Raw genomic sequence first — 137,661 nt, forward strand, 5'->3', positions numbered from 1 at the left:
CCTTCCCTTGCTCCCCTTCTCTCTCTAACTTAACCATTTGCCACACAGCTCCCAGAACCTGTTTTCTATGCTCAGGAACGTGGCTGCTTCTTCTTCTTCTTTTAAAATCTATTTACTTAATTTACTTATTTTTGGCTGCCTTGGGTCTTCGTTACTGTGAGCAAGCTTTCTCTAGTTGTGGCGAGCAGGGGCTACTCTTCGTTGTGGTGCGTGGGCTTCTCACTGCGGTGGCTTCCCTTGTTGAGGAGCATGGGCTCTAGGCGTGCAGGCTCAGTAGTTGTGGCGCACGGCCTTTTGGCCTTAGTTGCTCCGCGGCATGTGGGATCTTCCCGGATCAGGGCTCGAACCCGTGTCCCCTGCATTGGCAGGCAGATTCTTAACCACTGTGCCACCAGGGAAGCCCCCTTCTTCTTGTTCTTCTTCCCTGCCCACCACCAGTTTTAAGAACTGAAACAGTCTCAGTAACCTACCTCTCCCTCTGTGTTCTCACCATCTTCCACGTTTCTTTAGCGGCCTTACTGCTGGAACTCCTCACAGATCCCTTTCTCTCTAAGCTCAGGCCTCCGCTAAGTGCCTTGGTCCCCCTTCCCCTCTCCAGAATCTGCTGCCAGTTATGCCAGCCCTACCCCCTTTCCCCTCAAGGCAGAAGGGAATAGAGTCACTTTTGTTTTTAAACAAGTTCTCCATCCTCCTATAATCAACATAGAAAACAGAAACAAAAAGAACCGAAAAATGAAGGCATCTGAAATCCTCAGAATATACAAATGTGGAGGAGATCCACTATGATGGACTCTTTTCCTTCTCTCTTTCTCTTACATTCAACTCTCTAGCCTTAGGCACAAATGCACACAGCCTTCCCCCGCACCTCCCGCAAGAGACCCAACTCTGTTCCTACTCCCATCCACAGCTTTAAATGGATCTTGGGTGTGCAGGCTGGATTAATTATGACCTTGGATCATGACAAACTCTCATTGTTGGTCCATGATTGGTCTTTCATTTTATTTACTTATTGATATGCCCATGAACCTGCTACTAGTTTTAAGAACTAAAACATTTTCAGTAACCTACATCTACCTCTGTGTTCCCACCATATTTTATTCTGTTGCCCCCTTCACTCCCCCACCCCTAAGGGGTTCATCTTCTTGAATTTTGTGTTTATTATTACCATACTTTTATTTATTTATTTTAAGATTTTTTTTTTTTTGATGTGGACCATTTTTTTTTAAAGTCTTTACTGAATTTGTTACAGTATTGCTTCTCTTTTATGTTTTGGTCTTTTTTTTTTTTTTTTTTTGGCCGCCAGGCATGTGGGATCTTAGCTCCCCAACTAAGCTGGTACCGAGCCCACAACCCCTGCATTGGAAGGCAAAGTCTTAACCACTGGACCACCAGGGAAGTCCCTATTATTATCATACTTTTAAAAGTAGCTGTATCCCAACTTTTGGGAAAGGTCAAGGATAGACAATCTACTTTTTTTTTTAATTTAAAAAAAATTTTTGTGGTACGCGGGCCTCTCACTGCTGTGGCCTCTCCCGTTGCCGAGCACAGGCTCTGGATGCGCAGGCTCAGCGGCCATGGCTCACGGGTCCAGCCGCTCCACGGCATGTGGGATCTTCCCGGACCGGGGCACGAACCCGCGTCCCCTGAATCAGCAGGTGGAGTCTCAACCACTGCACCACCAGGGAAGCCCCGACAATCTACTTTTTAAGAAGAACAATAAGAAAGGGAGACTCGGGACTTCCCTGGTGGCTCAGTGGTTAAGACTCTGCGCTCCCAATGCAGGGGGCCTGGGTTTGATTCCTGGTCAGAGAACTAGATCCCACATGCATGCTGCAACTAAGAGTTCGCATGCCACAACTAAGGAGCTCACGTGCCGCGACTAAGGAACTGGTGAGCAGCAACTAAGACTCGGTGTAACCAAATACATAAATAAATTGCTTTTAAAAAAAGGGAGATTTTTCCTACCAGATATCAGTAATGCAATGGGGCTGGGAAGACTGGGTTATCCATCCAACTCATGTTCATCTCCTCCCATTTCCCCTTCCCATACCTCCTCCTGCATTCCAGAAGCAGCCAGAGGAGAAGCCCTGGAATCCCCTCAGAGAGGCCTAGAAACCATACTCACAGTGTAGGCTAGACAGACAGGAAGGCTGATAGATTGACAGCATAGAAAAACCATCCCAGTAATAGCTGGCAGGTTTATTTGGGGACAAGGAACATGGCTCCTGAGATAGGAATTACACTGTGGATCCCAGGACACTGCAGTGTCGCTCACCTAGTGGGCACCCTCACAGAGCTCTTTATAGGAACAAGACAAAGCACAGCTGGGGACAGAAGGACAGTCTTTAGATTAGACGTCTCCATCCTGTAGCACGGCCTCTGCCCTGAGCATCTCAAGCTCTCTGTTTCTGTCACCTGTGGGGCACGGCTGGTATCTGGCCCCTGGAAATCCCACCCAGGAGGGGTAGCGACAGTGCCAGAGGCTGCAGAGGCCATAGACAGTGGCCAGCACAGCAGCCCCTAAGCCCAGCTGCCAGCAGAACAAGGTAGTGAGAAAGGCGAGTTCCACGGGGCTGTCTGCCCACTAGGGCTGCCCAGAAAGTGGGGCATACAGTATCCAGGTCACCTGCAGCAACCAGGAGCCAGACACCAGCATCAGCCAGGCCTTGAGCACCCAGAGTAGGGGCTGGTCAGGGACCCAGACCTCGATGATGAGCACCAGAGCTAGCAGGAAGGCAGGCAGCATCAGCATGGTGTGCACTCGGACCTCCAGGGCGTTCTTGTGCTCGATGTGGGCCACCATTTCCAGCAGCCTCACAACCAGGGCCAAGGCTGTGGCCGCCCGCTCCAGCTTCATGCTCTGCTGAGCCAGCCACTCCTGGCTCGTGAGCTCCACCAGGGCACTGAGCAGGAAGAACCCAAAGACGGTGGCACGCTGCCACTCATGGTGATGCTGGAAAGGCCGCCGAGGATCCTCCCAGTCTATCAGGGGAAAACAGTTGGTTCCAGGTGGGAAGAAGAACTCTCCCAAGATCAGCATCTCACCGGCGCCCATTTCACCATTCCATCTGCACGTACCCGCTGCCACCACCTCTGGCCTTGCTTGTCCCTTGAGGGGAGTGGGGGGAAGAGGAGCTCCTGGCTCCACGAGAGGGCCGGGGACACCATCGCTGTATAGTAGAGCCCACTGTGATAGATGGACAGCGCCAGAGCCAGGTGTCCCGAGAGAGTGCCCATGCCTCAGCCAGCAGCCCGCTCGGGAGTGGGGGCCTGGGGCTTGTAAGGGACTCTCCCCACCTCTCAACTGTCAGAAGAGGCCCTTCGGGCCCCTCCTCTGTTGCCCACGCAGGGGGAGGGCACAGGCCCCATGTGGGTCCACGTCACTTTCAGGTAGCTGAGAGCTGGCCGGGCTCCTCCCTACTGGCAGGGCTCCAGAACAGGGCAGTATCGTTACAACACACACCACTCTGCTCCCTTCCTCAGCCCTGAGCCTTTGTCCCACTGTTAGAAGAACGCATATGAAGTACTTGGCGCCCTGGTAGTACAATAGGTGACACTTATTGTCATTTATTATTAGTCCAAGTGGAGCACCCCAGGTTTCACCAGCCAGTGAATACAAACCCAGGCTCACTACCATTGATGGCCACGTTCTCCACTCTTACCCACGCCCCCGTGTGCTTGCCCTTCCCCAGGTCTTTCAGTGGCTATAAGGGAAGAGCTGTGGCTGAGGTTCTGGATGTTGCTTTCCGTTGCACCACCTGCACTGGCGCTGCTTCTGAGCCTTGATTCTGCAGCTGCAAGCCCTGACAGCTCTGGCTGGGCTGCCCTGCCAAGGCACAGCGGTGGTGACAGAGCCACTGACACTCAGCTCCTCCTGCCCTGAGACGCCACGACCTGTCTTTCTGCACCATCCCCTGCCCTCTGTCCTGGTCACCGGGTCTTGGCTGTGCCTTCTTGCTCCTTCCCTGGACACTCCCCTACCCCTACTCAGAGCAAGGCCCTGCCTGGAACAGACACTGTCTTTGGGTTCTTGACATGTAGCAAAGGAGAACTACAAGTGTGTAAAACCTCACAATAGGGGTGGAGAGGACAACACCGAGGCCAGTAGAGATTGGGGCAAATGGGGGAATGAAGGAGGAGGTGGCATTTGAATCGTGTCTTGCAAGTGGAGGGCCCTGGGGTGGGAAATACAAGAGGAAAGTGTAGGCTCAGGGGCTGAAGCAGGGAGATGGGGGCGGGGCAGAAGGGGAGAATAGACTGGCAGGTCTGGGCAGCCAGGGGTGGGTGGGGGGTTGGGGGGGCTTAACTATTGGACCACCCATTTCTATGGGACAAAGAGTCCCAGAGTTTGGGACTGAGAGGTGACCTGGGCAGGGGCTGTGAGCTGCCCACTGGGAAATGCCTGGTAGCCTCTGCTGGAGTGTCTTCCTGTATTGTCTCCTGTACATGTGCATCAGGTAGACAGGAGGATAAGTGATGTCCAGTGGTGTGAGGGACCTGGGCTGGGGAGAAGAGACCAGAGGTCAAGGGAAAGAGGAGATTGGGGGAGAAAGAGAAAGCACGTGGATCGGTCTCTTTTGGGGGCAGGGGAACAGCCAACTGGATGCCCAAGCCAGAAACCAAGGCATCGTCCTGGTCTCCTCCCTTCATCCAGCCCCACAGTCAGTCCCTTACCACGTCCAGCCAGTTCCTCCTCCTGCAGAGGTAGACCTTCCTTTTCCTCTGACCACCCCGCCTCGGCTCTCTGCTGGCCCATGTCCTCTCTACCTCCTGGTTTCTCTTTTCCATACGGCTGCCAGAATACAAATATTCACACCTGATCGTGTCATTTTCCCGATGAACATTCTTCAGGTGTCTTGTGTCGGCTGTAGGCTGGAGTTCTGTGGCCAGGCAAACAAGGTCCTGTGTGACCTGTCCCCTTTGATCACTCATGCCTGCATTCCCCCACCTGCCAATATTATGCTTCAGCTTCTCTGGATTCTCTGTATTTTTCTAGAACATGCCCATGCTTTGCATTGCCTTGGTCTTTGATCATTTGGTTCCCTCTCTCTGCAGTATCCCCTCCCACCTTATCTTCGTGGTAAACTTCTACCCAACACCACTTTATTAACCAGAGAAGCAACTCTATGTTTTGACTGTACTCTGCACAGGCTCACACCAAAACAGTTCTCAGGCTGTCTTGTCATCATCTCTGCTGCGCTGGGAGATGCTCCTCTCAGATACCTCTTCCAGAAAGGACTCGCTGCCCAGCCGCCAAGCATTTGGTGAACTAACAACTTCAGTTGTAGTCTCCTTCAGGGTCAACCTCAGTTTTCCAGCTGAGGGCACATCCTTTCAGGGTGGCCTCCAACCTGCAACCCGACAAGGTGGTGTCATAAGGGCCCGGCCATTTCCCCCCAGCGCTGGATTCTCTAATGGGTGACATGTGCTCCGGAGCTCCCTCGTGGGCAGGCGGAGACCTCAGCAGGCCTGCATCATAGCTGGAGAATTCTCCCTACCCACTCCAGCTTTTGCCTTTTTCTTTTCCCAAGTCCTACTCGCCAATAAAACTTTTGGTCTCCTAACTCCATCTCAGCATCTGTTTTCAGGAGTTGTCCAAGAGATTAGTCAGTAAGATGGAGTTTGGGGACTGATCACTCCATCACCCAGCTGGCAATGAGGACCACATCCCAGAACAGCCCCCAGCTCGGGCTGGTATTCCCACTGTTAAACATTTCACTGGTGGTGACTTGGGAAAGTGTGCAGGTAGAGAATAACGAACTAGCCAGCCTCTGTGATGATCAGGCATTTGAAAGGTAGGCAGAGGCATTTGAAAGGTATGTGTGTGTATGTAATTGTACACACATGCCTTCACACACATGTGTGGATAGATGGGAATTAATAATTGGGTCGATAACCCACAGACACATAATGAAAAGCTGAGGGCAATTAACAAACAACTGAAAACAAGTGTGAGAGCCTGAGGGTTTCTTTGGCATCTTACAAAGAATCCTTCATCTCGGGTTTCCCTGGTGGCGCAGTGGTTGAGAGTCCGCCTGCCGATGCAGGGGACACGGGTTCGTGCCCCGGTCTGGGAAGATCCCACATGCCGCGGAGCGGCTGGGCCCGTGAGCCATGGCCGCTGGGCCTGCGCGTCCGGAGCCTGTGCTCCGCAACGGGAGAGGCCACAACAGTGAGAGGCCCGCATACCGCAAAAAAAAAAAAAAAAAAAAAGAATCCTTCATCTCATACAGTGGGTGAAGAAAAAAGAGCTGGAGTTGAAGGTCAGGATTTAATAGACAGAGTGGCTGAGTGGTATAATATAGCTCCAAAGATGGTTGAATCCTGACCCAAGGCAGGTCTGTGGGACCATGACACATTGGTTGGATACCCTGGAAGACACCGAATCCCTGAACTTCTGCCTCTAAGTGGTGTGGCAGGTGATATCACCAGTGAATCCTGTGATTATGCCTTGCTTCCTTTGCTGTAAGGGAATTCCCTGGTTGGATGTTGTATTGACTATATTTTCTCGTTTCCTGTATTCTTGATCCTCTGGCATTTGGGGCCTTGATGTTGGAGAGACTGCCCCTCCCAGGGCTCACAAATTTCTAGAGATAGCAAACAACTTCCCTGCAAGTATGCCTTTGATATACGAACCAACCAATCCAGAGCTCATCTCCAACTAGCTCCTTTATCAAACTTTCACATACCTTGTTCCAAATCACCCCAGGGTGAGGTACTAATTATCAACTAGGGTCCACTTCTATAGCCCAGAGCCCAAGGAAGCCATTCAAACTATGCAATCCTAAACGGACTCAGAGTACCGCCCTGCCTTGCCCATTCCTTCTCACAAGAACCCTATTAAAGGCTCAAGCTATGCTCTGCCCCTCTTCTGCACCCTGAACAACACTGGTCCTTCCCTAGGTGGTCCTGTGTGGCACGGCATGGAAGCCCCGTTTCTAGAAATCTGTGAGTATAAATTTCTTCCTTCATGACAATCATTTTCACATCTGCATGTCTCACCATACACGATGAAAACAAATCTTGGGTACAGTTTTAGAACAGATGCGTGTTGTACGGGATTCAGCATCTGTGAATCAGGCATTCCATAACCACTAGTGCTGGCTGAGGCCTTATGGGCATGAAAGGCAAACCTACACCTAGACTAGATGTCTATCCCTGTGAAAATGAACTGTTGACCTTTGAGGATAGAAGGGACCCGATGTAGTCAACCTGCTACCATGTGGCTGGTTGGTCTCCTCATGGAATAGCACACACGGGGCTTAGCACTGTTGCTGGCCAATTGGACATTCAGAAGCAGCAGCAGCTAGATTGTCCTTGTTAAGTGTTAAGTGTGAATCCATGCTGTTGGGCCCTTGCATAGCCTCTGTCTCTGCCATCATTGTTACTTTGTTCACGTGTCCATCGTGCTGGCAATGGGGTGGCCACCGATAAAAGCTGCCTGGGTCATTTTGTTTGCATGGTGCCTCTTCCATGGTGGATGCTTTCTTGGACCAATCCGGGTACCAAATGTTACAGGTTGGGCTCTCCAGGAAGCAGTTGTTGAGACAGAGGAGTTAGGTGCAGGGGTTTCACTGGAGGGTAACAGCTTTGACAGGAAAGAGGGCAGTATTGAGCAGGGGGGGCCGTCAGATGGAAATGCAAATATGATAAACTGCTGCCCAGTGGGGCAGCTCCAGAGCAAAGACTGGTACAAAGCTAGGCCCTGTGCCACCACCTTGCTCAGTTATGGGCTGGGGCCCATGCTGATGAAATGAACAGCTGGAGATGGTCAGCAATCACACTCCTCCCAGCTGGTCAGCACGTCTTTTCTTTTTTTTTTTTTTTTGCGGTAGGCGGGCCTCTCACTGTTGTGGCCTCTCCCCTTGCAGAGCACAGGCTCCGGATGCGCAGGCTCAGCAGCCATGGCTCACGGGCCTAGCCGCTCTGCGGCATGTGGGATCTTCCCAGACCGGGGCACGAACCCGTGTCCCCTGCATCGGCAGGCGGACTCTCAACCACTGCGCCACCAGGGAAGCCCAACGTCTTTTCTTGAAGGAGGATCTGGATGGTGCATTTCCTTGTTTCCAGGAGCTCAGACTCCTCAAAAACCAGGGCTTGGGTCATACCACAGGTAAACCACTGAGACCGCAGAGGTGATAGCTGAGGGCAAGAGGAATTTAGAATGCATGGTAGAGGAGGGAGGCACTGGGTACAAGCTGTGGTCCCAAGACCACCTGCAGTTAATGGGGTCTGTATTTCATCCCCCTAACTTCCCTCTTGTAGAGTTTCCTGAAAGAAGACAGGCCCCCAGAGTCTGCCCCATGTATGTGGAAAAGCAGGTCCACGCAGAACAAGGCATGCACTGTGGCAGGCACAGAGCTGCACTGCCTGCTTCTCTCCTTCAAGAAGCTTCGAGGATTGAGATGAGCTTACAGCCTCAGCATCTGGGTCCACATTCAAGGTCAGTTTCAATTTTTGAGCTGAGCCCAGCCAATGTGAGCATGACCATGGCATAGGGCCTGGCTATTTCTGCCCAGTGAGGGACTCTGAACAGGAAACCTCGGACATCTTTGTTCCAGAGCTCCTGTGGGGCTGGTGGAAACTGACATGCCTGCGTCGCGATGGCTGTCCATCCCGTCCTTCTTCCTCCCCCTTCTTTCATTGCGTTCACCCTGGTGGACCTTGGTTCCTCCCAGCTCAGTCAGCCTCTGCTTCTCAGAGAACTCCAATGGCACAGTCTGCGTGGCATTCTCCCCTCTGATCTCTGAGGGCTCCTGGGATTGTGGTCTGACTGAAGGACCAGCTGAGCACCCAGTCGTCTGTCAGGACTGTGCTTCATGCCCGTGGCAGGGGCTCTGGGATTCTGCGTGTGTTCTCAGAGAGTGTGTGGCCTGGGGGCCACTTGGGGTGGAACTAGTTAAATAAGGCAGCCAGAGGGTACTTTTGTGAGATTGTGATTCTCAGGGACAGCTTTAGGCTAGAGGAGGTTGGCCACCAGGTGGGGCCTCTGCAGTGTGGACTCCATCTGGGCCTGGCGCCCTCCCCACCAGACTTTCCCCTGCTCTCCTGAGCATCGGGTGAGGAAAGAGAGGTTCTGGATTAGGTGCCAAGGACTGGGATAGGAAGAGGCCAGGAGAGCCCCAGCACCTCCCAAACAGGAGCTGTGGTCCAGAGAGCAGGTGGTGCCACAGAGGGACCGACAGCAGGGGACAGCATTTCATAGAGTGCTGGGGGCAGGGGGACCCTCTGTGGTCTGGCTGATGAGAACTTTCTAAATAAGTTTTTTTATTGTGGTATAATTGATATGTAAAATTATATTAGTTTCAGGTGTACAACATAATGATTCAATATCTGTATATATTGCAGAATGATCGCCAGAATAAGTCTAGGTAACATCCATCACCAAACAGAGTTACAAAAATTGTTTTCTTGTGATGAGAACTTTGAAGATCTACTCTCTCAGCAGCTTTCAAATATGCAAGACAGTGTTATTAACTATAGTCACCATGCTGTACATTACATCCCAGGGCTTATTTTATATCAGAGGTCTTTATGGCTACAGAGTGGGGTTCCCGGAGGGAGAAGAGAGCAAGGAATCAAACTGCCTCTTTCAGCCTCTCCAGGCAAAGCACAGATACACCATGAGGGATTGGGGGTCCCTACCAATAGCCACACCCCGGCCACCCTATGTAATTATTGTCATCGTATGTTCTATTAGGGGAAATCACGTGAAACTGCCATTTTTGTAGGTCAAAAAACAGTGAAATACTGGCAGTTTTACTTGGTCCAATTTAACATAGAGAGTTGAATTGAAGTTAGGGGTATATATATTTATTCCCAGGGTAGGTATCTATTTAGGGACCTTCCCGTAACCACTATTCCTGGAGCCTCCTACTGGTCAGGCATCAAACAGAAGTCTTTCTATGCATTCTCTGATTCTGTACTCACAGCAGCCCAAAGAGGTTGTACAATTATTATCCCTGTTTTTCAGATGAAGAAAGAGAGGCACAATCAAGTAGCATGCCTAGGGACAGAAGTGGGAGGTAGACCTACATATGTCTGACCTGTAAACCCATGTTCCTGACCCCTGCACAGACTGCCCTGTCAAAGTTCTCTGCAGCCTCCAGGGGGTGAAGTGGGATTGGGGACTGAACATTTGAGTGGAAGAACTATTCAGAGAGCTCTACACCAAGTGGCCCCTATGCAACCATTAGGGTCAGATATGTATAGACTTTGTGTGGTTGAAAGCTTAAAAAGTTTGTGGGACCCTCTTTTGGAAAAATAATACCAAAAATATCTTACTTTTGTAGATTTTGCCTAAACATGTGTCCATATGAACATTTTTTTTTTTTTTTTTTTTTGCTGTACGCGGGCCTCTCACTGCTGTGGCCTCTCCCGTTGTGGAGCACAGGCTCCGGACGCGCAGGCTCAGCGGCCATGGCTCACGAGCCCAGCCGCTCCGCGGTATGTGGGATCTTCCTGGACCGGGGCACGAACCCGTGTCCCCTGCATCGGCAGGCGGATTCTCAACCACTGTGCCACCAGGGAAGCCCCATATGAACATTTTGCTAAGACCTCTCCCCTGGCCTTAGAAGGAACTTGTGCAAGGGAAGAGTGCTGTTGCTAAGCTTCGTTATCAAGGTTCTGATGCCCAGAGGGGTGCGACGGGAAGCAGCTGCCCTCACAGAACAGGCCTGGGCGGGCAGGGGCTCTGTCTGGCACAGACAAGGAAAGTCCAGCACACCTGTAAGATCCACCCAGGACCCAGGGAGATTGTATAAATGGAGATCCAGGTGGCCTGTGTCTTTTACACAGGCCAGACTCTGAAAAGGGAGTCCAGCGTCTGCGGGGTAGGGGTGGGGTGGAATGGGGTGGAGGATATGTGTGGAAAGCCCTACACTGTGATGGCATTTCTTAGGCTGAGAGCACTGCAGCTCCCACTTGTGGCCACTAGGGGAAGATGCTCCTCTGGGAACTGTTTGCGAAGAGCCTCGCTCTCCCAGTCCCCCTTCCAAGGCACTCAGAGTCCCTGGGCCACTCACACTGTCATCATCAGGCCCAGTTCTGCTGATGAGGCCTCGTCTGCATCCTGTGGCCTCCTGTTTCAAGGAACAACTCACAGGGGGAGGGGCTACAAAGATGGAAGGAACGTATGGATTCTCCCTGGATGATGTGAAGGAGGAACATTTTCTTCCCTAAGGAGCCCCTGACCTTTTACAAAATTCCATAAGTTAAAACTTAGCTAAATGTTTAAATTAGAAAAATAGAAAATTCAATCTGTGTTTAACTCAAGTTTAAGAATAGGAAACTTTAAACTATTGTGTAGGTACATCTGGATTCTGTGCTGTAATTTGGGGAGGAAGATGTCCAGGCTCCCAGGAGGGCCATGCGCTGCATGGGGTCTGTCTCCTCACAGCTGTGAGCTCCTGGAAACCACTAATGGTCTTTGTTCACTTGATAGCCCCTGACCCAGCACACTAGGTCTTGATCAGTGTTTCCAGGATGAACAAGGGATCAGAGAAAGAAGGGGACAGAAAATGGGAGGGAAGGAAACGATGAGATAAGGACAGAGAGACAGAGACTGACTATAGCTTATTCAAAAGAACTTTGTGGGCTTCCCTGGTGGCACAGTGGTTGAGAGTCCGCCTGCCGATGCAGGGGACACGGGTTCGTGCCCCGGTCAGGGAAGATCCCACATACCACGGAGCGGCTGGGCCCGCGAGCCATGGCCGCTGAGCCTGCGTGTCTGGAGCCTGTGCCCCGCAATGGGAGAGGCCACAACAGTGAGAGGCCCGTGTACCGGGAAAAAAAAAAAAAAAAAAAAAAAGAACTTTGTATATATTTTGCAGAACTTTAGAAATAAAGAAGAGACAGGGATATAAAGGTGAATAAGTTGGTATTCCTGCTCTCTGGTGATTCAGTTTCTTATGAAAAAGAAAGATATGCCAGTAACAGTGGTGTTGGGCAAAGTATAGGGGCCTTCCCCAGGGAGACCTCTTGGTATGAGGTGCACTCTGTCAGTGGCTGTGAGCATCAAGCTATCTGGTCAAAATGTTCAGAACCTTGCTTGACATTTGGTTCTTTGTAGGTGACATGTCAGTGTGTTTGTTTATATCTTTGGAATCTTTTAACCATCTCTGTACCCCCAGCATCTTGAACTTCCACAAAAATGATGTAAGTATACCTCAATGGAGTTATTTTTCATTCATTGTTCTGGGATCTTGGATAGAAGTCAAATGTTCTTCAGCTCTAGGAAATTTTCTTGTTTTATTTTTTGAAAATACTCCCCCCACCCATGTTTCTATTTCCAGTTTCTAGGGCTTTTATTAGTCAGATGTTGGAATCCTGGACTGATCCTCTATAGCTCTTATCTTTTCTCTCACACTTCCTATTTTGTTGTTTTTTACATCTATTTTCTGATCTACTGGTCCTTCTATTGGAATTTTTTTTAATGATCAAATTTTTAATTTCTAAGAGTGTTGTCTTGTTTACGGAATTTTCTGGTTTGAGAGTATCCTGTTCTTTTTTACGCTTGTAATAGCATCTCAAGTTTCCCTGAGGATACTGTATGTGTGTGTGTGTGTGTGTGTGTGTGAGTGTGTGTATATATATATTTTTTTTCTCTTTTTTTTGGCTGTGTTTGGTCTTCGTTGCTGCGCGCAGCCTTTCTCTACTTGTGGCAAGTAGGGGCTACTCTTCATTGCGCTGCATGGGCTTCTCATTTTGGTGGCTTCTCTTGTTACGGAGCGTGGGCTCTAGACCTGCGGGCTTCAGTAGTTGCAGCATGCGGGCTTAGTAGTTGTGGCGCACGGGCCTAGTTGCTCCGCGGCATGTGGGATCTTCCCAGACCAGGGATCTAACCCATGTAGCCTGCACTGGCAGATGGATTCTTAACCACTGTGCCACCAGGGAAGTCCCTGTATGAATATTTTCTCTTCTTCCCAGAGTTAGCCTTGTTTTCTCCAAGGTCATTTTTACTGTTTTATTTTTCTTTCAACTTTTTATTTAAAAAATGTTCAACTTACATATAAGTTGAAAGAATAGTGCACTGAATGCTCATATATCCTTTTCCTAACCATCAGTCATTAACATTTTGCCACATTTGCTTTCTCTCTATTTCTAGTTTTTTGTTTTTCTGAATCATTTGAAAATAATTGTAGACATCATGACATTTTAGTCCTAAATACTTCAGCATATATTTCTTTTAAGAATAAGGACATTTTCAGACTTACCTCAAGGTCATTACCACACTCCAAACATCTAACACTAATTGAATAATATCTTCTGATATCCAGTTCATATTTAAATTCTACCATTTGTGCCCAAACTTACTTTAATAGCATTTTTTTTTTTTAGATCCAGGATTGGGTCAAGAGTCATATATTACAATTAGTTATTATGTTTCTTTATTCTCTTTTAACTTAGAACAGTTCTCCCTTACAAATTTTTTGGGTAGGTTTCGTGGTACTGACTTTGAAGAGCTTAGGCTAGCCATCTTGTGGAATGTTCTGCACTCTGCATTTTTCTGATTATGTTAAACATTTTTGGCAAGTACACTCCCTAGGTAATTTTATGCACTTAAGATTGCATCTCCTTGTTTCATTGTGATTAGATTTAGCTTACACATCCTGGGCAGTAATAATATACATGTGACATTGTGTTCTTTTCAGGACATCACATTTAAAGGCACACATGCTCACCAGCCCATCGCTGGTGATGTTGATTTGGATTACCCAGTCAAGGTGTTGTCTGCTTTATCAACTTGTTTTTTCCTTGCAATTAATAAGCCATCTTTGCAGAGAAATTTTAAGACCTTTTAAATATCCTGCTCCTTATCAACTTCCCTATAGATTTAACACCTATTTTCCTGAGCCAATTTTTTTACTATGATGATTGCAAAATGAAGATTTTCAGACTTAACCATTCCCTCCACATTGATCAGTACTTCCTGGCTCTATGAGATGTCCCAGGTTCATATTGTACTTTCCATGTCCTAGTCCTGGAATCAGCTATTTCTCCAGGGAGCTCTGGTTCCTTTTATTGGTTGCCTTTACTGTTGGAGGATATTTTCACTGCATGAATTGTAGTTATAGGTTAGCAGTTTTTTCCCCTTCAGTATTTTAAAGATGTCGTTCCATTGTCTTCTGGTTTGCGTTATTTCTAAGTCAATGTTTTATCATTGTTTAATTTTTTTTTCATTTTTCTCTGCCTTTAAGATTTTTCTATTTATCTTTGTTTTTTAGCATTTGAGCTTCTTGGATCTGTGGGGTGATATTTTCTCATAATATCTGAGATGTTTGAAATGTTTCAGCCATTATTTTTTCAAACATATTTTTGCATGCTATAATATCTCACCTCTCCTGGGACTTCAATTACATGTGTTAGACTGCCTAATATTGTCCTACATGTCACTAAGGCTCTGGTCAATTTTTGCATTTTTTTTCTCCCTGTGATTCACTTTGGATAGGTCTATTGACTTGCCTTCAAGTTCACTGATCTTTTTTTCCTGCAGTGTCTAATCTGCCCTTCAACCCATTTGGCAAATTTTTTATTTCTGATATTGTATTCTTCAATTCCAGAATTTCCATTTGATGCTTTTTAATAGTTTCCCTTTACCTACTGAATTTCCCCAGTTGTTCACTCACTATGTTCGGTTTCTCCCTTTAAATCCTTAAACTTTTTTTTTTTTTTTTACAATTTTTGTTGTATTTTATTTATTTATTTATTTATTTATTTACTTTTGGCTGTGTTGGGTCTTCATTTCTGTGCGAGGGCTTTCTCTAATTGCAGTGAGTGGGGGCCACTCTTCATCGCGGTGCGCAGGCCTCTCACTGTCACAACCTCTCTTGTTGCGGAGCACAGGCTCCAGATGTGCAGGCTCAGTAGTTGTGGCTCATGGGCCTAGTTGCTCCACGGCATGTGGGATCTTCCCAGACCAGGGCTTGAACCTGTGTACCCTGAATTGGCAGGCAGATTCTCAACCATTGTGCCACCAGGGGAGCCCCCTTAAACATTTTTATAATGGCCTTTTAAAAGTCTGTGTCTGTTAATTCCAACACCTCCTATCATGTGGAGTTTGTTTCTCTTAACTTTTTTTCCTTGATTTTGAATCACATTTTACTGCTACTTCACCTGTCCATTGATTTTCGATTGTCATGTGTACATTGTACATTCTATGCTGTGGGAATTATGTGGCTTTAACGTTTGTTGAGGTTCATTTTAGTAGGCAATCGATTTACTGGTGAATCAATTTGATTTGTTTCTTCAAGGCTTGTTTTAAGCCTTGTTAGGACTGGTTTAGAGTATTCCTTACTTAAGGGCTAGACTAGTTCTACTCCTAAGATGTGGCCTTTCTGAGGCCTTAATTGAACTGCACCATTGTTCAGCCACTCTGGCTGGTTGGAACTGCTATGTCTCGCAGTGCTGTGAGACCGCTGGAATCTCTGTGCAGCTCCCAACTTCTCAATAGCTGTTCTCTGCCAGGCTTTGAAGACTCTCATCTCTCTCTGCTCAGCTGAATATTCAGTCAACCACTTGAGGGGACCCCCTATGCAGATTTCTGAATCTCCTTCTCTTACAGCTCTCTCCTTTTCAGTACGCTGCCTCACAAATTTCAGCTGTTTCAACAGCCCTAAAATCTAATTTCTGCCTCTTCAGCTCAATGAGCCCACTGTTCTCTGCTTGGGCTCTACCTCTTTGTACTGTGGTCTAGAAACTGTCCCCAAGAAGAAAGCCAGGTTATGGTGGAGCTCATATGGGCTTTTCTTCTCTTAGGGATCACGGTTCTGTACTACCTGTTGTCACAATATCTAAAAAAAGTTTCTTTATACATTTTGTCTAGTTTTGTAATTATTTATGGCAGGAGGGCTAGTCCAGTGCTAGTTACTCTGTTATAACCAGAACTGTTGGAAAATTTTAAATGCCAAATACAGATTTTAAAAAAACACCACACTTCTTGAACTTTTAATTTCTTCTTTCAGCACTGGTCAATTTGATGAACCCATCTGTTTTATGTTCCCTTTTTTCTTCCTTTTTGGTTCTTTTCAATTAATAAAATATTTTCTATAATTTCCTTTTTTTGGGTCAAATTGTCAGTTATACTTTCTTTCACTATCTTTTTAGTTTTGCACTAATGATTATCCAATAGGATGACAACTTGATTTTCTTTACTTTGTATTTGATTTGGAAAATTTGCCAAGAGGATTTTTTTCTTTACCTTTAAAATGGTTTTACTCTGATATATCTCAGAGTTGACTATTCTGGTCAATTTTCCTATGTACATAGGTGCATTCAACATGTAGATTTAGGCCATTTTTACTTTCAGAGAGTTTTCTGGGATTATATTTCTTTGGGGTTAAACACTTCATATTTAGTTAATTTATAATCTACTTTATGGTGGTATAATTTATATAAAATAAAATTCACCAATTTGAAGTGTGTAATTTGATGAGATTTGACAAGTCATATATAGTTGTATAATCATTACTACCATCACTACTGGATTATAGTTTTAAATATTAGTTTCATTCCATTGTTCTGTTTTGCTTTTTCAGCAACTCCAATTATATGTATATAAATCTTTTTTGCCTATTCTCTATAGCTATCATCTTTTCTTTGATCATTTTACCTCCTTATTTATTTATTTTTCTCTTGGCTATATCTCTTATTATATTTTCAGTTGAATTTTCATCTACTTTGGGCATCTTGTGATTTAATCTTTACTTCTGAAATCCTTTAATTAAAAAAATTTAAAGATTTTATTGAGATATAATTGACTTATAACATTATATTACCTTCAGGTGTACAACATATTGAGTTGATATTTGTATATATTTCTTTCTCTTTTTCCTAAAAAAAATTTTTTTTTACAGCGGGTTCTCATTAGTTATCCATTTTATACACATCAGTGTATACATGTCAATCCCAATCTCCCAGTTCATCACACCACCACCACCACCCCTGCCATTTTCTGCCCTTGGTGTTCATAAGTTTGTTCGCTACATCTGTGTCTCAATTTCTGTCCTGCAAACTGGTTCATCTGTACCATTTTTCTAGGTTCCACATATATGTGTTAATATACGATATTTGTTTTTCTCTTTCTGACTTACTTCACTCTGTATGACAGTCTCTAGATCCATCCACGTCGCTACAAATGACCCAATTTCATTCTTTTTTATGGCTGAGTAATATTCCATTGTATATATGTACCACATCTTCTTTATCCATTCATCTGTCGATGGACATTTAGATTGCTTCCATGTCCTGGCAATTGTAAATAGTGCTGCAATGCACCTTGGGGTGCATGTGTCTTTTTGAATTATGGTTTTCTCTGGGTATATGCCCAATAATGGGATTGCTCGGTCACATGATAATTCTATTTTTAGTGTTTTAAGGAACCTCCATACATGTTCTCCATAGCGGCTGTATCAATTTACATTCTCACCAACAGTGCAAGAGGGTTCACTTTTCTCCACACCCTCTCCAGCATTTGTTGTTGGTAGATTTTCTGATGATGCCCATTCTAACTGGTATGAGGTGATAACTCATTGTAGTTTTGATTTGCATTTCTCTAATAATTAGTGATGTAGAGCAGCTTTTCACGTGCCTCTTGGCCATCTGTGTGTTTTCTTTGGAGAAATATCTACTTAGGTCTTCTGCCCATTTTTTGATTGGGTTGTTTGCTTTTTTAATATTGAGCTGCATGAGCTGTTTATATATTTTGGAGATTAACCCTTTGTCCGTTGATTTGTTTGCAAATGTTTTCTTCCATTCTGAGGGCTGTCTTTTTGTCTTGTTTATAGTTTCCTTTGCTGTGCAAAAGGTTTTAAGTTTCATTAGGTTCCATTTCTTTATTTTTGTTTTTATTTCCATTACTCTAGGAGGTGGATCAAAAAAGATCTTGCTGTGATTTATGTCAAAGAGTGTTCTTCCTATGCTTTCCTCTAAGAGTTTTATAGTGTCCAGTCTTACATTTAGGTCTCTAATCCATTTTGAGTTTATTTTTGTTTATGGTGTTAGGGAGTGTTCTAATTTCATTCTTTTACATATAGCTTTCCAGTTTTCCCAGCACCACTTATTGAAGAGACTGTCTTTTCTCCATTGTATCTTCTTGCCTCCTTTGTCATAGATTAGTTTACCATAGGTGTGTCAGTTTATCTCTCAGCTTTCCATCCTGTTCAATTGATCTATATTTCTGTTTTTGTGCCAGTACCATACTGTCTTGATTTCTGCAGCTTTGTAGTATAGTCTGAAGTCAGGAAGTCTGATTCCTCCAGCTCCGTTTTTTTCCCTCAAGACTGCTTTGACTATTCGGGGTGTTTTGTGTCTCCATACAAATTTTAAGATTTTTTGTTCTAGTTCTGTAAAAAATGCCATTGGTAATTTGATAGAGATTGCATTGAATCTGTACATTGCTTTGGGTAGTATAGTCATTTTCACAATATTGATTCTTCCAATTCAGGAACATGGTATATCTCTCCATCTGTTTGTGTCATCTTTGATTTCTTTCATCAGTGTCTTATAGTTTTCTGCATAAAGGTCTTTTGTCTCCCTAGGTAGGTTTTTTCCTAGGTATTTTATTCTTTTTGTTGCAATGGTAAATGGGAGTGTTTCCTTAATTTCCTGTTCAGATATTTCATCATTAGTGTGGAGGAATGAAGGAGATTTCTGTGCATTAATTTTGTATCCTGCAACTTTACCAAATTCATTGATTAGCTCTAGTAGTTTTCTGGTGGCATCTTTAGGATTTTCTATGTATAGTATCACGTCATCTGCAAACAGTGATAGTTTTACTTCTTCTTTTCCAATTTGTGTTCCTTTTATTTCTTTTTCTTCTCTGATTCCCATGGCTAGGACTTCCAAAACTATGTTACATAATAGTGGTGAGAGTGGACATCCTTGTCTTGTTCCTGATCTTAGAGGAAATGCATTCAGTTTTTCACCATTGAGAATGATGTTTGCTGTGGGTTTGTCATATATGGCCTCTATTATGTTGAGGTAGTTTCCCTATATGCCCACTTTCTGGAGAGTTTTTATCATAAATAGGTGTTGAATTTTGTCAAAAGCTTTTTCTGAATCTATTGAGATGATCATATGGTTTTTATTCTTCAATTTGTTAATATGGTGTATCACATTGATTGATTTGTGCATATTGAAGAATCCTTGCATCCCTGGGGTAAATCCCACTTGATCATGGTCTATGATCCTTTTAATGTGTTGTTGGATTCTGTTTGCTAGTATTTTCTTGAGGATTTTTGCATCTATATTCATCAGTGATATTGGTCTGTAATTTTCTTTTTTTGGATTATCTTTGTCTGTTTTTGGTATCAGGGTGATGGTGGCCTCATAGAATGAGTTTGGCAGTGTTCCTTCCTCTGCCGTTTTTTGGAAGAGTTTGAGAAGGATGGGTGTTAGCTCTTCTCTAAATGTTTGATAGAATTCACCTGTGAAGCCATCTGGTCCTGGACTTTTGTTTGTTGGAAGATATTAAATCACAGTTTCAATTTCATTACTTGTGATTGGTCTGTTCATATTATCTATTTCTTCCTGGTTCAGTCTTAGGAGGTTATACCTTTCTAAAAATTTGTCCATTTCTTCCAAGTTGTCCATTTTATTGGCATAGAGTTGCTTGTAGTAGTCTCTTAGGATGCTTTGTATTTCTGCGGTGTCTGTTGTAACTTCTCCTTTTTCACTTCTAATTTTATTGATTTGAGTCCTCTCCCTCTTTTTCTTGATGAGTCTGGCTAATGGTTTATCAAGTTTGTTTATCTTCTCAAAGAAACAGCTTTTAGTTTTATTGATCTTTGCTACTGTTTTCTTTGTTTCTATTTCATTTATTTCTGCTCTGATCTTTATGATTTCTTTCCTTCTAATAGCTTTGGGTTTTGTTTGTTCTTCTTTCTCTAGTTCCTCTAGGTGTAAGATTAGATTGTTCATTTGAGATGTTTGTTGTTTCTTGAGGTAGGATTGTATTGCTACAAACTTCCCTCTTAGAACTGTTTTTGCTGCATCTCATAGGTTTTGGATCACTGTGTTTTCATTGTCATTTGTCTCTAGGTATTTTTTGATTTCCTCTTTGATTTCTTCAGTGATCTCTTGGTTATTTAGTAATGTAATTTTTAGCTTCCATGTGTTTGTACTTTTTACGTGTTTTTCCCTGTACTTGATTTCTAATCTCATAGCATTATGGTCAGAAAAGATGCTTGATATGATTTCAATTTTCTTAAATTTGTTGAGGCTTGATTTGTTACCCAAGATGTGATCTTTCCTGGAGAATGTTCCATGCACACTTGAGAAGAAAGTGTAATCTGCTGTTTTTGGATGGAATGTCCGATAAATATCAATTAAATCTATCTGGTCTATTATGTCATTTAAAGCTTGTGTTTCCTTATTAATTTTCTGTGTGGATGAGCTGTCCATTGGTGTCAGTGAGGTGTTAAAGTCCCCTACTGTTATTGTGTCACTGTCGATTTCCTCTTTTATAGCTGTTAGCAGTTGCCTTATGTATTGAGGTGCTCCTATTTTGGGTGCATATATATTTATAATTGTTATATCTTCTTCTTGGATTGATCCCTTCATCATTATGTAGTGTCGTTCCTTGTCTCTTGTAACATTCTTTATTTTAAAGTCTATTTTATCTGATATGAGAATTGTTACTCCAGCTTTCTTTTGATTTCCATTTGCATGGAATATCTTTTTCCATCCCCTCACTTTCAGTCTGTATGTGTCCCTAGGTCTGAAGTGGGTCTCTTGTAGACAGCATATATATGGGTCTTGTTTTTGTATCCATTCAGCGAGCCTGTATCTCTTGGCTGGAGCATTTAATCCATTCATGTTTAAGGTAATTATCGATATGTATGTTCCTTTTATCATTTTCTTAATTGTTTTGGGTTTGTTTTTGTAGGTCCTTTTCTTCTCTTGTATTTCCCACTTAGAGAAGTTCCTTTAGCATTTGTTGTAGAGCTGGTTTGGTGGTGCTGAATTCTCTTAGCTTTTGCTTGTCGGTAAAGCTTTTGATTTCTCCATTGAATCTGAATGAGATCCTTGCCGGGTAGAGTAATCTTGGTTGTAGGTTCTTCCCTTTCATCACTTTAAATATGTCATGCCACTCCCTTCTGGCTTGTAGAGTTTCTGCTGAGAAATCAGCTGTTAACCTCATGGGAGTTCCCTGGTATGTTATTTGTCGTTTTTCCCTTGCTGCTTTCAATAATTTTTCTTTGTCTTTAATTTTGGCAAATTTGATTATTATGTGTCTCAGTGTTTTCTCCTTGGGTTTTTCCTGTATGGGACTCTCTGCACTTCCTGGACTTGGGTGGTTGTTTCCTTTCCCATATTAGGGAAGTTTTTGACTATAATGTCTTCAAATATTTTTTCGGGTCCTTTCTCTCTCTCTTCTCCTTCTGGTACCCCTATAATGTGAATGTTGTTGTGTTTAATGTTGTCCCAGAGTTGTCTTAGTCTGTGTTTATTTCTTTTTTTTTTTGGTTTTTTGTTTTTTCGCGGTACGCGGGCCTCTCACTGTTGTGGCCTCTCCCGTTGCGGAGCACAGGCTCCGGACGCGCAGGCTCAGCTGCCGTGGCTCACAGGCCCAGCCGCTCCGTGGCACGTGGGATCTTCATGGACCGGGGCACGAACCCGTGTCCCCTGCATCGGCAGGCAGACTCTCAACCACTGCGCCACCAGGGAAGCCCTGTCTTTATTTCTTTTCATTCTTTTTCCTTTATTCTGTTCCGCAGCAGTGAATTCCACCATTCCGTCTTCCAGGTCACTTATCCGTTCTTCTGCCTCAGTTATTCTGCTATTGATTCCTTCTAGTGTATTTTTCATTTCAGTTATTGTATTGTTCATCTGTTTGTTTGTTCTTTAATTCTTCTAGGTCTTTGTTAAACATTTCTTGCATCTTCTTGATCTTTGCCTCCATTCTTTTTCTGAGGTCCTGGATCATCTTCACTATCATTATTCTGAATTCTTTTTCTGGAAGGTTGCCTATCTCCACTTCATTTAGTTGTTTTTCTGGGGTTTTATCTTGTTCCTTCATCTGGTGCATAGCCCTGTGCCTTTTCATCTCGTCTATCTTCCTGTGAATGTGGTTTTAGTTCCACAGGCTGCAGGATTGTATTTCTTCTTGCTTCTCTGTTCATATTTCTATTTGACTTTTTCTTCTATCTCTTTCCTGAGTTTGATTAGCTCATTTCACATCTTGGTTTTTGTCCATTTCTATCTAGAAAATTTGAATTTTGGTGTTTTATATCTTCAAATGCCTATTTAATAACATTTAATTTGTGTTGGATAGTGTGTCATGATTTTCATCCATTTCTTTGTTGTTTTGGAGGGGAATAAATTCATCAGCTGACCATATTAGACTCTCACTTATTGTTTTCTTCTTAAAGTGGCTTGGTATAGATGCTGCCTGTGATTTGTTTATTTAAAAGTGTGTTGAATTTTCCCAGCCTGCTAATAACAGGTGTTTCTTTGTGGGGAGAGGTAAAGGGCTTGGGTGGTTTACTAAGATTCTTAGTTCAGGCATGCCTTCTTTTATTGATAAGTGTAGTGAAGTTTCTTTAATAGATTGTGCTTTTCTGAGGGAGAGGTTAGTGTGTCTTCTGATTCTGCAATTTTCTTTTGTTTCTGTAGGACTTCTACTTTCCACCATTTTCCAGTCTCCAAGTAATGCTTCCCCCTTCTAAGCAGCCTTCCTCTCCCTACGAGTGGAGGCTTTCCAAGACTGTTATTTTTAGTTTTGTGAATTTTTGAGTCTCCCCTAGATTCCTCAGTGGCCAGTGCTCTGGCCTGCCAGGTGGCAGACCTAATCTCAGTCTCCCTCCCGACCTCACTCCCTTCCTTCCTTCCTTCCTACACATTTATTCAACACTAAACAATCTCTTCCAGATTTACTGAGGTGGCCGACCACATCCACGGCCAAACACACCTTTAAATTGGAATTCAGTTGCTGACCCAGCCTGGGCTTAGCTCTCCTTTTGGCACCAGAGGGCACAATGCTTGGTCTGTAGGCATTTCTGTCAGCTTCCTCTTGTGTGAGTCTTGCAGGTTGTTCTCCCTCCAGAACTTAGGGCTGTGGCCAGTCTCAGGACGGCTGCAGTGCAGGGTGGCAGGCCCGTCTCAGGGGGCAGATGGAGGCAATCACAGAAATACTGGATACCCCTGCTGGTAAGGTACCAGTAGAAATGTCTCCAGGCAAACTGTTCCTTCCTGTAGCCTGGTGAGGTGAGACAGTATGGCCTTCATGACGTGAAGACTGGGCACATTCTTGTCTGCCAGCTCAGGATGTTTAGGCATGTGGACATCTTTTTTGGCCACCATCACCCCCTCCCTTAAAAGGAGTTCATAAATGACAAGCAGGTCCTTCTTGGGCATCAACATCACGATGGCTGCTGCATCCAGGGCTGGAGCTGGAGAAGGATTCTTAGCATTTCTCTACTCAAGATGAGACCCTCTCTTTTTGAAGTGGTGAATTTTATTCATGTGCTTCCACTGCTAGGATTCCCCTGAACCCATCCTTCTTCCCTGCAGTCTTCACCTGACTTTCCAGTTAGAGCTGTGGAGTGAGCTTTGGAGCCAGCTTTGCTGATATCATATGTTTAATTTGCCTCTTACATGTAAATTAAAGTTTGTGGGATCTCTGTCTTGTAGTTATGGTATAGATATAGATTATATGTGATTTGAGTTGCTCTCCTTGTTGATTTGTATGGGTTTTGGTGGTTGTGTGGAGAGTTGTGGATGTAAGAAACTATCAGTATCCCATGGGAACTCAGTTGAGTCATTTTTTAAAATCTTGATTTTATTTATTTTGGAAGGCTTCCTCAAATTTCTAGTGATTCTTGACTGACTGCTCCTATTTAAGAGCGTGACACAAAAAGGATATCAGGAGCCTTGTGTGTGTGTTGAGTTGGGGGTGGGCTTTGCTTTGGGGTGATTGTACAGGAGCTGGCCATTATGCTGGGGGATCCTCTAATGCCATAATGTGCAGTTCTATTCTCTGGGCCACTCATTTCTGTAGGGAAAGAAACTCTATTCTCCTCCCTAAAGGATGGATGTCTGGTTTGACCACAGGGGAACTGGAGGAAGGGGAGAATGGGGGGATTGTTTCTATTTTATATAGATTTTAATTAGCCTCCTTGTTTTCAACCCTACTTGCCCTCCGCTGTTCTACTCTACTTGATTCCTTAGAGAACTGAACTTCTCTGACATTCTGTAGGGCTAAACAGCTCTTTTCTGTATTTTTTCTCTGTGCCAGTGTTCTAATCTGCAGTTTCCTTTATTCTGCTACTTTACTTGTCACTCCTTCTTTTGCTTCCTGTCTTCTAGAATTTTGTCAAAATCTCTTATCAGCTGATGGGCCTCCTTTCATTCTCTTGTGGCTGTAGATTTATCCATTTTTTAGTCCTTCACTTTAATTTTAGTGAGGATGTGGGAGGGAATGGAAATAAACAGAGATGTTTAGTCTGCTATTTTTAATTAGAAATCTCTTCTGTTAGAGTTTTAAATGTTTAAAAGAAAAGCATCCCCATTAGGAAAGGAAAGAAGATGGTTGTTCTATGGTTATAAGAACAACCAGGAGGTAGATGTGCTCCTGACCATTGCTCCTGGCCCAGATGGCAGCCGGATGTGGTTGGGCCTGAGGACTGAAGGAGCATCTACCTGCAGTTTACAGCAGAACTCATGGGGGAGGCTGGAACTGAAGACTCTGCACCTACCCCTGGAGCTGAAACTCCACATCCTACATAATGTAGTGTTGAAAATGTCTTTACTTTAACAAAAATGTAGTTATGTGCAGAAATAGAGTCACAGGTGTAGAAAACAAACTTATGGTTATTAGGGTGGGATGAGGGATAAACTGGGAGATTGGGATTAACATATACACCCTACTATATATAAAATAGATAACTAATAAGGACCTACTGTATAGCACTGGAAACTCTACTCAATACTCTGTAATGGCCTATATAGGAAAATAATCTTAAAAAGAGTGGATATATGTGTATGTATAACTGATTCACTTTGCTCTACACCTTAAGCTAACACAACATTGTAAATCAACTATACGCCAATAAAAATTAAAAATAAACTAAAATAAAAAAGTAGTTATATGCTATACTGAACATATTTCCCTGTCTTTACATGTTTGTGTGCCATACAGTACCACATCTTCTTTATCTGTTCATTTGTCAATGGACACTTAGGTTGTTTCCATATCTTAGCAATTGTAAATAGTGCTGCTATGATCATTGGGGTGCATGTATCTTTTTGAATTAGAGTTTTCGTCTTTTCTGGATATATGTCCAGGAGTGGGATTGTTGGACCATACAGTAGCTTTATTTTTAGTTTTTTAAGGAACCTCCATACTGTTTTCCATAGTGGCTTCACCAATATACATTCCCACCAACAGTGTGTAGGAGGGTTCCCTTTTCTCCACATCCTCTTCAGCATTTATTATCTGTAGACTTTTTGATGATGGCCATTCTGACCAATGTAAGGTGTTATCTCATTGTGGTTTTGATTTGTATCAGACTAACTATTAGCAACGTTGAGCATCTTTTCATGTGCCTGTTGGACATGAAACTAATGTTACCTGAAACTAACACAATATTGTAAATCAACTATATTTCAATTTTTAAAAATGTTGAATGTTTTTTAAAAAGATATTTAACATCATAACATTAGATGAGTTGCTAAAGGAGTTAGTATAGAGGAAGAAGTGAAGGAGTGCCCTGGAGTACTCCAAAGTAAAGAAGTACAAATTGAAGAACCAGTTGGCTGAGAAAGAACAGCCAGTGGGGAAGGAGGAAAACCCAGAGAGTGTGGTGTCTTGCTAGGGAGTATTTCCAGGAGGAAGAGGCAATGAACCATGCCAGGTGTGTTGATAGGTCAAGTAAGATGAGGACTGAGGACCGATCATTGGATTTTGCAACACAGAAGTCACTGGTGACCTTGTTCAGAGATGTTCATAGTGTGATAGAGGCAAAAGCCTGACTGAAGTGGATTCAATAGAGAATTGGAGACAACGAGTACAAGTAATACTTTCAAGTGGCTTTTTTATGAAAGGGAGCAGAGAAATGGGATGGTGGTTGGAAGGGAAGGAAGGATCAAGAGTTTTTCCTTGAAAATGGGAGAAGAGTTGTTACCATCCATCCTCTACAGTTTGGGAAATTCTGATGTGTATTTAAGCTCACTGACTCTTTCCTCAGCTGTGACCAGTCTATGGTTGAGCTCATCCAAGGTGTTTACAATCACAAATTTCCCTCTGAGCACTGCTTTCACTGTATCCAATAAATTCTGTGAGGACTTCCAATACTATGTTAAATAGAAGTGCAAGAGTGGGCATCCTTGTCTTGTTGCTGATTTTAGAGCCGTGTGGATAACAGGGTCTTGGTGCTCCGGCCGGGTGTCAGGCCTGTGCCTCTGAGGTGTGAGAGCCAAGTTCAGGACGTTGGTCCACCAGACACCTCCCAGCTCCATGTAATATCAAACAGCAAAGGCTCTCCCAGAGATCTCCATCTCAATGCTAAGACCCAGCTCCACTCAACGACCAGCAAGCTACAGTGCTGGATACCCTATGCCAGACAACTAGCAATACAGGAACACAACCCCACCCATTAGCAGAGAGGCGGCCTAAAATCATAATAAGACCACAGACACCCCAAAACACACCACCGGATGCGGACCTGCCCACCAGAAAGACAAGATCCAGCCTCATCCACCAGAACACAGGCACTAGTCCCTTCCTACACAACCCACTGAACCAACCTCAGCCACTGGGGACAGACACCAAAAACAACAGGAACTATGAACCTGCAGCCTGCGAAAAGGAGACCCCATACACAGTAAGTTAAGCAAAATGAGAAGACAGAGAAACACACAGCAGATGAAGGAGCAAGGTAAAAACCCACCAGACCAAACAAATGAAGAGGAAATAGGCAGTCTACCTGAAAAAGAATTAAGAGTAATGATAGTAAAGATGATCCAAAATCTTGGAAATAGAATGGAGAAAATACAAGAAATGTTTAACAAGGACCTAGAAGAACTAAAGAGCAAACAAACAATGATGAACAATGCAATAAATGAAATTAAAAAATATCTAGAAAGAATCAATAGCACAATAACTGAGGCAAAAGAATGGATAATTGACCTGGAAGATAAAATAGTGGAAATAACTACTGCAGAGCAGAATAAAGAAAAAGAATGAAAAGAGCAGAGGACAGTATCAGAGACATCTGGGACAACATTAAATGCACCAACATTCGAATTATACGGGTCCCAGAAGGAGAAGAGAAAAAGAAAGGGACTGAGAAAATATTTGAAGAGATTATAGTTGAAAACTCCCATAACATGGGAAAGGAAATAGTTAATCAAGTCCAAGAAGCACAGAGAGTCCCATACAGGATAAATCCGAGGAAAAACACTCCAAGACACATATTAATCAAACTATCAAAAATTAAATACAAAAAAAAATATTAAAAGCAGCAAGGGAAAAGAGACAAATAACATACAAGGGAATCCCCATAAGGTTAACAGCTCATCTTTCAGCAGAAACTCTGCAAGCCAGAAGGGAGTGGCAAGACATATTTAAAGTGATGAAAGGGAAAAACCTACAACCAAGATTACTCTACCCAGCAAGGATCTCATTTAGATTTGACGGAGAAATTAAAACCTTCACAGACAAGCAAAGGCTAAGAGAATTCAGCACCACCAAACCAGCTTTACAACAAATGCTAAAGGAACTTCTCTAGGCAGGAAACACAAGAGAAGGAAAAGGCCTACAATAACAAACCCAAAACAATTAAGAAAATTGTAATAGGAATATACATATTGATAATTACCTTAAATGTAAATGGATTAAATGCTCCAACCAAAAAACATAGACTGGCTGAATGGATACAAAAACAAGACCCGTATATATGCTCTCTACAAGAGACCCACTTCATACCTAAGGACACATACATACTGAAAGTGAGGTGATGGAAAAAAATATTCCATGCAAATGGGAATCAAAAGAAAGCTGGAATAGCAATTCTCATATCAGACAAAATAGACTTTAAAACAAAGACTATTATAAGAGACAAAGAAGGACACTGCATAATGATCAAGGGATCAATCCAAGAAGAAGACATAACAATTGTAAATATTTATGCACCCAACATAGGAGCACTTCAATACAAAAGGCAAATGCTAACAGCCATAAAAGGGGAAATGGACGGTAACACAATCATAGTACGGGACTTTAACACCCCACTTTCACCAATGGACAGATCATCCAAGAAGAAGACATAACAATTGTAAATATTTATGCACCCAACATAGGAGCACCTCAATACAAAAGGCAAATGCTAACAGCCATAAAAGGGGAAATGGACGGTAACACAATCATAGTACGGGACTTTAACACCCCACTTTCACCAATGGACAGATCATCCAAAATGAAAATAAATAAGGAAACACAAACTTTAAATGATACATTAAACAAGATGGACTTAATTGATATTTTGTAGGACAGTCCATCCAAAAACAAAAGAATACACTTTCTTCTCAAGTGCTCGTGGAACATTCTCCAGGATAGATCATATCTTGGGTCACAAATCAAGCCTTGATAAATTTAAGAAAATTGAAATCATATGAAGTATCTTTTCTGACCACAATGCTATGAGACTAGATATCAGTTACAGGAAAAAATCTGTAAAAAATACAAGCACATGGAGGCTAAACAATGCACTACTTAATAACCAAGAGATCACTGAAGAAATCAATCAAAGAGTAAATCAAAAAATACCTAGAAACAAATGATAGCGAAAACACAATTATCCAAAACCTGTGGGAGGCAGCAAAAGCAGTTCTAAGAGGGAAGTATATAGCAATACAATCCTACCTCGAGAAACAAGAAACATCTCAAATAAACAAACTAACCTTACACCTAAAGCAATGAGACAAAGAAGAACAAAAAACCCCCCAAAGTTAGCAGAAGGAAAGAAATCATAAAGATCAGATCAGAAATAAATGAAAAAGAAATGAAGGAAACGATAGCAAAGTTCAATAAAACTGAAAGCTGGTTCTTTGAGAAAATAAACAAAATTGATAAACCATTAGCCAGACTCATCAAGAAAAAAAGGGAGAAGACTCAAATCAATAGAATTAGAAATGAAAAAGGAGAAGTAACAACTGATACTGCAGAAATACAAAAGATCATGAGAGATTACTACAAGCAACTCTATGCCAATAAAATGGACAACCTGGAAGAAATGGACAAATTCTGAGAAAAGCACAACCTTCCAAGACTGAACCAGGAAGAAATAGAAAATATAAACAGGGCAATCACAAGCACTGAAATTGAAACTGTGTTTAAAAATCTTCCAACAAACAAAAGTCCAGAACCAGATGGATTCACAGGCGAATTCTATCAAACATTTAGAGAAGACCTAACACCTATCCTTCTCAAACTCTTCCAAAATATAGCAGAGAGAGGAACACTCCCAAACTCATTCTATGAGGCAACCATCACCCTGATAACAAAACCAGACAAAGATGTCACAAAGAAAGAAAACTACAGGCCAATATCACTGATGAACATAGATGCAAAAATCCTCAACAAAATACTAGCAAACAGAATCCAACAGCACATTAAAAGGATCATACACCATGATCAAGTGGGGTTTATCCCAGGAATGCAAGGATTCTTCAATATACAGAAATCAATCAATGTGATACACCATATTAACGAATTGAAGAATAAAAACCATATGATCGGGCTTCCCTGGTGGCTCAGTTGTTGGGAGTCCGCCTGCCGATGCAGGGGACGCAGGTTCGTGCCCTGGTCTGGGAAGATCCCACATGCCGCGGAGTGGCTGGGCCCGTGAGCCATGGTCACTGAGCCTGCATGTCCGGAGCCTGTGCTCCGCAGCGGGAGAGGCCACAACAGTGAGAGGCCCATGTACTGCAAAAAACAACAACAACAACAACAACAAAAAAAACCATATGATAATCTCAATAGATGCAGAAAAAGCTTTCAACAAAATTCAACACCCATTTATGATAAAAACCATGCAGAAAGTAGGCATAAGGGGAACTTACCTCAACATAATAAAGGCCATATATGGCAAACCCACAGCCAACATCGTTCTCAATGGTGAAAAACTGAAACCGTTTCCACTAAGATCAGGAACAAGACAAGGTTTCCCACTCTCACCACTATTATTTAACATAGTTTTGGAAGTTTTAGCCACAGCAATCAGAGAAGAAAAAGAAATAAAAGGAATCCAAATCAGAAAAGAAGTAAAGCTGTCACTTTGCCGATGACATGATACTATACATGTATCCTAAAGATGTTACCAGAAAACTACTAGAGCTAATCAATGAATTTGGTAAAGTAGCAGGATACAATATTAATGCACAGAAATCTCTTACATTCCTATACACTAATGTTGAGAAATCTGAAAGAGAAATTAAGGAAACACTCCCATTTACCATTGCAACAAAGAGAATAAAATAGCTAGGAATAAACCTACCTAAGGAGACAAAAGACATTTATGCAGAAAACTATAAGACACTGATGAAAGAAATTAAAGATGATACAAACAGATGGAGAGATATACCATGTTCTTGGATTGGAAAAATCAACTTTTTGAAAATGACTCTACTACCCAAAGCAATCTACAGGTTCAGTGCAATCCCTATCAAACTACCAATGGCATTTTTCACAGAACTAGAACAAAAAATTTCACAATTTGTATGGAAACACAAAAGACCCTGAATAGCCAAAGCAATCTTGAGAAAAAAAAAAAAGGAGCTGGAGGAATGAGGCTCCCTGACTTCAGACTATACTACCAAGCTATGGTAAGCAAGACAATATGGTACTGGCACAAAAACAGAAATATAGATCAATGGAACAGGATAGAAAGCCCAGAGATAAACCCATGCACATATGGTCACCTTATTTTTGATAAAGGAAGCAAGAATATATAATGGAGAAAAGACAGCCTCTTCAATAAGTGGTGCTGGAAAAACTGGACAGCTACATGCAAAAGAATGAAATTAGAACACTCCCTAACAACAAACACAAAAATAAACTCAAAATCGATTAAAGACCTAAATGTAAGGCCAGACACTAACACTATAAAACTCTTACAGGAAAACATAGGCAGAACACTCTATGACATAAATCACAGCAAGATCCATTTTGACCCACCTCCTAGAGAAATGGAAATAAAAACAAAAATAAAGAAATGGGACCTAATGAAACTTAAAAGCTTTTGCAAAGCAAAGGAAACCATAAACAAGACAAAAAGACAACCCTTAGAATGGGAGACAATATTTGCAAATGAAGCAACTGACAAAGGATTAATCTCCAAAATTTACAAGCAGCTCATGCAGCTCAATGTCAAAAAAACAAACAACCTAGTCCAAAAATGGGCAGAAGACCTAAACAGACATTTCTCCAAAGAAGATATACAGACTGCCAACAAACACATGAAAGAATGCTGAACATCATTAATCATTAGAGAAATGCAAATCAAAACTACAATGAGATATCTCCTCACACCAATCAGAATGGCCATCATCAAAAAATCTACAAACAGTAAATGCTGGAGAGGGTGTGGAGAAAAGGGAACCCTCTTGCACTGTTGGTGGGAATGTAAATTGATACAACCACTATGGAGAACAGTATGGAGGTTCCTTAAAAAACTAAAAATAGAACTACCATACAAAACAGCAATCCTACCACTGGGCATATACCCTGAGAAAATCATAATGCAAAAAGAGTCATGTATCACAATGTTCATTGAAGCTCTATTTACAATAGCCAGGACTTGGAAACAAACTAAGTGTCCATCGACAGATGAATGGATAAAGAAGATGTGGCACATACATACAACGGAATATTACTCAGCCATAAAAAGAAATGAAATTGAGTTATTTGTAGTGACCTAGAGTCTGTCATACAGAGTGAAGTAAGTCAGAAAGAGAAAAACAAATACCGTATGCGAACACATATATATGGAATCTAAAAGAAAAAAAGGTTCTGAAGAACCTAGGAGCAGGACAGGAATAAAGACGCAGACGTAGAGAATGGACTTGAGGGAAAGGTAAGCTGGGACGAAGTGAGAGAGTAGCATTGACATATATATGCTACGAAATGTAAAATAGATAGCTAGTGGGAAGCAGTTGCATAGCACAGGGAGATCAGCTCGGTGCTTTGTGACCACCTAGGGGGGTGGGATAGGGAGGGTGGGAGGGAGACGCAAGAGGGAGGAGATATGGGGATATATGTATATGTATAGCTGATTCACTTTGTTATAAAACAGAAACTAACACACCATTGTAAAGCAATTATACTCCAATAAAGATGTTAAAAAAAAGAAAACGGGAGAAATAATAGTATGATTGTATGTTTATGGGAAAGAGTAGAGAGGGAAAATCTGATGCTGTGAGAGAGAAGGTAGATTTACTGTAGAGATGTCCTTGAATAGGGGAGGGATTGGCTTTAGTCAGGAACACAGATGGTTTATCTACAGTCAAGGAGGTAATACAGAGTATGCTGGCACAGATGTGGTAGGTGGGAGTCCAGGACAGTTCTTTTTTGACAAATTTCATTTCCTCAGTAAAATGGGAAGGAAGATTGCAAGTAAAGAGTGAAGCTAAAGAAGGTGTTGGAGGTCTGAGGGGAAGACAGGTGAAGAAATCGTCATTCAGGGCTATAGGATTAGGATGTATTGGATGATTGCCTGGCTACAGTTGAGATGTGCTTGAGGTTCATGGTCATGGATTTAGAGAGAAAACAGTCAGCAGTTTGCATTTTTTTTCTGCAGCCAGGTTCAGGTGCATGAGGGCAGGTGTGGAGTAGGTGGAGGGCTGGATTTAACCTGGTCTGTCATTTTTCTAAGTTAGTATCACAAAGTGAAAGAGGTGCAAAGGAATTAGATTGTGATAAAGAGAGAAATTATAAGAATTGAGGAAATTAAATTTGGCAAGGAGGGAAGAGGGGACATCTAGGGATTGAGGCACTGGGAAAGGTGGTAGGATCAGTGGACCTTAGGTCATTGTGGGGCAAAGCATTGTTGGAGTTTGGTAATGGGGGAGTGAGCTAGATATATAGGAGATGAAGGCAGAAACTGGGATGCATGACTGAGATTGTTGGCTTTGATTACTGGTGAATGTAAATCTACAGAATGATTATGAAATGCATGGTGGAGGAAGGGTGGAGAACAAAATCAGGTACTGAGAATTCTGGGTGCTGGAGGGATGCTTGCCAGCTCCCCTGGCTCAGGATCCCAAGAGTGGTGTGTGTGTGTGTGCGTGCGCTTTCCTTAACATTTTATTAAAAATATAGAATACTTTAAATATGTAGAATCCACAACTCTCATATAAGCAAAAGAATAATCATTCTCTGGCAAGAGCTACCTGAGTTGGAATATTGGTTGGTTTTCCTCATGCAGGTCTCCAGCCAGCTGTTGAAAGCGTGGGTCTGAAATACAGGAGTAAATTTGGAGATCTGGGAAATAGCTTAATAAAAATAAAGATAGAAGTAATGTGAATAGACAAGTTTTTATGGAGAGAATGTGTACACCAAGAAGGGAGGCAAAGAGTGGACTCTGGGGAGAACACATATTTACAGGGCACGAGGAACCAAAAAAGCTAATGAGAAGGAGAGGGCAGAAATGTAGGAGATGGGCCCAGGAGACACAGGGTGGAAGGATTTTCGGAGTAAGGGAGCAAGGGCCGAAGGCAAGGCACAGTCAGGTTGTGCAGGCTAAGAACTGGGTGAAGTCTGTGCAAAACTGGTTGCCAAAGCAGTGGCTGGAGTAAGAGTTGTGGCCAAGAGGATTTGAAGTGGAGCACAAGAGGGCTCCTGTATCACTCAGATCTGTTCCTGCCTTCCAGCAAATCCAGTCCACCTCAGAGACCCCATCAAATGTGGTCAGCTACAATCTCTGCAAGAACATAATATAAAGTGTCAGTAGAACAAGCTATGGTCCCCACTGGTGCAGCTGGTCCCAAAACTGAAATTGGTATTTATCATCTCCTTCTCCATCACCACCATAGATTTCCCTCTTTGTCGCCAGCACTTTGACTGGTGTGGGTTGGTTGCCTGGTGGGGAGACCTAGTCCTTCATCCCAAAGGATCTGAGCCTTAGCTACCCTGCCTTTGTCGGGCAGTGGTTGCAGTAATTGACTCACCATTATCCCTGGGCATGGAACCTCTGTGTTTCAGTTGTAGTCCTTCCGTCCCCCATCATATAGCTCCTCTAGCTCTTCATGGCTTTCAGAGTCAATCATCACCCCTGCCTGCCCGCAACCTGTCCTTATTGGTCTACCAGCATGGGATTCCCAAGGATCCAGGTAGTAGGTGTAGCTTCAGACCCTATGGTATGCCTGTCTGAAGTTTTTCCCTCCTTCCCCTACTATGAGAGCCAGATCTTCTGACACAATAGAGCATAAGACTGTAGGTACCGGAATCACAAAGTCTGAAAGTCGGCCACTGGGAGTGATGGTGGGAGGGGTCAATCCCACTTCTCCCTCTTGGTTCCTGGATGCATGTTGAACAGCTACAGAGGAAGCAACTCTGTATATCATCCATTGACCTGTGCCTATACCTCATCTTAGAGGATACACCTCAACCCCGCAGGGTGTTCTCCGGAAACCTGTGCCTTAAATGAGACTTCAACAGGCCATTCCAACATTCTCTTCCGATGTTTGTTTCCAGATGCTAAGAACACAGTAAGAGCAATAGATCCTGTGATGCTATGTCCATTTCACACTTCCTTTGCCGTAAGATGGGTTCCTCATTCTGAAGTAATGACGTGTGATACATCATGCTAATCGATAAGGAATTTTGTAAGCCCTAAGTTGGAGGTACTGGTGGAAGAACTACAGGCAGGGATTGGAACCAGGGAAGATGATGCCCTTTGGGTGGTAAAGGACAGTCAGGTAGAAATCAGTATGATTGTTCTGTGGCTCCTGGAGGCCTGGTGCAAGTTCCTTGTGTCATCAGTTTGCTTGAAGGGCCTTCTCTTCAGGACCACAGAGAAGATGATCCACAGGGAGTGTGTGGCCACGGCCTCAGCCTCCCTCAACTGGGCAGGACTACTGCGTATGGCTGCACAGGCTGTACATTGCATAACACCAGGGAGGGCCATTTGCAAAACTGTGACGTGCATGGCACCACATGGAATTGCACAGTGCAGAGATCCTGTACAAGAGCATCACATTTCAGCACTGGTCAGTGTCAAATGTGTGCTGGGGAACAGTGTCACAGATATGATGCTAAGCGAACCCCGCTATCAGCTTAATCTGAGGGTAGAGACAGGGTGTAGGTCAACATCTGCCCTTGCCTTGAATCTCCCTGCTTACCTCCAAAAGTCTCTACGCCTTGTATTCCTCCACCCCTGTTTCCCTCCCTGCAGTGGGAGGGGTGGCAATTGATTAATGCAGAGATCTTTACGTAACAGTCAATTTTACGAGCCACTTTAGTAGGTGGAATAGCTCCAGGAATTTTAGTAGCACCTCTCCACCAAGGAGCTCACAGTGCTTCCACTTTATTCTCACAGCCTCTCTGTGAAGGTAGTGGAGGATGAACAGACACATTCCCCATTTTATCCCAGGAGAAACTGAGGCCGGAAAGGAAAAGTGACTTTCCCAGTGTTAGGGACCGAATGTTTGTGTCCCCTTCTAAAACTCATGTGTTGAAATCCTAACCCCCAGTGTGCTATTCTGAGGTGAGGTCTTTGGGAGGTGATTAGTCATGAGGGTGGAGCCCTAATGAATGGGACTGATGCCCTTATAGGAAGAGACACAAGAGAGATGTTCTCTTTCTCTGCCATGTGAGGATACAGCAAGGAGATGGCCATCTGCAAAAGGGGGCCTTCACCAAGAATTCCACCATGCTGGCACTGATCTTGGACTTATAGCCTCCAGAGCTGTGAGATATAAATGTCTGCTGTTTAAGCTGTCCAGTCTATGGTATTTTGTTATAGCGGCCCAATGGACTAAGATACCCAGCAATTTGGTAGCAGAGCGTTTTACCTCAGTGCATCACTACTCTGACAATTGCTACTTCTATCTGTAAAAACCCCACATCCCCATACCCCACAAAGGGCATGTATCAGTCAGGGTCCAATCAGGAGATGGAAACCACACAGTGACTTGAACAGGGAAAGTTTAATATACAGAATCATTAACTATAACAGGGGATTAGGATAAAGAAAGCCTGGCTAGTAATTGGTGGAGAAAACTCAGATGAATACAGTAGTAGCGGATATAGGGAACAGTAACTACACCTAGAGCTGAGAGAGACATAAAAAAGGAGCAATCTGCAAGAGGGTCTCCCTCCACAGGCTGAGATCCAGACCTCACTGAAGAAGGTGCAGCCAGGGCTCACTGGATGGTGAGGTCTGCTGAAGTGCTGTGCTAGCTGGAGTCACTGAGGAACAGTTCCCTGGGGGTTGAGGGGAGCTGCCCAGGGAGAAGTGCCGGTGCTGCTGGCTGCTAGGTTCTACAGAAAGCATGCATGTAGCTGGACCAGGTGCTGCAGAAGCCTCATGCTGCGGGAGGCTGCCCAGGGGAGCACACTGCACACTGGAACCTGGAAAGCTGGCCCCCTCCTCCCCCAGTCTCTTTCCAGAGCCCACTACTGAGAAAGCTTAGCACCTGGCCAGCTGGCAAAGGAGAAATATTTTAAGGTCCAGGTGCATTATCACCGAGGAACAGTCTTGGAGCTGAAAGGCAATAACCTGGTGACTGGCACATGGAACAGAGAACCTGGAGTCCCTTGATTGAGAGTATTTTAACTCCATTTGGTAGCTCTCAGCTCCAGACAGAGCTTCCAGAAAGGAAAATCTCCAGGCTCAGGGAAGAGAAAAAGAACCCAGGAATTCCAGAAGACAGATCAGCAAGGGGAAACGTATACCCAGTCAGGAAATACTGTTGTGGAAGGGAAGAATCCATAATAAATGTTCTTGTGCTTTTTAATCGAGGTATAAATTCTATGCAGTTAAGTGCACTAATCTTAAGGGTACTACTTGGGAAAGTTTTGCATATGTATAAACCCACGTGATCACACCCGAGATCAAGAGAGAACATTTCCAGCATCCCAGAGGGCTCTCTTGTTCTATTCCCAGTCAACACAGAAATTCCACTATTCTGACTCCTATCATCATAGATTGGTTTTCCTTGTTTTTAATTTCACGTATATGGAGTTATATAGTATCTGCTCTTTGGTGTCTGCTTTCTTTATCATTGTCTCTGTGAAATTCATCCAAGTTTTGGTGAGTAGGAAAACCAGAACAATGTTTAAGCCAAAAAAGAGACAGAAAGAAAATTCAGCCATGTTGCTTACTAGACTGTTTCCTGCGGAGACATGTCTAGTTACAAGAGTATCTACATACCTGCTCTCCATGACGTAGATTTGTGACTATATTTCCAGATCCTCAGGCGATCATCACTTTATTGGTTGTGTGATATTCCCTTGTGCGGGCCCAGCAAGCTCAGGTAAATTGATAAGCTTCTGAACTGAGAGGTACCATCCAGTGGGTGGGGCAGGGCAGACCTTGAACCATCTGTGTCACTGCTGAGTCTCCAGAGTCTGGAAGTGGCAAAGTGAACATGGAAAGGAGGACCTCAGGGAGCAGATTCAGGCACTCAACGGACAGCACTTGGCTAGAGCAAAGTGGGCTGGGGTCTACAGTGGGGCTAGACTTGGGGCATCTTGGAGGGGCTATAAGGTAGAGCACCCCAGTTAAGGCCCTGTTTTAGCAAAGAATCTACTAAGTTAGTGTATTTATTTATTTTTAAAATAAATTTATTTATTTATTTTTGGCTGCATTGGGTCTTCGTTGCTGTACGTGGGCTTTCTCTAGTTGGGGCGAGCAGGGGCTACTCTTTGTTGCGGTGCGTGGGCTTCTCATTGCGGTGGCTTCTCTTGCTGTGGAGCACGGACTCTAAGCGCACAGGCTTCAGTCATTGTGGCTTGCGGGCTCTAGAGTGCAGGCTCAGCAGTTGTGGCGCCCGGGCTTAGTTGCTCCGCGCCATGTGGGATCTTCCCAGACCAGGGCTCGAACCCGTGTCCCGTGCACTGGCAGGCGGATTCTTAACCACTGCGCCACCAGGGAAACTCTAATAAGTTACTGTATTGAGAATACCCCTATCCTTGGTATCTGATCACTTTGGCTTGCCTACCAAGAATACTTCTACCCTTGATATCCAATCAAATTATCCTTAGTAATTTTTTTATCCACTGACCTCCTCACTCTGCTCATTGGCTATAAATTCTCGACTGTCTTTGCTGTATTTGGAGTCTGAGTACCTCCTGAAATTATGTGCAAAATTATGTATATTTTTGTGTTATGAGTATTTTTTGTTTACCTGGGAAGAAGATTTATACTGTTCATCACATTCTCCAAATGTTGGTAACTTAAAAAATATTACAAACCACACCATACTTATTTTCAGGTAGAATACGTCTATTTTCATGGTTTCAAGTTGATAGTTCCCAAATGTATTTATCATATGCAAGTTCTCTTCTATATTCTAGTTTTATGTCTGCCGCATTAAGATTCAAACTCCACACCCCTAACCCTTTCATTTCTACTGTCCCAACACCTATCCCAATTTGGTTCCTCTTTATTTTTTTCCCTTCGAATAAACTTTTGAAGGTTTTCTCTGCCCTTTGCAGCAGTTCTGCAATTAAACGCCAGAAGTGTTTCTTTGAAAATGCTATGTTTTGTCAAATTTTTCCTAGTCTCATTTTGGAGTATCTTCACTTTGTACTGAAATTTCTGGTCTCCTAGCCTCTAGCTTTTTTTTCAGAGTTAGTCCAGCCTTTATGGCATTGCTATCTTTTATATTTAATAGATTGTTCCCATACTCTCAACTCCATATCATTTATTGGAGTGTTTGTGACTCAGAGGTGAATAGGTGACAGGCCCTCCGAAAACTCACTTAAGTGCCACCACCTGCCAGATCCCAGATCCGGATGAGGGTGAGAGGGTTTTGGGACTGATGACCTGGTCCTTTTTGCTCCTGCCCTGGGGTTCAGCACCTGAGGCTGCAGTGGGGCTCAGCAGGTGATGCAGGGAACTTTGGTTGCAAGAAAGGAATCTATTGGAAGGATACTGGCAGATTTCATGAGGCCTAAGGATTGGAAGGGTAGGAGACCTCAGGAGGATTTGGGGACCAGAAAGTCAGGGTCTGAGTTTCTCTCTCTTGTTTTTGTTCACATACACGCTCCCTCTCTCTGGCTCTGCAAGGGATCTCTTGTTTGCTTCTCTCTTCCTGTGTCCCCACTTCCTAGCTTCTCTCAGCTCTCTCTACCACATGCCCAATAAAATTTGGCTGTTTCAGCCTCATTCTCGGAGGCCTCCAGGTGAAGGTTCCGTGGAGCCCAACTCAGTCTCGAGCAAGGGGAACCAGCTGGTAACATCTGCTCCCCATGCTCTTTGGACCCTCGGGGGTTCAGGCAACCAAGATGAGGGGAAATTTGGTGCAGTCATGGCCTCTGGTGTTGTGGGGAAAGGGAACTCTAAGAAGCATGGTCAACACTATAATTCAGCTATACTTCAATAAAATTTTTTTGTTTGTAAAAAAAAAAAAAAAAGCATGGTCAGGAGAAGTGATGGGTGATTTTAGTGCCCAGGAAAAGAGGAGCAGGTGAGGTCTGGCATTGAGAAAATTGACTTCTGGAGTTCCCCATCCAGAACAACCTCTGTAGTTAGCTTTGCTCTAATGAGAGTCTGAGGGCTTAATCGGCTCTGAAATGGAATGACAGTGGCTGTAGGGAAAGAACTAGTAGCTGTGCCTCTTGCTGATGGGAACTGGGTGGCAGGACATTTGGAAACGTGCTGAGGTTCCATTACTAGGGAAGGAGTGTTAGGCAAAGAGACAGGAAAGCCCCATGGGGCCCAAACTGAGATCACAGGGGCCGAGACTTTGGACCCCTGAGGACCAGGATTGAATTCTCAGCTCTGTCGTTTCTTAGGCAATGTGAACATTGAATGAGTCAATTATTCTGATACCAGTTTCATCTTCCATAAATTAAGATAATAACACTTATCCGAGTCACTTATTCTGATACCAGTTTCATCTTCCATAAATTGAGATAATAAAACTTATCCTACAGGGTGGGTGCTAAAATTAGAGATAACAATTGCATGGATCATGGTGCTCTAGAAGCTACACACTAAAAACCAGGAGAGAGAAGGTGAGTGCTGCTGTGGGTCTCCCTGATTGCATGGAAGGTGCTGTTGTAGGCTTTCAACAGTGCAGGCTTAGTATGAGGTCTGGGGGCCTTTTAAGGACCTTACAAGGATGTTTGAGACCTCAAATTAAATGACTGGCTCAAAACACTAAACAAAAACTCCACAACTGAAATTGACAAAGGTTAAGTCATCTGCAACTCAACTAACTCATAAATGATGTCTTAAACTATTCTTAAATACAAACTCTACAAGAGTTACACAGGCCATAGTATGTCCGCATCAGAGTGCCTAGTTTTGTATAATATTTTGGCTCCCCTACTTAGGAGCTGTGTGATTTTGGGCAAATCACTGAGCCTCTCTGCACCTGTTCCTCATCTGCAAAATGGGAATAATAATAGTGCCTACTTCAGAAGGTTGTTGTAAAATACTTAGAATGGTGCATGGCACATAGCCAGTCTTGCTATTAGTATATTTACTGTAGGAGGAGGGTGCATTTTAAATGCTTGATATAATTAAGGTAGGGCCTCCAAAGTAAGGGACTGAGCTTCATAAAGCTCTTAAAACAGCCCTGATCATGTTGGAGTGACCATATTTTTATGTAAATCAGGTGTAACTTAGATCATAAACCACAGATGTGCAATTGTATCTTCATAAAAATTAATGGTCCTCTGCAGGGTGCTACTGCTCCCCAGAGAATTTTGGAAATTTGTATTTTTTTTTTTGGGTCATAATGAATAGGGGTTACTGCTGGCATTTAGTGGGGCCATACTGGCACAACAAAAGATTTCTCTTGTGTCCCTTAGGACTTTTAAATAGAAGTGAAAAACCTGTTTATAATGATCCAATTCTAGAAGCTAACTGAACCTGGAATTAGGTAGGTGAAAAACCTGCTTATAATTATTTGAGCCCAGAACTAATTCCATTTTACAAACGAACATAAAGTGTTTTTATGTTTTTTGGTTTTATTGGCAAGGTTTAGCTAAATAGCAGATTTCCTGGGAAGCAACAACGGCATACATCAAGGAAAGACTGTACTGTGTTTTATTTCAGAGTTCACCATTTTGAGAAGTTGCTGACGGCAATCCTCTTGTATTGTTGGAGTCACCAAATCTGTCCGTCTTTTAACTGTCATCTTCATGGTGATTCTGCATTTACATAGGAATATAGTGATTTGGCCTGTATGACAAAATGTCAAATAAAAAGGAAAAGAGTCAACAATATTCAGTTGAATATTGAAAATTTGGTTTTATATCTGCCCACGTTGAACCCTTGCGAACATGCCAACTCTGCAGTTCTTTTCTAATAAACAGTGACCCCCTCCATCAAGATAAAGTGAAGGGCTTCCCTGGTGGCGCAGTGGTTGAGAGTCCACCTGCCGATGCAGGGGACACGGGTTCGTGCCCCTGTCCGGGAAGATCCCACATGCCGCGGAGCGGCTGGGCCCATGAGCCATGGCCGCTGAGCCTGCGCGTCCGGAGCCTGTGCTCCGCAACGGGAGAGGCCACAACAGTGAGAGGTCCGCGTACCGCAAAAAAAAAAAAAAGATAAAGGGAAGATTTTACAACGAAACACATTTATAAAGTTGATAGCATATCACACTTCTGAGATTTAAAGGAAAAGTTTGAAAGCTAGAATTTTGAAATAATATAAAGGCTTGCAAAATAGGGTAAGCAACACATTGTAGGGGAAAAAAAGTCGAATTACCAGCAAACGAGAGGTTATTAGAACGATGATAGGAAAAAATCCAACTGAAATGTTATTTTTATTCCACTGAATTCTGATGATACTGTTCTAAGAAAAATCAAAGAGATGGTGAAAGCTGTTGAACATCAGCTGTGAGTTGGGATCAGCCTAGGAAATTTTGATTTCTAGTGGACGAAAGCCCCCTGGGGGATAAGGAAGCGCTCAGCTCACATGGATGAGGTTAAGGGATAAAAAAGCCACAGTGGAAATTTATTTTCAAAGTTAATGACAATTGATACAGAGGCATTGACAGTAAAACGAAACCCTTGAAAATGATTCCATAGAAACAATAATTCCCTTTTCCAATATCATTGTCTGTGCCACAGATTGAGCCTCAGCTATAATTCGCTGACAACATAGGTTTGTAGGCCATTAAAAAAAAATTAGCAACAGATGTTTAGCACAACGCAAAGAAAATTGTGTTTTCTTTTATTTATTTTGAATTCCTTGCCGTTTTTCAGGATTTTCACTGTTACTCTGATACAGTCCCAATGCTAACTTCTCTAAGACCTCTTGTCTTCTCTTTTAATTCAGCTTCTATTCTCCACCACCCAATGAAGTGAAAGAACCCCAGGCCACAGTGAAATAAATGGGGTCCAAAAGTCAAGCATGTAAAATGTAGGGCTGCAGTTTTTTCAATTAAAAAAAATTTATTTATTTTGGCTGTGCCGGGTCTCAGTTGCAGCATGTGGACTTCTAGTTGTGGCATGCAGACTCTTAGTTGCATCATGCATGCGGGATCTAGTTCCCCGACCAGGTATTGAACCCGGGACCCCTGCACTGGGAGTGCAGAGTCTTACCCACTGGACCACCAGGGAAGCCCCTGCATTTTTGCGATGTTAATAAAAACTATTTTCCCAGAGGTCTGTACTATCAAAAAAAGGCACAAAGGTAAATATATTGAAGCATGTTGTACACAAGTATCCACATACCCAACTGAGCAAGTTCCAACTCAGTTATGTTCAACCTGTCCTCTCCATCTCCTGTGATCCCCCCATACCCGGCCTGCACTGTCAAAAGCCTGCAACAGCGTCGCCTGGGATTCTCTGGCAAACTCGACCACACACAATCAAGCACCTTCCATGTAATCATGGAGACTCAAGCAAGCACACATCCTATCTCTCCATCTTTGTGTGTGTGTGTGTGTGTGTGCGTGCGCACAGGGCCCAAAGACTAAACTGATGACAATGGTTAGCTTTAGAGCACCATGAACTATACATGTTCCAAACATCTTTTTTTAACAAAATTATTTTATTGAAGCATGGTTGATTCACAATTTTTAAAAATATTTATTTATTTATTTATTTTGGCCACACTGCCACAGCTTGTGGAACCTTAGTTGAACCCATGCCAGTGAAAGCATGGAGTCCTAATCACTGGACTGCCAGGGAATTCCCTACAATGTTGTGTTAGTTTCTGGTGTAGAGCAAAGTGGTTCAGTTATATGTATATATAATAGTTTGCAACTACTTGTTGCAAACTCCCAATCCATCCCTCCCCCCTTACCCTCCTCCTTGGCAACCGCAAGTCCGTTTTCTGTGTCTGAATCTGTTTCTGTTTCATAGAATAGTTCATTTGTGTCATATTTTAGATTCCATATATAAGCAGTATCATATGGTATTTGTCTTTTTCTTCCTGATTACTTCACTTAATCTGATAATCTCTAGGTCCATCCATGTTGCTGCAAATGGCATTATTTCATCCATTTATATGACTTAGTATCAGTAGTATTCCATTGTCTATATGTACCACATCTTCTTTATCCATTCATCTGTCGATGGACAGTTAGGTTGCTTCCATGTCTTGGCTATTGTAAAGAGTGCTGCTATGAACATTGGGGTGCACGTATCTTTTTGAATTATAGCTTTGTCTGGATGTATGCCCAGGAGTGGGATTGCTGGATAAATGGCAACTCTATTTTTAGTTTTTTGAGGAACTGCCATACTGTTTTTCATAGTGGCTACACCAATTTACACTTCCACCAACAGTGTAGGAGGGTTCCCTTTTCTCCACACCCTCTCCAGCATTTATTATTTGTAGACTTTTAAATTATGGCCATTCTGACTGGTGTGAGGTGGTATCTCATTGTGGTTTTGATTTGCATTTCTCTGATAATTAGTGATGTTGAGCATCTTTTCATGTGCTTATTGGCCATCTGTAAGCCTTCTTTGGAGTAATGTCTATTTAGGTCTTCTGCCCATTTTTTGATTGTGTTGTTTGTTTTTTTGTTATTGAGTTGTATGAGCTACCAAACATTATCTTTAATCATAACACCAACCCTGTAGGGTAGGTGTTATTATCCTTTCCGTCTGCCTCAGTTTGAGACTCAGGTTTGGCAACAAGGGCTGGTCAGGGGCCTGGAGAGAATCCCATTATATTAAAATACGCATTATCTTTGGGTTTATTGTATATGATCTTCAAGGTCTTTTTAAATACTAGTATGCATGCACTGAATGAGTATTGAAATTTCAAGACAGGAGATATGATCTCTGAGATATTTCATCACTCTTTTCCTCCATGTCATACAAAAAGGTTTTTTTCTTCACTACTCACAGTAAGGCTAATGTCATGAGAATATTGTTCTTTATGTTAGCTGCCTTGACAGCCTATAATTTGCTTAACATGTTATTCCTGTTTCCATTAAGGTTATTCCTTCCTTCTCTTATCATATACAAATGAGCCTGGTGTGTTATTATATATCTTAACACTAATTTAAATTCTGATGATAATTGGAACCACTCTCTTTCATTCTTCTGCATTTATTGTAAGGAAACACTTCCAATATTCTTACTTTTATATTTATTTATTTAGTTATTTATTTATTTATTTATTTGTGGTACGCGGGCCTCTCACTGTTGTGGCCTCTCCCTTTGCGGAGCACAGGCTCCGGACGCGCAGGCTCAGTGGCCATGGCTCACAGGCCCAGCCGCTCCGCGGCATGTGGGATCTTCCCGGACCGGGGCACGAACCCGTGTCCCTTGCATCGGCAGGCGGACTCTCAACCACTGCGCCACCAGGGAAGCTCTATTCTTACTTTTAAATCCAAACTGACTCATGTAAGGGAGTGCAATCATCTGACTCTATTATGTATTCTAATATAGTTATGCTGGAGCATTTATATATCAAAATGTACATTATTTCATTATGGATGATTTTTATCTCTCCTTTTAATTTCACTTAGGATATGAAAATGAGAAGAGCCATCCATGACACCTGGGAGTTGGCCTGGCACTCACTGCTCAGCATTGTGTTCTCCTGTTGCACATCAACAATTTCACAGATCGCCAGTATGAGATGAAGCCACTCTGAGACCTTGATGGATCTAGACAAAAACAAGAACACTCTGTGATCATATCTGAACACAGACGAATGTGAACGTGGTCCAAACCAGAGAAATGACTGAACATCTCCCTATCTTGGCTAGTACAAGTGTCTGCTGCTCCTTTACAATGATACCTTTAGTCTTACTCTAATCTACCCCCCTTCTGGGTCACATTTATCAAAAAACCCAACTATAGAATGATTCCCACTTCTCAACAGCATCTAATCCAAAGCAAAGCACCACTTCCATGAATCCTCCTGAAAGTCACCTAACACAAACCTAAATCCTCCAAGTCCCTTCTACCACATTTCCCTGTGGTACATATTCTCCCTCCTTGCAAAGAGCAATAGATTTAACTTATTCAACTGTAAGTGTGTTCCTGAGGGTCTCTGGCTGGGAGGCATTGACAGATATTATAGTGTCATCTATCTATCTATCTATCTATCTATCATCTATCTATCTCTAGTCCTTGTAATCATGTATGTAGACAGATTATACTATCTATGAATTTCAGTTCAGGATAGTAAAGGACCTTTACAAAGTATTTGTTACAAAAAGAGGGTACTGAGTTTGGTAGGATCATTGATAGTAATTTTCTGAACTTGACTCTGTCTACAGGTAAATCATGGTATGCTGTTTTGTCTGCATGTAAATCCTGTGTGTGAATGTAGGTTTCACACAGGATGTCACTTAAATGAGCAGATAGTGTCAAATTACAAAAAAAGAAAAAAAAAGTCCTGAAACTAAATACGGCACAAACTACTCTGCTTTGCATCTTAAGAAAAATGACTAGTTAAAGACAACCAACCGAATAGGAAAAAATATTTGCAAATCATAAATCTGATAAGGTATTAATATCCAAAATATGTAAAGAACTCATACAACTCAATAGTAAAAAAAAATCTGATTTAAAAATGGGTAGAAGATCTGAATAGACATTTTTCCAAAGAAGACACGCAGATGGTCAACAAGTAAATGAAAAGGTGTCCAACATCACTAATCATCAGGGAAATGCAAATCAAAACTACAATGAGATATCACCTCACACCTGTCAGAATGGCTGTCATCAAAAAGACAAGAAATAACAAGTGTTGGTGAGGATGTGGAGAAAAGGGAACACTTGTGCACTGTTGGTGGGAATCTACATTGGTGCAGCCACTATGGAAAACCATATGGAGGTTCCTCGAAAAATTAAAAATAGAACTACCATGTGATTCAACAATTCACTTCTGGGTATTTATCCAAAGGATACAAAAATACTAATTAGAAAAGATATCTGCACCCCCCTGTTCATCGTAGCATTATTTCAAATAGCCAAGATATGGAAGCAACCTAAGTGTCAATGGATGAATGCACAAAGAAAATGCAGTGTATATATGTACAATTGAATATTATTTAGCCATAAAAAAGAATGAAATCTTGCCATTTGCAACAACATGGATGGACCTTGAGGGCATTATGCTAAGTGAAATAAGTCAGACAGAGAAAGACAGGTACCGTATGATCCCACTTACATGTGGAATCTAAAAACAAACAAAAAACAAACAAATCCAAGCTCATGGATAGAGAGAACAGATTGGTGGTCACCAGAGAGGGGGTGGGTGGAATGAGAGGAGAGGGTTAAAAAATATAAACTCCCAGCTATCAAATAAATAAGTCATGGGGATGTAATGTACAGCATGGGGGTACAGTTAATAATACTGTATTGTATATTTGAAAGCGGCTAAGAGGGTGGATCTTAAAAGTTTTCATCACAAGAGGAAGAAAGAAAGAAAGAAAGAAAAGAAACATGCCTGGGAAGGGCCTGTTTGGTGTTCCTCTTGTCTGGTGGTGCTCTGTTTTTGATCCCTTTGTCATTGCTCCATGCTTCCTGTTAATCGGACATTTGAGGCACAGTTGTCTGGTCATTAAACCTTGTTATTCCCATTGAGGACATACATGTATCCCTATCATTTGCCTTTCAAACTTGTGCTTTTTCTTCTGACGAACTGTCACCACATCTGGCATCTCAACCATCTTGCCAGAAACTGTTAAATAACGAGTGAATAGAAGTGTTTTTATGACCTTGCGGAATGAAACTGCCATCCTTTCTTTCTTTTCAAATATTAGCGACTAAAAAAGAGGTTGGGGCACTTAGGAAATTTTGAGAAGCCCCAATGATGATGATAAATGATGTTTTACGAATGAAGAAAATGTCTCTGCTTAACGTAGGCATTGTGTTTCCCAACCTCATACCTCTTCCGGCCCACACCCTCCCCCAATCAACATGCTTTTGCCACTTGCTGGCTCCCTTGGTGAACAATGGAGAGCAATTTGTCAAGGAAAGTTTGCTTTTAATAGGGTGTAGGAGGAGGTGGTGTAGACACTTAGGGCTAAACATCAATATATGAACTAATCAGGTCACTTCCACCTCCCGCTCTAGATCTGAGAGCGCCGGGGAGCTTTGTTTTGTTCTCCGATTCCTCCCGAGTGCTTAGAAGGTGCTGGAGAAATAGTGCACGGTGAAAAGATCTAAGAATCAGTCCATCCATCAGTGACTCATCCATCTCCCTCCTCATTTCCCCAGATTAGGCGTGTAACCTCTGAGTACCTGGGGCCGGCCCGTCCTCGCCCGGGCGGGCGTGGGATAAGAAGGCACAGCAGTGCTGGGGCCTAGCTTTGGGCACCCACGCAGGACGCGAAGCTTCCTGCCCCGCGCAGCCTCTGCCTCCCGAATCTGGTGTGGTGCCAGGCGCTGAGGATACAAACGACCCGGGAGGGGCGGGTACCCCATCTCGTCTGGACACTCTTCCGGGCGAGCTGCGAGGCCGGACCTCCAGGGTGAGGCAGGAAAAGAAAGTGCGGCGCGGTGGGAGGCGCGCTCCTCTCTTAGGCGCCCGCTGGGGCAGTCGCGCCACGCGCCGCAGCGTCCCCCCAGCCCCTCGCCTGCGCAGAGGTGGGCTCCGGGCTGAGTTCCTGACCTCCGCCCGAGTCCCGAGGAGGGGAGAGGAACTGCGCGGGGGTGAGGGGCCCTGGCACCCCGGCCATTCTCAGGCCGGAACCCCTTTAACAAGAGAGTGGCCGTGGAGTACAGCAGGTACAGCCGGGGGCAGCCTGGCAGAACTGGGCTCCGTGCGTTCCTCACGGTTTACTAGATAGTTCTGTGCTCTTAGTACAGTTTTAATTTTGATTTCGTTGAAAAAAAAATGGAGCGTATTGCCCGTATTCTTTCTTTTGTACATGATAAAACAATCAGAAGTACAAAAGAAGTTAAGTGACTCTCCCAGCTCTGTCTGCCAGTCCCCACGCTCCTAGATTCTGTCCCAGGACAGCAGGACAGGTTGATGCGCTAGGCAGTGAGGATGCTGCCACGCGGAGTTTGGTCCTTGGGGACTGTGTCCCTGGAGAGTGGGGTTGCCAGGGGAAATTAAGGAACTGTTTTCAGGAGGGCGGAGGGCCGCCGACGGTGGGCGCACAGTGCTGGGAGAAGGACAGTTTTTTCCCGGTTGGGGGAGGAGGGCCTCTATGCAGTCTTTAAAGAATTGCGAATTAGAGTATATATGTCCATGCCTCTCTCTCGCTTTGCCACAGCTTACCCTTCCCCCTCCCCATATCCTCAAGTCCATTCTCAAGTAGGTCTGTGTCTTTATTCCTGTCTTACCCCTAGGTTCTTCATGACATTTTTTTTTCTTAAATTCCATATATATGTGTTAGCATACGGTATTTGTCTTTCTCTTTCTGACTTACTTCACTCTGTATGACAGACTCTAGGTCTATCCAACTCATTACAAACAGCTCAATTTCGTTTCTTTTTATGGCTGAGTAATAGTCCACTGTATGTATGTGCAACATCTTCTTTATCCATTCATCTGTTGATGGACACTTAGGTTGTTTCCATCTCTGGGCTATTGTAAATAGAGCTGCAATGAACATTTTGGTACATGACTCTTTTTGAATTATGGTTTTCTCAGGGTATATGCCCAGTAGTGGGATTGCTGGGTCATATGGTAGTTCTATTTGTAGTTTTTTAAGGAACCTCCATAGTGGCTGTACCAATTCACGTTCCCACCAGCAGTGCAATAGGATTCCCTTTTCTCCACACCCTCTCCAGCATTTATTGTTTCTAGATTTTTTGATGATGGCCATTCTGACTGGTGTGAGATGATATCTCATTGTAGTTTTGATTTGCATTTCTCTAATGATTAATGATGTTGACCACTCTTTCATGTGTTTGTTGGCAGTCTGTATATCTTCTTTGGAGAAATGTCTATTAAGGTCTACTGCCCATTTTTGGATTGGGTTTTCCTGCTATTTTCATATTCGAGTATCGGTCCACAGAGAACCAACTCCAGCTGTTTACCCTGGGCGGGGAGGGTGGGGGAGGGGGACTATCTATCTCCTGCCTCAGAGGGACGTCCTTGTCCTAAACATGCGCATTTCTTCCCGTTATTTCATCATCCAGTTTTACTTAATGATGTGTACCAATGCTAGCACTTTGTTGATGCAGCTTGGGCAACACTATGGGGCAATGCATGACCAGTTCCACTAGTAACTCGTAGAGTAAATTCCCTCCCAGTGTCCTGGGGACCATCCTTCTCTGGAAGGGGAAGAAGGAACTGGGAATAAGAAACAAGGCTTTGTTTGCTACTCCCTTTATTAAAACAATATCAATATTTAGTATCTATGTTACAACAAGGTCCTGGTTTTCCTCGCATCTCCCTGGCTACTCTTTCTTTGTTTGCCTCACGAGTGCCTGCCTTCTTTTTTCCAGTTAGGTGTGGTGCCTCTCAGAGTCCCATTCCAAGCCCTCTTCCCCATACCCTATCCCTTGGCAATCTCATCCATCCCCATAAATGGCTTTAATGACCATTTATGACTTTCAGATTGCCCTCTCTACCCATCCCTTTCTCTTGAGCTCCAGACAAGTTCATCCACCTGCTTCCAGAACAACACTTTAAACTTCATGTCTCCATCCAGAATTCATCTCTTCTTCTCCAGCTCACATTGTGGGTTTCATTTTCTCAGTGACTGCATTTACTTTCTTCCTCAGCTGTACAAGCTTTGGCTTGTCCCACCCTCCCCAACCCCCCAACCCTACTGACCTCCAGCCGTGATGTCCCAGGTGGGAACATCTAAATCAGCTCCCCAGTCCTTGCACTTTTCTTCTCATCCAGCCACCATCACCTGTTAGTCTCCTAACTGGTCTCCCTGCTTCCAGGTTTGCCCTCCAGGCTTCACTCCACGTGGAGCCTGAGTGATGTTTCCAAAATGGAAATCTGATCATTACTGTCAGCTTTAGGATAAATGCCAAATGCCTTCATGTGGCCTAGAAGGATTCTGACCCTTGTCTGCCATTCCACCTTCATGGCTCACCACTCCAAGCTCAAACACGGAGGTCCAGTCATCCCACTTTCATTCACTTCCTTTGGTGTTTATGCAATGACCTGGGGACTTTTCTTATGTCCGTTTCCCTTTTTCCTGACTGTTTCCCTTACTGCTCTTCCCTTGGCCATATTCATCCTTCAGGTCCCTGTGGTGACATCACTTTTCTCGGAAGCTTTCCCTGATTCACAAGTCTGGATTAGCTGCTCCTCATCACAGTCCTTTTCAGACTGTACTTACCTTGCTGTTTATTTGCCTTTCTTCTCCCACAACCATAATGAGCTTGAAGGCAGGGACCTGTGCATCTGGGTCACGTCATTATTCTCATGTCCCAGCATGGGGTCTGGCATATAGTATCAATATAGGCTCAATAAATATTGAATAACTGCTTGAATGAATAAATGAAAGAATTAAACACGTGAAAATAGATGAAAACCAATCAAAGGAGAACAAGAAAAGGCTTTATATTCAGGGCTTGCTATAGCAAGGGAGTTAGCCGCCTTTATTTGCTTTTTGGCAAAGACTCAAAGACAGGCAGAGGAATGGGAACGCTTCATAGTGGGAAAAAAAAGAAAAGGCATCAGTTATGCCTTGATTGGAGGCTGCTGGCATAGGGAGGCTGCAGGCTGGCTAACTAGAAGTGGGGCATCATGTGGTTGTTTAGGGACGCATATTTGGCTTTCTTTGGTTGGCCCTAAGTTGGAAGCAGGGCAGAAATTAGGGAAGCTGTTAGTTATTAATCAGGTCCTTCCCATTTTGGGTCAGTTGTTACAGGGGTTGTTATTTGGCTACCTGGACTGGTTAGTAGTGAGCGATAGCTGACTTTCTACAGGTCTGATTTATAGACAGCAGGCTGGCTTCCTGGGCTGGTTGCTGCAGATCGTGGGTCAGAGTTTTATTTTTATATATGGTCTGGTCATGGCGCATATGTATATTCAGAATCTCAAGCTAATATGTATTGAGCAGCTACTGTACACCATACTGTGTATTAAGTGTTGTTTATGCAGAACCTTATTTATTTCTCACAGTACCTCTGTGGGGTAGGTATTACCATGTCTGCTTAACCCTGATCACTTCCTCCTTTGAAGCTAATGTTAGTCACATTTTCTGTTTTCTGGCCATCCTTGATAACTTACCACCTCCCCCTCCTCCAAATTTGCTGCAGACTGGGCTCTGGGTTCTTCTCCAGCCCAACGTTGCCATCTTCCAAGCATGTCAGTATCCTTACTCAGTTCCTTCCCACAGCACTAGACTCCCAGTTCTGGATTTCCTTATCTTCAGTGACTTCACCTGCAACACTTTTCAGTCAGCCACGCCTTGGTCATCAGGCACATCAGTCATCTTCAGCAGGAAAGGCCTCATCTCTGATATGTAAACCCTAACCCTACCATCCAACCTCTTAGTGTGGTTGAAATACATTCTACCCTTTTAGCCCTGCCAGGCAGTAATTAATTCTGGGTAAGAGCATTATGGTAGATTTCAAAATACTTTAAACTACTTTTTGTTATTTTCTAAGATGTCTAAAATATGTAACATGAAAAAGAAAAAAAAGCCTCTAAGCATTATTTTTTTAATTTAAAAACAAGTGTCACCTACCTGCACACCCATCACTCTATCATTCTCCTTCTGGAGGATACAGGGAAGGGATAAAGTCCATAGAACATTATATAGTTGTAGTCACACTGCAGTCAGAGCCAATAATGATGGAGTTCATTTAAAATGAAGTTACTGTTATTCGTTTGGAAGGTCTCCAACACTCATGACAAACACAGTTGACATAAATCATGTTTGAGTAGCCATGTTCCATTATGCTGAGTATGATGGTTAATTAACTTGGCTGGGCCACGGTACTCAGTTGTTTGGTCAAACACCGGTCTAGATGTTGCTATGAAGGTTTTTTTTTTTTTATGAGGTATTTAAAATATATATATATATATATTTATTTGTCTGTGCTGAGTCTTTTTTTTAATAAATAAATTTATTTATTTTATCTTTGGCTGCGTTGGGTGTTCGTTGCTGCGTGCGGGCTTTCTCTAGTTGCAGCAAGTGGGGGCTACTCTTCGTTGTGTTGCGCAGGCTTCTCATTGTGATGGCTTCTCTTGTTGCGGAGCATGGGCTCTAGGTTCATGGGTTTCAGTCGTTGTGGCACGTGGGCTCAATAGTTGTGGCTCATGGGCTCTAGAGCACAGGCTCAGTAGTTGTGGTGCATGCGCTTAGTTGCTCCACAGCATGTGGGATCTTCCCGGACCAGGGCTCAAACCCGTGTCCCCTGCATTGGCAGGCGAATTCTTAACCACTGCGCCACTAGGGAAGCCCGCTGTGCTGAGTCTTAGTTGCTGCATGTGGGATCTTCCTTGCGGCATGTGGGATCTTTTTTTTTTTTGAGTTGTGGCATGTGGGATCTAGTTCCCAGACCAGGGATTGAACCGGGGCCCCCTGCATTGGGAGCGTGGAGTCTTACCCACTGGACCACCAGGGAAATCCCTGAGAAGGTATTTTTAACAAATGTGATTAACATTTAAATTAATGTACTTTGAATATGCAGATTACTCTCCATAGTGTGGGTGGGCCTCATCCAGTCAGTTGAAAGCCTTAAAAGAAAAGTCTGCGGTGTCCTGAGGAGGAAGGAATTCTGCCTCCAGACTGCCTTCAGACTCAAGATGGCAACATCAACTCTCCCCTGGGTCTCCAGCCTGCTGGTGTGCCCTGAAGATTTTGGACTTGCCAGTCCTCACGATTTCATGAGTCCATTCCTTAAATTCTCTGTCTGTCTATCCACATCCTATTGGTTCTGATTCTCTAGAGAACCATGACTGATTCGCTGGGCGAGGGCCAGATGTGCAGGACAAGAATTCCCACACACAGCACAAATGAAGATAAACAGGACCCACCTCTGTAAATTACTTCCCATCTCTCTCCTAGCCATCAGTTTTCTGCACCTCTAATTACTCCTCTTTAAGTCAGGCCCAGCATCTGATAAGACTTATTTACATTTGTTGACTGAGGGATTCTACTTTAGCAGGTGGTTCTCAGCCAGTGTGTGATGTCATCAGCATTTTAAGCTTCTTGTTTCCAAGCTGAAGAAGGAAGAGTCTACCATTATCCTTGAATAAAGGATGGTCTACTAACAGGGAAAGAGATGTGTTTATCATAAGGCATCCTGAAAGTAAATCTGTGTTCAGTCTTCAGGGAGAGGGTGCAGCCAGACTTTATGGAGAAAAAAAGAATACAGAAGTATCTAACTTTTGCTATTTTTCAGTGATAAGCGATCATATGGACCCCTTGCTATGGCCTCTCCCAGGGCTTTGGACGGAAGATATAAAGTGAGGGGCCCTGGGAATTCCCTGGCAGTCCCGTGGTTAGGACTCGGTGCTTTCACTGCTGGGGGCGCACAAGCCTCCGGTAAAGCGGGCTCTGTTTCTGGGCTTTTTAGGGTGGGGACAGGAAGAAGGGTGCTGACCTTTCCTTAGGTTGATTCCTGCTTTGCTGGGGAGGAAAGTTGAGGCTGGCCTGGTTCCAGCTGCTGGAGGAAGACATGTCTCTTCCTTAGACCCAGAGTGTCGCTCCTCTGCCAGCCCAGCCCATGTGACTTGCCAGACCCCTGCCCCACTTCCATCCTTTCCCTTGCTCCCCTTCTTTACTTTAACCCCTGTCCTACTGTTTCCAGGGCCTGTTTCCACACTCTCGCACCCTGCTTCTTTAGGGAGTGTCCAGGCATATGTCAGAGGACAATGTGCAGCCCACCTTGCCCTCCATCTGCAAATGCAAATCCCTCTCTGTGCTTCATAGAGATTTTCTATCTCTGAGGACAGCATCTCTGACTGCGTGTGCCATGGCAGAATTGCCACGGCTTCATGTGTGGGCACTGTTCTCTGTGGTCCTTTGTCCACATCTATGGCCAGCATCTCCTCCCGTCTTCCTGCATCTTCAGACTTCCAAATGCTGTGTTTATCATCTCACATAAGCAGACACATGTTATCAGAAGCAGTTTTCTAATTGTACCCAGGGATAAGTATTTTTATATAGTTTGCTTTCATATATTTCACTGAGTATGTGAATTTGTTAGCACGTCCTCTCCTCATTCTGGGAGGAACTCAGTGACTGGCTGGAAAGGTCTGCAGGTTCCAGGGGCTGCAGTTTCCCTCTTGGCTCCGAGTCCCTGCATCTTCAGAACCACTGAGGTCATCTGTGCCCCATGTTTCATGGCGGTTCTTCTCCTTCTGCTCCCACCACCTGAAATCTGGGCCCTTTCTTTGATCTTGCCCCAGAATCACTCACACAAGACACATGTACGTGTATCATAAGACTTTACTGAAAGACTCTGCATAAACAATGGAGTTGTTTTATGTCACAGCAGAACCCAAACAACTTAAAATTATACAAATATAATCCTTGTTTCTTACACCCACCTTTGGGAATTCCTCCCTTGCCTCCTTTCTCCCCAGACTTGAGCCCTGCTAAACTGATTGCCACCCCCTTTCCCCTCATCCCTTACTCCCTCAGGCAGAAGTAGCCTCGTCCAGTTTAGATTAAAAAACAGTAACAACAAAACCAGCTCTTCACTCTGTATGACAGACTCTAGGTCTATCCACCTCATTACAAATAGCTCAGTTTCGTTTCTTTTTATGGCTGAGTAATATTCCATTGTATATATGTGCCACATCTTCTTTAGAAAGAGAAAGACAAATACCGTATGCTAACACATATATATGGAATTTAAGAAAAAAATGTCATGAAGAACCTACGGGTAAAACAGGAATAAAGACACAGACCTACTTGAAAATGGACTTGAGGATATGGGGAGGGGGAAGGGTAAGCTGTGACAAAGCGAAGGAGAGGCATGGACATATATACACTACCAAACGTAAGGTAGATAGATAGTGGGAAACAGCCGCATAGCACAGGGAGATCAGCTCGGGGCTTTGTGACCACCTGGAGGGGTGGGATAGGGAGGGTGGGAGGGAGGGAGATGCAAGAGGGAAGGGATGTGGGAACAGATGTATATGTACGACTGATTCACTTTGTTATAAAGCAGAAACTAATAAAAAAAAAAGAAAGAAAAAAAACAGCTCTTCTTCCTGTTACACTTAGTGTGAATAAAAAACAGAGAGAAATGAAGAAAACAGAAGTCCTCACCACGATGTGAAAACAGAGTCCCTTCCCTTTCGCACATTTCACCACTTCAGCCGCCGCCGGCACACACGTGCACACGCTAAGCCAGCCCCGCCTCAGACACGCAGAGCCCTGCTGAGTCCCCAGAGACCCTCCATCTCTCTCTGTTCCCTCATTTCATTTCTTCCTCTTGGATCCCAAAAGCTGTCAATGAAAAATACTACTCCTGTTCTCACTTCATGTAAGTCCATGGTTAGGAACCATACTGAATAGCGAGACAGGAAAGAAACAGGCCTGGACAGAACAGAGAGATAGATAGCAGGAATCCTAGGAGCTGGAAGGTTCATTTAGGAACAAGGAAGGGGACCCCTGTGATGGAAAGCCACATTGCAGATCCCAGGACATTTCTGCACTAGGCACACAGGGGGCATCCTCAAAACTCTCATTACAAAGGGTGCAGCACAGGGACAGATTCTATACCTAGACACCCCCTTCTCGTAGTTGGGCCCCTGCCCAGAGCTTCTCAAGCTCTTCACTGCCCTCGCCTATGGATCACAGGTGGTACTTGGCACCTGGGACCTTTCTCCAGGAGGAGAAGAGATCATGCCAGAGGCTGCAGAGGTCATAGATGGCGGCCAGCAAGGCAGCCCCTAAGTCCAGGTGCCAGCAGAAGAAGATGGTGAGGAAGGCGAGGTCCATGGGGTTTTCCCCTCTCCAGGGATGCCCAGAGGGAGGCGTGTACATCAGGATGCTTAGCTGCATCAGCCAGCTGCTGAGCACCAGCCCCATCCAAGTCTTGAGCACCCAGAGCTGGGGCTGGCTGGGGACCCAGATCTCGATGATGAGCACCAGGCTGACCAGGAAGGCAGGCACTGTGAACAGCGTGTGCACGTGGGTCTCCAGGGCACCCTTGTGCTCGGTGTGGGTCACCACCAGCAGCACCAGTGCACAGAAGGCCAGAGCCTCGGCTGCCTGCTCCAGCTTCACATGCCTGGCGTGCCTGGCTCGTGGTGTCCACCACGCCACTGAGGAGGAAGGACCCGTACGTGGTGAAGTGCCACCACTCGTCCTTGAACGTGAACTGTCACCGAGGGGCCTCCCAGTCCACCATCATCAGCCGCTTTGTTCCTGGCGGGTAGAAGAACTCGGGGAAGATGAGAATCAGGGAGAAAACCACCTTCCCGACTCCTTCCACAGGGACCAGCTGCCACCACCTGTGCCCTCGCTTCTCCCTTGGGGGCAGAGGGGCTTTGAGGAACCTCTGTCCCCATAGCAGGGCCAAGGACACCAGCACCGGTTAGTAGAGTGAGAAGAAGAAGAAGAAGATCCCTGCTACCAGGTGTCCCCCGAGGGTTCCCATGGTCTCAGTGTGTATGTCAGGGCCACCAGGGCGACAACGGGAGATGAGCAGCAACCTCGCAGGCACCCCTCACAAGCAAGAGTGGCTGCTTTTGAACAGTGGGGAGATCTGCCCGATCCAGCCCCACCCATGCTTCCCACACAGGGAAAGGTGTCCAAAGCATCTGAGTCACTCCTGGGTGGGACCTCTTTCGGAGGCATGATGGTGTGCGTGCGTTGCACCACACTCTGTTCCTTACTTAGATGCTAGGCCTGGGATTTCAACCTCTGCCCCTCACTGCAGGCACTGGTTTGCCCCTTTCTCTCACAGGCTCTGCCCCACCCCTCCACAAGGAGAGGGGAGGGAAAGAGTTAGGTGCTCCAAGAAAGAGGTCTCTCTTCCACTGACGGTCTCTTGGTGCCAGGCACATTACATAATTTTTTCTCATTTAACTCCATCAACATTGGGAGATTGGGATTGACATATGATTGACATATATACACTACTGTATATAAAATAGACAACTAATGAGAACCTACTGTATAGCACAGGGAACTCTACTCAATGCTCTGTGGTGACCTAAATGGGAAGGAAATCCAAAAATGAGGGAATATATGTATACATATAGCTGATTCACTTTGCTGTACAGCAGAAACTAACACAACATTGTAAAGCAACTATACTGCAATAAAAATTAATTTAAAAAATCCCTCAACAACTCTATAAGGAAGTTATTGCTAAACAAATTTTACAGGTGACATGAAGGCTTGGGGTGGGGGAAGGGACATGCATGAGGTCCCTTCTAGCAGTCAGCACAGCAGAGGCTGGATGAGGACCGGGTCTATTCATTTATCTGCACAGTGGCTGAATTTCAGCTCCAACACTTGCAACTCACATGACTGCGAGCAAGTTACTTTGTCTTCTTGAGACTCGGTTTCCTGATCTGTAGAATGGGAATAATAATTACTTCCTAGGTTTGTTGTGAGGATTAAATATAGACATACCTTATTTTATTGCACTTTTCTTTATCAGGCTTTGTGGATATTGTGTTTTTTAAAAAAACTAAAGATCTGTGGCAACCCTGCATCAAGCTAGTCTATTGGTGCCATTTTTCCAACAGCATTTGTTCCCTTCGTGCCTCTGTGTCACATTTTGGTAATTTTCACAATATTTCAAACTTTTTGTTATTATTATGTCTGTGATCACTGATCTTTGGTGTTGCTATTGTAATTGTTTTGATGTTTTTTAGTAATAAAGTATTTTTAAATTAGGGTATGTATATTTTTTTTAGACATAATGTTATTGCACACTTAATAGACTACAGTATAGTGCAAGCATAACTATTTTTGTTTTTCGGCCGCCATGCAGCATGTGGGATCTTATTTCCCCAACGAACGAACATGTGTCCCCTGCAGTGGGAGCGCAGAGTCTTAACCACTGTACCACCATGGAAGTCCCAAGCATAACTTTTATATACACTGGGAAACCAAAAAATTTCCATGACTCATTTTATTGTGTTATTCACTTTACTGTGGTAGTCTGGGACCAAACCTGCAATATGTCTGGGGTATCCCTGTAGAATAATGTATGTAGAGTGTCTGATACATAATAAATACTCAAAAAATGACAGTGATTATTAGTAATTTTGCTATTGTTATTACTAATATTCCTTGCTAAATTCCTATGATGCTGAAGTTGTCCAAGTATTCCTATGAATGATACCAAAGCAGGGATCATAAAGAAAAAAGTGAAAAGCTTAATTATATGTAAATTTTTAAAGTTTTTATTAATAGAAATTAAACATTAGAATTAATAATTTATTTATATATTAAAGTTACTGTTAAAAAACCAATTTCAAGAGAAAAACAAACTGTAAAATTTTACTCTATATGTAACAAAGTCTACTTACAATATAAAGAGCTCTTACAAATCAAGAAGTTACAAATGAACACCTCAGTAGGAAAATGGGCAAAGGCCATAAACTGGCTACTCATCTAAGAAAAACTATAAATGTTTAACAAACCTATGAAATTCAAGATAATGAATCTCATTGGTAAGCAAATAAATAATAATAAAATCAACATGATACATGTTATGGACTGAAAATTTGTCTCCCTGCAAGATTCACATATTGATGCTCTAACCCCCAGTGTGATGGTTTTTGGAGGTGGGGCCTTTGGGAGATGATAAGGTTTAGATAAAGTCATAAGCGTGGGACCCTTATGATGAGATTAATGCCGTTATAGACAGAGGAGGAGAGACAAAGATCTCTCAGAAGAGTGTGAATTCTGTTGTTGTTGGGTAGAGTGTTCACATATGTTTGATCTAGTTGGTTTATTGTGTTGTTCAAGTCCTCTGTTTCCTTACCTATCTTCTTTCTGCTGTTTCTCTCCATGTGCATGCACTGAGGAAAGGACGTGTGAGCACACAGCGAGAAGGTGCCTGTCTGTGAGTCAGGAAGAAGACGCTTATCAGAACCCAACCATCTGGACTTCCCTGGTGGTCCAGTGGTTAAGACTCTGCGCTTCCACTGCAGGGAGCACGGGTTCTATCCCCAGTCAGGGAAATAAGATCCTGCATGCCATGCGGTGAGTCCAAAATAAAACAAACAAAAACCCAACCATCTTGGCACGCTGGTCTCAGATTTCCAGCCTACAAAACGTGAGAAAAGAACACTTGTTGTTTAAGCCACCCAGGCTATGGTATTCATTAAAGCAGACTGAGCTAAGACAGAATTTTGGTACTGTGAGGTGGGATGCTGCTGTAAAAAATACCTAAAAATGTGGAAGCATCTTTGCAACAGGATAATGGGTAGAGGCTGGGAGAGTTTGGAGGTGCATGCTAGAAAAGATCAAGATTGCCATGAACAAGCAGTTAAAGGTGATTGAGCTGAGGGCCTACAAGGAAAAGAGGAGAGCAATAGAGAAATGTCCATCTTCTTAGAGAAAGCATAAATAGTCATGAACAGAATGTTGGTAGAAATATGGGCTATAAAGCCTGTTCTGGTGAAGTCTCAGATCATGTTATAAGACAATGGAGAAAAAGTGATAAATTTTATAAAAATGGCAAAGAACTCGGCACAATTATGTTCATGTTTTAGTGTTTTGTGGAAGGTAGAACTTGTGAGAAATGAAAATACATGTTTAATTGAGGCGATTTCTAAGCAAAGTGTTGAAGGAGAGGCTTGGTGGCTCCTGATTGTGTATAATAAAATGTGAAAAGAGAGGAATGCACTGAAGAAGCAATTGTTAAGCAGAAAATATCCTGAGAGCTTCCCTGGTGGCGCAGTGGTTAAGAATCTGCCTGCCAACACAGGGGACACGGGTTTGAGCCCTGGTCCAGGAGGATCCCACATGCCGTGGAGCAACTAATCCCATGCACCACAACTACCAAGCCTGCACTCTAGAGCCTGCGAGCCACAACTACTGAGCCCACACGCCACAACTACTGAAGCCCGCTGTGCCTAGAGCCTGTGCTCAACAACAAAGAGAGACCACTGCAATGAGAGGCCTGCGCATCGCAGCAAAGAATGGCCCCCACTGGCTGCACCTAGAGAGGGCCTGTGCACAGCAACGAAGACCCAATGCAGCCAAAAAAAAAAAAAAAAAAAAAAAGATCCTGAACTTACAGTTTTGAAAATTCTCACCCTGTCCATATTGCAAAAAATGAGAAAGTTTTTCTGAAGAGAACAGTAAGGTGGGGCCCAACAACCCTTTGATAAGGGGATTAGTATGGGAATAGACTACAGACCTAATTAGCCACTCCATCAGCAACACTGACAGTTTCAACCCAAAGGAATGGAGCTCAGACCAAATGAGGGAAGGCTATTGGGCTTGTTAGATCCTATAGACAGGACTGGACCATAAAGTTATTTGGCTGTGAACATGTGCTATTCTTCAAGACAAGAGAAAAATGACCCTGAAGGCAATTCAGAGATCATCAGGGCTGCTTCCTTGGTTTCAAAAGGTAGGGGGGGTGGGCATCACCTCAGTTTTAACAGGTCAGATAGTGGTCTTCTGGAGCCTTGGGGGTGGGGCCACCTGGAGGCGGGGGGTGGTAACCTGACAAGTAGAGCAATAAGGATGGCGTTGCCAATCCACTGGGTCCTGAAGGCAGGACCATTGCTCCAATGGACCAGAGGGCTGAGCATAGAAACAAAGAGAATTATTCTCCAGCCATAAGATGTAACGATATTTGCCTTGCTAGGTTTTGTACTTCCTTGGGACCATAACACCTTCCTTCCACTTTCTCCCTTTTGGAATGGGAATATTTAGCCTATGCCTGTTCCAGGACTGTATTTGGAAGCAGGTAACTTTTCTGGTTTCACAGGTTCACAGCTGGAAAGGAGTTTTGCCTCAGTATGAATCATACCTTGAATCTCACCCATACCTGATTTAGATAAGACTTTAGGCTCTTGATTTTAAAGTTGATGCTAGAATGAGTTGAGACTTTTGGGACTGTTGGGATGGTATGAATATTTTTGTATATCTTCATGAATTTTAGGGAAGCCAGGGGCAGAATGTTATGGACTGAATGTTTGTGTCCCCTTAAAATTCATATGTTGAAGCACTAATCCCCCAGTGTGATGGTAGTTGGTAGGAGGTGAGGTCTCTGGGAGGCAATTAGGTTTAGATGAGGTCATGTGGGTGGGGCCCCCCTGGTGGGATTAATGTCCTTACAAGAAGAGAAAGGGAGATGAGAACTCTCTGTCTGCCATGTGAGGACACAGCAGAGAAGGTGGTCATCTTCAAGCCAGCAAGTGTGTCTTCGCCAGGAACTGAATAGGCTAGCACCTTGGTTTTGGCCTTCCCAGCCTTCAGAACTGGAGAAATAAATATCTGCTGTTTAAACTACCGAGTCTGTGGTATTTTTTAATGGTGCCCCAAGCAGACTAATAACATTGATCCATTGGTCATTTAAAAGTGTGCTAATTTCAAGATTGGTTCAAGATGGCAGAGTAGAAAGACGTGCCCTCACTCCCTCTTGTGAGAGCACCAGAATCACAAGTAACTGCTGAACAATCATTGGCAGGAAGACACTGGAACTCAACAAAAAGGAAACCCCACATCCAAAGACAAAGGAGAAGCCGTAGTGAGATGATAGGAGGGGTGCAATCACAGTAAAATCGAATCCCATAACCATTGGGTGGGCGACTCACAAACTGGAGAGCAATTATACCACAGAAGTCCACCCATTGGAGTGAAGGTTCTGAGCCCCACGTCAGGCTTCCCAACCTGGGCATCTGGCAATGGGAGGAGGAATTCCCAGAGAATCAGACTTTGAAGGCTAACAGGATTTGATTGCTGGACTTTGACAGGATGGGGAAAACAGAGACTCAACTCTTGGAGGGCACACACAAAGTAGTGTGCACATCAGGACCCAGCGGGAAGGAGCGGTGACCTCATTGGAGACTGAACTAGATGTACCTGCTAGCGCTAGAGGGTTTCTGCAGAGGTGGGGGGTGGCTGTGGCTCACTGCAGGGGCAAGGACACTGGCAGCAGAAGTTCTGGGAAGTACTCCTTGGTGTGAGCCCTCCTGGAGTCCACCATTAGCCCCACCAAAGAGCCTGTAGGCTACAGTGCTGGGTCGCCTTAGGCCAAACAACCAACAGGGAGGGAACTCAGCCTCACCATACAGCAGGCAAGCAGATTAAAGTTTTACTGAGCTCTGCACACCAGAGCAACACCCAGTTCTACCCACAACCAGTCCCTCCCATCAGGAAGCTTACACAAGCCTCTTAGATAGCCTCATCAACCAGAGGGCAGACAGCAAGAAGAACTACAATCCTGCAGCTTGTGGAATGAAAACCACATTCACAGAAAAATAGACAAAATGAAAAGGCAGAGGACTATGTACCAGATGAAGGAACAAGATAAAACCCCAGAAAAACAACTAAATGAAGTGCAGATAGGCAACCTTCCAGAAAAAGAATTCAGAATAACGATAGTGAAGATGATCCAGGACCTCAGAAAAAGAATGAAGGCAAAGATCAAGAAGAAGCAAGAGGGCTTCCTGGTGGCGCAGTGGTTGAGAGTCCGCCTGCCGATGCAAGGGACACGGGTTCGTGCCCTGGTCCGGGAAGATCCCACATGCTGTGGAGTGGCTAGACCTGTGAGCCACGGCCGCTGAGCCTGTGCATCCGGAGCCTGTGCTCTGCAACAGGAGAGGCCACAACGGTGAGAGGCCGGCATACGGCAAAAAAAAAAAAAAAAAAAAAAAAAAAGATGCAAGAAATGTTTAACAAAGACCTAGAAGAATTAAAGAACAAACACACAGAGATGAACAATACAATAACTGAAATGCAAAATACACTAGAAGGAATCAATAGCAGAATAACTGAGGCAGAAGAACGGATAAGTGACCTGGAAGACAGAATGGTGGAATTCACTGCTGCGGAACAGAATAAAGAAAAAAGAATGAAAAGAAATGAAGACAGACTAAGAGACCTCTGGGACAACATTAAACACAACAACATTTGCATTATAGGGGTCCCAGCGGGAGAAGAGAGAGAAAGGACCCAAGAAAATATTGGAGGACATTATAGTCGAAAACTTCCCTAACGTGAGAAAGGAAACAGCCACCCAAGTCCAGATAGCGCAGAGAGTCCCATACAGGATAAACCCAAGGAGAAAACACCGAGACACATAGTAATCAAATTTGCCAAAATTAAAGACAAAGAAAAGTTATCGAAAGCAGCAAGGGAAAAATGACACATAACATAAAAGGGAACTCCCATAAGGTTAACAGCTGATTTCTCAGCAGAAACTCTACAAGCCAGAAGGGAGTGGCATGACATATTTAAAGTGATGAAAGAGAAGAACCTACAACCAAGATTATTCTACCCAGCAAGGATCTCATTCAGATTCGATGGAGAAATTAAAAGCTTTACAGACAAGCAAAAGCTAAGAGAATTCAGCACCACCAAACCAGCTCTACAACAAATGCTAAAGGAACTTCTCTAAGTGGGAAACACAAGAGAAGAAAAGGACCTACAAAAACAAACCCAAAACAATTAAGAAAATGATAAAAGGAACATACATATCGATAATTACCTTAAACATGAATGGATTAAATGCTCCAACCAAAAGACACAGGCTCGCTGAATGGATACAGAAACAAGACCCATATACATGCTGTCTACAAGAGACCCACTTCAGACCTAGGGACACATACAGACTGAAAGTGAGGGGATGGAAAAAGATATTCCATGCAAATGGAAATCAAAAGAAAGCTGGAATAGCAATACTCATATCATTAAGACTTTAAAATAAAGAATATTACAAGAGACAAGGAAGAACACTACATAATGATCAAGGGATCAATCCAAGAAGATGATATAACAATTATAAATTTATATGCACCCAACATAGGAACACCTCAATACATAAGGCAACTGCTAACAGCTATAAAAGAGGAAATCGACAGTAACATAATAATAGTGGGGGACTTTAACACCTCACTTACACCAATGGACAGATCATCCAGACACAAAATTAAAGAGGAAACACAAGCTTTAAAAGACACAACAGGCCAGATAGATTTCATTGATATTTATAGGATATTCCATCTGAAAACAGCAGATTACACTTTCTTCTCAAGTGCACATGGAACATACTCCAGGATAGATCACATCTTGAGTCACAAATCAAGCCTCAGTAAATTTAAGAAAATTGAAATCATATCAAGCATCTTTTCTGATCACAACGTTATGAGATCGGAAATCAATTACAGGGAAAAAATGTAAAAAACACCAACACATGGAGGCTAAATGATACATTACTAAATAACCAAGCAATCACTGAAGAAATCAAAGAGGAAATCAAAAAATACTTAGAGACAAATGACAATGAAAACACAAAGATCCAAAACCTATGGGATGCAGCAAAAGCAGTTCTAAGAAGGAAGTTTATACCAAGAAAATCCTACCTCAAGAGACAAGAAATATCTCAAACAATCTAACCTTACACCTAAGGAACTAGAGAAATAAGAACAAACAAAACCCAAAGTTAGTAGAAGGAAAGAAATCATAAAGATCACAGCAGAAATAAATGAAATAGAAACAAAGAAAACAATAGCAAAGATCAGTAAAACTAAAAGCTGGCTCTTTGAGAAGATAAACAAAATTGATAAACCATTAGCAAGACTCATCAAGAAAAAGAGGGAGAGGACTCAAGTCAATAAAATTAGAAATGAAGAGGGAGAAGTTACAACGCACCCCGAAGAAATACAAAGCATCCTAAGAGACTACTACAAGCAACTCTATGCCAATAAAATGGACAACCTGAAAGAAATGGACAAATTCTTAGAAAGGTATAAACTTCCAAGACCGAACCAGGAAGAAATAGAAAATATGAACACACCAATCACAAGTAATGAAATTGAAACTGTGATTAAAAATCTTCCAACAAACAAAAGTCCAGGACCAGATGGCTTCACAGGTGAATTCTATCAAACATTTAGAGAAGAGCTAACACCCATCCTTCCCAAACTCTTCCAAAAAATTGCAGAGGAGGGAACACTCCCAAACTCATTCTATGAGGCCACCATCACCCTGATACCAAAACCAGACAAAGATACTACAAAAAGAGAAAATTACAGACCAATATCACTGATGAATATAGATGCAAAACTCCTCAAGAAAATACTAGCAAACAGAATCCAACCACACATTAAACAGATCACACACCATGATCAAGTGGGATTTATCCCAGGGATGCAAGGATTTTTCAATATATGAAAATCTGTCAATGTGATACACCATGTTAACAAATTGAAGAAGAAAAATCATACAATCATCTCAAGAGATGCAGAAAAAGCTTTGGACAAAATTCAACACCAATTTATGATAAAAACTCTCCAGAAAGTGGGCATATAGGGAACCTACCTCAACAAAATAAAGGCCATATATGACAACCCCACAGCAAACATCATTCTCAACGGTGGAAAACTGAAAGCATATCTTCTAAGATCAAGAACAAGAGAAGGATATCCACTCTCATCACTATTTTCCAACATAGTCTTGGAAGTCTTAGCCATCACAATCAGAGAAGAAAAAGAAATAAAAGGAATACAAATTGGAAAAGAAGAAGTAAAACTGTCACTGTTTGCCAATGACATAACACCATACATAGATAATCCTATAGACGCCACCAGAAAACTACTAGAGCTAATCAATGAATTTGGTAAAGTTGCAGGGTACAAAATTAATGCGCAGAAATCTCTTGCAGTTCTATACGCTAACAACAAAAGATCAGAAGGAGAAATTAAGGAAACAATTTCATTCACCATTGCAACAAAAGAATAAAATACCTAGGAATAAACCTACCTAAGGAGGTAAAAGACCTGTACTCAGAAAACTGTAAGACACTGATGAAAGAAATCAAAGATGACACAAACAGATGGAGAGATATATCATGTTCTTGGATTGGAAGAATCAATATTGTGAAAGTGATTCTACTACCCAAAGCAAGCTACAGATTCAATGCAATACCTATCAAATTACCGATGGCATTTTTTACAGAACTAGAACAAAAAATCTTGAAATTTGGATGGAGCCAAAGAGGACCCCAAATAGCCAAAGCAGCCTTGAGGGGAAAAAACAGAGCTGGAGGAATCAGACTTCCTGACTTCAGACTATACTACAAAGCTACAGTAATCAAGACAGTATGGTACTGGCACAAAAACGGAAATATAGGTCAATCGAACAGGATAGAAAACCCAGAGATAAATTATGCCCCTATGGTCAACTAATCTATGACAAAGGAGGCAAGAATATACAATGGAGAAAAGACCATTGCTTCAACAAGTGGTGCTGGGAAAACTGGACGGCTACAAGTAAAAGAATGAAATTTGAACACGCCCTAACACTATACACAAAAATAAACTCAAAATGGACTAGAGACCTAAATGTAAGACTGGATACTATAAAACTCTTAGAGGAAAACATAGGAAGCACACTCTTTGATATAAATCACAGCAAGATCTTTTTTGACCCACTTCCTAGAGTAATGGAAATAAAAATAAAGAAATGGAACCTAATGAAACTTAAAAGCTTTTGCACAGCAACAGAAACTATAAACAAGACAAAAAGACAACCCTCAGAATGGGAGAAAATATTTGCAAATGAAGCAACTGACAAAGGATTAATTTCCAAAATTTATAAGCAGCTCATGCAGCTCAATATTAAAAAAGCAAACAATACAATCAAAAAATGGGCAGAATACCTAAGTAGACATTTCTCCAAAGAAGACATACAGATGGCCAAGAGGCACATGAAAAGCTGCTCAACATCACTAATTATTAGAGATATGCAAATCAAAACTACACTGAGGTATCACCTCACACCAGTTAGAATGGGCATCATCAGAAAATCTACAAACCACAAATGATGGAGAGAGTGTGGAGAAAAGGGAACCCTCTTGCACTGTTGGTGGGATTATAAATTGATACAGCCAGTATGGAGAACAGTAAGGAGGTTCTTTGAAAAACTAAAAATAGAATGACCATATGACCCAGCAATCCCACTACTGAGCATATACCCAGAGAAAACCATAATTCAGAAAGACACATGCACCCCAATGTTCATTGCAGCACTATTTACAATAGCCAGGTCATGGAAGCAACCTAAATGCCCATCAACAGATGAATGGATAAAGAAGATGTGGTACATATATACAATGCAATATTACTCAGCCATGAAAAGGAACGAAACTGGGTCATTTTTAGAGATGTGATGGACCTAGAGAATGTCACACAGAGTGAAGTAAGTCAGAAAGAGAAAAACAAATATCGTATATTAATGCATATATGTGGAATCTAAGAAAATGGTACAGATGAACTGGTTTGCAAGGCAGAAATAGAGACACAGATGTAGAAAACAAATGTTTGGACACCAAGGGGGGAAAGCGGAGGTGGCGTGTGATGGTGAGATGAATTCGGAGATTGGGATTGACATATATACACTAATATGTATAAAACAGACAACTAATAAGAACCTGCTGTATATAAAAAAAATAAAAGAGTGTGCTAATTTCCACAAATCTGTGTATTTTCCAGTTTTCCTTCTGTAGTTGATTTCTAACTTCATCCCATTGTGGTTGGAGAAGATACTTCGTATGATATCTATCTTTTTGTGTGTGTGTGTGCGGTATGCGGGCCTCTCACTGTTGTGGCCTCTCCCGTTGCGGAGCACAGGCTCCGGACGCGCAGGCTCAGCGGCCATGGCTCACAGGCCCAGCTGCTCCACAGCATGCGGGATCTTCCCGGACCAGGGCACGAACCCGTGTCCCCTGCATCGACAGGCGGACTCCCAACCACTGTGCCACCAGGGAAGCCCCATGATATCTATCTTTTTAAATGTTTTCAGACTTGAATTGTGACCTAACATATGGTCTATCCTGAAGAATGCTCCATGTGCACTTGAGAAGAATGTGTATTCTGTTGTTGTTGGGTAGAGTGTCCATATATGTTTGTTTTTAGGTGGAGATCCATGTAAGGGAAGACCTTCTAACTGGCACAGGTTGCAATACAAGCAGCTTTATTATTGCCTAGTGGATCCAGAGGTAGTAAATTTCCTGGAGGCTGTGTCAAGTCCAGATAGGAGAATCACAGTGAAGGCGCCATAATTCTGGAGGAAAACCATGACTATGTTGGCAAATGACCATCCATCCTCATTTTGAGAAACTGTCCTTAGCTTGCTATTGGAGTCTTCTGGAGAGTGAACGTTTTCCATATTGGACATCAGGTAACCATGTGATCTGGGTGCTTTCTGAGTCTAAAGTCAGGCATGCATAACAATGCTCCATCATCAAACAGATATGTTACAATGAGGCCAGGTTTGAGCATGACCTGGAAGCACAAATAAATGGCATGGAAGTGTTGCTCACCTTCCCAGCATGCTTTCTCTGCCCTCTTCTCCCTCAGCCAACACGTAGGGCCACGTGTAGAGCTCTCTATGACTACTTGCTGAGGGGGAAACATTCAAGCTTGGTTCCAGATGGCTCTACCAGGGATGCCCTGAGCAGTGCTATAGTCCCACTCCAGATGGTCCTGAAACACAGAAGATAAAAGAAACACTTCCAGGATGCAGAACTTTGAACAGAGTATTTAAATTTTTTTAAAAATTTCTACTTTTTCTAGAGTGGCTCAAGGACCACTAAATCCTGGGGTGTGATTAAACTCTCATCATACGATCAATGACCTAGAAGAACTCAGATTAGAGGATTTATGACAAAAACGTTTGGGGAAGAGTTAATGGCTTGAACACACAGAATGGGCCCAGAATATGCATCTCATGTGAGTGCTGAACAAAATATTCCCACAGTGGAGGCTTTCAGTGACCAGGGACCAGGACCGTCCACTCTGCGGATGGCATTCTGCTCCCTTCCCCTCCACCCAGTGTGTGCTCAGTGGGGTCATGTACGGTGTGGCCATGGTGGCTGGGGTGGAGCTTATCTGTGGCTTTAGGAATACAGACTTCCCCTTACAGAGGATGACATAGTTCCTCCCACTCCTCAGTGGCAAATAAGAAAAGTGGTGAAGAATGATAAATGATAAGTCAAAAAAATCTTAAGACTGTTGCAATAGAGAATGGCTAAAAAAATATTTTTTCCCATCCTAGCAACACTAGACCCTGAGGGTAAAAGTTTTAGCACCAAAGGGAAGAATATACTCATCAAGGGACACATTGATGATGTCATTGAACTGGAAGCTGAGGCTTCACATGGATATTTCAGGTTCCTCAAGGCACAAGGCAAACAGGCAAAAAAGAGAGATATGGTGTTGGCTGTGGCTAGTGGACACAGGGATGTAGAATTGCTGCTCTACAAGGAGGTGAGGGGCAGGGATGCAGATGAAACATGGTGCTTCACCAGGTTGCCTTCTTAGGCTACATGTTCAGTGGTAGTTATAGGAAGATACTTTGTAGGCAAGACCACCAAAGGCTCTTTGATTCATTTATTCATTCAACAATGAATACTGCTAATGTCAGATGCTGTTCCAGGCCCTGAGGATACAACAATGAAAAAGAGAGACAAGAAACAAATACTCAAGAAAACAAGAAAAATGCTAGGGGATGATAAAGGGTAAGACTTCTCCCCTCCAAAAAAAAAAAAAAAAAAGGCTTTTGCAATAGTGAGTGACTCCTTCAGATTAAGCCATCAAAGAAATAACATTTAAGGTCAAATTGGCATTAGGGTCCAGCCATTCAAAATCTGACTGAATGTTTGGGTCATTCTATCACATAAAGACCAGAGGAGGAGATGAATGAAATAAAAAACACCGGTAAACCCATCTCCACACTGACGATGAATGCTACTCCAATCTTTCCAGTAATGTCTTTCTCTTCCTAACTAGAATCAGATTTGGGGTTTTGCCATCAAGAACGTTGATAGGGACACTCCAAGTAGTAAGACCATGGGTAATTTATTTCTTTATCTTTTTCTGCATTTTACAACGAACAAATATTATTTTTTTAAATCAGAGACTACCTGAAAACTTGAAATCAATGATGCAATGATTTTTTTTTTTTAATGAAGGTACTTATTTATTTATTTATTTATTTAGGCTGTGTTGGGTCTTCTTTGCTGTGTGCTGGCTTTCTCACCTCTCTGGTGAGGAGGGCTACTCTTCGCTGCGGTGCGCAGTCTTCTCATTGCTGGCGCTTCTCTTTTTGTGGAGCACGGGCTGCAGGTGTGCGGGCTTGAGTAGTTGTGGCACATGGGCTTAGCTGCTCCGACGCATGCGGGATCTTCCCGGACCAGGGCTCGAACCCATGTCCTCTGCATTGGCAGGTGGATTCTTAACCACTGTGCCACCAGGGAAGTCCCAATGATGCAATGATTTAATGCATGGAGAAAAAGCTTAGATATCAAGACATCACAATGTGGTAAATTCTGGATGGTAGTTTTATGGGAAATGTTAATTTGTGTCTCTATTTTTGGTATTTTTCAAATTTTCTGTGAGGCTTTATTAATTTAACTTTATGGTAAAATTATTAACATAAAAAACTTTGTAAGAACTCTCTTTAGTCATCAAAATATTTCTTTATACATGTATATTCATGTGTACAATTATTTATAAAGATATATTTGCAATACTGGCAACTTTTAAAGACACCACAAGGCACAAAGACAAGTAAAAAGAGTAATATAACATAGCAAATGCCAACACAGAATGAATAAGTGTTAACATTTTGTCATGTTTGCTTCAGGATTTTAAAAAATAAATAAACATTCAAATCCTTCCAGTTCCCTTTCCATACCTTTCTCCCTTCATAGGGAGAACCAGTCTTAGGAGCTTGATGTGAATCTTTCTTGTCATTCTGTTATTTTGTATATCTTTGTATCTCTGCCTGTCTTTCTCTGTCTCTCTAACCCAGCGGTCCCTAACCATTTTGGCACCAGGGACCGGTTTCAGGGAAGACAATTTTTCCACGGACGGGGATGAGGAGGGTGGGGGATGGTTCGGGGGTAACGCGAGTCATGGGCAGCGGCAGATGAAGCTTCTTTCGCGGCCGCTCACCTCCTGCTGTGCGGCCTGGTTCCTAAGAGGCCAGGGACCGGTACTGGTCCGCAGCCTGGCAGTTGGGGATCCCTGCTTTAACCCATCTGATTGTTTTCCGTGTATTTCTAGTTCTGCAGAAACAAGCAACACAAGGGGCTCTTTTTTGAACAAGGCACTGGTCATGCCTCAGAACCCATGGAAGTGAAGTTCCTTTGCAATGAAGTCAGTGCAGTCAAATAAAAAAAAGGGGAGGGATTCAAGAATCATGCAAAAATACAGTTGATGGGAACCATATGTCAGGGTGGCCACGTTCCAGTAAACCAGGCAAGTGCACAGCTGCGTTGGACCTAAATTCCTCTACTCCCAACTCCTATTTTGTCCACAGGGTAACTAAAGGTAAACAGAACTAACCTTTATTCCCACTCCCCACCAGAAGTGACCATGAGTCTCCAGTGTGTCTGTCTCACCCCATCTCATCGTCTGTTGCTGTCTGAGTGCTCCTGGCTCTCAAAAGTAGACAGTGCCTGATAATAGTCATTTATGCTTGTCGACTGATAGATCAATTTTAGCAGATGAGTTTCAGTCACTGTGACACCTCAATCAGTCATTTTAAGCCCCTCATCTCCAGCTGAAAAAGGAGAAATCCTTAGCTTTACCCACAACTAAAGGAACTGTAGGCATCAGCCAGCAAGTGCTGAGATGTATTTGCTATGGGGTGGGGCTCCTGCCCTCACCCCAAATTCTGATTTATTGATCAGGGGCTGTTGGGCCTGGGCATTCATGCTTTTAAAATCTCCCCTGCAGACACAAAAGGACGAACACTGTATGATTCCACTTATATGAGGTACCCAGAGTAGCCAGATTCATAGAGATGGAAAGTAGAATGGTGGTTGCCAGGGACTGGGGGAGGGGGGAACGGGGAGTTAGTGTTTAATGAGGACGGAGGCTCTGTGTGGGAAGATGAAAGAGTTCTGTGGATGGTTGGAAGGTGGTGATAGGTGCACAACAGTGTGAATGTACTTAAAGCCACTGAACTGTATCCCTCAAAATGGTTAAAATGGTACATTTTATGTTATGTATTTTCTACCACAATTTTTTAAAAAGTGAAAAGTAAATTCTCCCTTGGTGGCTGTAATTTGCAGTCAGGTTGAGAACCACCTTACGCTACCTGATCTGCAGTTACTGTCAGAAGGGCGGGTCCTGCCCTCTTGCTTGAGTTGGCTTCCTACACCCCTGGGAGGGTCAGCTGGGCCCTGTTCTGGTTTTAACTCTTGCTGCTGCTGGGTGGGAGGTGGGTGCAAAGAAGTTTCATTTTCTCTTTTCCTTTGTGATTTGGTCCGTTCGCTACCCAAGACTGGCCCCAGAGACCCCCTCCGTGCCCTCTGCAGCACTTCTGCATAGGTGGCTGGATGGCTAGCCCTCTGCCAGCAGGGGTTTTTTTTCTGGTCCCTTTCCATACCTGTGGCTGGAGCCTCCTCCCTCCCCTCTCTTTTTCCAGACTCGGATTTGCTTGGTTTGCTTCAGCCCTGAAACCTGACTCATGCAGGTGTAACTCACATGGGAATAAACCTGCCAGTTAATGTCAAATAGAGATGCCTATGGGTGGTTCTTTGTATCTCCTTTAATGAAATGTCATGCTTATCTAGTTTGTGACCCAGATGCTAGTGGAGCATCACCCTATCTTTTGAAATGTAGGTGAAGTTGACTCATTGCCTACCCATCCCATACTCTTGGAAATCCAACTCTCTGTCCAAGGTTCCTGAGCATTCCAGGGCCCCCATCAGACTCTGAGTGTGTGAATCTGCTATAAACACGTTCTGCAGCAGCGCTGTTTGGTCTGTTTTTGTACTGCCCAGAGGGGAGGCTCAGCCACTTTCACTGATTCCCACCTCTACCCTTTAGAAAGCAAAACAAAAGACACATAAAAGGCATTCAATCTGTGCAGCAGGCTTTATTACAAGTGTGAGGATGATGATGGTAGGGGATTATATCATCCCAAAGCAAAACTCCCAATATTAGGTATTAGACATTTCTGTTCTTTAAAGTCCATCAGTAATATCTTAGGATTCTATTCTTTTTTTTTTTTTTTTTTTTTTGCGGTACGCGGGCCTCTCACTGCTGTGGCCTCTCCCGTTGGGGAGCACAGGCTCCGGACGCGCAGGCTCAGTGGCCATGGCTCACGGGCCCAGCCGCTCCGCGGCATGTGGGATCTTCCCGGACCAGGGCACGAACCCGTGTCCCCTGCATCGGCAGGTGGACTCTCAACCACTGCGCCACCAGGGAAGCCCAGGGTTCTATTCTTATTAAGTCCTCAAACTGGCAAAACTAACCTAAGATGTTAGAAGTCAGGATAGTGGTTAGTGTGAGGGAGAGTGACAGGAAAGAATCAGGAGAGGCTTCTGGGATTCTTGTACATTTCTATTTCTTGATTGGATGCTGGTTACACAGGTGATTTGGGGAAAAGCTATTGAGCTGCACACTTGCAATTTATCCACCTTTCTGTATTTTTGTTATGCTTCAATAAAAGAAGAAGTCAGTCCACAACCTCATGTCCAGACATGTTGCTCAATCCTCTCTCTCCGTCCAGACCCTGTCCGGATCAGTAGAAAGAATCTGCATCCCCACACCCAGCATCTGCCTCCTGGAAGTTGGTTTTGGTTTTGACCTGTTAGCAGGTCAAAAAAAGACAGAGACAAACGCAGACACACAAGCATGTTGTCAATGATGAGCCTATGCAGAGACGGCTCTGCACATACACTTCTTCCTAAATATCACTGTCACAATCACGCCAGTGATAACTGGAAAGACTTGTCCAGGTGCCCAGGGCCAGGGTGTCCATTGGCCCACCCTGATTCCCCACACTCTTCCATATCAGCCTACTCTCTAGAACCCCAAGCCTCCAGAAAGGCCCGGAAACCACCTCCATACAGTGAGACAGACAGACAGGTCCTGAAGCCATCCCAGGAGCTAAACAACCCCAGGAAACAAGAACATGATTCACGGGATAGGAAATCAAACTGTGGCTCTCAGGACTCTATAGTCTGTCCACGTGTGGGCATCCTCCAAGGACAGGTCTGAGTCAGGAGGCCCCATCCTGCAGCATGACCTCTGCCCTGAGCTTCTTGAGCTCTACCTCTGGGGCCTGCCAGGCATAGTGGGACCTGGCACCTGCCCTTCCATCGGAGGGGCAACAATGGTGCCAGAGGCTGCAGATGGTGCCGGCACAGTAGCCCCAAAGGCCAGGCGCCAGCAGCAGAAGGTGGTGAGGAAGCTCAGGGTCTCCAGTGGGTAAGAGGCACATCATCACACACAACTGCAGCAGCCAGGTGGCTGATCAACATGCTGTTTATGCCCTGAACATCAACACCAAAGGCCTCAGCTGCCCAGCCCGTCTTCATGTGCCTCTCTGCCATCCATGCCCAGTTCATTACGACCCCACATGCTCAGCAAGAAGAACACAGTACCCTGCTGCCCTGGCATATGGAGAAGGACCAGCTCCTCAGCCTCTTCTTAGTTCTCTATTGCCATCTGCTTTATCCTTGAAAAAGAGAAGAACTTAGCACGGCTGGTATTAAGAAGGCAACTGCTTCCCCCACCTCTTCCAGGGGTACCTGCTGCCACCACCTCTGCCCTCGTGTCTCTTAGTAGGACATGGGCCCAGCAGGGTAGGGACACCAGCCCTAAGGAGAAGAGCCCAGGGGTCTTCAGAGGGGACAATTGCCCCTTCCATCCCACCAGGAGGAGCCGGACGACGGCCCAACAATTGGTGAACAGGTAGGCTCACCTCTCAGGTAGGTGTTCCCGGGGGCAGGAGGCGGTGCCTCAGTAATCCCACTTTGCTCCCTGCGCTTTCACTGGCGCCTCTGTCTGCCCGGCATTAAGCTAATGCACGAGAATGTGACATGACATGACAATTGTGTTCGTTATTACAATTGTGGTACCAGCGCACCAGGTTTCACCAGTCTGGGATTACCAGTCCAGTCTGATTAACATGAGTGTCCACGTATTAGTGGCTCTTTGCCACCAACATTTGCAAGGTCACAGAGAGTCTATGGATCTTACACAGTTTGTCTTCTGTGGAGTCTCATCTGCCAAGAGTCAGTTCTGGTTACTGCTCTGTCAGCAGGTTGTTGGTCAGGTGTAGAGGTACTACTGCCCAAGCTGCACACGGGGCACTGATGCTGCAGCTGCGGCCGTCAGCGGCCCGCCAGGGATGCCGTAGCCTGCTGGGCTGTAAGCTTCCAGCCCTGTCTTGGCCTGTGATGCTGCATTGCTGTGGGGAGCCCACTCTTGCTGCTGGCTGAGCTGGGTCTCTGGGGCTGGGGCTCCAAAGGCAATGGCCTCGACAGCTAGGAGGGGTCCTGGTCTTGTTGGTTTAGGTCTCTGGCAGTTCTCTCCAGGGATTGATGCTCGGGCCAAGTGAGGTGGCAACAGCTCTTCTTCCACTGGAGGGGGAACCCGCAGGAAGTTTCTTTGAGCTCTGTGGGGCTTTACTGTTCTGTGAGGCCACTCTCCTAGGTCCTACACCTAGACTGTCTTCTCAAAGTGTACACCTGTGGTTGTGGGAGGCTGGATGGGGAGGAAGGCTGAGGACAAGCCTCCCAGTTTTTCTGAAGCCACTGTCATGTGGACGCTCAGGGTCTGAAGATGAGTGGGGTTTGTAGTACGAGGTGCCTTCCTCCTTTGTAACAGATATCCTCTTTGGTATCACACTGTTTCGTCTTACAGTGGCTCTTGTCAAGGATTCCAGGGTGTCAGTGATCTCTGAACCCTGACTATTACCAAAGTTCAAGTTCTTATTTTTCCAGACATACCTCAGGCCCACACAGTTCAGGGACACAGATGGGTAGAGGAGAGGAGGAGCTTAATGGACATAGTTACTCTGTTTGTCTGCTCAGTATTTGAACCCCCTCCCTCTATGTAAGGAATTCCCCACCTAATGGGTAAGTAGCAGGGAGGGCTCAGATCCCCACAGGGACCTAGAAATGCTAGGTTCGTCCTTCATGGCCTCCCTTGGAGTGGGCACAGGCCTTACACACCTGCCCTGGACTCTGCCTTGGTTCTTAGCCGTCCAAATGACTCCTATAATAAACCTCCCTTCTAGTTAAATCTGCCAGAGCCAGTTTTCGTGGTTTGTGGCTAAGAACCCTGCCTGAGGCAAGGGGTTTCATCTCTACCTGAGCCCAGCTCCACTCTATTGCCTAAAGATACGTTTCCTTGTCTCTTTTCCTCCCTTCCTTTCTCCCTCCCTTTCTGCCCTCCTTTCTATTATGAATGGACTCTTCTCCTGTTCTTTTTCCCTTGAGCTCATATTAGAATTGACCCAGCGTGGCTGCCTCAGACCCTGAGTTGCCTCTCTGGAGTTCCTTAGCTCCAGTTCCTTAGCTCCTTAGTTCTGGAGTGGCCTTTCTGAGCCTCGTGGGGGCCAAGACCAGCCCCTGTTGAGCTCTGGACACGCAGGGGCCTTGTCACTGCTACACAGGCCTTTCTTTGGGGATGATTCAGCCCCCCAAAGACCCCAAGCCTAGTCTTTGTACACCTGCGGAGGTGAGAGCCACGAGTGGGCGTGGACAGGGACTTGCACTAGAGGCGGAGCTGGGGCTCTTTTCCTGTGGTTGGCCTGCCTTGCTATGGGAACTTAATCGACAAGGAAGCACCACAAATCTAAGAGGAAAGGATGGATTGTTTAGTAGGTGATGTTGAAAAAACAGACTCACTCTAGGGAGGAACATAAACATGGATCGCTACCTAACGCTACATACAAATGTGGACTCTAGATGGAGTTATGAGCTAAATGTGAAGGATAAAACTATCCAGTTAGCAGAAGACAGTGGAGGAAAATATTACATCCCAGGGGCATGAAAGAACTCTTTAAAGTTTCAAAAGCTCAAATCATATGGAAAATGATTAATTTATTTAATGAATTTGATTACATAAAATGAAGGAGCTCTGTTCTATAAAGGACATTACAGAAAAGTTAATAGGCAATGTGGGGCTTCCCTGGTGGCGCAGTGGTTAAGAATCCGCCTGCCAATGCAGGGAACAGGGGTTCGAGGCCTGGTCCAGGAAGATCCCACATGCCGTGGAGCAACTAAGCCTGTGCACCAGAACTACTGAGCCTTAGCTCTGGAGCCTGTGAGCCACAACTCCTGAAGCCCGTGCCCCTAGAGCCCGTGCTCTGCAACCAGAGGAGCCACCGCAATGAGAAGCCTGTGCACCGCAATGAAGAGTAGCCCCCTCTCGCCGCAACTAGAGAAACCCTGCATGCATCAACAAAGACCCAATGCAGCCAAAAATAAATAAATAAAATAATTTCTTAAAAATGTTTATAAAAAAATAGGCAATGTGGAATTGGAGAGGACATTTGTAATGTCTAAAACTGACAAGGTATTAAAATTATTCTAGACTATGCAAAGAAATACTGCTGATCAATAAAGAAAAAAATCCAGCAACTTCAATAGAAAAAATGAACAAAGCAAACAAAAATGACAAGCAAACAACAGAAGAGAAACCCAAGAAGCTACTAAGCATATGACAGGATGCTTAAAATCACTGATGGTCAGAAAAATGCAAATTCAGTACTCCACAAGGTATCATTTGGCACCTATTAGACTGGCAACAATTAGAAAGCTGGGTAATGTAAGTTGGAGGGGATTTGGTAACACAGAAGTCAATCATGTATCACTGTTGGAAGTGTAGGTAGGTGCAGCCATTCTGGAAACGAGTCTGGTTCTACTTTGTCAAATTGAGTCCCACGTGAGCACACTCTGTAACCTAGCATTCCTGCTCCTAGATACACATCCCAGGAAAGTCCTCATACAGACCCATAAGGGAACTCTCATAAAGATGTTCATCCTAGCATATTTCCATAGTGACCAGTAGCTGAAGGCCAGGAGTTGGGGGCAACCTGAGTGTTCATTGCTGGGAGAGTGAAGCACGTGCACATGATGGGATATTATGCAGAGGTTAGATGGCTTGAGTTAGATGTTGTACAGAACATGGTTGGATGTTAAAAACACAGAAAGAAGGAAACAGAATAGAATATATTTCATAGTATCTTTCACATTTAAAAATTATACACATATATATTAATAATTGCACATTTTCAAGAACACATTCAAATAAAGATGTCCATTAACACAGTAAAATAATGACCTGTGGAGAGGGGGTAATAAAAGTAGGAAGTAGAAATAAAAGAGAATAAGCTAATTAATAAAATGACTAATGGACTCTGTGCAGACCAAGGAAAATAATATGGCATGGACTGAGCAATAGGAATAATCCAAGCCTCTTCAACCAAGGCAAACAAAATGAAACAGAAACAACCACCATCACAAAAGGGAAGACATGACGTGCACATAAATTTTTTTTTTTTTTTTTTTTTTTTTTTTTTTTTGCGGTACGCGGGCCTCCCATCACTGTGGTCTCTCCCGTTGCGGAGCACAGGCTCCAGACACGCAGGCCCAGCAGCCACGGCTCACGGGCCCAGCTGCTCCGCGGCACATGGGATCTTCCCGGACCTGGGCACGAACCCATGTCCCCTGCATCGGCAGGCGGACTCTCAACCACTGCGCCACCATGGAAGTCCTGCACATAAAATCTTCATCATACAAGGTGGAGGGTGATGTAGGCTCCAGACCAGGTACTGAGAAAGAGCCACGGACACAAGGCAGGGAGAGACTCTATCCGTGTTAGAGGAATCAGAGCAGGCTTCATGTTTGAGTTAATGTTACCTACCTAAGAACAGGCCTGTTTCCCAGGTGGCTCACATCAGAGAGGTCTGCTCATCATAGAACCTGTCTACACATAGACATAAAAACTGTCTACGCACTTATACAGACCTTGGAATCAAACTCATATCAGATTGCCACACCAGAAACCCAGCACTCACACCAGCGATGCTGATGTATCCTGATGGATGGTCAGGGAGAAAGGAAGATGGCTTCCTGGCCTCTAGTGGACCCAGGGGTAGGGACCAGGATGCCTCTAGTGGCCAGTTGTACATTGCTCTCTGTATTGTAATGCCCTCCTGTTATCTCCATGTTAAGCTCAACTGTGGATGAATAAAAGGAAGTTCTAGGTTCAGCCAGGAAAGAAGTGGTACAGGGGCATTAGAGATTCCCTGGCATCTGCTTCCAGTAGTGGTAGACTAAGGGGTGAACCACCCTCCCTCTAAAGAAACTACAAAAGTTAAAGGAGGAGACATCAAACTTCTTCTTAATAACATTGAAGGCCTAACAGAAAAAGAGGAATTAATAGAATAGAACATGGAGGGGGTAAGACCCTAAATGGGTGACCCTTTGCTCCATATCTTAGATGTGTTCACCCAATGGGAGAAGGCAACGAACGGGCCAAGCTTTTTGGGCGAGTGGGAGCGGTGATATTGCATCTATTCCACAGTGTCCTAAAGATACGCAAGTGATCTGCTGCAGGGACAGTGTTCACCGTCCATCATGGTGGAAACCTAGTATATGCCCACTCTCTGCTCTGGACAGGGACCCCAAAGGGCTGCAACTGGAAATGGGTCAGGGACTGACTCTGTGGTCATCTAGAATATTCTTAGGGCCCGTTCCTGGACTGAGTGTCCTCAGATGCTAGCAGAAGGAAAGGAAGATCCTCTCTGGAAGAAGAGCCTAGGTCTCAAATTAATTTGCAAAATAGTAATGTCAAATAAAAGGTCCAGGAAGTACACAGGCACACAAGGCATGTAAAACAAACAAACAAAAAAATATGTGGCAGAATCAACAGAAGCCATAGAAACAGACCCACCAGGATCCCAGATACTAGCGTTACTAGATACAACTTGTAATAAAGCAATGCTTATTGTGTCCATGGACATAAAAGCAAGATTTAAAGTTTTAAGTAAGGATATGGAAACTTTGAAAGCAACATTGCAGAGTTTTAAAAGAATCAGCTAGATATTATAGAACTGAAAAGTATGATTATGCAATAAGAATGTAATAGTGGGTTAATAACACATAGTGGAAAGGAAGATAAGTCAGAAGAAGCCATCCAGAATGAAGCCCAGAGAGGCATAAAGATGAAAAATATAGATGAGAAGATAAATGAGATAGAAGATACAGTGAGAAAATCCAGTATATATTTAACTGGAGTTCTGGAAGGAGGGGAGAGAGAAAATGGAGCAGAGAAAATACTTGAAAAGATAGTGGTTGAGAATTTTCCATAACTGATGACTTAAGCCAATCCTCTGATTCAGAAAAGCCAAACGAGAGGTTCCCACAGGAGACAGGAATTTGGGAGAACCAGGCAATGGTTAAGCCAAGGATTCCCTCCTGTGGAAGTTCTCCTTTCCTGGGAAGGTGTGAACATACTTGAGGGAGCTGGTGGGTTTTTTACAGAGGTTTTTTTTTTTCTTTTTATTTATTTATTTTGTTTGTTTGTTTTTAAAGATGGGGGAGGTTTGACCTTGTTCATAAGCTGAGGGAAGAAACCAGTTGAGAGTGAGAGGTTGAAAACGTAGGAGAGAGGAGAGGTAATGCATGAAGTTTTTAGAGGGAGCAGGGACCCCTACCATAAATAATTATAATAGTTACCACATGTTACTACATGTAAATGGTAACTACATGTCAGAGTCTGTTTCAGGAACTTGTCACACGTCAATTTTTTTTAAATTAATTAATTAATTAATTTATCTTTGGCTGCATTGGGTCTTCATTGCTGTGTGCAGCCTTTCTCTAGTTGCAGCGAGCGGGGGCTACTCTTCGTTGCAGTGCATGGGCTTCTCATTGTGGTGGCTTCTCTTGTGGCAGAGCACGGGCTCTAGGCGCGGGGGCTTCAGTAGTTGTGGCTGTAAGGTCGGATCTTAACGAACGGCATCGCAAAACAGAGGAAAGCTTCAAGTGAGCTTTATTAGGGGGCGCTCCTGGGTGAGGTTCACTGGTCCGAGAGAAAGGGGCCAGAGAAGTCGCACCTGGGCGAGGGTTGGGCAAGATTTTATAGGGGAAGAAGGGAAAGGGGTGTGGTGAATCTGGGAGGGCGCAGGGTATTCCTTATTTGGTGGTCTCTTTGGGTATCGTGGCAATATCTGGTGCCGGTTACATCAGTCTTGGGACTGCTAGTCCCACCCCTCGAAAGGCGGGAAGGCTGGGCCGGGTGGAAAGCCCCCAGGTCAGTTCCTGGAACTGGGTGGTCCAGAATGTCTCCAGGTCAGTTTCTGGAACTGGGTGGTCCGGAGAGTTTCGGTCTGATGCAACCTGTGAATCTGATTGCGTTCCCCTGCCTCGGGCCAGTTGGCCTTACAGTGGCTTGTGGGCTCTAGAGTGCAGGCTCAGTAGTTGTGGCGCAGGCTCAGTAGTTGTGGCACAGGGGCTTAGCTGCTCCAAGCCATGTGGGATCTTCCTGGACCACGGATCAAACCTGTGTCCCCTGCATTGGCAGGCAGATTCTTAACCACTGCACCACTAGGGAAGTCCCTGTCACACATAAATATCAATTCTTAAAATCTTTAATAATTAGTATTTCTATCCAGACATCGCTGAAATGATCACTGATGCTCAGAGAGTTCAAAGGAAAAAAAAAATTGGTCGTATAGTTAGTAAATGGTTGCACTAGGATCCAAATCAGATCTGACTTTCTCCAAAGCTGGTGTTCTTTCTACTTTACCAGGAGGTCTCAGAGCTCCAGCTGGCCCCAAAGGCCTTTCCTAGTTGTCTGAGATTGGATGAAAGGAAGAAAGGATGCTTTGTGGAGGTGGAGATGTTTGGAAAACACAGAGGAAGAATTAGGAAGTTAGCGTATGATCAGGCCACCCAAGATGGTTGTTCTTTTGTTGACCAGCACTTGCTTCACCTACACCCTGTTCACCTGACTGACCTTCCTACATACTTGCTCCCACCCCAGCTAATGATTGTTCTAACTTTAGATCAGAACATCTCCACCTGATAGCTTATCAAAGGGGCGGTAAGGGGCGTGCCCCTCTGCTAGTTTTCCTGGTAACTGATGAGACAACCTGACATCAATTCCCCCATAACTGGTAATCTCTCCTTGCCTGCAGGAGTGAAGCCTGCCGCCATGTCCTGTCTTCCCTCTGCCCCACAAGGTAGGGTGTCGCTCCAGGACCTGGCTTCAGACATGTAAGCTCCCCCATCCATTAAACCACTGATGTTTCTGTCGCTAACTCTGGGCTCTTTCTTTGGTCTTGAAGCTGGGCAAGCACAGGGCTTGTAGGCCTGGGGGGTACAGCCCAACAATGTAGTTCAGGCTCCAGGCTTGGTTATTCCCAGAAAATGGTAAGAGATATTATTTGCAGAGTTTGAAGGATGTGGGAATTCAACAGAGAAGGAGCTACCAAGGAAGAATCCACTGGGGGAGGGGGGCCGGGGGGAGGGAAGGAAAGGAGAGGAGTTAGATGAAAGAGGAAGAGGCCCGCAGAGGGGTCCAGGAGCCTGGAAGTCAAAAACACTTGGGAGTGCCAATGCCAGGTGCAGGGTGAAAGACATTAAGCAGAGAATGGGAGTTGACAGGGAGGGAGATGCAAATACAGTGATGTACTCAGGCAGGGTTGGGGGAAAGGAAAACTGGAAGCCAAGAGCAAGAATTGTCAATGCCAGCGTGAAGAGGTGTCCCAGAGGCAGTCCAAGGACACTGAGAAGTGGGGGGAAATTTGAGGATAAACAGAATATTGCAGTCTCAAAGTGTCTCCCCCCAAATATTCATTAATTACAAAGGGAAAAATAGTAACTTTACAGTGGAAAAACCCAGCAGACCAAGTGATCTCAAGATGTTATTTTATTAGAAGGGATAATGGGACAATGCTCTCAGGTGCCTGGCAAGGAACAAGTGAAATAAACAATGACCATCATTGCAATCCTTGAGGTAGTAACAACATCCCCAATGACCTACGGCCTAAAGATCTCCCCGCCCCAATCCCACTTCAGTGCAAAATTAATCTGTGCTAACGTGTCATTGTGTCCCAAGGGATTAATGAGTTGTCCTTGGGTAACAGTGGTTAACACATGAGCATTTGACTGGGGTCTTCGGTAATAATTGGAGTGATTCTAATGGTGGGGATTCAGCCATGGTGGCAACATTGGGAGAACTGCTTTGAGGCTGGGGTGAGAAGAGTTTTGGTCTCAAACTGGACTAGGTACCCCTGCTGCCCTCCAAGTGAAGAACCACCACGTGATCTTGGCTTGATCCCTAACCAGGCTTCTTCCGCGGGTCGCCCCGCGCCCCCGCCTCCTCCGCTGGGCCTTCAGATGCCTGTGTGTATGTCGTGGGGCGGGGGGTTGGTGGGTGGGGTGGGGTGGGGTGGGGTGGGGTGGAGGGGGGCGTGCCTGGGCTCCGCGTCCTCCCCGACTTTGGCTGGCCTGCGGGGTCTGTGAGCTCCTTCACCCTGCATCTCCCACACCAGTGGGAACCAGTCTAATGGGTCGTGGGACTCTGGAGAGGGGACGGAGAACCAAACGCCCCCGGGCGGTCTCTTCTGGGAAGCGCGCCACTGCCCCCTAGTGGGAAAGCTCTGAACTTCCCGAGGTCCCGGTACTCTGACTGCGGGGAGGTACGGACCAAGAGCGCCAGAACCGGGTGTTCCGCCCACCCGCAGCCTGCAGAGAGCTGGGCGCCAGGTAACCCTGGGACGGTGCGGACCCGGGGCTGGGACGGTGGGGTGGAGGCAGTGAGGACGGTGCAGTGGCAGCCTCCACCCGGGGAGGCGGGGAGGCCTTCTGCCTACACTCTTTCAGGTCTTCATTCTCCTTGAGAGACAAGAAAGGAGAAATGAATATGTATATGCCAGGCAGCGTCGTCACATGTTCCTGTGGAAACTCACTACTAAAAAGAATTCGAAGTGATCACAAATGTTTATGAGGACACTAAAGAAAGGGAAAAGGAACTGGGCGGGGGGGGGGTGCAGACGAACAGAGGGGTAAGGTTAATACTTAACGTGACTCAAGACTTTGAACAGTTACTAGACCACAAGACTAAAAATAGGATGTTATACTTCCAAATCGTTAAAGCTGTAAAAAAGGAGGCATCAAGAAAACTCAGGCAACCCTTCGAGAATCAGGAACAAAATACCAGGGGAAAGGGAAATCCTGGAAATAAAAAATACAAAAGAAAAAGTAGAAGATACACAGCAGAGATCATAATTACTTCAGATGGATTAAATCCCAATATTTAAAAAAATCTCCCAGTAAAAACCTACCACAACCCATCTACCTATTTTCTGTTGATAAAACACATAGCTAAAACAAAATGACACTTAGAGTTTGAAAACAAAGGGGTCAGTGAAGATGTACCAGGGAAAAGCTAACATCCCTCCATCTGTCTAGCCTGAGTCCAGCTCCAAAATACATCTCACGTCCACCCATTTCTCTCTTCACCCACTGCCATTCCCTAAGTCAAATCATGGTGATTTCCCACCTGGACTACAGCGATAGCTTTCTAATTGGTCTGCCTTTGTTCGTCTTGCCTTCTCTACAAAGCAGATAAAATGTTCTTTTAAAAACATAAATCAGATTAAAAATTTTTTTTCTTCCCATTTTATTGAGATATAATTGACATGCAGGATTGCATAAGTTTAAGGTGTACAGCATAATGATTTGACTTACATACATCATAAAATGATTACAATAAGTTTAGTGAACATCCATCAACTCACACTGATATAAATCAGATTTTAAAAACCTAAATCTCTCCCCTGCTTGAAGTCCTCCAATGTCTTCTCATGGCACTTACAGTAAAAGTCAATCTCCTTGCTCTTGCCGACAGGCTCCTACCCCCACCCCACCCTATCTCACACCACCCCTCCCTCCCTGCTGCTGCCATAGCGGCCTTCCTGCAGTTCCTCAAACTCCCTGTATATACACTGTTCCCCCTGGCTGGAATGCCACCCCAAGCTCTTCCTGCTCATTGCCCAGGTCCAGCTTCGGGAGCGCCCCTACAAAAGAGTCTTTTCTGGACAGTCTATCTAGAGTAGGGCCCTTTGCCTAGCTACTCTTTATCATTACTCTGTTTATTTCCTGCAGAGTAGTTATTACAGTCTGTAAATACCTTGTTTATTTATTTCTTCTCTGATAGATTTTTTTTCTTTTTACTACAGTCCCTTGGGTCCTTCTCAGTATACAATCACATCATCCGCAAGTATAGATAATTTTTTCTGCTGTCAGAATTTTTTCTTATAATTTTATTTTGTTTAAATAATGCTATAGAGCCTTTAAAGTAAGCTTAACTAATAATGATCATGGTGAGCATCCCTTCCTTGTGCTTACTAATGGAAATAGCTTGAAGGTTTCACTGTTTAAGTCAGATTTGCTACTGATTTTTGATAAATGTTCTTTATCATAGTTAAGAAGTGTCCTTCTGTTCCTATACTGTATTATTTTTACTTTTCCACTCTCTTCTGTAGTAACTGATCTGTTTAAATTTTCTGTTTCTTTTGGTGTCGATTTGTATTTTTCCAGGAATTCAACAATTTTCTCTAGATTTTCAAGTTGGTTTTTTTAGAATTGTTTATAATATTGTCTTATGATTATTTTTCTCTCTTTTGTATCTGGAGTTATATGGCTTTTCTAATTTCTACCATTGTTTGTATTTCATCTCTCCTTTGTCACTAACGGTGGGCATGAGGTATCTGTTGATCTTACAAAAAAATTAGATTTGGCATAGAATTACCATATGACCCAGAAATTCCACACCTATGTACACATTCAAAAGATTTGAAAACAGAGGCTCAAACAGATATTTGTACACCAATGTTCATAGCAGAATTATTCACAATAGGCAAAAGGTGGAAACAACCCAAGTGTCTGTCAACAGATAACCAAAATATGGATAAACAAAGTGTGGAAAAGGCATACAATAGAATATTATTCAACCATAAAAAAGAAATGAACTTTTATACATGATACAACATGGATGTATCTTGAAAACATTATGCTTAGTGCAATAAGCGAGACACAAAAGGACCAATACTGTATGATTCCACTTATCTGAGGTTCCTAGGGTAGGCAAATTCATAGAGACAGAAAGTAGGAGAGATGTTACCAGGGGCTGGGTGGGAGGAAAAAGGGGGAGTTACTGTTTAATGGGTACAAAGTTTTTGTTGAGGATGATGAAAAACTTTTGAATATAGATAGTGGTGACGGTTATACAACATTGTGAATGCATTTAATGCCATGGAATTGTATACTTTTGAATTGTTAAAATGATAGATATTATGTATATTTTACCACAATACAAAAATTAGATTTAGGATTTATTTATTCCTTCCACTATTTTTTTGTCTATTTCACTATTGTTGGCTTTTACTTTTATTAATCCCTTTGGCTGGATTTTTTGTTGTTCATTTTTAATTTCCTAAGAGGAGTTCTTGATTCCTTTAATTTCAATTTTCTTGAACGCATTTAAGACTAATTTTCCCTGGAATATAGGTTGAACATACCAAAACATAAGTTTCATTACTTTCTGGATAGTTTTTGGTTTCTATTTTGATTTCTGTATTGAGTTAGATGTTATTTTTATTCTAAGTAGTTAATAGTTTGGGGGTCTTCTACTTATTATTCATTTGTATTCTAAGACATTGATCAGAAGAATATATCCTACAAAAATCTTCACTTTTTTGAATTTGTCAAGTTTTATTTGTGGCCAAGTACATGATGGATATATATGTATATGTGTGATATAGAAATATACATGATATTGAAATATGATATATAAATATATGTTTTATTGACATAAGGTTAAAAAAAGCATATTCTGTATTTGTAGGTTTCAAAGTTCTATATGCATCTATTAAATTGAGCTGGTTGATTTTAATACTCAGATCCTCTATGTCCTGGCTAAATTTTTATCTTCTAGATCTGTCAGATTTTGAAAGATTTATATTGGAATCTGTTACTGTAATTATGCATGCATTTTTTAAAAATTAATTTATTTAATTTATTTATTTTTGGCTGCATTGGGTCTTTGTTGCTGTGCGTGGGCTTTCTCTAGTTGCGGTGAGGTGAGCGGGGGCTACTCTTCGTTGCAGTGCATGGGCTTCTCATTGCTGTGGCTTCTCTTTGTTGCAGAGCAGGGCTCTAGGCGCATGGGCTTCAGTAGTTGTGGCACGTGAGCTCAGCAGTTGTGGCTCGTGGTCTCTAGGGCACAGGCTCAGTAGTTGTGGCGCACGGGCTTAGTTGTTCCACAGCATGTGGGATCTTCCTAGACCAGGGCTTGAACCCATGTCCCCTGTATTGGCAGGCGGTTTCTTAACCACTGTGCCATCAGGGAAGCCCATGCATGCATGTTTTAAAATGAGGTTCTTCTTGTATTTCTAACAGTTTTTGCATTATATATTTGGCTGCCAAGATGTTTAGTTTTAGAGGTTTATGAAGAATGCCTTCTTGTTAAAATGTGCCTTTTGTCATTACACATTATCTCTGTCTTATTTAATACTTTTTATCTTAAATTTCAGATCATCTATGTTGTCATTTCTGCTTCCCTTTTGTTTGCATTTGTCTAGAATTTCTTTAATCATCAACCTTTCTCTATCACTTCATCTTAGGTGTGCTTCCTATAAACATTATATATTTGGATTTGGTTGTTCAATTTGACAGTTTCTATATTTTATGTGGAAATTCAGCTCATTCACATTTAGTGACACAGTTGATATACTTGATCTTATTCTTTCCATCTTATTTTATTTTTAATATTTATTTTAATTTTTCATCTTTTTCCTTTTTTCTAGCTTATTCCCATTATTATTTATTTCTTCCTCTTTATCAGTTTGGAAGTGCTACTGGGCTTTTCTAATCAAAAGTATATTTCTTGGGACTTCCCTGGTGGTGCAGTGGTAATTCCCAATTTCACCACTTCTATTTAACCTATGATTTGAATTCCTAGAGAGTATAATAAAGCAAAACAAAGAAATAAAAATTTAAAAGAAGGAAATAAAACTGTCATTAATTTGTATTCTACACATTTGTATTTTTCTTTACATTATAACAGTTATATAAAACTCAAAAACATACAAAACTTAACAACATTTCATTATGTTGTAAAACTATAATAATAAGGAAGAGAATGACAAACACAAAATTTAGAATAAAAATTCCTTGAGAAGGAGAGGGCACGTAAGGGACTTCTAAAATGCAGGCAATACTCTGTTTCTTAAGCTGGCTGATGGGTACACAGGTATTTATTATTTTTTATACCATATATATACCTGTTTGTGTATTTTTGTAGATATTAAATGCTTCATTTTTAAAAAGAGTGGAAAATATGAAAGACTTTAAAAATGAAGACCAAGAAGAATTTAGTAAAACAAGCTAATTCTTAAATGTGTATGAAAATATAAAGGGCCCCAAATCATCAAGATAGTCTTGAAAAAATGTGGGAATACATGCTTATATAGAAATCAACTTATTTATCATGTTACAGTAAAAGAGTGTGGTATTGCTCAAGGAAGACAAATACACCAATGGAACAAAATAAAGAGCCCTGAAACAGACCAACACATTGGGGAAATTTGATTTATGGCAAAGCTGGCTTTGCAGATGACTGGAATAAATGATTCTAGGACGATTGTTCTCCATATGAGAAAGAAGATTCCCTCCATAACTACCTTCACAAAGAATCAAATCCAGGTGGATGTATGTAAGACCAAATATAAAACAACAAAATTTTAAAACTTTGAGAAGAAAATATAGGGAGACTTATGACCTTGGAGTAAGAAAGGGTATTTTAACCAAGTCACCCAAAGCACAAACTATAAATAAATAAATAAATAAGGCTATGTTAACATTTAAATTTTCTGTGCCTTAAAACAACATAAAGAGTTACAGCAAGCCACAATGTGAATGACAATATTTGCAACATTTCCAACTGACAAAGCATTAATATCCAAAATCTATAAGAATTCTTATAAATCAAGAAGAAAATTACAACAACCAATAGAAAGATAGGAAAAGGTGATGAACAGGAGTTTACAGAATAAAAAATACAAATAACCAGTAAATGTATGAACAGATACCTAACCTCTAAACTCATAGTTATCAGGGAAATGCAAATTAAAACCATAAAGAAATATACTACAAACCCATGAAATTGGGGGAAAAAATTAACAAATCTGACCATAGCAAGTGTTGATGGGGATTGGGAACACAATAACACGTCCGTTGGCAGTAACTTGCCATGTTGCAGCTAGGCATCCTTAGCAACACTGCAGCCCCAATTCTAGAAGTGTACTCTATAGAAACTGACACACTCTCACACACGTGCACAAGGAGACATGGACTAGAATGTCCATAGCAGCATTGTTTTGTAATCAGGACAAAATGCAAACAGTCTGATTTTTTCATCAGTAGGAGAATGGATAAATAAATGCAATATAATATTAACACAATAGTATACTGCAGGGAAAATAAATTTTTGTTTATCAGAACCCCCCAAAACTCATGTAGCACCATGTGCCAGACCCTGTTCTAACTTCCTTATTAATATTAATTCATTTACTGAGTGAACCAGATTTGGCTTTATCAACAATGAGTCAGGATGGATAAATCCCCAAAGAATCATGTTGACTGAAAAAAGCAAGTCACAGAAGTATACAAGTAGTACTTTACCATGTAAGAAAGTTTGAAATATTTAAAACAGTGTTACATAATGTTCAGGAATCTGTTCACGTGTAATAAAAGTATGTAGAGTTTTGCCTCAGGGGTGAGGGTGAGGATGGGGAATAAGGAGAGTCCCTGAGGGGCTGCATCAGGAAGAATGTTACATTTCTAATGCTTAGTGTGGCTAAATTATTCTCTATACCTCAATGTATCTCTGAAATAATTCATAAAACAGTAAAAGGTAAAGGGGAAAATCACCCACTCCCATTTAATTGATTTTCTTCTAGTCTTCTATGTTTATTTTGTATACTTGTGATTATCCTGTATATACAAATTTATATTCTGTTTCTTTCTCTTGGGAAGACATTTCCTCATGTTATCAAAAGCTCTTCATGTTAATGACAGAATGATATTCCAACTTGTAGATGTATCATAATATACCTACCTAATTCCCAATATGTTGATTCCAATTTTAATAAGCTCTTTCTCATTTTTCAGCACAAAGAACGTCTGTGCTTTGGGGAATATTTGGGATTATTCCTTCTGATACATTTGCACCTGTGGAATTACGGTATCAAACTGTGTGAGCATTCAAAGACTCAGTACTGGATATTATTACGTTTTGCGGAGAGTTGAGCCCATTCACTTCCCCACCCCAAGCAGTGCAAGGTTGACTAAGTTTCTTTGTATCTTTGTCAGTGCTAAATATTCTCGTTAGAAAAAAAAAATCCTTATTATTTTGATCGGTGAAAATAGCTTATCTGTATTATTTTGAACATATCTTCCCCAATTACTTATCAAACGTGTATAAAGGGAAAAAGCTTTACTGTGGAGGGCGCCGTGGGACCCATCGTCTCTCCCTGCGGCCCCCGGCAGGTGCAGCTCAGAGCATCCGCCTTTGGTTCTCCTTTGGTTCTCGGGGACTCTGGTTCTCGGTGCCCTGGGGAAGGTGGCTCTGATCCGGGGATCCCAGCCCCCACGGAAGCCCAGCGAGGTGGTCGGGGTCATAGTTTACTTTTCATTGTCATTCCTTCTTGCCCGAGTAGCATCTGGCTCACCCCCGGGCTGGTGGGCCGGGGTAATTTTCAGGGCTGCCTCACAGCCGTCACTGGCCTCTTTTCACCCAGTCACACACTGGCCATTGACATCCTCCCACAGAGCAGGGGCACACAGGGCTCCATTCACTCTCCCCAGGCCGGGTGGGCGGACTGGGCAGGGCATCCTCCCCACCCCGGGAGCGGGAGGGACCTCCACCCCACCTCGGACCACACACAGGCAGGGTGGGACCAGAGGAGCTTCTCCTTTCCCAGGGACAGGCCTGGAATTTGGGGGAGAGGTGAAAATTGAGGAAATTGGAAAGGGAGGAGTGAGGGGGCGGGTGAGAAGTGGGAGGCTGTTTCTAGGGATGAGGGGAATGGCAGAGGAGAGGAACACTGTGGGGTGGAGAGGAGGGGCTGAGAGGAGGTTTCCGGACCAGAGAGGGGACCTGAGGAAGGGAGGGGCTGAGGGTGGGATAGGGAGACGGGGGTGGGGGGCACGGAGAGGAGGCTCGGGCGACAATTAGGGGGCCGTTCAGAGTGAGCTGGAGGTTACAGGAGTGAGAAGGGATTGTGAGAGTAGCAGGTTGAAAGGAATTTCAGGAGGGGCTGAGGCACTGCCAAGCCTGGGCTGCCCGCCCCGCAGGGGACTGGGCATTGCTTTTGCCAAGGGCTCTGCTCGAAGCCTGGGACCTGAGGGAAGTCTGGGGCCCCAGGCTGGGTTCCAGGAGGAGGAAGGTGATGACAGAGGTGGGCAGTGTGCGTTCAGCCCATGGAGAACGTGCAAGGATGTGCTTCCCCAGCTGTCAGGAGTCTCCTGGGGGTGGCCTCTGAGGGGGCCAAGAGGGCGTCCTGGGAAGTGGGGAGAAGTGGGGGGGAACCCACAGCAAGGGAAGAGCACCCTGCTAGAGGGAGGATGGGAAGAAGGTCAAGGACAGCTTTGGGAAGCCCAAGATCCTCCAGGGATCAGCTTCTTGTCATAGGGGAAAATCCCCACCAGTGAGAGGTGAAATAGATTATGGTTCAGCCCTGCTATGGGAGACCGTGGCCTTTAAACACGGTCTATCTGATGATGCTCCTCAAACTGTGTGGGGCATATCCTCTGTGAGAGCTTATTCAGCTGCAGATTCTGACTCAGCAGGTCTGAGGTGGGGCTTGGATTCTGCATTTCTCACTAGCTAACCTCTGATGCCTGTATATCAGGACCACACTGAGCAGCAAGGGTGTAAGGAATTGTGTATTGACATGGAGAAATATTTAGGTTTATGGTAAAGTGAGAAAATAGTCTATATGGGATGAACCCCATTTTGTTTTTCTTTGTTTTTTTTTTTTTTTTTCGGCCTTGCCGTGCAACATGTGGGATCTTAGTTCCCTGACCAGGGATCGAACCCATGTCCCTGGCACTGGAAGCATGGAGTCTTAACCACTGGACTGCCAGGGAAGTCCCCCATTTTGGTTTTTTAAAAAGCGTGTGTCTTACACAAAACATAAATGCATACATACACACAGGGAAAAAAAGATGCAAAAAAATACACCAACTCTTTTTCCCTAGGAGATGGGATTATAAGTGATATTTTCTACTTTTTGCTTATCTCTACTTTCTGAATTTTCTTCAATAAACATATACTCCTATTGCAAGAAAAAATATTCTCTTAAAACCACAGAAGTTACTTATTTTAAAAAGAGAACTCAGGCAGAAATTCACAGATTTCCCTCAACTGGATTAGTTGCTCATCTAACCTCCTGGAGCATCTATTTACACACTGCATGGGGAGGGGGCCCTCAGCCCCTGAAACTTGGCTTCTGGGCTCACCTTTGTCCTGCTAAAGCTTTGCAAAGACCCCCAATAAATGTGTGATCACATGTGTGAGCACACAGGACAAGGTCCTACTGAGGTAAATTTGGTTACAGCAAACTCTAGGAGTAAGTTTGAATTGAAGCATTAAAGAAAAATGTTCTTAGTGGCTATTACTTATATTGCTTGTATCATATGGGCTCGCCGAGCCTGGAGACGTTAATGCTATGAATGGATAACCCGTTCCATTTATATGTCATCTTGTAATTTATTCTTTCATATCGATCACTTCATTTTATCATCGGAGGTAAGTGCTCTCATTGCCTCCCTTCTAGAGAAGAAGAAACTAAACCTCAGGGAGTTAAATAAACTTGCCCAAGGCCAACAGCTGGTAAGATGCAGGGTACTGGGGCTTTTAACCCAGAATGTCTGACTCTAGAACCTAATTTCTTGACTACTGTGCTGTACTGCATCTCACAATATACTGAACTCAGGTTCAGAAACCTACCCCATATCTCTGGCACTCTGTTTTCTCATGTGTGAGTGTGTGTGTTTGTGTGTGTGTGTGTTGGGGTGGTGATGAAGCCTCGACAGCACAGCTCAGGCTGTGGTGCGGGGGAGTCGCGTGGGCTCCCTTAGAGCGAAGCTGGGCATGTGGAAGGGGTGATATGATGATGGCAGGGATGGTGCTGATCAGTTTATTCGTGTGACTATGAAATCTAGAAGCTGACTACTTGGAATTAACTGTATATCTTTGAGATGATCTTTTTTCTTCTCTGGACTCTCTGCAAAATAAGAAACACTTTTTTATGTTTTCCCCTATCTTTGATAAGATTTAGTATATCAAACCAACTGCATTTTTGGACTAATAATTGCTTTTCTCATTCTTTTATTAAAGTCACTAGTAACTACCACATCTTCTAATCAACATGAAATGTAAATGTCACCACATTGAGCAGCTGCAATTCTATGCAAACAAAGGGAATTTGGCATTTTAGTTTGCCTGTGCAGCTTTATAAAAGGTAAATATTTAACTGTTGTTAAGGCGTTGAAAATAGTGAAAAAGACCCATGAACCTCCTGAGAATCTATCCTAAAGAAGTTATTTAAATCACAGAAGAAAAAAATGTATTGACAAAGATGTTCATCACATTATTTATATCTTAAAAGCAGAAGCAGACTAAGTATTCATCTGTAAATAAATTAGGACACATTTGCATGTTTTCACATGGCATATTTTGCACCCATTAAAAGTTCTGTTTGGTTTTAGAGTGAAGAAAGATTTCCTATGCTGGGCACCAAACCCAGAAGCCATTAAAAGAAAACTAACAGATTTGACACCATAAATATTAAAAAGCCTTGTCCTTGAAAGACACCATAAACAAAGTGAAAATATGAGTGATGAAATGAGATAAAATATGCAACAGGAACAATATTAAACTCATGTATTTTAATTTTCCCCATAAATCACTCTCTCTTTCAGCTTCTCTCCTCCAAGGCTGAGCCATGAAGCTCATGGCCCAGAAAAAGAGGGGCAGGGACTGACTGGGGCAGAGAGGCCCTTGAGACACTGGTTCTCAATGCTGACTTCCTTCACCCCATTAGCAAGACAGGGGTCTCAGATGCCAGCCTTTGCAGAGAAAAGAGAAAGAATGATTTTATCCTGAAGCTTACCCTTTAATAAATCAAGGACCAACCTGGGTGGACTTCATCATAAATGTCTATACAGGGAGAACTACTACCAAGTAGAAGTGGGAAAAATAGCCAGCCCTTCTCCAGGGAGGATTATGGGTGGAAAAGGAGGGGAGAAGAAGCAGAAGAGGAGGTGAGAGCTGTGCATCCTGACTGTCCCAAAGTTGTAGACAGGTAGATGGAAGGAAACATCAAAAGCAGAAGAGAGGTCTCTGATCCCGTTTTCGTTTGGGGTTCTAGGAAGAGAAGCCTCACCACGTACCCGTCCTGAAGCAATTCTCTCTGTTTAAGCAGAGAGAGGGGCAGCATTTAGCTACCCAAAGTCTTCCCTGGCATTCATTGACATGAAAGGTGTCCAGAATTTCCTGCATATCCTTGGGAAGGAAGAGCTGACCCTATAGGTGAGGACTGGGAGGTCTTCCAGTCTGGGAGCCAAATGGGAGTTGCAGCCAAGCCTCACGGGGCAACAGTAGGACTGAAGTGGAGAAGAGTCCATTGAAAGGACCACTGGACTCTGAGGAAGCTAAGAAAGACTTCGAGTTTATCAGCCAGAGATGTAAACAACAAACATCAGCAAGATGTGTGCATAGTGACCAACAAGAAATATGGCTACAAAAATCAGAGGCAACAAGTACCTATGCTCAGGAACTTAGGGCCCCTTCCACACCTTCACCATGAGACCATACAAACCCCACCTCCTACACACCCAAGTGCTATCTCAGAGAATTGGCAGCAAGAGGAGTATTTGAGTTAAAATAGTGGATAGGGTAATGCAATAAAAAGATCCTAAAATATGGTGCCTTAAAAAAATAGAAGCTGGTTTCTCTGTTGGATGAAAGTCTAGGTGGGCAGTGCAGATCTGTTATGGCAGCTTGAGGGGGTCTGGACTGAAGCACCTATCTTGTTGCCCTCCTGTTCTCAACATGTGATTTCTAGCTCACTGTCTGAGACATCTGTTCTAGCTCCTGGTATCCTGTATGCATTCCAGTGAGTGGGAAGAGGAAAAACAACGCATTGAAGGCACACCCCTCCCCATTCCCTTTAGGGGCATGACCTGGGAGTCCTGCACATCACATCTGCTCACGTGCTGTTGTCCAGGATTAGGTCACTTTGCTGCACCCAGTTGCAAGGAAGGTTGTGAAAGTCTTCATCTAAGCAGCCACCCAAATATCCATATATCTCACCCACAGAATGTACTTGCCCTACTCCAGCTCAAAGTTCAGGATCTCTGGGTGCTGCAGGGTTCTCTCCTACAGGTCCAGGTGTGACTCTTTATTGTTGGTGACCTGTAAACAAAGAGAAAAGTTACCTATCTCACTCCAATCACACACATACCCAACATGCGCCTATGGAAAAAGAACAGAATACCTAATTAAAACTTCCACTCAGAAAAGGGAAGGATGGAAAACACACAGCAGTCTCTAGTTCAGAGCAATTATCAAATCCTACCACACAGGAATGATAAACACTCCCTTTCCTGGCAGTGGAGTTAGTGCCTTAGTTTCCCCATCTGGTAGCCACTTGTCCATTGACCCCCCAGAGGGGATAGGCTAGTTTTCAGGAAGGTTATTTCTTATCTATTATCCTCCATGGCCTCATGCCAAGTGGGCACTGGAGAGTATACCCTTTTGGGGGGCTTGTAGATTTCACAGCCTGTTTCCTCTGGTGACTTTTGGGGGCCTAGGAGTTACTTTAGGAGTCAAAACAGTCACCTGCTTTTTCAGGCCACACTTGTGGATTTTTTGGCAATAAAATTCCCTCCAAGAGTTAATAGGCTTCTAGTCCATTTGTTTCCTGTCAGTGCCATGTGCAAGTAACCAGTCAAAGTTCTTCTTTAGGCATGTTTTTTACACAGGAAAGTTCTGTCCTTTAATGTACTGGCTTCTGACTCTGCCCCTTTTGTTTTGAAAGGCAGTTAAATTACTAGTGGATCTTTTGGACTATCAGGCTTGGTCTGTTTTGGCTTAGTCCTTAGTCCTAAGGAATTGTTTTTACTCTAGGGCATGGTCCTCACTCCTAACCATGGATTGGTTAGAACTCCCCCATCTTTCAACACCGTGCAACCTCTGATACTCCCATTCAGCTTGCAGCCCTGTAGCAGCCACGTTCTTCTAGGCCTCATGGTGTCCTACCTGCACATGCTCAGCCAAGCCCTCAGCCAAGGACCACTGGAGAACCCCCATGTAAACGTTCTAGTACCCTTCTCCCCATGCAGCTCCCTCATCTTTGTTACCTTGCCCTGAAAATTTTAGCCAATTCAGCATCCCTGAATTTCTACCCTCTTCAGCTCAGCAAGATTGCTTAGCTCTGTATAAACTCCATCTCCCTGCACTGGGCCCAGGAGGTACCCCCAGGAAGAAAGCCAGGGCCAATGTGGGATTCACTGCATGTGTTTTCTTTCTGTCAAGGATTGCAGTCTGGTACTGCCTGTTGTCCAATGCCTGAAAACAGTTGCCTCATACATTTTGTCTAGTTTTATACTTGTTTATGGTGGTGGTGGTGGGAATCTGATATCAGTTACTCCATCAGGGATATCATCAAAATCACTTCCTTCTTTAGGCAGAGAAATTTATTTGGATACCCAGCTGTCCAGGGAACTGGCCAAGGGAGTATGAGCAGAAGCAAATGAGTTGTGCCTCTAGTTCTATTTGCTTGCTTTTCCTGCTGCCTGGAATGTGAAAACTGTAATTACTAGCTGTCCTCCCCATCCCCCCAGATCTACTCGCCATTACTAACATTGTTAAAAGCAGAGATCTCAGAAAGAAAAGAGAAGAGAGAATGCGACAGAAAAAAAAAGTACCTGAAGAAATAATGGCCACATTTTCCCAAAATTTCATGAAAACATCAACCTACAGATCCTTGAAGTTCAGTGAGCCTCCAAGCAGGATAAATAAAAAGAAAACCATATCCAGGTCCATCATAGTCAAACTGTTGAAAACCAAATATAAATAGAAAATCTTAAAAGTAGCCAGATAAAAGACACATTATACACAGGAGAGCAATGAAATGAATGATGGCTGACTTCTCATGAAAAACAATGGAGACCAGAAGATAGTGGAATACATCTTCAGATGGCTGAAAGAAAAACCTGACTATCCACAATTTTCTATTCTGTGAATATACCCCTCAAAAATGAGGATAAATTACAGTCATTTAAAAGTAAATGATAAAACAAATGATAACTGAGAGAACTCATTGCCTGCAAAACTGCAGTACAAGAAAAGTTCAACTAGGGACTTCCCTGGTGGTCCAGTGGTTAAGACTCCGTGCTTCCACTGCAGGGGGCACAGGTTCAATCCCTGGTGGGGGAACTAAAAGCCCACATGCTGTGCAGCATGGCCAAAAAAAAAAAAAAGTTCAACTAGATAGAAACTCATTTATAGAACATCACATCCAAAAACTGCACATCCTTTTCAAATGCACAGAGTGTTCAACAGGACAGACCAGATGCTGCAGCATAATGTAAGTCTCAATACACTTTGGAAGACTGAAATCTTGAGTATGTTCTCTGACTATAACATAAGTAAGTTAGAAATCAGTAACAACATGATAGCTAGAAAATCCCCAAATGGGGACTCCCCTGGTGGTCCAGTGGTTAAGACTTCACCTTCCAGTGCAGGGGGTGCAGGTTTGATCCCTGGTTGGGGAGCTACAATCCCACATTCCTTGTGGCCAAAAAACCAAAACATTAAAACAGAAGCAATATTGTAACAAATTCAATAAAGACTTTAAAAATGGTCCACATCAAAAAAATCTTTAAAAACAATTAAAATAAATTAAAAAAAAGAAAATCCCCAAGTATTTGGAAATTAAACAAGGTAATTCTTAATAAATTAGGGGTCAAAAAAGAAAACACAAGAGGAATTAGAAAATAAGGCTGGATGATAAAGGCTGAAATTATAAAACAGCAAAATCGGTGAGATGCATCTAAGCAGCATTTAGAGGGAAGTCTACAGGTTTAAATGTATACATCAGAAAAGCAACAAGGGTTTAAAATCAATGATTTAAGTTTCCAGCTTAAGAAATAAGAATTATATGGGTAAATCAAAGTCAAAGTAAGTAGAAGGAAGGAAATAATAAAGATAAGGGTGAAGATCAATAAAATAGACAATAGTCAAACCATAAAGAAAATGAACAGAGCCAAAAGTTGGTTCTGTGAAAAGTTTAATAAAAACAATAAAACTTTTATAAGATTTGTCAAGAAAAAAAAAAGAGAGAGAAAAAACAAATTACCAATATCAGGAACAAAGGATGGAGGTCAATAAGGATTCTCAGACTTTGAAAAACTTAAAATGGTCTACTATGGAACAATCTATGCAATAAATTCACCAACTTAAATGAAATGAACATTCCTTGGAAAACAAAACTTACCTAAACTGACTCAAGAAGAAAGAGAAAATTTAAATATCCCTATGCCTGACTACTACAAGCAACTCTATGCCAATAAAATGGACAACCTGGAAGAAATGGATAAATTCTTAGAAAGGTATAACCTTCCAAGACTGAACCAGGAAGAAATAGAAAATATGAACAGACCAATCACAAGTAATGAAATTGAAACTGTGATTAAAAACCTTCCAACAAACAAATGTCCAGGACCAGATGTCTTCAAAGGTGAATTCTATCAAACATTTACAGAAGAGCTAACACCCATCCTTCTCAAACTCTGCCAAAAAATGGCAGAGGAAGGATTACTCCCAAACTCATTCTATGAGGCCACCATCACCCTGATACCTAGACCAGATAAAGATACTACAAAAAAAGAAAATTACAGACCAATATCACTGATGAATATAGATGCAAAAATCCTCAACAAAATACTAGCAAACAGAATCCAACAACACATTAAAAGGATCATACACCATGATCAAGTGGGATTTATCCCAGGGATACAAGGCTTCTTCAATGTATGCAAAGCAATCAATGTGATACACCGTATTAACAAATTGAAAAAGAAAAACCATATGATCATCTCAATAGATGCAGAAAAACTTTTGACAAAATTCAACACCAATTTATGATAAAAACTCTCCAGAAAGTGGTCATATAGGGAACCCACCTCAACATAATAAAGGCCATATAAGACAAACCCACAGCAAACATCATTCTCAATGGTGAAAAACTGAAAGCATTTCCTCTAAGATCCGGAACAAGACAAGGATGTCCACTCTCACCACTATTATTCAACATAGTTTTGGAAGTCCTAGCCATGGCAATCAGAGAAGAAAAAGAAATAAAAGGAATACAAATTGAAAAAGAAGTAAAAGTGTCACTGTTTGCAGATGTCATGATACTATACATAGAGAATCCTAAAGATGCCACCAGAAAACTACTAGAGCTAATCATTGAATTTGGTAAAGTTGCAGAATTCAAAATTAATGCACAGAAATCTCTTGCAGTCCTATACACTAACAACAAAAGATCAGAAAGAGAAATTAAGGAAACAATCCCATTCACCATTGCAACAAAAAGAATAAAATACCTAGGAATAAACCTACCTAAGGAGGTTAAAGGCCTGTACTTAGAAAACTATAAGACACTGATGAAAGAAATCAAAGATGACACAAACGGAGAGATATACCATGTCCTTGGATTGGAAGAGTCAATATTGTGAAAATGACTCTACTACCCAAAGCAATCTACAGATTCAATGCAATCCCTATCAAATTACCAATGGCATTTTTTACAGAACTAGAACAAAAAATCTTAAAATTTGCATGGAGACACAAAACACCCCGAATAGCCAAAGCAGTCTTGAGGGGAAAAAAAATGGAGGTGGAAGAATCAGAGTCCCTGACTTCAGACTATACTACAAAGCTACAGTAATCAAGACAATATGGTACTGGCACAAAAACAGAAATATAGATCAATGGAACAGGATAGAAAGCCCAAAGATAAAGCCACACACCTATGGTCAACTAATCTATGACAAAGGAGGCAAGGATATACAATGGAGAAAAGACAGTCTCTTCAATAAGTGGTGCTGGGAAAACTGGACAGCTACATGTAAAAGAATGAAATTAGAACACTCCCTAACACCATACACAAAAATAAACTCAAAATGGATTAGAGACCTAAATGTAGGACCAGACACTATAAAACTCTTAGAGGAAAACATAGGAGTAACACTCTTTTTTTTTTTTTTTTTGCAGTACACGGGCCTCTCACTGTTGTGGCCTCTCCCGTTGCGGAGCACAGGCTCTGGACGCACAGGCTCAGTGGCCATGGCTCACGGGCCCAGCCGCTCCACCGCATGTGGGATCTTCCCGGACCAGGGCACAAACCCGTGTCCCCTGCATCGGCAGGCGAACTCTCAACCACTGGGCCACCAGGAAAGCCCAGGAATAACACTCTTTGACATAAATCACAGCAAGATCTTTTTTGATCCACCTCCTAGAGTAATGGAAATAAGAACAAAAATAAAGAAATGGGACCTAATGAAACTTAAAAGCTTTTGCAAAGCAAAGGAAACTACAAACAAGACGAAAAGATGACCCTCAGAATGGGAGAAAATATTTGCAAATGAATAAACAAAGGATTAATCTCCAAAATATATAAACAGCTCATGCAGCTCAATATTAAAAAAACAAACAACCCAATCAAAAAATGGGCAGAAGACCTAAATAGATATTTCTCCAAAGAAGACATACAGATGGCCAAGAGGCACATGAAAAGCTGCTCAACATCACTAATTATTAGAGAAATGCAAATCAAAACTACACTGAGGTATCACCTCACACCAGTTAGAATGGGCATCATCAGAAAATCTACAAACAACAAATGCTGGAGAGGGTGTGGAGAAAAAGGAACCCTCTTGCCCTGTTGGTGGGAATGTAAATTGATACAGCCACTGTAGAGAACAGTATGGAGGTCCCTTAAAAAACTAAAAATAGAATTACCATATGACCCAGCCCTCCCACTACTGGGCATATACCCAGAGAAAACCATAATTCAAAAAGACACATGCACCCCAATGTTCATTGCAGCACTATTTACAATAGCCAGGTCATGGAAGCAACCTAAATGCCCATCTACAGACGAATGGATAAAGAAGATGTGGTATATATATACAATGGAATATTACTCAGCCATAAAAAGGAATGAAATTGGGTCATTTGTAGAGATGTGGATGGATCTAGAGACTGTCACACAGAGTGAAGTAAGTCAGAAAGAGAAAAACAAATATCATATATTAATGCACGTATGTGGAACCTAGAAAAATGATACAGATGAACTGGTTTGCAGGGCAGAAATAGAGACACAGATGTAGAGGATAAACGTATGGACACCAAGGGGGGGAAGTGGTGGGGTGGTGGTGGTGGTGTGATGAATTGGGAGATTGGGATTGACATATATACAGTAATATGTATAAAATAGATAACTAATAAGAACCTGCTATATAAAAAAATAAAATTTAAAAAATTTTTAAAATGAATTAGATAAATAAATATCCCCATGCCCATTAAATAAATTGAATTGCTAATAATAATTTTTAAAAAAATTTTCCACACAAGGAACTGGAGGCCCCGATGGTCTCATCAGTGAATTCTCTCAAGCATTTAAGGGAAATGGAAGGCATGGCAAGATCATATTGTAGAAGAGCACGTGGATAAGAAATATTGTTGCAGCTGTATTTGGAAATTACAGTCTGCCACAGTGAGGCTGAGATAGGCAGAGATTTTAGGATACAAAAAGAACAAACCATAAAAGAAAACAAAAGTAAATTGAACTTACCAAAGAAAGTCTACTCATTGTAAGATTCTCTGAAGAAAATGAAAACTCACCACTCAGACTGGGAGAAAATATTTGCAATTGTTGGGACTTAGAGCAGGCTGCCCAAGATATGTCACAATGGTATATTAATTATTTTGAAGTAAAGTTACTTGAGAAATAGCTGGTGGAAAAAAAAATATTAAAAAAACACTCTGACCCCCCAATCCCCACCCCTTTGCCCCTGAAAGCAGAAACTAAATCTCCCATGTGAATCTATCCTCCCAGGAAGATAGAAAGCATCCTTATTACCAGAGTTAGGGAATTGAAGGCTAAGAAAGCTGGATAAACAAACTTTGTTGTTTCTTTATTAGTCTGCTGCTTCAAGCACAAGTCCTTTTGCTAAATCTTCACAAATCATTGTTTCTTTGTCTAAAAATTTTATACAAAACACCCTGCTTGTTCACCTTGGGGGTCCCATTTCTGTGTCACCTCCATATGTATGAATTAAATTGTTTCTTTTTCCCTCCTATTAACCTGTCTTGTGTCAATTTAATTATTAGACCAACCAAAAGAACTCAAGAGGGGTGGGGGGTGGGAGAATTTCCCCTTCCCCAGCAGTTGGCATAGTGGGCAGGATATCGGCTGGACCAGGCCCCCCCCCTGAGGCTGCTGCAGCTGAGAAATCCTGAAACCTCTGACAAAGGCTGGCAGAATGTAAGAGTTCTTACCTGGGTCTCTGGTGGAACGGAAAGTGATGAGAGTCCCTTTTCTTTCTTTCTAAACTTAGATTAACAGGAGAAAATATTTGTGGAACTGATTCCTTGGACCTACTAACTCTGGTGTTTGGGAAATGAGTACTCTAGGTTTTTATGGATTCTCTCCTTTCAGAGATGGTCACTGTTTTTCTTTGTCTCTGTCTGTTGTATTGTTTGTCATTAGGAGGAAGAATCATAGAGAAAAATGCAGGCATTACCCCTTTATAATCTTGCTGTTTGAGCTGGCCTCACAGACTGGGTGAGTTAACCGTTCTCACCAGAGTGGCGTCTGTTTAGACAAACTTTGCTGTGGGTTCCCTATGTAAACTGGATGAAGTTTTTCCTTCCATCTCATTTTACGTCTTGAGAGCTTGACTTTGTGACGAGTGAGAATAGTCTCTATGGTCTCCATTATCTGTAAGGTGCACTTATCAGGGTGCATCTGGTTGACAGTTGAATAGACTGGGGTTCTGAGACATGACGTCATAAGCAACACTCTCTTTGTCCAGCCGTGCCAGGTCATAGGGGTGATCGTCATAAGGGGTCCCAGTCCATAAGGGGCCTTTGTCACATCATCATTTGTTGCTTGTTAGTGCTGGTAAGGTCCCATTCCAGTAGTGCCTGCCTGGTGTCATAGATTAGTTCGTCTGTAATTCGAGGCATCTCACATTTTTTGTGAGAGATTGGAGACACTGTTTTTACTACACCATCCATACCGCCTGGGCAGTGAAGGCCTTTGCTTTCTTAGACTAACTTTGGGAGTGAACGTTTGGATTATGGGGACTCATTGTCTGTACCCTCTCCAGGAACTCATCTTGCATCCATGGTAAAGATTTATTCTAAGCCTGGAAACTTTCCTCCAGGTCTTTCCATAAAAAGGCTTATTGAATTGGGTCACTATTGGAATAAATATGCTAAAGGAGAGCCTACTCATCAATGGCCAAATTTTTTGAATTGGAAAAACTTCTGTATTTGAAAAAAAAATTTGGAGAGCTCTCATCATAAACAGCTGTCACATTGGTACCTATGGGAGGACTAAGTTGAAAAGAGAACACAAAAAATGTATACCAGCTATCCTTAGGGAATCCCTTAACAAAATGAAAGATAGAAGTTGGAACAAAAATTGAAAACCAAATCTGACGTAAATACCCCTTCTCTTCCCTTTTATACTCCACTTTATGCCCAGCTCCCTGTTTCTGACCCTCCAGAAGATCTTCTGGATTTCTGGGTTCCCAATCTGATGCCCCCTTAAAACCCAGCTATTATTTTCACCTCAATTCCTGCTGATGCAGCCTGGTTTATGATAATTGAGCTCTGTTCAGCTTTTTTTTCCAATCCCATTGCACCCCGACTCACAATTTCTTTTTGCATTTCTATTAAAGGGAGACAATTAACATGGACTCGAATACCTCAGGAGATATTGTTAATCTCCCTCAACATTTTCCCAAGTCCTCAGAGCCAACTTAGAAACCATAGCCTTTACCCAAGTCTCCATGCTTGTCCATCATATTGATGACCTTGTAGTTTGTACTCAAACTAAGCAGGGAGCACTTATAGATACCCTCATTCTCCTAAAGGCACTAGCTGAACAAGGCCATAAAATCTCCAGATCTAAACTTCAATGGGTACAAATAACTGTTACTTACTTAGGATATGACATATCTCAGGGCATTCAAAGACTCACCCCCAAATGCCTTGAGTCACTTTAGTCCATCCTTCTCCCCAAAACGAAAAAGACAGTTACATAAAGTTTTACGGGCAGCTGGCTACTGTCACCAGTGGATTCCTAATATTGCAGCTCTTGCTAAATCTCTGTATGCACTCCTCCCAGATATCACCCCGGAGCCCATTTCCTGGCCTTCAGAGGCATTACCCTCCTTTGAAGCCTTAGAATTAACTCTGTCACACCTCTGGTTCTTGGCTTACCTACTTTTGATAAACCTTTTCATCAGTACTGCTACGAAAATAATGGGATTGCTACAGGCATTCTAGGATAGCCTTTTGCCTCTCAGATACACCATATAGTATATTTCTCATGCCAATTAGGCCCTGTGCCACCCACTATGCTGCTGTGTGGTGGCCACAGCTGCCACCTTGAATGACAAAGCCAGTACTCTAATTAGGCTCCCCCATTCATCTCTATGTTCCCCACGCTGTGTCTGCTATCTTACAAGTTCATAGAATGCAGCACCTCTCTACATAGTGACAGATCACCTAGGACCAGGATCTTTTAACTTACCTTTCCATCACCGTACATTGTTGTAACACTTTAAATCCAGCTATTCTAGTACCCCTGCCTCATGATGGAGAGCCCCATTCCATTCCACATGATTGCCTTGCAACTATAGATATGGTCTCAAAGTCATGAGAGGATCTTTCAGACATCCCTTTAGACAACCCAGACTTACTTTTATTTTGTGATGACTCTTGTAAATGAAATTTCTGAGGAAACCAAACTGGTTATGCCGTAGTTTCCCCACATGAAACAGTTGAGGCCTACTCTTTGCCCACTATAAAATCAGCCCAAGCTGTCGAACTCATAGCTCTTGGAGTCTGCCAAACTGTTGGCATAATTCAGAAATCCCATGGATTCTTAACTTCTGCAGGTACTCCTGTTGCTAATGGGCATATAATTGCTGCCCTATTACAAGCTAGTCACCCCCCTTCTAAAAATGCTGTTGTTCACTGTTCAGCCCATACTAAGGAGAGCGATGCTATATCTTTGGGAAACAATAGAGCTGACAGAGCTGCTAAACAAGCAGCACAAATGGACCCGCCTTATCCTTTCTCCACCCAATCTTTTTTTTTTTTTTTTAATTTATTTATTTTTGCTGTGTTGGGTCTTCGTTTCTGTGCTAGGGCTTTCTCTAGTTGTGGCAAGCGGGGGCCACTCTTCATCGCAGTGTGCGGGCCTCTCACTATCGCGGCTTCTCGTTGCGGAGCACAGGCTCCAGACGCGCAGGCTCAGTCGTTGTGGCTCATGGGCCTAGTTGCTCCGTGGCATGTGGGATCCTCCCAGCCCAGGGCTCGAACCCGTGTCCCCTGCATTAGCAGGCAGACTCCCAACCACTGCGCCACCAGGGAAGCCCTCCACCCAATCTTTAAACCTGGCTTTATCTCTGATTGATATTATTAACTATCAGGCAAAGGCCTCACAATCCAAAAAAGACAAATGGATACAAAAGGTGCCAGACAATTATCAGATTGATTGTACATTGGTCCAAACAGACTTCCTGTAGTCCTTTTCTTTTGACTTTTTGGCTTTCACTTAACTCTCATCAAATGGGACACATGTATAGACAGGGGATAGTTAAGGAACCAAAAGACAGTTGGTTTTGCCCTCGCATCCACAGAATTTCAGACCAAATTATTTCCCAGTGCACAACTTGTAAATCTCACCAAACTTCTGGAGGAAATTAGTACCCCCCAGGAAGTTCTCCCAGGCCCACACTGCCCTTCTCAGCATTCCAAATGGATTTTATAGGTTTGATCCCAGCTTTAGGCTATTCTCACTGTTCGGTTATCGTCTGCTTGTTTAATGGATGGACTGAACGCTAACTGGTTAGATGTGTTGCTGCCATCACGGTGGTGAAGACATCGGTAACCTGGATTATTCCTCATCTTGGCATGCCTTTATGGATTGAATCAGAGCAAGAACTCAGTTTACAGCAGAGATGAACCAACTGCTTGCAAAAACTTTGAGGCACTCATTAAAATTCCATGGCCCATACCATCCTCAATCATCAAGGCAAGTGGAATGTAAAAATCTATCCATAGAAAGTACTTTAGGAAGGATCTGTCAAGAAACTGGGTTTAGGGCTTCCCTGGCGGTGCAGCGGTTGGGAGTTCGCCTTCCGATGCAGGGGACACGGGTTCGTGCCCCAGTCCGGGAAGATCCCACATGCCGCGGAGCGGCTGGGCCCATGAGTCATGACCGCTGGGCCTGTGCGTCCGGAGCCTGTGCTCCGCAGCGGGAGAGGCCACAACAGTGAGAGGCCCGCGTACCGCAAAAATAAATAAATAAATAAAAAGAAACTGGACTTAAATAGCCAAAACCTTTGCCCCTAGCCCTTGAAAGATCTAGAATATTCAAGTAGGAGGCATGGATTAATCCCTTTTGAAATAGTATTTGGATACCCAGTGCTTATTGGCATGTCTAAACCTTCCATTCCTGGATTAAGTGAATGTTATGGAAATGTGAGTGAACTATTTGATGCTATGACTAGCTAGATACAAGAACTAACCAGTGTACTTAAAGCATATTGCCAACAGGAAAAAGGGGCATGGTCTCCACCTACCTACAAGCCTTGCCATCCTTTTCGACCAAGAGACCGGGTGTACATCAAGGGCCTTAGAAGGAGACACGTACCGTTACCTCACTGAGAAGGGCCTTATGAGGTACTGCTGACCACATACACTACTAACAAAAGAAAAGAAAAATCCTCCTGGATTCATGCAAGCCATACCAAAATAGACCTGGATCGTTGCTCTCAAAACAGTTGGGAGACAATCCCTATAGGTGACCTCAAAGTAAGGATTTCCAGGGCCAATTCCCAGGCCCCAGAAGCAGCTGGCATCATGAAGTAGACAGCTTTTCCCAAGTTCATAGATCAAGAAACTTTGCTTTTGGACTTCCCTGGTGGTACAATGGTTAAAAATCAGCCTGCCAATGCAAGGCACGTGGGTTCGATCCCTGGTCCAGGAAGATCCCACGTGCCATGGAGCTACTAAGCCCGTGCACCACAATTGCTGAAGCCTGCATGCCTAGAGCCCGTGCTCCACGAGAAGAGAAGCCACTGCAATGAGAAGCCCGCATGCCGCAACGAAGAGTAGCTCCCACTCACCACAACTAGAGAAAGCCTGCACGCAGCAACGAAGACCCAACACAGCCAAAAAAAAAAAAAAAGAAACTTTGCTTTCACCTGTTTTCCTCCTTTTTTTAAGACTCCCTGTATATATGTTAAAAAACAAAAACAAACAAAAACCGCACCTTGTCTTCAATGGCCACTTTCCTCACATGTATTAGTCATTTTAGAAGGCTGGCTGGAGAGTGCTTGTCTCCATCTCTCCTGCTCCCCCTCTAAGTTTACACAATGGCTCTTTTTCAGCCTATGTCTTACCCTTATTAACCCATACTTTTTCAGCAGGTTGGGCACTAACCAAACACCCTATTATGCCAGTTTACCAAACCCTGGCCACGTTAACCAGTCAGTCTGACTGTTGGATATGTCAGCATCTAGGTAGTGCAAGAGAACCTGAACTGGCCTTGGTTCCTGCTGATGTTAACACCTGGTGGACTAGGTGGGAGGTGGTTGGATGACAGGGTATGGTATCCATAATTAGCAAAACATCACCCTGCCTCTCCTTCTGGTGAGCTATTTGGGCCCTGGCAAACCTCTATAGAAGCTCAAGGAGTGTCTCTTGCCCAGATAAAGACAATAGGTGAAAAAATTCCCCTTGTATTAAAAACAGACATGACACTGGACCTTTTCTGGGTGACATACCAAGACAATATTGCAGTCAGGCCTTGTGGTTTGATTCCACAAATGGCATCTTCAAACCTCTCAAGGAGATTGTAAGTGACTCTAGCACTACCCTTTTTGGTACAAATATCTGCCAAATCACCAAGTGTTTTGGACAGTTCGCAAGCCATCCTTGTACAGCTTGGGGTATTAAAGCTGCTCTCCTGATTAAGCTGCTAAATACCAAAACCTGTATATGAGTGGGACCGAAGCTCTGTACTGCAGGCCTCCTATACCAGCTACCGCGGGATCTGTTCTGCTCTCACAGATTGGCAGCAGCACATGGAAAATGGAGGTGTATGGAGGCTAACAGTCCCAATGGCAAAGGCCATGGAATACTGCAGACCCTGCAGATGACAGGTTCCACTCTAACCTTGTCTGTAAACCACACTGGTCTTTTTGTTTCATGTGGCAACAAAGTATATAAAGGGTTCCCATCTAAATGGTCAGGATGACGTGGACTTGGGTACCTGGCTCCTTCTGTCACCAAATACTCCACCCTAAATGCCAGCCAAATTATAGACTTGGGCTCCTTTGGTCCTAAAGTTGTGGCACATAAACATGGCAGTCAGAACTGTAGAAAACCCCCTTGTGTATCACAACTCCAACGTTCTTTTCAGCATTGAGGGTCTTATTCCCAAGCTTTGGCGATTATGAATTGGAAAAAGCTATCTTAAATCTCTCCATGATCAGGGAACAAGAGTTCAATGTCACGATGCAGACTTCGAAAATACTCCAGTTGGAAGTTGACGGCTTAGAGTCTGTGATGCTCCAAAACTGACGTGCTCTGGACCTGCTGGCAGATCAGCAAGGAGGAGCTTGTCCAATCACTGGTGCAAAGTATTGCTTCTATGTTAACCAAACCAGACAAGTAGTGTCTAACTTACATCTATTAAAATAGAAGATTAACGCTCTCTGTCACATAAATGAAGGCATTTTATTGGATTGATCTGATCCCAGGATTGGGGAACTGGATTAATGGGGTTGGAGAAATGTGCTTCAATTGTTTCTTTTCTGTTTATTCATCCTCATTCTAATCTACAGTCTTTCCCCCCTTTGCAGATCTCTTACCTCTCAGCACTCACCTGATTTTGCTCTTCACAGCCACCAACTTAGCTTTCAATATGTGGAGGGAACCATTGGGGTTCAGAGCAGACTTCCTTAAGATATGCCACAATGGTGTATTGATTATTTTGAATTAATGTTATGTGAGAAACAGCTGGTAGGAAAAAAAGATATTAAAAACAAACAAACAAACAAACAAAACACTCTGACTCCCCTATTTCCCCCTGAAAGCAGGAACTAAATCTCCCATGTGAAGGTATCCTCCCTGTACCAGGAGAATAGAAAACATCCTTATCACTAGAGTTAGGGAATTCAAGGCTAAGAAAGCTGGATAAACAAACTTTGTTACTTCTTCATTCATCTGCTACCCCAGGCACAAGCTCCTTTGTTAAATCTTCACAAATAATTGTTTCTTTCTCTAAAAATGATATATAAACAGCCTGCTTTGGTAACTTTGGGGTTTCCAGTTCTACAACACTTCTGTGTGTACGAATTAAATTGTTGTTTTTTCTCCTGCTAATCTGTCTTATGTCGATTTAATTATTAGACCAGCCAAAAGAACTCAAGAGGGGTAGAGAGGAATTTCCCCCTCCCTAACACAGTACCTATATAAAACAAAGAATTTTTATCCAGAATATAAAAAGAACTTTTGTAGGGAATTAATTCCCTGGTGGTCCAGTGGTTAGGACTCCGAGTTTCCACTGCAGGGGGCATGGTTTCAATTCCTGGTCAAAGAACTAAGATCCTGCAAGCCATGTGGTGTGGCCCCCCCCAAAAAACCCACAACTCTTGTAAATCAATCATAAAAAGGCAAATAACCCAATTAAAGATAGATAAAAGACTTGAAAACAGAAACTTCACAAAACAAAGTTCTCAGTTAATAAGCACAGAAGATGTTCAACTTTCTAGTCATCAGGGAAATGCAAATTAAAGCCAAAATAAGACATTGCTTTACACCCCTTAACATAACTAAAATTAAAAAGACTGAAAAGTCTAAGGGTTGGCAGGATGTGGAACAGCTGGACTTTCACATATTGCTGGTGACTATGTAAATGGGACACCATTTAGGAAAACGGTGTTGCAGTTTCTTATATAAAGGTAAACATATACCACCTATGACTCAGTGAGGTAGGCAGAACAATATCCTCTGACCCCCTACAAATATGTCCTCATCCCAATCCCCAAAACTTGTGAATATATTACACTACATGGCAAAAGGGACAGGCCATGCAGGTGTGATTAAATTAAGGATTTTGTGATTGAGAAATTGTCTCAGGTTATCCAGGTGGGCTCAGTGTAATCACAAGGGAAGGGGGCCATGATCCAGGGAATGCAGGCAGCTTCTAGAAGCTGAAAAAAGTACAGAAACTAATTCACCCTTGCTATGGACTGAACTGTCACCCTTCACAATTCATATGTTGAAGACCTAAACCCAGTGTGATGGTATTCAGAGATGGGGCCTTTGGGACATCATTAAGGTTAGATGAGGTCATAAGAGTGGGGCCTTCATGATGGGATTAGTGCCCTTCAAAAAAGAGACACCAGAGAGTACCACCCCCTCCATCCCCATTCCCCCCTGCCACTGTGAGCACACAGCAAGAAGGTGGCCATCTGCAAGCCAGGAAGAAAACCTTCACTGGAACCTGACTGCGCTGGCACTCTGATCTCAACCTTCCAGGTGTCAAAACTGAGAAAATTAATTTCTGTCGTTTAAGCCACCCAGTCTATGGTACAACATCATGGCAGCCGAGCTGACTATGGCACCCCTAGAGCCTCCAGGAAGGAACCTCCAGGAAGGAACGCAGCCCTGATGACCACAGTTTTAGCCCAGTGAGACCTGTGTCCGAGTTCTGACCACAGAACTAAAAAATAATGAATCCATGTTGTTTTAAGCCACTAAGTTTGTGGTAATTTGTTACAGGAGAAATAGAAAACTAATACACTCAGCAATTCCTATTCTAGATATTTACCCAAGAGAAATGAAAACAAAAAACACTACAAAAATACTTGTACATGAATGTTCCTGGTAGCTTTATTCACAATAGTAAAAACCTAAAAATAATCTAAATGTCTATCAACAGGAGAACTAATAAACAAATTGTGGCATAGTCAGACAATGCGATACTGTTTAACAACTTAAAAAGAATGAACTATTGCTATATGCAGCAATATGCGTGAATCTCAAAAACATTATGTTTGTTGAGTGAAAGACACCAGATACAAATGAGTATATGATGCATGATTCCATTCATATGGTGCTCAAGAAGGGGTAAAACTGATTTATGGTGATAGACATTGGAATGATGGTTGCCTGTGAGGTTTGAGCACAAGGGAATTTTCTGGGGTGATGGACGTAGTCTATATTTTGATTTAGTGTGTTGGTTATATAGGAATAAAAATTCATTAAAACCTTTTGTCTTATTCACTTGAGATCTTTGCATTTCACTGTGCTTAAGTTTTCCTCAATCAAGAAAACCAAAAAAACAAAAAAATGGAAAAACAAATATTGTCAACAAATACTGATATCTCCCAGTCTTTGGCATGTCATTTATATATCCTATATTTTTTCACTTAACATAAAAAAAAACCCTTTGTGCAGTAGTTAATGTTTGCTGCTGTAATTGATGAACCCCAAAATTCCACTGTCTTAGCACTAAAATGTTTCTCATTCACAGGAAGCCCAAATGGGTGCTCCTGATCATTGCATTTCTTTGCATCAAGCCAGCAGCAGGGTTAAAGCTGAGAGAGTGCATGTGAAGTCTGTATGGACCATGCCTTGCAGGGACATGCATCACTTTTGCTCTCCTTCTGTTGGCCTGAATTTAGCCACATAGCTACACCTAACTGAAGGAAGGCTGGTCATTTTGTAGTCTAGCCAAGAGCCCTAGAAGACGATGAAAGGAATTGATGATAAGTTAGTAATGACACACTGCTAACACACTGTGTTATTAAACTCTCATATTAGTTAACATGTGTTAAGTATTTACAGTTCACCAGCAACTGTTCTAAGAGCTTTACGTTTAATCAACAACTCTGAGGTACATACTAGTTTAATCTCCATTTTACAAGTGAGGAAACAGAGGTGTAGAGAAATTAAATGAGTTGTCCAAGTCATGAAGCTCATAAGAAGTGGAGTCTGGATTTGAACTCAGGCAGCCTAAGCCCAGAGAATGAGGCCGTAACCACCATTTTATGCTGCATCCATTTAAAGACTGCATAATATTCTAAGTGTTTGGATGAGCCAGATTTTACTTAACCATTTTCATATTGTGAGAGATTTAGATTATGTATCATTGGGGCCTGTGTAAGTAATGCATTGCTGAACATCTTAACAGTTTTTTATTTCCCCTCCATCACAGATTAATTCCTTAGGATTCATTCTGTTTTATCTTTTAAAGTTTGCTAAATTAGGCAGATGAAACTCTGCTTCCTTTCTGAATTATGCATTGCATACAAAGGACCTCATTATTGGCAAGATGTTCATCACTGGATGTTAAATGTTTTGGTTCAGCTCTGTCAGTTTGCAAATTACTCTCTAAAAAATATCAATCTGCTTTTGTTGATATTTGGCCCTAAGATACTTGAGTAGACAGTTCCTCACTTTATACAATGGAGTCATCAATTTTTCATTGGAAAAGATTTCACAGCTTTATCTGGTCCAACTCAGCTGATGGAAGAAGATAGTTCTAAAAACGGGGGGACAAAAATAGAAGTTTTATAAATTGAATCACATTTTTTACTTAATAAGGGAGCCTGCCCTCAAAGAGAGTCTAGGAGAAATGCCTCAATAAGTGAAAATTTAGCTTGTGAACAATTAGCAGCTGTTAAAGTCAAGATAGAGAAAAGGACCAAACTGGGAGCTGGCAAATTGGACCTCAGTTTTGGAAGTGATTCGGCTATTACAAAGTAATAGCTACACTTACCAAGTGCTTACTGTGAGTCAAACACCCTCAAACACTGTGCTCAGCACTTTACATACTTTGTCTCATTTAATCCTTGAGGCAAACCTATGGGGTATATATTGTTAATATCCTTGTTGTACTAATGAGGGAACTGGGGCTTGGAGACATTCAATGTGGATGCACTACTTTTTTTTTTTTTTTTTTTTTTTTTTAATTTTTTTTTTTTAATTTTTTTTTATTTTTGACTGTGTTGGGTCTTCGTTTCTGTGCGAGGGCTTTCTCTAGTTGTGGCAAGCGGGGGCCACTCTTCATCGCAGTGCGCGGGCCTCTCACTGTCACGGCCTCTCTTGTTGCGGAGCACAGGCTCCAGATGCGCAGGCTCAGTAGTTGTGGCTCACGGGCCCAGTTGCTCCGCGGCATGTGGGATCTTCCCAGACCAGGGCTTGAACCCGTGTCCCCTGCATTGGCAGGCAGATTCTCAACCACTGCGCCACCAGGGAAGCCCGGATGCACTACTTTTAAAAGCAGAAAACCAACCCCAACAAAATAGCTTATGAAACCTCATTTACACAGTTTATCTCTTTTTGGATTTTTCGATTGGGGGTAGAGTGAGAATTCCACTCAGGTAGATAATTCTAAAATCCTAAAATACTCTCAGTTTCTCAGGTAAAAATATGGAATAGGATGGAAAGTTAACTAGTCTGGTGAAAATCTAACCTTTCTTGAAAGCGAGTGGGAGGGATGGGCTATGTAATGTTGACTGATTGATTGATGACCTTCCAAGAAGGGGCGGCCCACCGACCCACCGGGAAGTCCATTGTAGTTTCTATTCCGTCACTTGCTCTTTCTCTGTTTCAAAGCTGTCCCACCAGGTGTCTGGGGAACCCTCCCCTCTTCCTTCTCTTCCTTCACCCTCTCCCACAGACTCTCCCAGCCCCTCCCAGGCCCAACCCTCCCTGCCTGTCTCAGTCCTTCCCTGTCATTCAAGCCACGCCCTTGGGAACTTTCTTGAACTTCTCAGAAGGGAGAGGCTGGCTTTCAACAGGCCCCATCTGTTTAAATGAGAAATTCCTTCCTAGATCCCAACCCTTATCCCAAGGCTCCCTTTCCTCGTGTGGAAGAGGGATGTGTCACAGGGGCTGTCTGTCCCCTGATGACTGTCCTTCAGTCTCAGATACCATAGGAAGCTGAGCACTTGCTCTCAAAGGACTGATGGGGAGACAGGTCCCAGGGATTTCTCTCTGGCGCTCCTGTGGGCACAGCATGGAGTTGAGGATAGCCAGACACTGGATGGGGAGGGGAGGAGATTCCAGGGAAAACAAGATCAGAATGATTGTGCAGTGGGGTGTGTGGGTGTATGTGTAGTAAGAGGCCTTGGTCCCAGCCAATACCGCTGATGCATCTGGTCTTGCGGCTGCACTGGCTTGGGTGCAAAGGCCCACGGGAGTTACCACACCTGCTGCCTTCCTCAGGGAGCGCAGTCTCCTTAGAAAGGAAAGACGTACGCATGCTGGCTTTCTTACGGGCGCCGCCGTATTCGCTAAAAGCGTAAATGACGTGAAAACACCCATGCGCAGTGGAGACCTGGCTGACTAGGGACCCGCGGAGACTCAGCAAGCTGGGATTGCGCTTGCGGGCGGGGAACGGCAGGCATGTGGGTGGATTTCTGGGGTGGCCGTGGATCAGTGGTTAAGGCGTGCGACTTACAGGACCTGGATTTGGGTCCTGGTATTATGACTATCTTGTTGAGTGACCTTAGCCAAACTGCTTAACCACAGTTTCTATATCTGAAAAGCAGGAGTCTTAATGCTACCTTACGGGTTTTCTTGTTCTGTTTTGGTTTTGATAATTAAAAGAGAGGTTATGTGTGCAAGAGCCTGGCATGTATTAAGTGCTCCATAACATTACAGAAGCCTGAATCTGGCACATTCAGGAGGCCTCGTGGTCTGTACAGGGAATTGCCTGGCGCAGCACAACTCCTGTTAGGAATACATTAGTTACCACCCGAGGAACTGCTAAGAGTAGTTGCCTCCCAGAAGTGGAAATGGTAACCGGGGGCAAGGGAGGGAGGCCCATTTATTTTTTTGAATTTTGTCCATATACATCTATTTCTTGTTTTTTTAAAAAAAATAAGTATAATTTAAAGTTTTTAAAAAGAGCATACTATATTGTATTAGTGTTTTAAGGTTGTCAGAACATCCATATATAGATGGTTTTAATTCAAACTTCAAAACAATCTTGAGAAGTGGGTATTTATCTTCATTTTATAGATGAAGAAATAGAGGATCAGAGGAGTTAATTGACTTAAGGTCCCACAGCTCATGGTAAGAGAGAAGGCAGAGCCTAGCCTTGATCCCAGGGCACTTTATTAGTTTTTACGCGTTTTATTAAGAAATAATTGACATGCATCACTGTATAAGTTTAAGGTGTACAGGGTGACCTGGGCTTTTTTTTTTCTTTCTTTTTTTTTGCAGTACGCGGACCTCTCACTGTTGTGGCCTCTCCTGTTGCGGAGTACAGGCTCCGGACGCACAGGCTCAGCGGCCATGGCTCACGGACCCAGTCACTCCGCGGCATGTGGGAACCTCCCGGACCGGGGCACGAACCCGTGTCCCCTGCATCGGCAGGCAGACTCTCAACCACTGCGCCACCAGGAAAGCCCAACCTGGGCCTTTTAAACCACGTTGCTTCTACTATGACAAGGGCCTGAGTCTACACCCCAGGACTACCATGGCTTGATCTGTGAACCTCTGTGTGTCCTAGGCAAGGGGAGATGGGGGTGCTCAGTGCCTCAGTTTCCCTCTGTGTCAACTGCTCGGATGCTTCATGAAGAAAGACGTGGGATAAACTTGTTTTCCCCTCTCTTCAGTCACATAGGCCCCTCCTCTGTGCTGTCAAGGGGGTATCCAGAGGAGACGGGGTCTTCGGCTCTTACCCTCAGTGGTGGAAGGATGGGGTCCTTGATCTGCTGCCTGCATCAGTATCACATGGGAGTCTCTGTGCTGCCAAGGGCCCCACACTTAGCCTGGGGTGAGCTGGGCCTGGCATCATTGAGAAGCTGCCCAGGAGATGCTGTTGTGCAGCCAGGTAGAAGGCCACTGGGTTGGAGGATTGTAATCAGGCTGCTGGGCAGTGCTGAGGCCCACCTGAGGTGAGGGTGGAGAACTGCACCTTTGCCTGCATGCAGTGTTCTGTGCTCTGAACATTTAACAAGGGTCTCTGATGCACTCTGGTTCCAGTGCACCACTGGCTGCACAAGTGAAGGTTCTTGATCAAAGCTTGAAGAGTGATGACTAAGCCTACTTACCTCATTCTCCCACCCTTAGATGGAAACAGAGTCACAGAGAAAGCCTGAGACTCTTGCTTAAGACCACAGATCCAACTGTGGGGAGATTGAGTCTGGGTAGAGGTTGATTTTCTGTCCATGTCTTCCCAATTCCCAGAGTTTCCATGGCTCCATTCTCTGTACCTAGGAAAAGAGAAACACTTGGTCCTGCTGACGTTGGGTTTCTCCACATTTGGTGGGTCATTTGCCACCGAAGTTTGTAACTGTTCAACTAGTGCCTCCTGGTGGTGAGTCTTAGGAACCGCTCTGATTTCACAGGTATCCTGGAAGGTTGGCGTTCAGGTCAGGAAGTACCTAGATGAACCTAGGTGGGGTGTGGTAAGTGGAATCCAGCCGTTGGGTCCATGTGTAACTTCCATATCTCCACTGTGCCTATCATGCTGGTGCTGGGGTGTCCAATGACAGAGGCTGGCTGATGTCTGTTGACTGGGTCATTTCATCTACTTGGTTGTTCTGTGCCTCTCCAATATTAGATGCTCTCTGATGGATATTACCATGTGATACAGAGATCTGCACACTTGGACCCACTCCCATATGTCTACTCACATCCTCTGCCCAGTCCTGGTCCTCATCTTCCAATCTTTTTCCTTCCAGGCCCCTGACCAGTCAGCCAAGCCATTAGCCACTGCCTGGGCACCGTACGTATTTTATCTTCAGGACACTTCTCTTTCCACACAAAGAGGATGGTGAGATGCACCATCTGAAACTCTGCCTATATACTGGAGGGCTTCCTCCCTGTTTTTTCAAGGCCACCCCTGAGGAGGCTGTAGTGCATCATTTTCAGTTCACACATGCATAGAAAGCTGGCCCATCTGTAACCCAAACTCGGGCTTTTTCTTCCTCCTCTGGCTGGTTGGACAGGAATCCCTTCTGGGCATGAGCTGAAGAAGGGGCACTGGGACCCCAGTGGCAGGGGCCGTGCAGCTGGCCTGTTCCTCTTGGTCCTGCCCATGCTCAGTCGTGGCTGTGCCATTTCTACCTTACAGTGAACCGATGCTGGGCCTGCTGGATCTTACAACTTGGAAGGTCTGACAAGACTCAGTTCACAATGGGCATTTCTGGCTGCATGGTCATTTGGTGCCCCGTAGATGTTTTCTTTGTTTTGTTGGTGGAAGCATAATTCTCTGCTGCAGAGAACATGGCCTTGCTAGTGAACCCAGGGGTCTCACTGTGAGTATCCCACTGGAGCTTATCACCAACCCCACAAGGCACCTTTCCCACCACTGAAACCTTCAGCACCATGATGTCGGCCGGGTCATACGGCTCAGGTGACAGAGCTGCTTGCCTGTCGGGTAACACAGGGCCACTTGCAGACACTAGAGTGGGGCCCCCGGAGAGGGGCTTCCCTTTCCTTCTCAGGTGAGGCTCTGCAAGCTAAACGTGTTACGTTCTTAGAAAAAGAGAGAGAAACAGAGAAAGAAAATGAAGTTGCTCTTTGCCGGCCCATCGTGTGTTGTTTGGGATATTTTTATGTATACATCTCCCAACTAGCTGTGGCTTCCTGTAGGGCAGAATTAGGATCACAGCTCCTCTACCTATATAGCCCTGTGATCCTGGGCAAGCCACCTCACTTCTCAGAGCCTCAGTGTCCCTCTCTGTAAACCGGGGATAAAGTCAGAGCCCACCATGGCGCTGTGAGCCTTAAGAGAGCGAAAACACACAGGTCCCGAGTGGCGTCCGCACAGTCAGCACTCCTTAAGGGCTGGCTAGCGTCCTTCCCTGTGACCCTCTGACACAAGATCCACCCCAACCCCAGTGCTCAGTAAATGTATGCTAATGTGTTAGTGGGCGTCAATGAGTTCATGGAACCCTTGGGTCACCTGTGGTTAATGTGTGTGCGTTTTAATAGGCTCGATTATAGTGACTCTAATGATGTGTGGATCATCTGGGGGCTGTGGGGTTGTTCTCTCAGGTTGTAAACCCGCCACTACTCTGCTTCACATTCTTCTCGGGGTCTCCAGCCTACCTGCTCTGCAGCCCGGGGTCTCCAGGCGCCCCAAGTCCAGGACTGCAGCGTGTATGTGTATGTGGTTTGTGTGGTGTGTGCATAAATGTGTTGTTTGTATGTGTGTGTGTGTGTGCCATTTAGGTATTGTATGTATATGTGTGTGTCCTACAGTTAAGTCCCCAGAAGCAGGAAAGAACCACAGACTGACTCTCCTTGGGTGCCACCACCACCCACCTCTGAGGGCTCTGAGCCCCTCCCTACTCTTCCAACTTGACTGCAGACAGCACCTGTGCCCTGATATTTGTATCTAAGCATCTAACCTAGGGCCTTGGCTAAATGGGTGCTCAATTCTGTAGTACTTTTTCCCTAACTGAATAGAAAAGAAAAAAAAGCTGTCATGGGATGGTCTTTTCTGGGTAATGCTGCAGTGCCCTCTAGTGGCTTCTCTCTGAACTTCTTACATTATAGTCCTTGAGCTGTAAAGCTCAGAAGTCTGTCCTGGGAATCCAGCTGGGCTTGGCCTCCATTGCTGTTGGTCATTCCTCTGCCTTGCAGAGAGCAAGGCTCAGTAGGAGCTGAGGCTGTGCGGGGGCAAGGCTGGGGTCATACTTGGGAGAGGGTTGAAGTCAGCTAACTAGATGAGAGCCTGTGGGCAGGGTAGTAGGGGAAAGTCAGACCACACAGTTTCTCCCCATCCCTCTCTTCTCTTTCTCTTCTCAGGCAGAAATGACTCAATTGATGCCTTGATTCTGTTAATTAAAAAAGGGTACCTAAGACAAGATGGCACATAGAGATAAAAATTCTCTTGTATCAGGCTAATGCTTGCACACTCACATCTAATCCATCAGCAAGTCTTGTTGGTTCTAGATCCAAAACACATCCCAAATCCATTCTCACTGCCAGACCATTGCCCAAGCCACCATCATCTCTGATTTGAGTTATCCCAGTAGCCTCCCAGCCCACCCTCTGGGTTCTACTCTTCCTCCCCTACAATCTAGACTCCATGTAGCACCAGAATGTTCTTTTTTTTTTTTTTTTTTTTTTAATTTTTGGCTGTGTTGGGTCTTTGTTGCTGCATGCGGGCTTTCTCTAGTTGGGGCGAGCGGGGGCCACTCTTTGCTGAGGTGCACAGGCTTCTCATTGCGGTGGCTTCTCTTGTTGCGGAGCATGGGGTCTAGGCACACGGGCTTCAGTAGTTGTGGCTTGCAGGCTTTAGGGCACAGGCTCAGTAGTTATGGCTCGCAAGCTTTAGAGCACAGGCTCAGCAGTTGTGGCACACGGGCTTAGTTGCTCCGTGGCATGTGGGATCTTCCCGCACCAGGGCTTGAACCCGTGTCCCCTGCATTGGCAGGCAGATTCTTAACCACTGCGCCAGCAGGGAAGCCCCAGAATGTTCTTTTAAAATCATAAACCAGATCACGTTGCCATGCCCCTGTTTAAGAATACTTCATTTGTCCCTCATTTCCCTTGAAATAAAATCCAAACTCTTTCCTGTGGCCTACGAGATGCATTGTGTAGAAAGATGTCACCCCAGAGGGTGGGCCTAGGACCAAATGATAGGAGTTGCAGAGCTTGAACTTTGACCCAAGGAAGGGAGGAATTTTCTAATAATCAGAGCTGTTCAGGTTGTCTTCCCAATAAGGGGTAAGGTCCTGCTGTGGACAGTGCAGAGCTGCTCCTGAGGAGATCTCTGTGCGAGGTTGCCTGGGGGCTGGAGCGGGTAATCTTCTGCTGCCTTCCCGCACCAGAATTCTGTATCTCTAGGAATAAGAAATGTGAGAAGGAAATTCCCTCTTTATTGGTGGTGGCAAGATAAATAGAATCTGAACATAGGCAGTAGCTGTTTAGGAAGCGTTATCCTCTGGTTCTTCTGGAACACTTCCTCCAGGGAAGAGCGCAGTAGCTGACGGGCAGCCCTTTCTGTTGGTCAACACTTGAGATGTTGGGCAGGCCAAGTCTGTCTGCCTCCCCAGAACTTCCTCTTCTCGGCCCCAGTTCTTCCTCCTTGCAGAGTTCTCAGCATTCTTCCAAAAGTATGCTGGAGATGGTGCTGCGTGTTTGGGGCATAAAGATGCAAAGTGCAAACTGTGCTGTCGGGAAGCTCACAGACCAGGGGGATCTGGGCTGGCTAGCAGCTACAGTCCCTTAAGGATGATACTTGGACTGGGGAAGGGGGGTGGGTAAGTGAGGGGCAGAGCACACAGGAACTGGAGTGTGTCAGACCTCAGCCCTGGCTGGGCCTCAGCATCACCCAGAGAGCCATGTGCTTGTGGTATCTGGAGGTTCCAAGGGTGGGGCCCAGGCTTGGGAGGTTTTTAAAGATCATCAGGAGGTTCTAAGGTGAATGAGGTTGTGGACCCCTGGTTTAGGTGGGAAGAGTTTCATCTTTGAGACACTTGGATTAGAATCCTGGTGTTGCCTCTTGACAGCTGTGCCTGTGGTCCTGGGAATGATCAGGAGGAAGAACAGGAAGGAGGGAGGGAGAGAGAAGGAGGGAGGGAGAGATTTCTTGAGCAGTATACCTGGCCAGAGAACACCAGGCTGGGGGCAGGTGTCTTTGCAAATGGCCACATCACACAGGCCCGGCTGCACCCCAGGCCACGCAATCCTGTTGCCATTTCTGGAGCACCTGCTGCCAGGTTTATTGCAGAAGGAGCCAAGATGGCGCCTTCATGTAGGGAACATGGTAAATCCTTACAAAACATTGTGGAAGGATTTTCACTGCCACCCTATTAGGTGGGTACCAGGAGTACCTCCATTACAGAGAAAGAAATGGGTGCACAGGGTTAAGTAGTGTGTCTAAGGCACCTGAAGTTAAATACTGGACTGAATTAGAATGCAGACCTGTCTCAGGCAAAACCCGAATGAGTCTGCCTTACTCACCATCCAGCTTAAGAAATAAAATATTACACAGTCGAAGCCTCTGTATTCCCCTCCTGAACCCCTTACCTCTCTCCCCTACAACCACTCTCCTGAATTTGGTGTTTATCATTTTCATGCATCTTTATATACCTTTACCATACATGTCAGCATATGGTAAAGGTATATAAAGACAGCGTCATAGCAGTGAAATCCTCTTGCAGTTGGGTGTTTTTCTCTCAAAATTGTTCTTGACATTTATCTATGTTGATACATATATCTCTAATTAATGTTTTATCATCACTTAAATTTTTTTATTTATGTATTTTTGAAAATTGAGATATAATTGACATATAACATTGTATGTTTCAGGTGTACAACATAATGATTTGATATATATACATATTGTGAAATGATCACCACAATTAAGTCTAAGTAACATCTGTCACCACACATAATTACAAATTTTTTCTTGTGATGAAAACTTTGAATACCTACTCTTTTAGCAACTTTCAAATATATAATTCAGTGTTGTTAGCTATAGTCATCAGGCTGTACATTACATCCCCAGGGCTTACCTGATAACTGGAAGTTTGTGCTTTTTGACCACCTTCACCCATTTGCCCACCCCTCACCTCCCGCCTCTGGCAACCACCAGTCTGCTTTCTGTATCTATGAATTCTTTTTTTTTTTTAAGATTTCCCATATAAGTGACATCACACAGTATTTCTCTTTCTCTGTCTGACTTAGTTCACTTAGCATAATGTCTTCATGGTCCGTCCATGTTGTCGCAAATGGCAGGATTTCCTTCTTTGTGGCTGAGTAATATTCCATTGTATATATTTATCACACTGTCTTTATCTGTTCATCTGTCAGTGGACACTTAGGTTGCTTCCATGTCTTGGGTATTGTAAATAGTGCTGCCCTGAACGTGGGGTATGCAGGTGTCTTTTTAAGATTTGTGATTTCGTTTCCTTTGGATAAATACCCAGAATGACATGATTTGCTGGGTCATATGGTAGCTCTAATTTTAGCTTTTTGAGGACTCTCCATACTGTTTTCCATAGTGGCTGCACTAATTTACATTCCCACCAGCAGTGCCCAAGGGTTCCCTTTTTCTCCACACCCCCACCTGCATTTTTGTTATCTCTTTTTGATAATAGCCAATCTAACAGGTGTGAAGTAATAATCTCATTATGATGTTGATTTGCATTTCCCTGATGGTTAGTGATGCTGAACACCCTTTTTAAAAAATTAATTAATTAATTTATATTTTGGCTGCGTTGGGTCTTTGTTGCTGTACCCGGGCTTTCTCTAGTTGCAGCGAGAGGGGCTTGCTCTTTGTTGCCATGCGCGGGCTTCTCATTGCGGTGGCTTCTCTTATCATGGAGCACGGGCTCTAGGCGCGTGGGCTTCAGTAGTTGTGGCACGCAGGCTCAGTAGTCGTGGAACACGGGCTTAGTTGCTCCACGGCATGTGGGATCTTCCCAGACCAGGGCTTGAACCCATCTCCCCTGAATTGGTAGGCGGATTCTTAACCACTGTTCCACCAGGGATGTCCTGAACACCTTCTCTTTTTCTTTTTTTAAAGGTACAGGCATACCTCGTTTTATTGAGCTTCAGTTTATTGCACCTTGTACATAGTGCATTAATAGTTTTTTAAATTGAGGGCTTCCCTGGTGGTGCTGTGGTTAAGAATCTGCCTGCCAGTGCAGGGGACACGGGTTCGAGCCCTGGTCCAGGAAGATACCACATGCCGTGGAGCAACTAAGCCCGTGCGCCACAACTACTGAGCCTGCACTCTAGAGCCTGCGAGCCACAACTACTGAGCCTGAGTGCTACAACTACTGAAGCCCGTGCGCCTAGAGCCTGTGCTCTGCAACAAGAGAAGCCACTGCAATAAGAAGCCCGTGCACTACAACGAAGAGTAGTCCCCGCTCGCTGCAACTAGAGAAAGCCCCGGCGCAGCAACAAAGACCCAACGCAGCCAAAAATAAAATTAAAAAAAACTTTTTTTATTGAAGTATATTCGATATACAATATTATGTATGTTTCAGGTGTACAACATAGTAACCCACAATTTTTAAAGGTTATACTCCATTTATCATTGTTATAAAATATTGGCTATATTCCCTGTGCTGTACAATATATCCTTGTAGCTTATTTATTTTATACATAGTAGTTTATACTTCTTAATCCCCTACTCCTAATGTGATTCTCCCCCTTTCCCTCTTCCCAGTGGTAACCACTGGTTTGTTCTCTTTATCTGTAAGTCTGTTTCTTTTTTCTTATCTTCACTAGTTTGTTTTATTTTTTAGATTCCACATATAGGTGAGATCATACAGTATTTGTCTTTCTCTGTCTGACTTACTTGAATTAGCATATTATCCTCCAAGTCTATCCACGTTGTTGCAAATGGCTGTGCACTTTTTCATATGCCTGTTGGCCATCTGTATGTCTGCTTTGGAAAAATGTCTATTCAGATCCTCTGCCCATTTTTCAATTGTTTTTATCATCACTTTTTTTTAAATGTCTTTATTGGAATATAATTGCTTTACAATGTTGTGTTAGTTTCTGCTGTATAACAAAGTGAATCAGCTATACATATACATATATCCCCATATCCCCTCCCTCTTGTGTCTCCCTCCCACCCTCCCTATCCCACCCCTCTAGGTGGTCACAAAGCACCAAGCTGATCTCCCTGTGCTATGCAGCTGCTTCCCACTAGCTATCTGTTTTACATTTGATAGTGTATATATGTCAATGCTACTCTTTCAATTCGTCCCAGCTTACCCTTCCCTCTCCCTGTGTCCTCAAGTCTATTCTCTACCTCTGCGTCTTTATTCCTGTCCTGCCCCTGGGTTCATTAGAACCTTTTTTTTTTTTTAAGATTCCATATATATGTGTTAGCATTTGGTATTTGTTTTCCTCTTTCTGACTTACTTCACTCTGTATGACAGTCTCTAGGTCCATCCACCTCACTACAAATAGCTCAATTTCATTTCTTTTCATGGCTGAGTAATGTTCCATTGCATATATGTGCCACATCTTCTTTATCCATTCATCTGTCGATGGACACTTAGGTTGCTTCCATGTCCTGGCTATTGTAAATAGTGCTGCAATGAACATTGGGGTACATGTGTCTTTTTGAATTATGGTTTTCTCTGGGTATATGCCCAGTAGTGGGAGGGCTGGGTCATATGGTAATTCTATTTTTAGTTTTTTAAGGGACCTCCATACTGTTCTCCATACTGGCTATATCAATTTACATTCCCACCAACAGTGCAAGAGGGTCCCCTTTTCTCCACACCCTCTCCAGCATTTGTTGTTTGTAGATTTTCTGATGATGCCCATTCTAACTGGTATGACATGATACCTCATTGTAGTTTTGATTTGCATTTCTCTAATGACTAGTGATGTTGAGCATGCTTTCATGTGTTTGTTGGCCATCTGTATGTCTTCTTTGGAGAAATGTCTATTTAGGTCTTCTGCCCATTTTTGGATTGGGTTGTTTGTTTTTTGATATTGAGCTTCATGTGCTGCTTGTATATTTTGGAGTATCATCACTTTTTAAAAGCCATGATTCTGTTGAGGGACCCTTAGGTTGCTCTCAATTTTCTGCTATTATAAACAGTGCTGCCACAGACATTTTTGTGTGGGTGTCCTTGTACACACACATGAGAGTTTCACAAGGGTGGGTGTATATCCAGGAGTGGAGTTACTGGGCTTAGGGCATTGTGCTCTTCAAATTCCTGTGTAGTCTACATGCCAGCTGTGTGCCCTTTGTCCTATGCCCTCACCCACACTTGGTGGAGCCAGATTCCACATGTACAAGCCTACCTTCCTATTCTGTGCTGAATAGCCTTTTGTGATGAAAACAACAGAAGAATAGTTACACGGGGAATGCATCTAGACCATGTTCTTGGCTATTAAGTCCTCAGCAAAGTCTGGATGGAGATCGCTAAGGCAAGCTGTGCCGTTGTTAATTCAGAAAGAACATCCTGCTAAGAAACATGTAGTGAGAGATGTGGAGCACGCCGGGAACTTGGACGGGCCTGTCGGCCATCTCCACCAGCAATCTGCTTCAAGGCATCATCCTTTTGTCTTGACCTTGGTTTGAGGGAATAAATAGGGAGCCCAAGCTTCTGGGTTTGCCTGGGGTGATCTCAGTTCATGCCAGTTGTCCCAGAGAAATTATTAAGAGCACCTCCTCTGACTCTTCAAAGTGCTTAGGTTTGAAAGATAAATTATACGGTCCCTGTAGCTATGAGTGACAATTCAGATCAGCTTCCTATCCAAAGTATTCAGATTTCTGATACTCCGCTGGGGTCAATGTAGAGATGATTGAGGGTCCAAGAGCCCAGGTGGTGAGAATCCACTGTTGCTGCAAAAGCAAGATTTAAGATGGAGGTAGGAGCCCTAGGAAACTTTCAGAGAGGGAGCTGACCACAGCCCAGAAGCCCTTCCCCTGAGAAGGTCTGGTGCTCTCAGTGAGGAGGCCTGGCCGTGCTTCCTGGTCACTGCCCATGGCCAGCTCCAGGGGCAGGTGGAGCCGGGCAGCCTGGCGGGTGCTCCCCTCCCAGTCTCCTCAAGATCAGAATCCGTTCCAAGCCACCAGACAGTGCTCCCTGCCAGCCTTTTCACAAAAACAGTTCCTGGATGTGCTGCGTGAGTTGTGGCCAAGCTCTTGTGACAACACCTCCTGGAATTACAAAGAGATCTTTTGTGGACAGCCGGCTCCAGCTAACAGCTTGTGGATGGCTGAACTCCCTCTGGCGCTTTCTTTTCTAGACGGCCCCCTCACTCCCGTCCATTCAGTTCAAGACAATCTGGGATCCTAGATGGATAATTGGGCCATTTGATCAACCTGAAGAGGTAGGTCAGGGCAGCCTTCCAGCATTAAAACTTCCGGAGGAAATGACAGGTCACAATGGGAGATCTGTGGTGGGAGACAGCTCAGGGCACCAGCATTCAGGGGTTCCCTTCCAGCATTGGGCCACCTCCCAGGTAAAGGCCACCAGCTCAGCAGTGTGCTCCTAGGACAAAGGCTTATCCTTAGAAATAAATCCACATGGGATTTCCAACTGAGCAGCCTCAGCGGCCAAGCCTCTTACTTTAAAGAGTAGACCCACTGAGGATGACGCCTACCAGTGGCATTCCAAGATGCCTCTGGGGGTCACTACCTCTGCAAAGTCTTTACTGAGCTGCCCTCACCCTGACCTAGGCCCAGATAATAGTGTACCCTCTTGCTTTTGTGCCTGCGCTGTGATCCATGATGAGTGTGTGTGTGTGAGTGTGTACACACACATGCAGGTTCCTGTCACAGTACACTTATTCCCCCAGGGACAGTGACAGTATCTCATTTATTTCTGTATTCCCCTTTATGCACTAGGTGCTGAATACAAGTTTGTTAAATGAAGAAATGAGTCAATCCTTCACCGAAAGGGGGTTAATCCCGGAAGCTGACTGGATAGAGGAACTCAAATGATATTGTCAAGTCTCTTTTTGCTTTCTTCATTTCTTATCTCTCTTTTTTTCTGTTATGCAAACAGAATGTTTCCATGTTTGGGGAGGATGGTCACCAGCAAGCCCTAAATCACAGCATTTCAGCTTTGGGAAAGGAAGGCAGCTCCATGGTCTTCCCCTAGTTCCTTGACCACCCCTGAGGCCATGGGGCAGGGTCCTCTGACTGGAGAGCCCACTAGAATCATGTGATTGCAGTGGGGAAGAAGCAGTTCCCCAAAGCAGGGGTAGGTGAGGTGATCCCGAAGAGACAGAGATAACGGACATCTAGAGCAACAGCGTCAAGGCTTGAGGAATTTCTAGAAAGAGAGATTCAGAGTTGGAGGACCGTTCTTGTAGGAGGAATGACTCTTGCACCTCTAATAACCACAGCCAAGGAGCGTAGGCCCAGCCACGTTTTACAAGGACCATCTGCTCTGCAAGAACAGCAAGTTGTTATATGTGCAGGCTCTGGACATCAGTCAACAGTAAGCAGATATTTATTGAGGGCCTGCTTCATACCAGCCACCGTGCAGGCCTGGTGGGGGTGGGAATGGTCAGTGGTCAGCAAACAGGACACATCCCTGCCCTCCCATGGCTCGCCCTCTACTGGACGCCCATGTCCACTGAATGGCCTCCACTGAGCCTCCCCTCCCAGCGGGCTTTGTTTCCAGGACGATGGGGGTGGGGTCACCCTCCCAACAGCTAACATTCTTGGAAATGGGCTTGACAGGCACGGCTCCATTTCACTCTGGCAACAGAGCTATGATGCAGATTTTAGGATTTAGAGTCAGAAACAGGCCCTAAGGTAAGCAAAGAAAGAGAGAGGGAGAGAGGAGGTAGGGGTGTGGGGAGAGGGGTGGGGGAGAGAGAGAGAGCGAGAGAGAGAGAGAGAGAGAGAGGAGAGAGAGAGAGAGAGAGAGAGAGAGAGAGAGAGAGAGAGAGAGAGGGAGTTCACAGAACTGAAGGAAACCATGAACAGCCAGGCTTTGGGGTGGGCTGGGACGGGACCAGGGTTGCTACGGCTATGTGTGGACTCTGTCTAGCGGGCACTGCTCTACTGGCTCAGCATCATCTACCTTCAGTCCCTGTGAATTCTCTCAAGAGTCCAGTTCCCAGGGCAAGGCTCTGACTGGCCTGACCTGGGCCAGTGCCCAGCTCTGGGATCAGATTCTGTGATTGGCAACCCTGACATGTGGAGTTGAGGAAGGGTTTGTCATCCAAAGGAAGGGTGAGAAGGAGAGAAGTGTATTGGGGGCAGACAAAAACAGCAGCTGTGTACCACCTAGATGCTGTTATTATCTCCATTTTCCAGGTGAGGAAACTGAGGCTTAGAGATGTTAAACGGCTTGATCAAGGTCACACTGACAGTGAGTGACAGGACTTAAACCTAACCTGCTTGACTGCAGAGCCCATAGTCTTAACCTCTATACCAGGGAAGGGGGACTGCGGGGGTACCTCACTTGACCACAAATAGTAATTTAACAGAATAACATAGTGGTTACGAGTTTGCAGACCAGTAGAAGGTAATTGCAATCAAATAGGCAGGAGAGGAGGAACTAACTTATACCAAGGCAGGAGCTGAGATGGACAGGAGGACATGAATGACTGGAGAGCAGGAAAAGGAATGTTAAGTAGCTAAAACCTGTCATGGTTGATAACAAATGGGATGTAGGACAGAAAGAAGGAGTCCGTGCAGACACTCAGGGTTCCTATGCGGGCACCCGGTGGATGGGACTGTCTTTCCCGGAGGAGAAGAACCCAGAGGAGGAGGTGGTGGGATTGGGGGTAGAAGGGAGATGAGGATAATTTTGGACATGTTGGATTTGAGGATGTTGAAGGACACCCAGATGGAGATGTCCAGGAGCCAGTGGAGAGATGAGGTCTGGAGCATGGGAAAGGGCCGCAGGCGTAGCTGGTGTCCCCCAGGGCACTGTGTAGCATGAGACTCACAAAGGCCTGAGGAGCAGAAAGGCAAGCCTGGGGATCACAGCATCTAAGGTTGTTCAGAATACTCTCCAGGGCCTGGATTTCGTGAGACGACATCAGGGACGCGATTTCACTCATTACTGCGCATCACTGTGGCTCCTTCTGCCTCCTCCTGCCCTGCCCCCTCTCCCCACCTTGCCTCACCCGGCCTGTAAGTCAGTCTTAACGTTTCAGTGTCTGCAGCGTTTCCTGAGCATAGCCTGGCCTGGCCTCTGGAGCGAGCTTTATGACACCTCAGCACTTACTACATTGTAATAACTTCATCAGGTCAGTAAATATTTTCCCTGCTAGACCTGAGGTTCCATGAAGGCAGGAACCATGCCCGTCTTGCTTATTGTTGTATCCCTGTAGGAGGTGGAGAAACTCCCCTCCCTTTTCCAGGGATGCTGATTTACTTGGTCAGATTCCAAGGCACAGAGAGGGACAGGGTCACAGGGTATTAAAACTCACCCACATTCCTGTGACTCTTCCTTTACCTGTGCTCCTGAATCTGTGACAGCCTGGGCTCTCTTGGGAGCTGGCCTCTTCTCCTCTCCTGTCTTTCCACACGAGTACAGGGCACTTGGGAGGGCTCCTCATTTAGGCCAGTGCCCCTGGTAAGGCCCTGGTCTGGGCTGTGAGGCTGAGAAGGTGCCCCACCGGCTCAAAGAGACACCCGCTTTGGGGCAGCCATGCACTCACCCAGCTAATAATAAAGAGGCAAGTTGGTTTCTCACTTATTTTTATCCTTACTGCCTTGGGAACTTTGTGGAAAGGGGGGTGATGGGAGGGCAAGACTTGGCCATCTACTAGACCACTTACCTCATTTAATCAGTTGAAAGAAGGGAAGGAGGAAGGCAGACATGCACAGACCAGAGCTGGCTTCTGCCCTCCAGCCGTTTATGACGATCTGTCCCTCGGAGGATCTGTCTCGGAGCTTCGAATACAATGCAAACCCTGGGCTGTGCTCTCGTGGGCACAGTCCACACACGTTGTGTCAGACGATGGTGACGTTACCACAGTCCCGGGCTTCATCCTGATGCATTTGGAAAGGCTCCTGCCAGTCTGCCAGCAAGTAGCGGAGGAAACCTCCAGAACGGAGCAGGAGTCCAAAGATCTGAAGGGCCTATTAGGTAGTCAGCATTTTCTTGGCCCACGAGTAGCCTCCAGATCTGATAAAATTCTCTCAAACTGCCTGCATGCTACATGTCACAGCAACTCTACAAGCTGGTATCAAGTCTTCCCCTTATTCTACAACTTTTGTTCTAAGAAACTCTGTCATTTAGCAGAACGCTCAGCGCTAGCAATAATAAAAATTAACATTAACTAATAATGGTAAATGGTGCTACCATTTATTGATGACCTACTGTGTGCTGGGTACTCCATTCAGGCTTTTACATGTTTCTCCCATTTAATGTTCCCAACTGTCCTATGAGGTTGGTGTCATTATTTTAGAAATATGGAAATGGAGATTCGGAGAGATGAAGCGACTTGCTCAGGTCACAGAGCTGATGAGAGGTGTGGTCAGGTTTGTAACCCAGGTCTGATGGACTCCAAAGCCCTTGCTCTTTTGCCGTGCTATTCTCCCTTCAGCTGGGAGCGGGAGGTGTGGTGGGGATTCTGACAGTAGCAGCAGGAACCCAGACGGGCCTGACAAAATGCATTCCCAGAAGGAAGAAGCTGTAAGGTCTGACCCCAGAATGGTAGCTTCGGCAAACAGGGAGAAGAAAATGCCTCACCTGTTCCTCTGCCTGTGGAACTCTGGGGCAGATCAAGTACCACTTCCAGCTGGGCTGGGAAAGAAGCCTGGGGTGAAATTGGTTAGAGCCAGTATCAAGGCAGGTGCTGGAGAGCAGGGATAAGCGGGGAGAAAGGACTGGACATTCCAATGACCCCTCCCCACCTGGGGCAGGTACAAAGGACCTGCACTGCCCAGGGACCCGAGGCAGGACCTGGCAAAGGCCTGAGCTTTGCAGAGGAAAGGAGAGCCCCGGGGGGGGTCCCATTGAGAGAGGTCCTGAGTGGGCCTCTCTAGGGATCCTTCCACATCAGGTGGAGGTTTGGGAGGAAGAAGGGAAACATGAGACTGAAAGGCATTATTTAAAAAAACAAATGTGACTGATTGACTTCTCTGCTTGAAACCTTAAAACCTATCAGGGGCTTCCTATCTCCCTTGGGCTGAACTCCAAACTCCTTCACGTAGCTGGTGAAGTCCTCTGCAATGTGGCCACTGCTGACCCCACCCCCAAAACATACTTTATGATCTGGTGTTTCTCCCTACCTTCCCCCAACATTAGACCCATCTGGGGAGCTTTTAAAACACATCAGTGCCGGACCCTGCCCCCAGCTGGGGATCTCTGGGAGTGGGTAGCCTTCATTTCTAAAAACTGCCCAGGTGACTCCGATGTGTCTAAGCTGAGGACCCCTGCTGCTCAGACTTTTCCCTGTGTCACCCTCTCCTGGCCAGCTCCTCTTATTCTCCGGGCCTCAGCCCTGTCTCAGCTCCATGTCTGCCTCCTTGGAAAGCCTTCCTGGACCCCGTCACGGTACTCTCCTTGACAAGGTGGACTGGGTGCCCATCTGTGCCTGGGCTCCATGCTGTCCTGGGCTTGTCCTGTGAATTCTTGACACGCACCCTCCTCCTCTGACCATGACCTCCCTGATCGCAGTTGTTCCCCCGCACCTGGCACACAGTAACTGTTCAATAAATGGCTGAAATGATAAATATCAAGTTAAAATCTGTCTCCCTAAAAGTCACCCTTAGTCCCTGATATTTCTTCCTTCCTAATTAAACATGAAAGGCCCAGTCTTTTCTGTTTTTGAAACTTTCCCCAAATGTCTATGGGTATTGGTCTTTAATTAGCACTTCTGGATCCCTCTGGGTCCTTGTTATCCTCCTGAGCGGGGAGCTGGCTCTCTGTTCCTGCAAACATTTCCCCAAATAGCTCCTAGAAAAGAAAGTGCAACTTCTCCACAAGAAAAGACAGTTTGCAAACAAGAGTTCTGCACAGGCAGGTTCAAAGGCAACTGAGGTGTCCCCCTCTCTGGCAGATGTTTAGAGCACCTCCACTTAAGATCACAGAGAGGTTTAGTCAACACATCTATTTCCTCCTCCGCCCTTTCTCAAGGGAAGCCAGAACTGAGCTGTTGTCAGGGAGGATGCTGGCTGCAAAATAGTTGCAAGAGAGTGGAGGGGATGATCCAAGTTGGATCAGAAGAAGATGAGGGCCAGAAGCTGCCAACAGGGCATCAATTGGCTTTGGAACAGCTGAGATCTTCGCCCTGGTCCAAACCCCCCGAGGCAATTTCCAATTTCCGAAAGCAACTGTGGGGGAAGAGGCTGGCACCTTTCTCACCTCCTTGAATGGGCAGCTCAGAAGTGGAGGAAGGAGCCAGGAATCCACGGGGCATCCTTCTCCGGCCAACTGTCCAGGGCCTGGAGGGAAGCCAGGCCGCCCTCCTCCTGGAGTTTGGGAATGTGCCCAAGAATAAGGAAGCTGCGGCCCCGGCTCCCATCCGGGAGAGGAGGTGCTGACGGCAGCGAGTGCCTGGCCTGGTGGGGATCAGGGGAGAGGGATGGACGCTGCCAAAGCACTGGCTGTGGACAACTAGGCTTTGTTAGATTTCTGGCTCCATTGACTTTTCTTCTCTGAGCTCAGTTTCCTCATCTGAAGATGAGGGTTTTGTTGGGCCAGGTGTCAAAGGTCCTTTCTAGGCTTGCCTTCTGGGGCTGATGAGAAAACGGAGGAAGCAGAGGGACAGAAAAGTGAAGGAGTGATTGTGACTCACCTGAGCATCCTGTCTGAGGGGATTTGTCATGTCTGCACGTGATGTCAGTTCTTGACAGGAGGCCCCGCCCATAGGGGTGGAAAGTCTCCCCTACCTCTTGGATGAGACATCAGATGAGGAAACTGAAGCCCAAGGAACTTTAAAAGACTCACGCAAGGTCACACAGTAGCCAGCAGAGGGCCTTTGTCCACTACAGTGATGGCAGGTAGGTGGAACTTCTATGCCAACTCTGAGATTGACAAGGGCTGTCTGCAGCATCACGTTGAGGAAAGAGCCCATAATTGATGAACAACGTCTGCCATAGGCTTGGGAAGAGGACGTGGCAGCAGGAATCACACATATTTGCTGTACTTACTGATTCATTTAGTAAATTGCTACTTCATGCAGGGCAGTGGTCCTTACACTGCAGATTTAGTGGGAAGTAAGCCGTCGTTCTCAGGAAGCTAACGTTTTAGAAGGGGAAACAGACGATGCACGTGTAAACAAATGGCTAACTAATATAATCTCAACTAGTGCTAAGTTGTATAAGGAAAATAAAATAGTGCAATGGGATAGACAGTGATGGTGTGGGGGAAGAGGGAGGAGATCAAAGTGGTCAGGGAGGTGACATTTAAGTGGAGACCTAAATTCTGAGAGGCAGCTCTGTAAGAGCTGGAAGAAGAGATCCAGACAGAGGGAACAGTCAGTGCCAAGGTCCTGAGGTGGTGCCTCCAAGGGACAGAGGGAGACCAGAACTGAGGCTGCTTAGGTGGCAGTGGAGAGGGTCAGTGGAGGAGGTGGGAATGGTGAAGCCAGCCACCTGCTCCATGCCGACAGGCCTCCCGATCCTAGCCAGTCCAAAATGACACCCTCAGTCCCTATTTCCCCTCTCGCCCAACCAAATTGCTCCTCCCCAAGTTTTTACTTCTCTTCCCATAAATGACCAGCCACCCCATTGCTCAGACTACTGTGCTATGACCCCAGCCCTGTCACCATCACATCTTGCCTGTGCCCTCCTCACTGGTCTCCCTGCCTCCACCCTAGTTCTTAACTGAAGCCCAAAGAGCACTCATCCCTCCATCACTTACTGGCCCAAAGCCCTCTTCTCCCAGTTTTGTCTTTCTTGCCACTATCCCCAAGCCACAAACCCAGGGACACATATTTATTATCTTTTTCAAAGAGAATCTGGAGTTGGTCACAGTCACAGGGGTATTAAGCCCCAATTCAATTCACACACATTCTTCTAATTATCCCTAAACTGATCGTGTTTCCAGATTGGTTCTGGGGCCTGAGTGTTAATTGTTATAAGGCATCTGCATGTATTAGGCACCTGCAGTGCTCCTGGCCCTTTGGCCGGAGCATCATAATAGCCCTGCAAGGGAGGTATGATTATTGTCCCACCTTCATTCCTGTGGATACTTGGACTCAGAAAGGTTCAGCTTCTTATCATAAGTTCCCCAGCTGGTAAATGACTGAGCTAGGATTTGGACTCAGGTCCCTCTGATGCCAAAGTCCAAGGTCTTGCTTCTATATTCCGGTTCCTCCTAGAAACAAATGGACAAAGAATGATGGGCACAGAGAGAGTCATCTTGACCTCGGTCTGGACGTTTTTCCTTCATTCCAGATCAAAGCTTGTGGCCCACTCCCTGGGTTCCTTGGTACCTCGTCAGCCTGGAAAGATAAGAGGGTTAGGACCTTCTGCCCATGCAGGCCTGGAGAGATGGCCTCTTATCTGGCCTGGCCTTCAGTTCCTATCCCTCCACCTGCCCTCCTTTCATGTCTGTTCTTTTGCCAGGTGGTCAACTTCCTGCCCCAGGCTGTTTTAGCCAGTACTCAGGTGCCCTCCAGCCTGTCGGCCTCTTGATCAGGAACCATTCCCGTGGGAACCATGGTGCCAACATCCGGTGAGGACGGGCCCTCTGTTACCTGCTGGCCCGGCTGCCTCTGCTATCAGGCCCAAGAACAAAGGAGACTGTGCCTGCCGCCAGACAGGCTGTGTTTGTCCAGGGCGAGGCCTACCCTGGCACAGATGCTGGGCAAACAGGAGTGTCGGCCTCACGGATCTGCCTTACAACGAGCAGGGCTTCAGCTGGGAGGTGTTGCTACTGCCAGGCCACCTGCCGAAATATTACCCTGCCCTACTGCAACCAGCGCCCCAGGGCAGAGGGGGCTCTAGGGCAAGCTGTCCTATCTCTTGAGCCTCAGGCTTTCTAGCTCTACAATGCAGGAGTTGCACAAGATTATCTCCAAGATCCCTTTTGTGGTCTAGAACCTTGAATGATGTTGCTGGGAGTCTCTAGGGCTTAAGAAGAGATCGAAGGCAGAAGTTCCTGGGGATGGGGGGGTGGGGGGTGTGGAATCTGGGAATCTCATGGCATCCTCCTCCCCCCACCCCCACCCCAGCCCCAGGTACCCATGCATACTTCTGGCCAGGAGGATTGAGCTCTCTAGAGCAATATCTTTGAGCAATGGATCTATGACCTCATTTACACTAATGGAGCTTTTAGCACCACATCTAGGGTACTTCATGGCCAGAGGATTAAGAGTGACCATCTTGCTTCCAAGGCCACCTAGAATCTGATCTCTCACATTCTCTGTCCTCAGAAATCTTAGTGTAGCTGGGGAAGGTTCAGAGGGACCATGGAGGGATGTTTCTCCAGTTAGGACAGTAAGAGGCTGCATGGTGATAGTGACTCTTGAACTTCAGTGTGCATCAGAACCACCTGGAATGCTTATTTGAAATGCAGAATCCTGGGCCCCATACCCCAGAGATTCTAAGTTCCAACATCCAAGATGGGTGGGTGGCTCAGAATTCTTAGTTTTTAACAAGCACCTAGGTGATCCTTAGGTCTCTGATTAAGTAGAATGAGTGAGTCTAAAAGCTATACAATCGTTGATTCAAATCCCACCCTGCCACTTATGAGCACTGTGACTTGAAGCAAGTCACTAAGCCTTTCTAGATGTCAGTTTTGTTTGTAAAATGAGGCTATAATAACTTCTACTTCTTAATAAACAAGACTTTTTTTCAGAGTGTTTATTGCACTTTGCAAATGTTTGTTGAGCAAATGGGGTACAAGTCCATTTGCCCAATCCAGAAACCTGGGAGTTCTTCTTGATGTCTCTATCTACCCCATACCTCTCAACCACCCAATCACAAATCCTGTGAACTCTACCTCCTAAAATATCTTTTTAAAAAAAAATAATTAATTTATTTATTTTTGGCTGCGAAGGGTCTTTGTTGCTGCACACAGGCTTTCTCTAGTTGCGGTGATCGGGGGCTTCTGTTTGTTGTGGTGCGTGGGCTTCTCATTGTGGTGGCTTCTCTTGTTGCAGAGCACGGGCTCTAGGCGCGTGGGCTTCAGTAGTTGTGGCACGTGGTCTCAGTAGTTGTGGCGCACAGGCTTAGTTGCTCCACGGCATGTAGGACCTTCCTGGACCAGGGCTCGAACCTGTGTCCCCTGCATTGGTAGGTGGACTCTTAGCCACTGCACCACCAGGGAAGCCCTCCTAAAATATCTTAGACCTGCCCACTTCTCTCCATCCCCACAGCCACCACCCTAGTCCAAGTCACCATCTTCCTCTGCCTGACCACTGCACAGCTTCCTCTCTGATCTCCCTGTTTCCACCCTTTCCTCCACCCATTCTTCTTTCCCAGAGAAGCCATGTGAATCTGATAAAGTCATGGCTCTGCTTCAAACCCTAGCTCTTAGGGAGGCCTTTTTTTGTTTTTAATTTTTATTGGAGTATAGTTGATTTACAATGTTGTGTTAGTTTCTGCTGTACAGCAAAGTGAATCTGTTATACATATACATATATCCACTATTTTTAAGATCCTTTTCCTATGTAGGCAATTACAGAGTATTGAGTAGAGTTCCCTATGCTATACAGTAGGTCCTTATTATCTATTTCATATATAGTAGTGTGCATATGTCAATCCCAACCTTCCCCCCCCGCCACCCCAGGAAGGCCTTATGAATCTAAAAAAAAATTCCTCTGGTCCCCCACACCGATTTCCAAGCTTCCTTTTGGCCCCCCTCAGCCTCCAACTCTACACTTAAGATATTCTGAACTTCTTTCGGCTTCCTCCGGTAAATATGTTTCTCTTGCCCCTGGGACTTCACACAAAGAGTGTTTGCTCTGCCTGAAACTGCCCCCACCAAACACACATCCTTCACCTACTACTCATCTTTCACATTTCGGCTTGAATGTCATTTCCTCAGGGCCAGACATAGCCGTCCCTCTCACATGTGCTCCAGCAACTCTGTCCTTCCTCCATAATAATAAGTTACACTCTGCTGTGATAACTTCATGCCTGCTTCCATCGCTAAACTAGCTCCAAGAGAACACGAACCTCTGTCTTATCCATTGCTGTATCGCCAGAAGTTGCTAGAGTCTTTGGCTCAAAGAATGATGAAATACACAGCTGAATGAATGAATAAATAAGCAAGCGAGAAGGCCCTCGTTGCAGGATGCGTCGCGGAGGACGCCCACCTGGTATTGCCTAAGCCGAGTTTAGTTAGTGTCAGGACGTGCCTGGAAACACAGCCACATGGCGGCGGCCCCGGGCACGTACAGACCACACGGGGGCGCCCCCGGCTCGTTGTACGTGGATGGCACCTCGCCGGACTCAGGTTCGGTTACTAATCGCCAATGGGCGACAGGAGGCGGGCTTCTC

At 44.0% G+C, this 137,661-nt stretch overlaps 2 pseudogenes across 2 annotated transcripts; both read right to left on the reverse strand.

Annotated features, from left to right (window-relative positions):
* Positions 1 to 2,350: 2,350 nt before the first annotated feature.
* Positions 2,351 to 57,076, reverse strand: LOC308617951 (transmembrane epididymal protein 1A-like; annotated as a pseudogene). The gene is made up of 2 exons: positions 56,377 to 57,076; positions 2,351 to 2,530 (listed from the first exon to the last, which is right to left on the reverse strand). The product of its transcript is annotated as a transmembrane epididymal protein 1A-like (transcript).
* LOC308617607 (small ribosomal subunit protein eS10-like) lies at positions 22,872 to 23,373 on the reverse strand (annotated as a pseudogene). Its single transcript has one exon. The product of its transcript is annotated as a small ribosomal subunit protein eS10-like (transcript).
* Positions 57,077 to 137,661: the final 80,585 nt, after the last annotated feature.

Source organism: Mesoplodon bidens (genome assembly GCF_964165515.1).
Source record: "Mesoplodon bidens genome assembly, chromosome: 5".
Taxonomy (NCBI): Eukaryota; Metazoa; Chordata; class Mammalia; order Artiodactyla; family Ziphiidae; genus Mesoplodon; species Mesoplodon bidens.